This window comes from Oryzias latipes, chromosome 19 (assembly GCF_053564925.1).
Source record: "Oryzias latipes strain Hd-rR chromosome 19, Olatipes_Hd-rR_3.1".
Lineage (NCBI taxonomy): Eukaryota > Metazoa > Chordata > Actinopteri > Beloniformes > Adrianichthyidae > Oryzias > Oryzias latipes.
This window is the reverse complement of record NC_136255.1, coordinates 26,260,062-26,402,773: the sequence shown is the minus strand read 5'-3', so window position 1 is coordinate 26,402,773 and position 142,712 is coordinate 26,260,062. Positions and strand designations below refer to the sequence as shown.

General features: G+C 42.5%; 6 protein-coding genes and 3 long non-coding RNA genes across 20 annotated transcripts in view; 5 read left to right on the top strand and 4 right to left on the bottom strand.

Annotated features, from left to right (window-relative positions):
* The window catches only part of uts2r (urotensin 2 receptor), a 49,804-nt gene extending 33,964 nt beyond the window's left edge, over nt 1–15,840 (top strand). For both annotated transcript variants that reach the window (XM_004086803.5, XM_011473482.4), the window contains exon 4: nt 15,156–15,840. The gene's annotated coding sequence lies outside the window, so the exon portion shown is untranslated. The remainder of the gene's footprint in view (nt 1–15,155) is intronic.
* A 52,904-nt stretch (nt 15,841–68,744) lies between these two features.
* Nucleotides 68,745–77,312, top strand: LOC101164218 (urotensin-2 receptor). Its single transcript, XM_023949220.2, has 2 exons — nt 68,745–70,038; nt 74,884–77,312. Exon 1 carries the CDS (start codon nt 68,934–68,936, stop codon nt 70,005–70,007), a length of 1,074 nt encoding a protein of 357 aa, XP_023804988.1. The 5' UTR covers nt 68,745–68,933; the 3' UTR covers nt 70,008–70,038; nt 74,884–77,312.
* Nucleotides 73,161–96,515, bottom strand: ogfod3 (2-oxoglutarate and iron dependent oxygenase domain containing 3). Its single transcript, XM_004084579.5, has 9 exons — nt 96,309–96,515; nt 95,541–95,764; nt 93,716–93,791; nt 93,597–93,639; nt 90,657–90,721; nt 90,208–90,264; nt 89,823–89,976; nt 82,859–82,982; nt 73,161–75,070 (listed from the first exon to the last, which is right to left on the bottom strand). Exons 1-9 carry the CDS (start codon nt 96,374–96,376, stop codon nt 74,934–74,936), a joined length of 948 nt encoding a protein of 315 aa, XP_004084627.1. The 5' UTR covers nt 96,377–96,515; the 3' UTR covers nt 73,161–74,933.
* A 20-nt stretch (nt 96,516–96,535) lies between these two features.
* On the top strand, nt 96,536–107,141 carry hexd (hexosaminidase d). Of its 3 annotated transcripts, XM_078937119.1 has the most exons (12): nt 96,549–96,684; nt 96,760–96,821; nt 96,905–97,020; nt 103,594–103,681; nt 103,757–103,921; nt 103,988–104,171; nt 104,254–104,325; nt 105,420–105,618; nt 105,688–105,849; nt 105,921–106,028; nt 106,345–106,434; nt 106,811–107,141. In XM_078937119.1, exons 2-12 carry the CDS (start codon nt 96,804–96,806, stop codon nt 106,974–106,976), a joined length of 1,368 nt encoding a protein of 455 aa, XP_078793245.1. In that variant the 5' UTR covers nt 96,549–96,684; nt 96,760–96,803; the 3' UTR covers nt 106,977–107,141. The 3 variants fall into 3 exon arrangements, with proteins under 3 accessions (XP_023804987.1, XP_078793245.1, XP_078793246.1); XM_023949219.2 differs by having other exon boundaries at nt 96,536–96,821; XM_078937120.1 differs by lacking the exons at nt 96,549–96,684; nt 96,760–96,821 and having other exon boundaries at nt 96,980–97,020; nt 103,562–103,681.
* Nucleotides 107,081–109,736, bottom strand: cybc1 (cytochrome b-245 chaperone 1). 2 transcript variants are annotated; one of them, XM_004084939.3, is made up of 6 exons: nt 109,587–109,736; nt 108,797–108,884; nt 108,684–108,725; nt 108,439–108,609; nt 108,219–108,363; nt 107,081–107,549 (listed from the first exon to the last, which is right to left on the bottom strand). In XM_004084939.3, the coding sequence occupies exons 2-6, from the start codon at nt 108,882–108,884 to the stop codon at nt 107,399–107,401; spliced, it is 597 nt and encodes a 198-aa protein (XP_004084987.1). In that variant the 5' UTR covers nt 109,587–109,736; the 3' UTR covers nt 107,081–107,398. The 2 variants fall into 2 exon arrangements, with proteins under 2 accessions (XP_004084987.1, XP_078793247.1); XM_078937121.1 differs by having other exon boundaries at nt 108,797–108,921; nt 109,587–109,722.
* Nucleotides 109,737–110,257: 521 nt separating this feature from the next.
* narf (nuclear prelamin A recognition factor) lies at nt 110,258–117,597 on the top strand. Of its 2 annotated transcripts, none has more exons than XM_023949595.2 (12): nt 110,258–110,528; nt 111,084–111,167; nt 111,240–111,305; nt 111,380–111,508; nt 112,147–112,279; nt 112,369–112,503; nt 112,588–112,706; nt 113,683–113,812; nt 114,022–114,094; nt 114,175–114,312; nt 115,807–115,964; nt 116,037–117,597. In XM_023949595.2, the coding sequence occupies exons 2-12, from the start codon at nt 111,111–111,113 to the stop codon at nt 116,270–116,272; spliced, it is 1,374 nt and encodes a 457-aa protein (XP_023805363.1). In that variant the 5' UTR covers nt 110,258–110,528; nt 111,084–111,110; the 3' UTR covers nt 116,273–117,597. The 2 variants fall into 2 exon arrangements, with proteins under 2 accessions (XP_023805363.1, XP_023805362.1); XM_023949594.2 differs by having other exon boundaries at nt 111,377–111,508.
* A 2,756-nt stretch (nt 117,598–120,353) lies between these two features.
* LOC101170245 (uncharacterized) lies at nt 120,354–125,021 on the top strand. 7 transcript variants are annotated; one of them, XR_002288969.3, is made up of 9 exons: nt 120,354–120,386; nt 120,496–120,530; nt 120,667–120,725; nt 120,876–120,976; nt 123,234–123,317; nt 123,781–123,855; nt 123,931–124,003; nt 124,071–124,355; nt 124,430–125,021. It is a non-coding gene; the product is annotated as an uncharacterized LOC101170245 (long non-coding RNA). The 7 variants fall into 7 exon arrangements; XR_013651430.1 differs by lacking the exon at nt 120,876–120,976 and having other exon boundaries at nt 120,667–120,802; XR_013651432.1 differs by lacking the exon at nt 120,876–120,976 and having other exon boundaries at nt 120,355–120,386.
* Nucleotides 125,022–126,081: 1,060 nt separating this feature from the next.
* On the bottom strand, nt 126,082–127,961 carry LOC105357866 (uncharacterized). The gene is made up of 3 exons (XR_911677.4): nt 127,776–127,961; nt 127,220–127,299; nt 126,082–126,495 (listed from the first exon to the last, which is right to left on the bottom strand). It is a non-coding gene; the product is annotated as an uncharacterized LOC105357866 (long non-coding RNA).
* A 2,795-nt stretch (nt 127,962–130,756) lies between these two features.
* Nucleotides 130,757–132,178, bottom strand: LOC110013830 (uncharacterized). Its single transcript, XR_002288974.3, has 4 exons — nt 132,065–132,178; nt 131,503–131,582; nt 131,086–131,364; nt 130,757–130,999 (listed from the first exon to the last, which is right to left on the bottom strand). It is a non-coding gene; the product is annotated as an uncharacterized LOC110013830 (long non-coding RNA).
* Nucleotides 132,179–142,712: the final 10,534 nt, after the last annotated feature.

Below are 142,712 nucleotides of genomic sequence, written 5' to 3'. Positions count from 1 at the left end.
GACTGAAAAAAATGATCGACTCAAAGCTATAATTGAAGAAGACAAAGTGAAAGCAATGGTTTATATTACTGAAGCTTTCCTGTTGACTGTCCACTGACTTCTAAACGTCCTGTTGGGATGGAGCTTAAATTAAGGAGTTTCAACGGCAAGACCACACAATTCCTCCTTCATGTGGATACAATCAGAACATTTGCTGATTGCTGACAGATGAACTCAACAAAACAAATGAACCTAAAACAGTCTCATCCATACGGAGGATTTAGTGACAGAACATCTGAGCGATCGCTCCGTCCAGCCGTGGAAACAGAAAAACATAAATAGAGAGGGTTTGATGGAGAGAGAGGCACAAAAATCAATTCAGTCCTGTCGAGGTCCATAAGAAAACTTTTATTTTTAAATCTGGAGGTCATAAATGTGCACGCTTACTGACCACTTTCAAAGCTGTGTATTGTAGTTTTCCATCCATCCATCCATCCATCCTTCACAAAATTGCATTTCTGAATTTTTTTTAATCATAATGAATCAGGAGCAGATGAAAAAACTGCGTCTGAAAAAGGTCGTTTTTGTGTCTCTAAAAATACGCCAGCTGGGCTCTCAGCAACGGGGAGGGGAAAGGGGGGTGGGGTTGCTCGGTACCAACAGTCCCACCGTCAAATCAGAGGTAAATTACTATAACACTGTGTTCTATAAATGACCCAGATTTGTAGATTTTGGCCAAAAACTGCATAATTACACTAAAATGACCACTGGGAACGCTTTGAAAATAGATTAAAGATGATAGATCAGGGTCACAAGGATGCTGGAGCCTGTCCCAGCTTCTGTCAGGCGAATGCGAGGTTCACTCCGAAGGGTTCGCCAGTTCATCACATAGTTATCAGAGGATCGTCCACATATTTATAAAAGGTCGTCTTGAAGTATCTGACTTCAGCAGCAAAGGGGGTTTTTTTTGCCAGAAAAGGAACTTTTAAATAAAAGAAATTATAGACGGTTATTATAGACGGTTTAACTTCAACTTATGAAATTAAATCTGAAGTGTTTGGATTGTTCCTAATTCGACCAGATCAAGAAACAAAAAGAAGCTGTTTTGGGTTTATTGGAATCCAAAGTGAAATGAGGTGGAAGCAGCGGTAGACTCCCCAAAGCCGATTGGCTCCCCCCATGTGGGATGCTTGCAATATTCAGACTCTCACCTTCTTGCTCCTTCAGGAGAAGTGGAACTGTTTCATTTTGATTGGTTCATGTATGTCTGAGTCTGAAAAAGTGGCCTCCAGATCAGCGACTGCATCCAGATCTTACTCGTCTTTTAGGAAAACATTAGAAATGGTTTGTGATGATGCAAGAAAACAAAAGATGGCGGCAGACATTTCCTCCAAGGTCACGACAGATCCACAAAACGCCTGACTCAAAGGTGACCGGAGGCGGTGAAAACAGACCTGTCAAAGGTCGAGTCTCCTCATCAGCTTGTGGTCATTTGTGACATTTGATCCATCAGCCTCGTCTCTTCTGTTACTGGAGCGCCGCCTTATTCCCATGAATCCAGGCGATCGTCTTTGGATTTATCCTCTTTCATGAACATTCTCTCTTCTGTTGCTTTGCTGGAGGCAGCAGCTAAGAAAATGCAATTTGCTCCCAAACGATTGAGGCCACGACCTCCAGCTTGTTTGTTCTTAAGCAACTGCCTCACTTTACAAATCATGTCGGCTTTGGTTAAAGTCTCCGTTCAGTGAGGAGAGCCTGAAGTCTGTCCGGTTTAGCAGGCCTGGTGGCCGTCACAAAGATGAAACTGGACTTTAATCCTCCTTTTATGCTCCTTTCTTAGGAACGGCAGTGGCGTTTGTGGGTCAGTTTGACCCGGGGCACATTTAATTACGCAAAAACGCCAAAAAAACAACAACATTGCTATATGTTTCATTTCAAACAGTATTTAGATCAATGATGAACTGTATCGATCACAGACTGGTTCAATGTGGAGAACACTCGTTTCTTTGTAAATAAATCATGTTAAAACTGAAAAGCCTTAAACATAAAGGCCGTGTCATACGTGAACATACGTGGAAAAAGTGAGAAACGTTTGGGTCTTTACAGGAAATTGTCACAGATGTATCAGGAAAGAAAACTTTAAAACCAGGAAAGACCACCCAAAGAACACGTAGACCAATGTAAATCATCGATTGTGCGTGAATATTGTGCTGTTTATATGCAATGCGTTGGTGATTTGTGAATCAATTGTCTAATTTGAATGTGATATAAAAGTTATACATCGGTGTTTCATGCATGAAAAGTCCGTTAGACATACGTGGAACCAGTGAGGTGCGGTGAGGTTGATGGCTGGTGAGGCACTGACTCCTCTGGAGTCAGATTAACAATTAAATAACTAAATATCTCACCTTACTGTAAACTGTAAACAAATTAAAGAATACAGATGTTTTCAGCACACATTTGACCCTCAGGAACTATTTCTGGTATTTTCCAACGTCAAATTCTTTAATCAATTATCAAATGTCTGTAAAAATGATAATACAAATAAAATAATGATTTTACTTACATTTTTATCCACTTACTCCCATGTTCTTTTTAAAAAACAAACATTGAAAAAGATGTTTGGCTTTACTTTTTGGGTCCGTGTGTCGATCCTTCTCAAACGAAAAGCTCTAGGATCTGCTGGAAAAGTCTTCCTTATTCTACTTTATTTTATATGAGTTTCTCCCTCTCAATGGAGAAAGACGACCTCAGTCTTTTTCTACACCCTCGACGGACATCTGTGCACTTCGACGAACGCTAGAAACACGTATGAATTAGGTTTATCACACATGGATCAGGAAAGACCGAAATTTCATACGTGGAAAATGTGCAAAATATACATAGTGACATACATCGCCTTAATTTACAACATTTTTATTTGCAATCAGCTTTTTAAAATTGTATTTTGAATGTTTTTTTGTCATGAATTAAGTCTCCTCGTCACGCTGTTGTTTTATCCTTTCTCCAGCCAGGATGACGACCCCCAAATTTAGAAGCTTTAATGAAGTCTAAACAGCTGATTTTGTATCTACACTCCCCACTTCTGAAACCTGCCCCCAGTGGACATTCGTGGAACTGCAACATTTTGCTTCATATTGGACCAAAAAGAGGCAAAACATCAACTGAACGACGTGAATCCTTTCAGACGACCTGACTCATTTCCGCTTCATTTCCACATGACTCAGAGCAAAACTATTAGGCTGGATTAAGACAATAAAAGCACAGAAAGCCTTTTGATTTTCAAAATAAAAACTGGAATTTCAATAAACAAAACCTCCCAGGTAAAGAAATCCCTGGAGAAAAGGAACGATTGCAGCCGATTTAAGGAGTCGGGAGTTCGATTCCCACTGGGTCCATCCCACAAATCCATTTAACTGTTAGTACTGGACCAGAGGCGGAACAAACATGAAGTAGAAGTCAGATTGAAATGATCTGAAATTCTAAATGTTTTTCTTTTCTTTTGAGCAGCTGGGATTCGGGGGAAATGTGGTTTCAGGTTGATTGGCCCCTCTGTGGATTACTGACTCCCACTTTCTGTGGGATCATTGAGTTGCGATCGATATCTCTGCAGGTTCCCGGGTCTAAGGCTCGGTTCTTTCATCTTCTGTATGGATTTTTAACCTCCAGCTCCTCTTATAGCTTGTTCGCATTAGGAATCCTTTTTCTTCTTTTAAGGAGCTTTTATTTTATTTTTTTAACAACCTTTATGCTTCAGTATTAAAAGCCTGGTTTTGAAGTGAATTTAGCCACAGGTAAACACTCTGAAGATAAAAAGACCAATTTCAGCAGAAGGAGGAGGAGGAGTCATAACCCTACGAGGGTTTCAAATGCAGGGATGGAGGAATGGAGTCTTTATGGTTTAACACTTCATGCAAGCTTCAGGGACTCAAACATGGAGTGACTGTTCCAGCAGGAAGCTCCTGTTAATCAGACGTGGCTCTTGTGTCACAGCAGACTGAACTGGGTCAGCATGCAACGGTTTTTCAGCTGCGAACACCTTTTGCTTTGAGACGGCGTGACGATACGACCCGCCCATCTTCATTCAGACCGGATAAACAGATTACCCATCTGGATTAAAGTGGGAATCAGATCAGTTAGGCGTGATGGGAGCACATGTGGGAGGTGGGGCAGCCGCCGGAGCGAGGGAGACGGGGAAGGTTGACTGTAAGAGACTCTGATGGATGGCAGATGCTGGGCTGATTACTGTCAAATCACACGAGGAGCGAGGCGGGAAGACGGGTGGCTCGCATGGAGTAACTTTCAAAACTCTTTCAAACTGTACAGCAAGTACAGACCATGCAACACGTGAGAGGAAAGGAAAACTGTTCAGGATTCAGGAAAGTTTCACATTCAGACTAATCTGAAAAGGTTTGGACTGAAAGATGAACATTTTCTTTAGTTGAAATGAAACTTGTTTGAATTCTTTCTTTATTCTGAATAAATAGAAGCGAAAACTGAAACAGGTTCTCACTTTAAACCCTTCAACTTGTTCAAACAGTCATTCTGGCTTTTTTTTTCTGATTCATGCAGTAATTAAACTATGTCCCAATCGTCCTGTACAGGTGGATACGGACTGCCTGCACTGAAAAAATATCAAACCTGTACAAAGAACAAAGTATTACAACACATTCTCACCCCAACTATTCATTAAGGGACGCTTCGGGTGAATCCAACTCATTATTGTTCGACGTACTGCCTGCTTTGACTAAATTGAATCGGTAAATCTTCACAGATTCTGACCTCAGCCCATCAAATAATTATAATAATAATATTAAAGAAAAGAAAGAAAAATTAGTCAGCCTAGTTCTCCCACTTAAAAAGATGAGAAAGGCCTGCAATTATCACCATAGGTAGACCTCAACTCTGAGAGACAAAGTGAGAAACATTTCCCAGAAAATCTAATTGTCTGATGTTTTAAAGAATTTATTTGTAAATGATGGTGGAAAATAAGTATTTGCTCAATAACAAAAGTTCAATTATATATTTTATTTACCCTTTATTGGCAATGACAGCAGTCAAGTGTTTTCACAAACCATTGCTGGTATTTTGGCCCATTCCTCCATGCAGATCTCCTCTAGAGCAGTGATGTTTTGGGGCTGTCAATGGGTAACAGACTTTCCACTCCCTCCATAGATTTCCTATGGGTTTGAGATCTGGAGACTGGCTAGGCCACTCCAGGAGCATGAAATGCTTCTTCTGAAGCCACTCCTTTGTTAACCGGACAATGTGTTTTTGGGATGGTTGTCATGCTGAAAGATCCAGCCACGTTTCATCTTCAATGCTGATGGAAGGAGGTTTTCACTTCAAATCTGACCATATATGGCCCCATTCATTCTTTCCTTTACACGGATCAGTCGTCCCCAGCATGATGCTTCCACCCCCATGCTTTTCAGTAGGTCTGGTGTTCTGTGGATGCAGCTCTGCATTCTCTCTCCTCCAAACACAACAAGTTCTTACTAAAAAGTTCTATTTTGGACATTCTCCCAATCCTCTTCTGGATCATCCAAATGCTCTCTAGCAGACTGTAGACGGGCCTGCACATGTTCTGGCTTTAGCAGGGGGACACGTCTCGTCCTGCAGGTGCCCTGGTGTCCTTAGACAGCTCTTTGGTCTTGGCCATAGTGGAGTTAGGAGTGTGACTGTCTGAGGTTGTGGACAGGTGTGTTTTCTATAGATAACCAGTTCAGACAGGAGCCATTAATAGGTAACCAGTGGAGGACAGAGGATCCTAAAGAAGACGTTACAGGTCTGTGAGAGACAGAAATCCTGCTTGTTTGTAGATGACCAGATACTTATTTTCCACCATTATTTACAAAGAAATTCTTGAAAAATCATACGATGTGATTTTCTGGATTATCTTACTGTCTCTCAGCGCTGACATGATGAAAATCACAGGCCTCTCTGATCATTTTCAGTGGGAGAACTTGCAGAATTGGTGACTGAAAAAAAAAATGTATTACTGTTTTAAACAGAAAAGAAAGTAAAGTGGTTTTCATGGTGGGGTCCCTACCCATTGGAATATCAAGGTCGTAGACCAGCAGAGTGAACTGTGTTTCTACAGACGTGCTGCAGCTCACAGGTAGTAGTGAACACTTCTACAACACGCAGGGCTGGTCATGTGATCCATGCGCGGCATGAGGAAATGAGCCCATCAGAGCGTCGTGTGTAGACGTCCTACGGTTGTCTTATTGGCACGGCTTAAGGACTGATTTGGATTCATTCAGAATAGAAAAGACTTTTGTTCTCTCATCCACTCGTGTTCAAATAAGAAGAGTCTTCGATCTCTATCAGAACGTTCTCATTTCTCTGTCATCCCTGCAGCAGCAAACATCATCCTTTTGACATCTCAGTCAGACTCTAGAGACTTCCCTGGAGTCGCCGTGGTAACAAGCAAAATTCAACAGCTTTCTACGTTCCTGTAGTTCAGCTTCAAACCTGCGATCCAGTAATCTGAGCTCCTCTTGTTCCTCCAACCTCCTGCTGCAGCTGCTCAACAAAACAACACGCGGCGCTCCGAGTAATTACCTCCTCCCATTTACCACTTTCTGCATCCGTCTTGTAATTATTGTCTGAGGTCAACGTTTTTCCCACAAGCAGCCTTTGAGTTCCTCCTCATGTTGTTATCATCTGCTTCCTGTTAGTGACAACAGTTGGAATCCACCTTGTAGGAATAAGAAAAAGATGTCAGGCTGCTTTCTGCTCAGGAACCAATTCTGCAGGAGTTTTCCTCCTTTTCGTGATAAAAAACCTGACGTTTTGTTTGACTGAGAGCTGCTTCTATTTAAGGAGGAAGACACCAGCTGGAGGCGTTTCCAATTTAACCTGTAAGAAGATCCCCGATCTTGCAGAGCGTAACTTCTGCACGCGCTCACATGCATTTTCGTCAGGTGTCTTTGGACGTTTTTCTACCTGCATCCTGATCCGCGTTCGATCGACTCATTTCCAGCAGCGTGGCTGTGATGTCATCAGACAGGAAGTCGTTACCGACACGAAACCTCCGGTTTAAAACAGTGACAGGTTTTTTCTGCTCTCCTGAAGCGTCAAACATGAATTGCAGCTTTTAGTAGGTGGACCGGTTGTCGTCAACCAGATCTGATCACGGTGATGGAGGGTCTTCTTTATTCTGACTCACTGTTTGCAGAAAAGATCCAGTTTGCTGTTTAATCCCGTTGAACACTCATGCAGGACCAGATCAGATGTTAAATGAAGTTACACCCTCCCTTACGGGTTCTGCAGGTATTCTGGTGGTCCAGGTCCGTGAAGCGGCTGAACCGTAAGGGTAGCACAGGTGTATCTTACAGCTTAAGGAACGTACCATTGTCGTGCATGTGATACGCGTTGTCACGTATTCATAAAGCTGTTGGGAGTTTTGTGAAGCTTCATGAGTCGGTTATTATTGTCGCTTCCTGCTGGCCCCTGTTAGACGGACGGTGGGTTGTCAGATTCTGGAGTGGAAGCTGCTTTGTTCCTGCAGAGCAGGGCTGACCGCTCTGCCACCGTCTCTGCTGACAGAAACTCAAACGAGGATGAGTGAAAGAATGACGTCTAAACATTGACTGTATCTGAGAACTGGACTGAGTGGCCCCTCCCCCCGGCATTCCAAACAGGAAGTACTCTCCAAATCCACAGACTTCTACAGAGAAATAACAGCGGTTCCTCAGTGTTATTGTCAGAAGAAACATTTTTATTGAACCTCTTCTTGAGAATCTTCATTTTTTTGTCATGATATATTTTCAGTTCTTCAAGTTATTCAAGTTATAAACTGATGCTTCAATAAAAGTAGGCAGAGCCTGCTGGTCCAAGTGGTAGGGGTGTGGCCTTCCAACAAGCACACTCCTGATTGGTGGGAGTGGTTGCTATAGAAACCAGGACTCCCACCGACTTGGACTTGGAAATACCAAAAGCAAAACTGAATGGAAAATGATCCACGTATGAAAACGGATTCATCAAGCGTTTCCACTTTTAGAAAATGTCAGACAAAATATCGTTTTTTTATACCTTTGCTTTGCTTTAGACGTTCTCATTTGAGGGAGGGATTAAAATTTCTGCTTTCATCAATTATTAATCATCTAGGTCTTGGAGCAGCCCCACACCATCACACTCCCACCCCCATGTTTTACTATTGCTTGGATGTTTCTTATCTGGATTTTTTTCTTAGTTTAACCACAAACACAAAACATCCAGAAACGTCTTCTTTTGTCTCATCAGACCACTGAACATTTTAGTCAAATGTTGGAAGAGCTTTTTTGCCCCTTTAGTTCATCGGCTTTGATCTTCCTTAAAAATGTGGCCAGCTCTCCCGGTTTGACCTCAGCTCTCCTCGGAGGCGCCGCCACAAGGCCTGGAAGGAGGCAGACATGGATGTTGAGTTTTCCTGCTGCTGTGGAAGCGTTTCATACGGCATTTACATATGTGGCAGCATCAAACAGCCGTTCCATCAGCCAGGATTTCCTTGAGTGACGCAGTTGACTTCTTGAAAAAGCCAGTCAGTCGTTACAGTGGGGCTTTCATCTGCTTTCACGTTTGCATTCCAAATAAAACACTTTTAATTTTTCAAAATTCTTTAGTAAACCGTATTATTTTTTCGTATGGGTTAGATTTCTTTTCTCAATTCTCAGAATTATTCAGTGTTTTTTTTTTTCTGTCACTCAAAGTTTGGCTGTAAAATGTTCCGTCATTTCACCTCCACTTCCTCCAACCACAGGCGACCCTCAGGGCTCTGTTCTGGGGCTGCTGCTTTTCAGAAAACCCGTTCACATGTTCTACAAATATCACCTCCAGTTTTATTTATACACAAATAACACTGAACCCCACCAACCTCCTCTGTCCCTTATGACTTACTGCCATGGTGCCTCTGTCAGTCCTCCTACCCCGCCCTCTCAGCTCTGCTCATGACTCCACCATCTGTGACCAATTCACCTCATCACCTCTGCTGCTCAAAAGGAGACCCAACGCCAGTATTCGACGCCAGTTTGTTACCCCTTATGGTGACTACGTCTGGTCCAGTCTGCTCACGTTTAACCTGCCTTTGCATTGCCCAGAAACTAACGTTGTTTCCTTATCCCAGGATTCATTACCACGATGGTCACTCGTGTGGAAGTCGCCTACAACTTATCTGTTTTCCTGTGAAGCGCTGAATGCCGAAAGCCGCGTCACGAGCTTCGCTCCAGCCCGGATCACCATCCTGCAAAAAACTCTGTTTCTCTTCTTAGAGATTACATTTCTACTTACCAACAACTTACCTGTCTGATCATTCTGGGTTCCAGCAACTGGGTCTGCCACTCCCACGAATTATGACACTTACTCCTCTTTTAGAAATAAAGACCTGGTTAAAATGAGAAGATTTTCAAAATAAAAGCACAACTGAAGCTGAAACATGTTCTTGTTTCCAGTGGTTCATTTGTTTCTTTGATCTCCTTGTCTTGAGAACTTGGGGGTCATCCCCCGACATCACCCAAACGGCCCGTTTTCATCCCTGAGCCGCCACCTCCACACCGACCCCCACTCACACACACCACTGTCATTCAGTGTCACCGTCTTACCCCCTCTGGGTTTCATTCATCACAGTCTGCTTCGTCTCCAACCAAAATGTCAAACATTTTTAAAATTCTGACTTTAACCCCACCCACCCATCACACCTGTTCTCCAGCTGCTCCAGTAGCACCCGATCTCATACTTAATGCACTAGCAGACACACTGAGCATTTTAACACCTCACAATGAACAGCCTGAGCCGATATTCACATCAGTTCACGTCTGTGTCTTACTTTATCTTCTCCGTCATTCTGTGAGTTATTGAATTTTGTGGTTTTATTTGTCAGACTCTAACAAATGAAATTGGTATTAATATTGTTATTCAATGCAATGGAAGATGGTCTGGAATTCTGAATGATCTGAATGATGCAGAGCTTCAAATGAAATGCTGAACCAAACAATGAAGAGACATCAGCTGAAGGTAGAGGTGAAAAACTCTCAAACCAGTTTCCTGGGAGCCTGCATGCGTGCACAGAAGTCCAATCATCATACATGTGGAGGCCTGCAGCTCTGCAGAGGGAAGATAAGAAGCCTCCAGTGAGCTGCATCTTCTGACGGACATGAAGGTCTGAGACGGAGCTGCAGACACTGGAGAAAGATGATGTCGTCGTATTAAGGAAGTTTTCAACAGGAACTTTTTTCCTTTATCCTTTCCTAAAGGCCGTGTCCCATAGCTGCTACATAGGCCTACGATTTGAGCATTTTCCACAAATAAAGTCTTTTTTAATCTAGTTTTGCACATTTTGATTCGTATTTTGTTTAGTCGTTGCTGGGTTTTGTGTTTTCAAATTAGTTTGAAAGGAAAAAAGCTGAAACAGTTTTTAGTTCAAAGTTGAATTGTAAACATCTGGTTCTTGTTTTTATCCCATATTATGTATCTGGAAGGAATATATAAAAGGATTTTCAACACTTTATTACATTATTTATTCATTAAGTGCGTGCTTTCATATAGTTGTGTGATCACATGATTTAAATAAGAGCTTTGACCTTTGACAGCTGAGTTTGAAGCTATGAGAAGGAAGGAATCTGTTTTCATGAAACTGTAGGATTCTGCTGGTCAGCACCAGCTGACAAAGTGCAGGCCGCAAATTTCATTGAATCCAAGCTGAAAGTTGTAGTTTGTTTTGTTTTTAAATTGTAATAAACACAACACAAAACAACATCAGAACACTTACAAAAAAATCACAAAATATAGCGGATACAAGTAGAAAGAAAAGTGCAATTAAAGGGAAGCAAAAAAACAAGTAGAATACTTATCAGTATGCATACATATACATGAAAATACACATATTCATGGAGAAAAAGACAAGAACATATGGTACAAAATGCAGGGGGGGGCACAACAATGACTAAAGAAACTGTCTCAGATTCTGAGTGTCACTCAGAATATCATGAACTGTTCTGGCTTTAGGTGAATTGATTAATTTATGGATTTCAAGTATAAATTGACTTTGTTATTAAAGGAGGTAAAGTTGGGGGGACATTTCTGTAATCTGTTTTTGTGTACAACGTTACACAGAAAAAATATGTGGTCGGTGTCTTCAACAGCAGAAGGAACAGCTGTTGTCATCAATGTTGAAACCTAAGTCATTCTTTGGAGGGATAAATATTATTCATAATTTTGAAGTGTGTTTCCTTAACTTGTTTTCTGGTGGAACTTTATGTCCGTGTTGGTTTGAAATTCTCTGCTCCTCATAGCTTCAGACTCGGCTCTTATTTATCAGAATGTCATTATAAACTAACCGTCGTCCCTCAGTAACACCTGGCATGGGGGGGGGCAGACCTAGCTCTTCATCCACGGTGATCCATCGCCTCCATAGTGGAGTGGCAGGAGGGGGGGGGGGGGGGGGGGGGGGTTGATGGAGCTGGCAGGGTTTTTAAGGAGAGAAGTGATGCAGAGAACAGCTGGACTGAGGAGCCCCCCCCCCCCCCCCCCCCCACACACACACACACACACACAAACACGGGTGGAGGAGGCGACCTTCATGCCGGCGGCGTCGCAGCAAAGGAAGGGAGTCAGCAGCTCTTGTGCCGCATGGATGAAGCTGGTTTCATCAAACTAACTGGCTGTTTTCTGCCCAGGTTACAGGAAGGAAGGCTTCTTCACCATCCAACCCCCCAGGGGGAAACTCACTCCGGGCTTTTTCAACTTCCTTCACCCGCACAAACAATGACGCCTCGAGCCAGAAGTTAATATTTCATAGCAGCTTCACTTGTTCTCCTCAGCAGCCCTGTAAACCCGACCCTTCCCTCTGCTGGAGCCTTTATTTTGAAAAACCAGCTTTTAAAGTGAAATTCGTTTTGAGTGAATAATCTTCATCTAAAAGTTTTGAAATATAAAAATTTACAATAAATCCTCATGAGATTTCTTTTTTGCGACTGAGTATTAGGGTCACCATCAAATTAAAATTATCAAAAACACGAGAATAATTTTATGGAAAATCGTAAAATGTAAACAGTTTGCGTCAAAAAAGCTGTTAAATTATGAGACTAAGATTAAAATTTTACAACAATTGGGTTGTAAAGTTATGAGGAAAAAGTCAAAGATTGAGTAAAATAAAGTCTTACATTGTAAAAAAAAAACAAAAAAAACAGTCAAAAATGTATGAAAAAAAGTCAACATTTCACAGAAATAATGTCGTAAAATGAAGGGAAATGGTAAAATTCCAGAAGAATAAAATGAGATGAAAGAAAAAGAATAAGTTCAAATTTTACATAAAAAATAACATTAAATTATGAGAAAACAAATGTAAGATGTTAAAAAAGAAGTCAGAAAATTTGGGAATAAGTTAAAAAAATCTAAGGGAATTATGCCATAAAATTATAGCAAAAAAGTTAAGATTATGTTGCAAAATATTAAAAAAATGTGGCAATTTTAAGGGAATAAAGTTATTTTTTCTACTAGCCTAATACTCCATCTCAGTTTTTCTGGATGTCAGCAGCGAATAACCAATAAACTAAAGCTCTTCAGCTGAAAGTGTGAATGAGGTTCAGTGAGTGAAGCGAGCGTCTGCAGATTGATGCTTCTGACACAGAAAAACACTGTTTACTCTGCAGCATCAATCCAGAAAACATGAATGTTGGAGGAGTTGCTAAATTTGCATCTGACCCACTTCCCTGTGTGGAACAATCTGCAGCAGCGCAGCAGAAACATCTGCAGCACAGAACACTGATGCACCTTTTATCAGAAAGGGTTTTACATCCAAAACAAACCGTCATCAGTGTGACCTTCAGAATCGGAAGGGGAGGGGTCTTTTTTTTCATGAGAAACAACAAAAAGGAGATTCGGGTTTTCAGTGAAAACTTAAAAACTCTCCAGCCTGTTGATGCTGCTTTTCCACAGATCTGTGAGGGAAAAGATTCTCTAACAAACTTCATCCAATCAACACAAAGCTCCTCTTTAATGTAAAGAATCACAACTAAAAGATGCTTCCTGTTTAGATTATGCAAAGTTTCTAGCTGCAGTGGATGAAAATAATGATAAAGCAAAACTAAATGTTGTTTTTAATTTGACCTATGAATGAAAAATGACAAAGAAATAACATTTCATCTTATTTTTTACTTTAAAATATGAGTTTTGATGTTTTTATTTGAGCAAGAACTTGAACTTTCTTTATGAGAGAACAAAACGAAGCAAACTTTCACAATAAAGTTGACAGCAAAATCTGTCATTCCAAAATAAAAGCGGTTTTGGTTTTGAACCCAATGATGCGTCACCTTTAGTCTGCGTCAGTCCAGCATCTGAATCCTTCCAGTTGATACATTTCTAAAAAAACTCAGCCGCCCCCTCCTAATTTTCTGCACCCTTTGGATGGACGGAGTGAAGTTCCTGACTGTCAGGTGTCGCGATTAGAGAACATTTTAAATTTTAGCGCCCCCACTTAGTTTACCCCTCAAGCGGGAAGAATCACGTCATCAGTCAGCTGGTCTCCTTTTGTTTTATTTTGAAAAAGCGCTTGAATAGACTTCCCCTGCCTCATGTTTTTGTGATCGTTCACGTGAATCTTATTTTGATAATCTCCATCCAGCATCATTCTGCATTATTTCCCCCTTTTGTTCAGCTTCCTGCCTGTCAGGACTCAGCCATGCAGTAAATATCCTCCCAGGCTGCTCGTTCCTCACAAAACACCATCTTGTTTTCACGTCTTTTTCTTCTTGCTTGACGATAAGTCTTTTGCACCAGCAGTGTTTGTTTGTTTTTACGGTTCCTGTCAATTCTTCCAGCAGGATGATTGATTCCTGCAGATCCAGAACTGCTGTTTTTCTGATCTTGTCCAGCAGATTTTGATTTTATTTTGGCTCCATTTTTGGTAACGATCACGTTGCAGACGTCTCAGGCATTTTAGAAAAACTTTTCATTAAAAAACCAATGACAGTGAAAATTGAAACTTTCAAAAAGACTGGTCTGGTTGGACTGGAGGGGTGGAAACGTTCCGTTCGATTCCGGCTCCTGCCGCTTCGTCGTGGTTGAGGGGAAAGGAACACATTCTCATCCAAATACGTTTCTTTTAATCTAAACAAAAAAAAAAAAATCTGTCCCACACCAAATGCTTGCTGTTGCCATGGTGACCACCCCAAACTCATCGCAAGCTAAAGCAGTCAAAATTTTTTATAAAAAAGTGCAGAATCACAAAGCTTTTACAAAACAGGAAGAAGTTTTCCTGTCAAAATAAGAGTCCACTGATGTAGACGATACCTGACCAATTCTGACTCTCACCAATCAGGAGCCTTGTTGGAAGGCCACACCCCCTGCCATTTGAAAGTGGGCTACACAAGACCACATAAACCAAATGTGAGGTTTTTACTTTGGTAGGGGGCGGCTGGTTGGAGCATTGCATTGTGGGTGTGGCATTAGTTGATAAAATTGATATAAAAAAAACTGGTTCAGTTTAATTATTTAGGGCAAACACCTGTCAAAGACCAGGGAACACTTTCAAGTTGTTTTGAGGCCAAAGTCCTGTCAGAACACAGACTCTGACCCTTGATGCCCCTCAGGGGGCAAACAGAAGCAGGTTGAGCCGGGTATGTGACAAAGACAAGGGTGGTTTCAGGTCATGGAAAGGAACGGCACCTCAAACTTTAGTCACAACTGGCCTTACTGACTGACCCCGCATGGGGTATATTATTTATACGTCATTAACGATACACTTACCAAACGCACAGCAATGGTACGGACTATTTTCACGATGCCCTTCAGGATTCACCTGTGCATCTGCTCCTCCTATATGACCCTCCACGAACCGGACAACCCAAAAAATCCCTTCTTTATGACCTTTGTCCATTGGTGATGCATCAAACTCCAAACTGTGTAGATGTGAACAATCAAAAGCTGTGACTGTGTTTGTGTTTATCACTAACCCTGCGCCCCGGGCCGCCCTTTAGATCCTGCAGTAATTGTTTAGCTCCCTCTCCGCGGCGGCCTGACTCAATGTGTGCACACGGGAACCGCTAACCGCCTCCATTATCCCTTTGCTATTTTTGCTCGTGTGTTGTTTCCAAAGAGAGCGGTCTCTGGGGAGCTCTTTAGCGCGAGTGTGTGCATTTACAGGATTTACTACCAAGATAATAATAGCCGCTGTATGTCCTCTGTCTCCCTGGCAGACGGGGCTGAGCCCAGGAAGGGGATGGCACACAGGAAGGACGACGGGAACCTGCTGGGAACCTGCCGAAACGCAAGAAAACAACAACAAAAGTTTTCCTGCACCCGGCACCATCAGGACAGAACAGCAGAAGTTCTGCAGAGCTGTTGAACTTCCTGTAGCATAAAGAAGGAGCACAACGTGGGACTTGACACTGCAAAGCACTTGATTCTCTCTCATGTGTTCGTTTCCTTTAATGTCACCGTGAGCCTGTTGCATGTTAAAAAAATCTACACGCAGCTGTAGAAAATTGTCAATAAATGTGTGAAGAAAAGACATCACTGATGCAAAATGTTATCTTTTTGAGGGAAACTAGGTGGAAGGATCAAAGATCTTCATTTTTGTTAAAAAGATTAAGATTTGCAAACTCCAGGTGAAATCTGGCTTCACGCTGAACCACAGCTCCTATGCATGTTGCAGTATTGTAGATTTGTTCTTGTGTCACCGACTTGTTAAACCTTTTGTCGTTGGTTGCCATAGAAACGGAACATTTCCTCCCTTGGAAGTGATGACACGCCTTCTGCCCAAACTGTTTTATCATAAGTTGGTCTGTAAGAATTCAGCTCAAAACGGTTTTGGTTCCAGTTGTTTTACAAAGTTTTTATTCTTTGTTTGTCCCACAGAAATTAAAAAAATATCATCTTTCAGTGTGAGTTTAAACATTTTCTGGTTAACTCCAACAGATTCAAATCCTCACATCCATAGGGGTTCCTCAGGGCTCAGTGTTGGGGCCTCATTCTTTTCAGCCTAAATGACTCACATCTTACATCTTATTTTCATACTCTGATTTCATTATTTTTCAAAGGCTGTGGTCACCTGGTTTCCTGGTTTATGAAAGGACAACGATGCCAGCACGGAGCGCGCACGTATCACGTGAACAGCTGTAATAATGGACAGAAGAACAAACGGACAGGCACAAAAAGATAAACAGCTTAAATGGACCACAAACTAGTGTCCTGCCTGTGCCTGTCCCAAGCCCGGTCAATGCACAGGGTGGTGTCATTACATAGATCAAAGGAGAAGATAGATATATGGATGCAAGAACTGATATGATGATAATGATAGCAGGTTTTCTAAGCATTTTGAGGGGAGACTGATGTTCTACCTGCACCCCATAAAGGGGCTGGCTAAACCCGGGTCTGGTCTGGGTTTTTCTGCACCGGAACAGCCCGTCTGGATGAAACTGGACCATAATAAGCGCAGCACCGAGCCTGTCTTTAGAACAGAAAATGAAGGACGTGTGAGACATTGGGAGGTATAAATACTCAGCAGAGCTCTGATTCCTGTGGAGGAAGAGAATCAGCCTTTCTGAGAGGAAACAGCCAAATGTCTGCAACAAAGGATGTTTTGTTGACATTAAATCAAGGATGAATTATATTCATCTATTATATTATTCATAGTTTAGACTCTGTAGAGAAGATAGAAAATACCTGAAGAGGAAGCTCTTTCTTGCATTTTGCTCCTTCCTGTTGCTGCGTTTTGACTCTCCCAGAGGAGAAAGTGTGTTTGAACGGAGCAGCAGCTACGAATCAAGCTGAGCAGAAGACAAACTGCAATCATTATCCAGCTGATACATATTTAATTAGACTCTTCTCAGAAAAAAATCTCACGTTTTGGGACATTTGGACTCATGAGCTGTAAGGTAGAAAGGAGGGAACTGAAGTTTCTCCTCCGGCTTTTGCAGAAAATCTGACCACAAACACAGTAGGAATGGAGTGGGTTCAGTGGGAAAAGATCCCTGACGGATCGGCCTCCTCTGCCTCTGAACGAGCTGCAGGCTGGATCTGGACTCCTCTTCTTCACACAGATGAAGCTTTTTGCTCCAACCATCACACCAAAACAGCAAATTGGGTTTTTCTGCAGCTTCTGCCTCTAGAAAAACAGCAAACTTGTGTTAACGAATCTGTTGAGAGCGGCGCTTAAATAATGACTACGATGGAAAAAGTTAGCAGAAAACCCCTAAATGCACAGAAATGCAATGAAAGATTTACAGCACATCAGCTTCTATCAGATTCGAGCCGTTGTGCCCTTGATCCAATGAGCGATAACAACGAAAGAAGAAGAAAAGCCTTCTGGGAAATCTGAAGAGGCTAAAAGTTTGAATTTCATCTGTTCTATTCGTCTGTCCTCTTTTTACTGGAGTCCCTCCTAAAAAAACTCATTTATTCACAGAAACATCAGATCCAGATGGATTTGGGTCTCTATTTAGGGAAGCATCAGGACTTTATTTTTTAGATTTGTTTTCATTTCATTTAGACAAAACTATTTTTACAGGAATTAAATGATACCATGACAACCATCTACAAAAGCCAGCAGTTATGTGTGTGTGTAGGTGTGTGTGTGTGTGTGTGTGTGTGTTACCTTTGGTTTGACTCAGGAAATGGTTTGGGCGTGTTTTCCGACCCCAACCATCATACCTCCTCCACCGGCCTGGACAGGTGGGGGGAACCATTGACCGTAAAAGACAACTGGACTGTGAGACCTTCAGGTACCGCTTTAAGTGTTTGTCAACTGAAAAAGAGATCCAGGAAGTTACCGTCGCAGTGATGGTGTTTTCCTGCCAGGAAAAGGGAAATGAGGGACGTTACTGATGAACACCTCATTAAACCAGCGGCTTCACCTCTTTGTCTCTGCTGCTTCGGTGATTAGATGAAGATCAGCAGCCAAAGCATCGTGCAGCCTCTCAAAGAGGAGAAGAAGGAAAAGCAGGAAGCAACAGCAGCAGCTTCAGGAACCCTGGAGAACCATCACCAGAACCTGATCATCAGGATCTCTCAGGATCAGGAAAGCGTGGTGGAGCTTTTGTTCACACCAACAATTGTGGTCATTTTACACAATTGTAAAATGTGTGTTTATTATCATCTGGTTACTGTTGTGGTGGAGTTCTGATCCAAAACCGTTTTTTTTTTTTAAGGTTCCATGTTCCTCTAAACATTCTAAGCACATCTGGATGGATCAACATTTTCCTTTCTTTTAATAAATAAATCAAACCTTGATGGTGATGCCTGTGAGAGACTATATTGATAATATATGGTTATTATTTTGGCTCCAGTGGATGTTTTTCCATCTTTTAAGGGACATTCATTTTAAGAACCAACATGTTGCGCTGCATCGTTTATCGACAGATCAGGTCGACTCTTTGTGAGAGCTGCAGCTGATTGAAATGAATCCTGACTTCATTCTTTGAATTAGAGTTTTAGAAACCCACACAGACGCAGGAAGCAGTTAGGATGATCTCTGAAGACCAGCGGCTCCAAGCTACCAACAAAACAAAGAAAGAAAACTCAAAGGATGGAAGAAAATGGGATTTTTCATGATGATTAAAAAAACATTCAGTAAAACCAACAAGCAAAGGAAAGTTCACATCAACAGCAGTTCTAGGATGAACTAGGAATGAATTACAGGAAAAAAAATCATTTGTTAAAATGCCTTTAAGGTTTCTTTACTGTTATTTTACATTAATAACCTCAGATTTTAGCTCTGAGGTTGTTTATTTAAAATTTTTCTGTTGTGAAGTCTGGAGAGTTCAGCTTGTTTTTTCCTGTGTGGCCATCTCACACTAGAGGAGAAGAGAGGATCGGATTGTGACCTGATGGAAGCAGCGTTTCTAGTGTTTTTGGATCTACTGAGGCAGTAAGAGCTGCAGAAATCCTCTGGAGGGGGCAAAGGGCATCCCGTCTCTCCTTCTGCCGCTTTAATTACCCTGCTCAGTTTTCTGTCAGACGCATGTCAGCCAGGACGCTGCTTCAACATTCTCTTGTCTTTTCAGTCCCGATTTTAAAATTAAATTGCAAATTTTTTTCTTTGGACAGGAGTTCCCGTTTTTGTGGATCGAAATCCTCCTGCGCCTCCAGCCTCCCTGTGAGGAGGCGTTCTCCTGGAGGAGGAGCCTGCGTGGAATCAGCTGGGCTTCACTTGAGGTCAGCAGGAGTCCGGCTCATGAGCAGAGCACTCGCCTATTTCCAGGAGTATTTTACCCTCCAGCCCCCTCATGTCAGACCGATAATGGTGCTCAGTCCTGCATAAGCAGGAGCTTCTTAGGGGGGCAGGAACCGAACCTCAGCTGTTGCATTTCCAAAGATAAGTTCCTTAATAAAAGTGTTTCATTCATAGGCACATTTTTGGCATGAATCTGCACTTTAGCACACGAGCAGACAGAAAGCCATCTAAAAAAAACAATCCTTCTTTTTAAATATGGAAACTAAACAAGGAGGGACGTATTTCTGCATTCTTAGCGGGATAAAGGAGAAGAATATTCTAATGGCAGCACACTGCTTCCATTTCTACTGACCCACATGCTTAAATAAATCCAGATATGCTGTGGAGGAGCCGGACCAGACGACCCGTCCAAGAACAAGCTTTTTGAAATGAAAGGAAATGATTTTCATAAATCCCCATGTGGCTTCCATCAAAAACTCTCGTTTCAGTTTGAAAAGGTCATGAAAAGTCTTTGGTTGCATGACATCCAACAATAAAATAAACACGAGAATCTAAAAAACGCAGATGAGTAGAAAGATGAGAGTTTTCTGCTTTTTTTCTGCCCACAGACTTCAGGAGGAATCCTGGAAACTCTGCCTGCATCATGTCATCCTTGCAGACATGGAACAGGAACAGAAGATCTCACTCTATTAACTATATTTCTATGTGCATGTTTTCCAATTCTTGCTTCGGGAATATTGTCTTGATTTTCCAATCCTACCCGGCTTAAACACACCTGACTGCCATCATCAGGGTTCTGCAGACCCTGGTGATGCGCTGAGCCAGGTGGTCTTCAAGCGTCAGCCTCAGCTGTCCTTACAGGTGAATAAGGGCGGGGGGGTGAACATGGGCGGGGGGTTAATATGGGCGGGGGGTGAATGGGCGTCCTACCGGCACTTCCATGTCATGTGCATACCCCGTGTATGTGCATGCGCCATAAGGAGCCAGTACTTGAACCTTACTAACGACTAGAGTGTGGCGTAAGGACGCCATACGACAGCTTCACCTGTACGTCAGTGAAACTTATGAACGCTTGACGAGACACTTACCACACGCACGACAACGGCACGTTCTGCAGACACACCTGAGCTCCCCTGAAGATGCAGCCGCTCCTCTCTACGAGCCGGTCACCACGGACCCGGACCACCCAAAAACCTGCAGAACCCCCAATCATGTGACTAAGGCTTAAGCAGGACTATGTTTGGGGAACCAAATCCTCGGTTTACATGTCTGCTGCTCGTCTGGGCGTTGTGGCTTTGGAACCAGCAGTGAAAGCAAGTCCCCCCCTGAGGTAAGATACTGAGGAGTTTCCAGCCTCGTCCCATCTGTGTTCTGCCTTTTAGCCTTCTTCCAGCTGGACAGCTCCTAAATGAGCCTAAACTGCACGATTTTCGTATGGGCGACATGGGCGTTTGCCCAGGGCGCAATCTTGTAGGGGGCACCGGGGGGGGAAAATGTTGCCAGTTTTTTATCCACCGTAGTTTTTGTAGACTAGAGCCGCCCACTTTCCCACTGTCTGCGTAGAACACGCTTTGTGTTAAGTCTGAACCACCTTACATACTAAATCTTAATTTTGAATTCAACTATGCAAATATTTTACTTATATGACTAATAAAGTCAAATAAATGATATATTTTGTTTTTGTGTGTGTTTGTCTAAGGGCTTTGAGTTATCAAGGGGCGGGTCTGGAAAGGGGGGTGAGGGTGCCGTTTAGTGCTTCGCCCGGGGCCTCAAATTAGACAGGACCGCCTCTGATTTGGAAAAAGCTTCAGAATCAGAAAAATGCACAAACCCTTGTCTCCTCATCATTTTCTCTGCAGAAACTGAAGGTTTACAGAGGTTTGGAGAATTTACCGGTTTTTCTTATCTGTTTCGGAAACGGCGTCTGTGCAAACAAAACCACGGACACGTCTCTTCTTCAGACGTCCAGCCAAAACGGCGCCGGATCTGAGCTGCTTTTGTTAGAGTGCAAAAAGCTCAATATACAGTAAAGGGATTACCTGGAACAGACATTCATTCCCGATCAGCTTTGTTTTTGCATCATCCAGTGTGTAATTGTCTGTCTTTGTGTAAAGGTTTTATTTTGTTTTTCAGCCTCCATCATGACAACTGAACAGAAAATATGCGGACGGATGATGAAAACCCCCATAAAAGGGTGACGAGGAATTCCTGCACAATATTCCTAACCTGGAAAACTTGGATCAAACTGTATTTTATGCTGAAAGGCTTCTTTTCCTCCCAGACCAAGGGGGGGTCAAACCTTGTCACTCGTGGGCCACAAAGAGTTCTAAGATTAGTCAGAAGGGCTGAAACCAGGAGCTGGTGGGTGGAGTGCTTTGGTCATCCAACTATAAGAGAGATAAATAACAGAACCCGGACACAAACGTGCTTTACTTCTGATAGTAAATGAATTGATGTATTTTATAACAGAACATTTTGAGGTTTTTACTTGAAAAACGGTAGGTTTTGGTTGGTGTTTTGGTGCCAATAGGTTGATCCCTTAGGGATAAAAACGCATATTGGAGAAACGCTGCGTTCGTGTAGTGTTGGAATAATCGGAAAAATGAGTGTCTGACTCAGAAAACACACAGGAACGTCAGAAAAACAACAAATCTTCAGACGCAACATGAATGCAGGATAACTTTCTGCTGCTAAGCAAAGGTCAGTGGATTTACAGAGCACAATCCATGGAGAGAAACCAGAATTAATGGGAAAAAGACACATGAAGATGGATTAACAATATCATTTCTTCCAGTTTGGCAGGTCAGATTAAATAAGGCCGTAGTTTGCCCACCCAGTTCTAGACTAAAAGAAACTAAAAAGCAAAACTGGGTTAAGGGTTTTTCGAGGATGGAGGCATTTTTTATGTCAACTAAGGAAAAACTCCTCGATGCAGATGTCTAAGTCTGTCCTTGGCTGTTAAAGAAACTGGTGACTGAATTGTTGGGACTCCTAACATGTTTGGAAATCTCACTCCAAATGCACAAAAGTGTTTTAGAATTAAAAGGGTTGTGAATTTAAGTTAAAAAAGGGTAAACCCAACATTTTCATCAAACAGCTTTGTGATGTTTGATGAGGAAGAATTCAATGAGTGTTCATCTTTGCATCTTTGCATCTTTTGCTCAAAGGTTTGACTGAACTTCAGTCTCACCTTCATCGTGTCCCAGAAGTTCAAAGCTGCTTCGTGTACAGCTTGATGTTTCTTCTAAGAGGAGAAGTCAGCATCAGAGAAAACCTGATAGGACGCCTTTAAACGTCCAGAAGTGTCCTGTTTTTCCCTGAACGGAAAACAAAAGTCCATCAGCCGGACTCTGCTCTGATTCTCTGCAGAAGAAACTTTTTCACGGAAGGAGCCGTTCATTAAGTGAGAAGCAGTAAAAAGACGTCTCACAATGACATTTTATTTCCTCCCATTTAAAACAATGTAACAAACCAATCAGCAGTGGTCCATACTGCTGCCATAAGATGTTAGACACCCAAGAACATTTCAGAATTCACCTTTCTGGCAAAGATTGGGGCACTCGACCATCAGTTTATCTTAATGAAGCTGTTCCAGAGTCTGCTGATACGGAGGCAGTTACCACGGCAACAAATGCCAACAGCAAATTAGAGAAAGCTACAACACTGACCTTGTAAAGGTCACTTCAGCGCAACACAATGCACCCAAAAGAAAAACCACAATCTGTGTTTAGGTTCTTTTTTTAGTGCGACACATGCAGCTCCAAAGTCACACATCCCACTTGTTTCAACAGTAAAAGCCTGATAAAGAATTTAAGATCAGAGAGACACGACGCGTTGGGAGCAGCAGCGGGTTAAACCATGTGAAGGAAAAGGGGAGACCAGAGCTAAACGTCTTAAGTAGGGCTGATGGAAAAGATCGATTTGCCGATATGTTTTATTTGAGACTGTGTTTATTTATGTCTTCATTTTGGGAAGAATAAATATCAAACTAATGAAAAAGCTGTTTCTTTACATTTACTATCAATAACATCAAAGGGAGAGTATTTTATTAAAATTCTGACCAAACAGAAAAAACAGTTGTGTAAACAAGAATACCAACAACTTATTGTATGATTGATTTCAATCCCAATACTGCTTACTGGATGTCACAACCTTGTTTTGTCTATTTTAAACCAAAAACGTCCAAGTTAATCATTTTGAAACGTCTCCATTAGATTCTAAATGTGAACTGTCCTAATGGGGGTCGTTGGTGTCATTGCTGTCATGAGCACTGATGCGATTGGCAAACGCACCAGTGAATTCAGAGGCGACTGTCTGAGGGACTTTAGCAGAAGCAGGCCGGACGTTTCATGTCATTACTGAGGCCTCAGTCCTGCGTTTTTCAGGAGGGTCTTCATCTTTCCTCTCTGACCGTCTCCCAGCGTTTCCTTTCCGTCATCTTCAGTCTCCTCTGTCTTCATATTCTTGTGTTTTTTCAGATCTGATTCCTCCTTTGGGTTCATTTATGAAATTCTTCACGTTTCTGTCCCGTTTGGTTCTGGTCTGCTGCAGATGGAAGACGGAACCAGAAGGATCCGAGTTCTGACTGGTGTGTTTGGTTCTGGCTTGGAGGAGCTGGAAACTGTCTGGTGGGAGCAGGATGAACCTCTTCTTCTTCTTTCTGCTTTTCTTTCTCCATCCTGATCAGAAGTCTTTGGAGCAACAGCGCCCCCAAAGAGCAGCTTTTGGAACTGCATCATGTTTCCAGGTGGTTTCCGTCTTTGCTTGGCCCATCGTGAAGGTGAATGGGGGCGGGGCATCAGCATTCCATCGAGCAATGAAGCCCACAAACAAACAAACAAACAAACAAACAGTTTGCATTCTTATTTCAAACACATGACAACAAATGTGGCTCTATTTAACATTTAACATTATTGAAAATAAAAGCGCATGAATCCTTTGACAAACACACGCAGCCTTATTTTACTGAAAGAATGTCATCAAAAGATAAAACATCGCTTAGCCACTCATTTTTAATTCACGTCACAAAGACGAGGTAACTGACAAAGTGCAGATTCATTCATAGATCCCTTCTTTATGAAAAGGCTTCTCTGTCCATCCACCATGAAAACACGGTTAGCGTTCATGAAAGTGAAGACGGTGACGTCCGTCCAGTTTCAGAGACGCTGCAGGGACACCTGTAAATAACATTCAGCGGCGGCGCATCACCGGAACGAACAGCAAGAGACAAACAATGAATATTAATGCCATCACTTCCTGCTGTTCACTCCGCGCCATAAAAAGCCAACAGGCTGCAGCGTGAAATTCAAATGTTTTCAGCTTCAGCGTTCAGTGATGTAAACATCAGTCCTCAGAGCCACTGATGAAAATATTTCAAACAATTTGACTAAAACTTGTTCCAAAAGGTCACTTTATTTCAGTTATTCAGTTTGAAAAATACGCAAAGTTAGATTCACTAAATAATCAATAATTTTTATTTTAGGGTCAAACTTAGGGGGATGAGATGCTTTACTGTGAAATTATCCAGGAGGTGATTTGGCCTACAGACTTCAAAATAAAAGCTTTTCTTTCATTCAAACCGCTCTGGGTTCATGAAACTCCTTAAAATTGATGTTTCATAAAAAAAACACCTTTTATTTTATTGAAATCACAGAAAGACAAAGCTGCAGCAGCTCTTTCAAATCCAGGCTTTTTTGTTATTTTAAGCAAAAATCAGAAGCTTTTCTTTTTTCATTTCAAACATAAAAAGCAGTGAGGCCTTTCTGCTTTTCTGTGTAGCACAGCAGCTTCTCACCTCACCATCACACTCCCACCGTTTTTGTTTTCCAACTGCATTTTTTCATCTGCTCCAGATTTACAACAATTTTAAATAACTAATAAAAACTCAGAAATGCTGTTTTGAGCTTGATGTCCTTTATAAATGTCATCAGAAAAATACCACAGGAACACGTTAAAACACCTTTTCCTGTCTAAAAGTCATTCTGTTTGTTGGTGAAACTCAACCTGTGCTTCCTCCAACCTGCAGACGGGAACGTCCAAACTCCCAGAGGAGCCCTGGAGCTGCTGAAAAAACATGGAAACGACGGGAATTTTCTCCTCCTGGTCCCACATTTGTTCCCAGCTGCTTTGAAGCCGGACTGATGGAGGACTAAAGAGCTGCAAGAACACCGTGGCCCAGAATGAAAGTCATTTTCCAGAAATGAAAGCGAGCACCATCGCATATGCAGACGATCAACACGCCGGCCTGCAGCCCCGCCGCGCTGCTCGTGGTCAGTGACGGTGATTTACAGCAGAGGCTCTGGCTGGAGGCTGGAGCTGGTCAGGCCCGTCTGCTGCTCTGGGACATCTGCACAAACCTGCAAATCACATCTGGGCGCTCAGTCCCACCCAGCTCGGCCCCGGATGACAAACGGCCGGCGAGCGGCGGCGCAGACACGCGTCTTCCTGGGCGCAGTGAGGGGTCGTCACGGTGGGTCAGTTTGTCTGATTGATGGATGGGAGGAACAGCACCTTCCCGCCGTCTGCTGTTTCCTCTCATGACCCCACACGGTTCGGACTGAATCACTCATTTCCGGGACAAACTGTTCCACTTTGGTTTGTGACAAAAGTCTCCAAAGCCCCCCCCCCCCCCCCCCCCCAGCGCCTGCTGGCCCTGGAGGTGCACACAAGCAGCAGTCTGAGTGTTTTAGCTCCTGTGTGGCTTTTCTGTCCTGGGGGAGCACTTACTTTAGGATGTTTTCCTTCCAGCAGCAGGAAACCTAATCGCTCTCTGCAGCAAACATTGCTGTCATTTCACACTCTTGAAGAGCCTCGTTTGCTCTCAGGAAGGTCCAATTCTGAGATTTACGTGGAAAAGGTGCAGCTCCGTGGTCATGAGAGCCGCATCACGGCGTGGAGACCTGCGGTCACAGGACGTCCTCCCAGCTGATGGTTTGGTCCCATCCTGTTTCCTGCAGCTACAAGCTCAGAGTCAGCTGAGAGGACGACCCGGACCAAACCCAGAGGGGTTCTGAGGCCAGTTCATGTTCTGTTCCTCCTTCAGTGAATGTGGATGAAGACAGACCTCACTGTGTGATGACGCGCCTTCCCTCTGGTTTAATTAATGTGGCTGAGATGATGAATAACAGCTGAGTTGAAGGGAAAAGGTTTCAAAGCAGGAGGCGGGCTGGAATGTTTCATTTCAATTAGAAAGAAGAAAAGGAGGTTTTAATAAAACGTTGATTTTTTATCAAATAAGGATCTCTGTGCAGCCGCCGCCACTTCTACAACAAAGAACAGAAACATTAGAGACTAAATTCAAGATTTTAAGGGGGAAGGATTTTTTTTATCTTTGTCCCAACTGTCCTTATGGGTGGATCCGGGGTGTACCTGTACGGGACACCCACCAAATGTCAAGGTCATAGACCTCGCAGTAAAAAAAAGGCCTGTAAACCCAAATTACAGAATGAAAACAAAGATCTCTCATAATCAAAGAGTTATGTCAATTTGAAAAACTGAAGGCGTTCCGTGCAGGGGACAAAGTGACTGACATGGTTGACAGCCAATCGGAACGCAGAACACAATGCACTATGAAAAATATAAAATAAAAACTACACTAAAAACCTGTGAAAAAGCAACACAGCGAAAGGTGAACCGCGAAATACTGAGGGACCACTGTGTTAGGAATTATTAGAAACAGTATAGTTAGAAACTCCCTTTACTTTTTATTACACTAACTTTTACTTTCTATTACACTAATGGTTTAAACTTGATTCATTATGTATTATCATCTCAAAAATATATTACATTTGAAGAAAGCACAACCAAGACTATTGTCTCGTAACATTCCTTCAGCATCCCCCCCTTTCATCTTTGTGTGTGCTGGTGTATGCGCTCTGGCAAATGTCTGTGATGACCTCAGAGATCTGAGACTTGCAGCTCCCCGACCTTCAAACATCTAGTCTGCAACAACCTGTGGGTGGGTTTTACACACCACTGTCCATCAGGTGATCTTCTGAATATGCAAATGCAGGGTTTATATACCAAGCCCATTTTCCTGTTTTCTTTGATGCAGCCCCCCTGTTCATCTGTCTGTAACCCTTCGTACAAATTTGTGCCTTTTGTGCAGAGTGAATCTTCACTGACACTAAGTATTGTCTCTGAGTCATTATTCATTCATTTCTGTGTGCAAGGAACTGACAGGGTACCAACCTAATAATTTATCAATAAAGTCCAATCTAGCAGATCCAGTTTCCTCACACACTGGGTCACACTGGGAATGATCAGAAAAGACACTTTGCTTTTCCAAATAAGTTCATGATGTGTATATTTTCAAAAAAGTAAAGGACGTGGAAATGTCAAATAAAATGACCATTTTTGTGACTCCACCTGTCACAGCTGTAACTAACGTGAATGATAAACCAGATTGAACATTTTAAACCACTTTTAAACTAAAGAGGAACATTGTAAACATGGAAAAATGTGTAAAATACATATAAATACAATACAAAATATATATTTAACACAATAAAATACTAAAAAAACTGCAATCTAATAAAACGAATATAAAAAATGAAATTGAAATTGTAAACTAAGAGAAACAAAAAGATAAAAATTAAAAACCCAAAACTGCAGCTGATTTTTGATTTGGTGACAGTTTTTTGTACAAATTTCTGGATTTCTTTCATTTTCTTTTTAAACTTCGGCATTTCCTTACAGCTTACAGTTTGTACTTTGGAGTTCTAAACTGTTTTCAAATGTGTGTTTTTTATATATTCATGCTGGTTTTTGATTCAATCTATGCTGATTCTGATTCCAAAAAACCGAACCGCTAAAGCTGCTCAAGCAAATGTTGAGTAAAAATAAAAGTGATTTCAGGCGTGGAGAGCGCCACCTTCAGGCACAAAGCGGCTTTACTGAGTTGCGATGCATTTAAATTGCATTAAAAAGACCATCAGTCCAAAAGTCATAAGACAACTCACACAGTCATTCATATTAAAAGATTAGAACTGTATCAACACAACTTAAGGCGAAATGCTGTGATTTGGGGTAAGTGGGTAATTTAAACAGGGTTGATCTGTCTTTTCAATGGGGAGTAAAGGAAATCCCTCCAAATGTAAGCAAATTAATTTACAGGAAATGAAGCTGCTTGTGTTTGCATGAGGGAACCTGAGGAAGATGAGCTCCAGCAGCTTTTCCTCTGAAATGATGAAGGTCTCATTTGCCGAGGAAAGGTCAGGACAACTCTTCCCTTTAAACACCTCTAGATTGCTAGTATGCTTTTTTATGTTAGACTCCACATGGTCCCATCCACCCCTGTAACCATGGTGATCTCATCTCCCACCAGGATTAGATCCATGCTTTCTGAGCTCTGACGCCCCCGTGAAGCGTGTCGCCGTGTTTCCTGCCGAACAAACACGGAAGACGTTGGGCTTTTCTGCAGTCGCACGTCCTGAACCGTCTTCAGGCGTTTTTTGGAAAACCAAAGCTGAATTTCTACTCATTTCACAGGTAAAAACACATAAAACCAACTCTGTCCCTCCTGTTTATGCGAGAGCTCTGATGTTTTCTTCACAATTCAGTTCTAAATGTGAAATGATCTGCAAAACTGTGTTTATCTTCAGAGGGAAACACATTTTAAATGGCAAGTTTCATCTAAAAACCAGCTGGTGGAAGCTATAAAAATGAATTTGCTGCTCATTTCTGTTGAGATGAAAGGCTGTCCCAGTTTGAAAGTCCTTTTGTCTTCCGTCCACGTTGGAGCTGACCCTGAATGTACAGCAGGTCGTTGCGTTGGATGGGGGTCCGTGCCACGACCATCAGTTAGTTTACATGGTCTCCGTTGCGTCTCCTGTCCGTCCCCACTCCCCCTGCGGCTCCTGGAGGAGGGGCTTGTGCAGCTCTCTTTGTTCATTCAAAACTTAAGCAATGAGGCCCCGCCCCCTCTCCTTACTCACTGAGTAATCCCACAGGTTTTGTGGGATTAATGTGTGTTTAAATGAAACTTGACGGTGATATCTGCGGCGTTCACGTCCGTTATCGCGCAGGCGTTCAAAGCATCTTGAAGGTCCACCAGCTCCTCATCTTTGTGACTCTTCTATTTCTGTCCTGCTGAGTTTAGGAGGAGACCGTTTCAACATTGTAGTATCTGTCAGACATAGTTATTTGTTAATATATCTGAACTTTTGAAGGTTACCATCTATAGGCTGACAGGTCAGAAGGTCAAAATCCCCCTGATGGACTATAGTAGAGTTTTTGAAGATCCCCAAATGAAACAGGAAGTTTGTTGGGGGATGAGATGCTGCTTTGCGTTGACTGCTTTGAAATTCTTTCCAAAGTTTGGAGGAAGAAAAGCCCCACAATGGTCTGATTTAGAACGGACAACGAGGAGCTGAACTTGTGAGGTTCCAGCTATTTATAGACCCTAATCGTGCTATTGCACCGCATCAGGAGTCTCCTGCTTTGTGGTATTCCCAGAGGCTCACGGCAGAGTGCAAATCAGAAAAGCTGCAGGAAAAACAAACCGCGAAACCTCCGGGATCAGAGACAAACCTGCGTAATCCTCTGAGCTCTGAGGGAAATGGATTTATTTATTTAGGGATGCATTGAAGGCTTTGAATGGGCGCCAGCATCACGGTGGAGAAGAAGGGCAGAAATGTGGAAGTGAGTCATTAAGCCAGCCCCTCTCTGAGGAATACAGATGGAAGAATGGATGCTGGATGTGCCGAACATTATGCACCAGATCCCACTGCTATGATTATCCACTTCAAATGTCTTTTATGTTCAAATTTCAGCTGAAAACAAACTTTAATCAACGACAGGATGTTTGCATGTGAGTCATTTACACGGCTGTAGTATTACTCACATGCACCTGTACAACGGTGCGTCCTGCAGTTCATTTGAAGCTCATTAAAATGGAACATACCATTGTTTTGCATGTGGTAAGTGTTGGTGGGATGGATGGATGGATGGATGGATGGATGGATGGATGGATGGATGGATGGATGGATGGATGGATGGATAAATGGATGGATGGATGGATAAATGGATGGATAAATGGATGGATGGATAAATGGATGGATGGAGGGAGGGAGGGATGGATGGATGGATAAATGGATGGATGGATGGATAAATGGATGGATAAATGGATGGATGGATGGATAAATGGATGGATGGATGGATGGATGGATGGAGGGAGGGATGGATGGAGGGAGGGATGGATGGATGGATAGATGGATGGATAAATGGATGGATGGCAATACTGTGTCCACGACTTTTTGTGATACAAAAAAATGGTTGTTTATGAAACAAGAAGATCCAAACGGAGCTGCTGCTTGTGGTTTCTTTGGTTCCAGTGGGTCCGTCTCGTTTCCAGCAGGAGCTTGAGGCTTTGCTTCAGTGCAGGTGGCTGTATGGGTAATGGTCAGAATTTGTAGGTACAGCCATGCAATTCTACGGATGATGCGATGCTTTTACCCTCATGGAGCCATGACCGCCTCTCACTGCTGGTCATGAAGAAGTTGGGACTAAATCTGGTGGAGGTGGAGAACGTGAACGCTCCCTCTGTGGGGGAGTTATGTGGTTGATGACCACAGACAGTGTCTGCAGTAATGCAGACCTTGAGCTGGTCTTTTTTTTTTGTCAGAAGAAAACACAGAGAAGAGCCAGCTGAGCTGGTTTGGACGCTGTGGTCAGATCGCCGCCCTGACGCCTTCCTAGGATGGAAGCATGTCTTACCAGCAGCAGACCTCATGGGGGACGTACTGTTGAATGTTTATCTCTCGTTTGACCTTGAAGGACCAGAAATTCTGGACCCGATGAGCCAGGAGAGAACTCTGAGTCTGCTGGCTGGAACGTTGGGCACAAACATGGGAATCTGATGCAATGAAGCCAGAATTAAACAGGATCTTTTCTGGAGTTATGGATACCTACAACCTTTATGTGCAGATTTCTTTAAATGAGTTGTAATTCCAAAGCTGAAGGCAGCAGAAACTCTGCAGGACCCTCAAAGGAAACCCAGTGAAAAGCTCAGGAGACGTTTGGAGCTGCTTGTTTTTGTCTCCAGGCGGTGAAACGCCGCTCTACACCAACAGACGGAGGAGCTGGAGACCCAAACAGAGGTTGGTCTGTCTCACTAGCTTGTGTTGGTTTTCCGCAGGTTCATCCGTGTAAGCTGCTTTCATCAAAGCTGCCATTTGCCCCCACGGCTCCCCTGAACACTAATTACAGTCTTCTGCTGATCTTGTTGAGACCCACCTCACACTGAGCACTTATGGCGCCTTTTCTGGCTCCGTCTGGGTCGTCACGGCGGGATGCCGACTAACTTCTACACCGCACTTTACTGCTTTTCTGCCCTTTAACCCAAGGAGACGTTTAGAAAGAATCCAGATCTTTTAAGGAAGTTTATCCAAATAGTTTGATGATCTTTTGTTTTTCTTTGACGCCTTGCAGACTCACTCTCCCCTTAACTCTATTCTTTAATCCTAGAGGGCAAATGAAACGTTTTTGGAAAAATGCAGCTGGGATCTTTGGGGATTAAATATGAGGCTTCAGAAAGAGTGGGGGGGGGGGGGGGGGGCAGGGGGGCTGAAGGTGTCAGTCAGAACAAAGGTCGTCAGAGGACGAAAGACTTAAGGATTATCGACATTGGAAGGAGGGCTGAGGGCTCACTGCGGTGCAATGGTGGGAATCTAGACCCAGGAAAGTTATTAACCTGTGCCAACCCCTCCTGATCTGCCCCCATGTCACACTATGAACCCCCCCTCCTGATGTAATGAAGACATACACAGTAACCCAGAGTTTCCCAGGTTTTAGCTGCTTCTCATTTTCATCCAAGTGTGAGTCTAACCGTAGAATTTTCTGTTACAGAAATAATTTAAGGAATATTTCTCTGGAACCAAGTTGAGCTTCATGAAAGTGTTGGCATTTGAGATGATTGAAATGTGGAAAACAGAAGCAACAGTGACATTTCCTCTAAGCCGTCACCAGGATTTTGGTGTTTGCTGAGGGATCCTGTCCTGGTTTTTAACAGAGGAATTAAATCATTTCAGGAAAAGTAACCAAAAGAGCAGAAACTCCAGCTGGAATCAGAATTTAATTTAATGTCTGCTGATGTTTGACGAAAACACAAACATTAATACACGAGAAGCTAAAATGCAAAAAGATGGAAAAAAATATTAGTATGTGTTCAAAAAATAACGTACTTTAAAGGAAAGTCCCACTTTCTGTCACATAACTAGGTGTGCGACCTTTGTTCTCCGCATTTCACCCATCCCTTGGGGGGAGCGGTGAGCAGGCGAGCCGCGCTCGGAAGTCGACAGCAGGGATCAAACCGCCAACTCTTCGGTTGTTGGACGACCTGCTCTACCGCCTGAGCCACACTTATCCACTGTCTCTAATATGACCAATACCTTTGTGTCTTGATGTGACTGTATTGCAAAAAATCAATTCTCAACTAATTTGGCATTTTTTAATACAGAAAATAGTATAGTAGAGTAAACATTACAGAAGAAAAATGAAGAAATGTATGAGAATAAAGTCCTAATTTCACAGGAATAAAGTCGTACAGTTATGTAAGTGGAATGACATGTATTTGTGTCTATTTTAAGAACATTTTAAGAGTTCACGACAAAAAAAAAGAAAGTAAAAACAGGAATTTGCATCTTTTAACGTCTGACTAACAGAGGTCACATATTCTCAGCCGTAAATGAGGAAATGCATAAAAGTCGGTCTGACTGGTGACTCTTTTTCACCTGAAGCAGCTTTAAAAGTCATCAGGCTGGATCAGATCAATGAAAAGTTGGAGATCTCTTCAATCCGCCTGAAAACTCTTCCTCACTTGTTTCTATTGATGTCATTTTAAAAAACTGACTGGATTAGTGTGAAAAACCTTTAGCGATGCCTTACCAGATCTCCTGCAGGGCTGATAAATCATTACAGAAGTGAATCCACACTCGTTTCCTGAGCTGTTGGTCTCCATCACCTTCAGCAAATGAGCTTTATTTAATTCAGTTGAGTTGACAACAGAAAGCGTCTGCTCCTCTTCCTCTGCTGTCTTCATCGTTCATGCCGCGGCTTAAAACTGCTGCAGAAAAGGAGACGGCTGCTTTTCTTGTTTTGAATGGCTCCCGTCGACATCTGCTGCGCCCTTTTCAAGTAAAGTTTCCTCCACCCAGTGGGAATATTTGCAGTTTTTTCTCTGAGAGGAACTTCATCTGATAATGAATGCAGCTTTGCGTTCCGTCTTAATTGGGAGGAAAGTTAATGAATTTCCAGACAAAAACACAGAACACAAGGCCATCCCAAAGCCACCGGGAGTCTATTATTCATCCTCGGCTCTGGAAATGTGGGAGTGATGAAAACAGCAACAGGAGGAGAGCTCTGCTCCTCAGATTTCTTTGTTTCTGCAGCGACACTGGAAAAGCTGAGCTTCAGAGCAGGTCAGCAGAGGTGGAAGCAGTCTGAGCCACGGCGTGAAGACTGACCAGCCATGACTGACAGGACCTCACACCGCTCATCAACACCCATCTCAGAGGAACGCCATCGGCACTGAAGTTAACCCTCATGGTTGTAGAGGTGAATAAATCACAATATTCTTATAAAAACCTGTTTTTGAAACATAAACTGGTGTCTTCTTTAGTAGTTCTCACGTCATGAACGATGCTCACAGCTCGTCTCGTAGTAATTTACATAGTGTGTAAATTAGACAAAACTTTTACGCAATATTACGTAAATCTCACACAATTGTGTGAGATTTCCTCAAGATGCCTGGACATGAACCACCGACATATAACTTTAATATCGCGTGTACGCCGCTCATATCGCGTTCAAATTACGTAATTGACGTACAAATCAGTAATGAAGAACAGTGCAGCGATCACAGCGGTTCATTTTCTACGTTGATTTGGGTGGTTTATTCGTACTTCTTCTGTGTTTTTTTTTTTTAAATCTATATTCCAACTTTGACCAATTTTCTTCCGTACAAAATGTACGTAGTGGCTGTGTGGGAGAAAAAAAAGTTAGCATGTGTCCAAATGATGTTGGATTCCAGGGGCACCACTTATATAGTGATTAGGGAGGGAATTTGGACTTAACGAACATTTTTTTATCTTTTTTGATGTGACCTTGGTAGAACACGTGGAGCATGTGGTGGTGAAGCCTCTCCCTCATCTTCCAGACCCCCTCCACATCTGATTTGAACCCCTTTCCTTTGACGGAACACCACATCTGCTTAGACCTGGAACACAGCGGAGTGGACAAAGTGACATAAAGGCACTAAACTCTCTGTGACCTCAGGTATTAACTTCTTCACATCCAAGTTTCCAGTTCTGTCCAAAAGCTTTGGAGGACCCGCGGAAAAAAATCAAAAGAGACATCTTTGATCTACAAATGGAAAACATCAAACGGTGAATGTCTTCATTGCTGCAGAATTTGTTTAAGATTGGTTACATTTTTTTTTTTAATTATTGAGTTGGTGTGATTGCTGTAGGCTCAAAGCCCCCCCCCCTCCCTCCCTCTAATATCGCTGTAACCTTTGAATGTATAATTTCATCAGTTCAGGCCTGAACAGATCACACACTCCAACGTTAAAGTGCAGAGGCAGAAGAAGACGCTCCACCGGCTCTTCAAGTTCAAACCAAACCTGCAGACAAAATGATAAAAAGGTTTGAGTGGCAGAAGATCAAAGGGTCTATTTTCATTCAAATACGTTTCCTTTATGGTGAATTTTATTTTATTTGAGATCTTCTCGTGCCTCTCTAGCTGCGTTTCCATCGACTATGAAATAGAGGCGTTAGAAAAAAAATATCGATTTGACGATATTTCATTTGGAAATGCCTTTCTCAATTCACAATGCTGTCAGGACGATATTTAAATATGAGCGTCCTTCAGCATCTGACTCTTATTTCCCACTTAAAGCTCCCACCGCTAAAACTTCCCACATTTCTGCCTTTCTGCCCCTTTTAGGGGCTAAGTTCTGTTTTTGTGTTGTAATGTAAGGAAGGGAAAGAAATCAACAATAACTAGACTTTCCTTTGCTGTCAGGTGGAGTTTTTCTATTATATTTCAGGGAAAAACTACCGTCCTGAAAGTCCCTGAAGATCCAGTTTGACTAGAACTTTTCTTGATCGATCTACATGAAAAGATCTGAAAGCAGCTTCACCTCCATCGTTTCCTCCTGAGCTGCAGCGCTTCTTCCTTTCACCTTCATGAGTGGAGTCCCACCGAGGACAAAGAAGAAAGTCTGAAACCTTTGATTCCAAGTGAAGACATGAGTCGGGACACGAGCCGCCACTCAAACGGTGCCTTCGGTCTCTGAGGGCCTCACCAGACCGTTCGCTCATCCAGGAGGACCCCTCAACGGCGTCAGCAGAGCCCCTCCTCTCAGATCTCATGTCACTCCTGAAGAGAGCAAAAGTTCATCCTCTTTTTTTTTATTCCAACTAAAACCTTCTCCGAGTGGATTCCCAAAGCAGGAAGTGAGTCCCGTCCGCGGAAGATCCGACTGTTTTCTTCTACAACTGTTTCATTTGGAGCAAAGAAGAACAAACAAAAGATTCACTGAGCGGACAGCTAGAGACGATTAGGACAAACACAATGGAGGCTGCAGAAGGTTTTAAGCTTTAGTTTGTGTTTCTCTTCAGCCCTGGAATTTAAAAAAGGAGAGCAGAATTGCTCATTTGGCTCCTGCTCTTATGAGATAAGACTTCTCTGCAGCTGCAACCACTTCAGTTAAACTTTCCAGGGTGGAGAAGAAGCAAAGAACAGAAGACGAAGAGTTGATTGTGGTCCCGATCAGCTGATCAGTGATGAAACCCTCCTCATCTGATGGGCTTCTGGGATCATTAATCATCTGGACGGGAGCTGTAATTACTCCCAACTTAAACATTTAAAGACCTTATCCGGCCAACTAAATGTCACATTTTTCATTCCTGCTTCCAAACTCACTAATTAGACTGACATTATCAGTGTGGACATTTACACCCAAAAATGCTACAAGCAGGTTCTAAAACTCAGAGCACAATATAAATATATATAATTACTGATCGTTCATAAAATGGTGTAACTTTTAATCCTCTGTCAGGTTTGTGGAGCCGCTGCACTGAAAATAAAAACACTTTTGAGAAGAATTCAACCTTTAAACCAAAGATGACAACTGGAGCGGCTCTGTTCTGAGAAAATCGCTCTAAGAAAAAAGGATTTTGGAGGAGAGTAATTCTTTAAAAGAGGGTCAAACGGTTTAAAATTGATTTAGATATGATGTTCATCTAATTGGTGTGGGCAAACGCATCCTGTTCATCGATTATAATGCTGACAATTGGAAAGAAACATGTCAAATGTATCCAAATGTTTTCTACAAAAAAGTCTAAGAACTTAACAAAATTAAACCAAAGAATTTGATATTAACATTGACACAATATTTATGTAAATTCTAAAAAGTTTTTCTTTAAATAAGGTTACAGTACTTATAGCATTTGTTTATTTATATTCATTTATGTCTATCCACTATCGAGGATCATATTTTCTTTTAACCCAAACCGGCACAATCCTACATTTTTATTCTCAAAATTCTAATTTAATAAAAAGAGATAATTCTGGAAAAAAATTTAAACATTTGAGACAGAATTTCTTGGTCACTTTTTAAAAAAAAACTAACAAGTTTTGTTGAGGAATTGAACATATTTTAACAAAAAAAACAAAAAATCCCAACTTATGTTGATAAATCTAATCACTTTCTTCAATTTTCCTCAAGGAAAAAACATCATATATACTTTATATGTATTTTTTAATCATTTTTTCTATATTTAATGGGTCAAATCTATATGCACTAACAAGGTCGTGTTAGATTCTGTTTAGAGTTCCAGAAAGTCTGAAACTTTAGCGTCTTCACCTTCCTCCTGATGGAAAACCTGGAGGAGCGGCAGCATTCCTCATCTGGAGCAGACTCCATCCATAATCTGCTCGGGTTTGCATGCCAGCCGCTCTTAGGTCAGCTCTGTAAATATGTGCCTCTCATGATAAGACTTCCTAACTTGGCAAAGCCGAGTGCACTTCTATCTGGAAGCTCGGTGTCCGTTTTTAGGAGATAAAGCTCTCAGAGGGAAGCTGGGATTTCTTTTGTGACTTTTTAAATGTTTGCTCGTTCAGATTCATTTCCATTATCCGTCTTTAAAGTGGGTCAGACTGCAGGGCAGCAGGGAAGTTGTGTTTTGTCTGTCAGAGACGGCGGTAAATCTCCAGATAGGGTTTGAGGAAACCGCCGCAGGTCGTAGAAGCTTTGAGGACTTCATCAATGAGGAAACGTTTGTGTCCATCAGCATATCTGCTCCCAGACTTCCAGCTCAATCCTCCTCCTCCTCAGGCCTCCTCTCTGGACAGTTCGAGCATCATCGGACTCCTCCGTTTCCCTCCTTTACATTTTTGTTTTCATTCGGTGTTCTCATGTAAAATGTCAGACTTCAGTGGAACCGCTCAGTCTGGCTGCCTCTGTAAGTCGACACCCGTTTAGCAGAAACGTTTTGAGATTTCTGAACATTCGGCTCGGATGAGAAAAACAGAAATTTGATGCTTGATGTTGTTGACGCTGGAACGGAACCGCTTTCCTGAGAATCAGAGCTGAAAACAGCGTTCAGGTCTTAACCTACGGGTTCAGGAACACGCTAAACACGCGTTCGTAAGCATGTAGCCCGTGGTGTTCACACTGCATAAGCGGGGAGGGGCTTCTTCTTCTTTTAACACTGTTTAGCTCATGTCTGCCACCTGCAGTTGGAAGAGGCTCGTTGCCAAATGTTGCAGGTGCAAATCCAACCAGGTACAAACCGCAATTGTCGATTTCTCCTCCATGATCAATTTTCAAACGGTTGGCACATCCCTGAATTAAACGGGACGCCATCCATGCGTCACTACCACACCAGAGTCCCTGATTGGTCAAAGTTGTCCACGCGTTCTCCACCTCCACCTGGGAGGGACGGAGGGAGGGAGGGAGGGGAGGGGTTTTCCATCAGTTCAGACGAGCAATTGTCAGTTTTTGCTTGACCTTTTTTTAGAAAAATGGCTCCACCTACTTGGTTCAAATCCTTTTGTCAAACCTTCGTCAGCTGTGACTGAAGTGATCAAACAGCGGTCTTTCAGCATCTCCAGCTAGCAGTGGTCAGTTTCAAATGCCACGCCCCCTGACGTGTAACCGTTTAACGACGATCGCGCCATCTTCAGGACAGGTGATGATCCATGAATCTGAAGACCCACCTCCCTCTGTGAACAGCAGGAACTGCAGCCAATTGAAATGCAAACAAGGATCCCTGGCAGCCCACCTTGGAGGGGGATTCTTGGCTCAGTGCAAGAGGAGGCGTTGCCGTAGGAAACGGTTTCCATGGCAGAGCCGAACGATGGACGCTGCACAGAGTAGCAGCGGATTGCACATGAAAGTGAGGAGATGAATGCTTCACGACCGTCCCGACTCGACTCCAACACGCGTGTCCACAATCAGTCAGACCTGCAGGATGTTTGGAACTTGAATGAAGAGGTTTCAGCAGAACTCAACCTGCAGCTCCGTGCAAGTCAGGAAGAATCCAGACGGGAAAAAAAAAAACCTTTGGAGTCGTTCAAAGAACAGACGTTCATTTTTCACATGTGATTCCAGACACACACAAAGACACACTTTTCTCTCTGTTCAAGATGAAGCTGCTCAGACGCCCAAAGCAAATACAAATGTGAAGAATGACATTAGTTATCAAAGAAAAAAATACATTATGATGATATAAAGGCCCCAGAGCGCTTTAAGAAGACAAGAGCTGAATTTCAAGAGTTCAGAGGACGACAAAATAAGAATGACGCCACTTCATGCAACCATCATTCACCATTTATAAAAAAAAGACAAGACAGAAAAATGAAGAATTTCTCTCCTTTCACGAACAAAATGAGTTCGTTTCATTTCATAAACTGTTTTTTCAACAATCTCACCTCTACAGGGAAGAGTGGCGGCTTCGCAGACCAAAGAGGGCGTGTCGCAAAAAAAAACAACCAAGCAATGTGAAAGAACATCATGATTTGGGAGGGGGGGGGGATTTTAACTTCTAATCAAACACGTTTTTTGGTTTGGCGAGTCAATAGGATGAATTTAACATTAGAGAGTCTTTCATTCCTTCTATAGCATTTTTCTGTTACAGACATAAGATCCTTTTGTGACAAAATGTTAAATTTTCCATAAACCTCTCTGAGGAACCTCTCCTTCCGATCTTTGGTCACCTCTTACTTCTCTCCGCAGACATCAGCGGTTCTGCCGCTGGCCGGTGTTCTGGTGGAACAAGTCAGCATCCGAAAAATCTGGATGCTGACTAGTGAGAAAAAAGAAAATAAAGCTCACCTTGGATTAAGTGGAATTTACCCATCCTTCAAATCTGCACAAGACAAACTATTTCAGTAACTATTTATAACTAGTAACTAGTTATTTCAGTAACTATTGCTGTTGTTTCTTTCTTTCTGCTCCATGAGTTAGAGTTTGGGAGAGGATGATGACCAACCCCCCTAATGCGGTAAAACACTGTATGTCCCAACATTAATGACAGAGTTCAGGACATGTGAGCTCCTGCCTTGTAGTGCCATCCATTGTCTTTGTCTTTGATATGAAGATTACAAATGGTTAAACCTTTAGGAAAATGTGTCAATTTAAGTTGTATGAACAAAATTAAAAGAAAAATAACAAAAAAATAAAGTTGGATCAACATATTAAATTGAGTTGGATAGACATTAATAAAAAAAAAAATTAGTTAAAATAAAATAATGATAATAAAATAAAATGAAGTTGAATAAACTTAATTCAATTACCTGTTACCAGTTGAAGTGATTCAATTAGGTTTTTTCTTTTTAGAGTGCACAGGAGGTTTCTGAAGACTGATTTGATCAGCGTACCTTAACTTTAGCTCAAAGACCCTCTTCCTGTTTAATCCTGGCTGACAGCTGCTGCTGGGTATTGATTAAAGTCAGTCGGCTGTGTGAAGAGCTGATAAAACCGCACTGAAGGAACCACACATTTGGGATTTGATCGCACGCCGTCGACGCCTGAAAGAGTGTTAAACACGCCACGCAATCCCTTCTATTAGTCTGACATTGAGTCAAAACGTCCAGGATCTCTGAGGATGTCGGACCACGAAACATTTCCATATCACTCAGCAGCGCTCGCATTAACGGGGGAGCATGGCGTGATTAGAATCTCTGAGGAATCCAGCATCGTTGAGTGGAGAACAGGCTTCTTAAAACTGACAGCTCTGTCATTAAATGGCTTTTCTGTCATTATAAGGAGCGACACTTAAATCCATGAAGATAAAAGAGAAGGAGTTTTCTATTTTTTATGTGTGTGGGCTGCATCGTCTCAACTCCAGTAACTCTTTACGTCCGTCCCAACACTCAAACCCAAAGTTTAAAGGACATCTAGAAGTAACGCATCTTGCAGTTCCTCAAATGACCACTGGAAGTAAATAATAGATTGTTAATATAAAAGCAAGAACTCTTAAGCTACAGTCACACCAGGCATGAGAGGGAGGGGCTTCTACTTCTTTTTCTTCTTCTACTGTTGACCAGCTCTCATCTGGATTGGTAAATAGCTAAGAGACAGATGTTGCTTCATGGACTTTGTGACGTGTAGATTTAAGCCACAACAGAAATAGGAAACAGTTCTCAGCAGGATTCTATTGCAGAAGGAGAACTTTCAGTCCATGCAGACGTACACCATGGATCTTCTTAGGTCTATAGTTAGAAAGCTGCAGTATGAGCGGCTCTTCCTAATCAACAAAGTGAAACAAGGTCTGCAAGAAAACATACAAACCATGCAGGAGGAAAAGCCCAGAAACAGAATCGTCTCCATCAGTTTTACCCAGAATAAAAAAAAGTAAAAGTAGCAACAAGACAAGTTCATGAAAATACCAGCAGCGTTTGACTTCAAAGAACTCCTCCTTTCAACAGGGCCTTTTGGACCTGAATGAAAATCAATTCCATGTGAACAAAAACCGTGGAACTTTTGTAAAATTTAAAGTCAAACATGGAGAAAAGAGAAACTCCATTAGTGTAAGATTTTGTTACATAAAAGGCCATCTGCTCAGAGTGCCTGAGTCCATTTGATGTCAGCTTTTGATCAGAGGGAAACATGGATCTCATCATTTTTTGACCATTCTGAACACTTGAATGAAGTAGAAAGAGAGCCGGCTCAGTCGGTCGGCTAATTTGGCCTTCAGCACATCTTCGGTCAAAACAAAACACTCCAGAAGATATGTGCTGTTCTAATAGACACGTGCGGGACTAATAAGCAGAAAAGTCGAGTTCAGAGGTCGGTAGATGAGGCTAACAAGAGTAACTTTAAAGACAAAACTTGAATCCACCCAGAAACCTGCAGCAGCGGTGCGAGTCGACCCCCATGCGGGTGGAAGTGACCAAAGGCCGTCTCTCACAGCCACTACATTTTAAATGTCGGCCTTTTGTGACACGTGTGTGATATTCATGAATGTTTCTTGTGGCCGTCATCGATGTGCGTCTGTCGAGGGTTTCGGCCGATGAATCTTCTCATGAATTCTGTCTTTAACTTTTCAAAATGTTGGTTCAGTTGGGAATTATGCGGTCTATTTATATCTTACGTGGTTTATACACAATTATTACATAAATCTTACACAATTGTGCGTGACAAGATGCATACACAAATTTGTGGCTTCCCACAGATGTAGGGTCCTCTGCAGGAGCTGACCATGGTCCTGAAGTGCGGATTCACATCTTCTCTTCGTGGTTTATTCGTATTTCTTCCGTTGTTTTAACGTGATTAATTCTTTTTTCTTTTTTACTTGTCCTGTCCAACAACTGAGCAGACAGATGAAAGCTGAAAGCCTCTTGTGTTGGACAGATTTTACTGATTTTACTCCCCCACCTCGGACAGTCAGACCACCTCTCCCTCCTGCTACCCCCAGCCTCCACCACCCTCAGATGTAGTGGGAGGCCCATCACAAAAACCATAACGACCTGGCCTGACGATACACTCAGCAGATTACAAGACTGCTTTGAGCAGACGGACTGGAATTTGTTTCACCACCAGGAGCTGGAAACACACACAAGCACGGTACTGGATTACGTCAAGTTCTGCATGGGAAATGTGACTGTGGACAAAAGCATCCAGGTTTTCCCTAACCAGAACGATGGATGACCACCCAAGTCCGCAAACTCCTCAAAGCCCGTGACGCCGCCTTTCGGTCAGGCGACAGAGCTCTGTACAGAGCTGCCCGTGCTGACCTGAGGAAGGGGGTCAAAAAGGCTAAACTGGACCACAGGAGGACCATCGAGTCCCATCTGTCCAGCAACAACACGCGTGAGGTGTGGAAGGGCATACATGACATCACCAACTACAGGGGATGTCAAGTAACCACAGACCATCGAAATGCAGCGCTAGCAGAGGAGCTGAATGACTACTTCGCACATTTTGAGGCTCCAGAACAACAGAACTCTGCTGCACCAGTCCCACCCCCACCCCCAATCCCATCCAGCTCCACCTCTCCAGTCACGTCACTCACTGTGACTGAGGATGACGTCAGGAAGGCGCTCCAAGCTGTGAACCCCAGAAAGGCAGCTGGCCCAGATGGGGTTCCTGGTAAAGGTCTCAGAGCATGTGCTCCTCAGCTCGCACCCATCTTCACAGAAATCTTCAACCTCTCCCTGGCCCAGGCAGTGATACCCTCCTGCCTAAAATCTGCAACCATCATCCCCGTACCGAAGAAATCTCCCATCTCCAGCCTCAACGACTATCGTCCGGTGGCGCTCACTCCAGTTATCATGAAGTGCTTCGAGAGACTGGTCCTCCGGCACATCAGTGATCACCTCCCCCCTGACCTCGACCCCCACCAGTTTGCATACCGCACAAAGCGGTCTACAGAGGATGCCATCGCCTAAGCCCTGCATGCTGCGCTGAGCCACCTGGAGGAGCAGCAGAGCTATGTTCGAATGCTCTTTGTGAACTACAGCTCTGCCTTCAATACAATCATCCCGGACATTCTGATCAGGAAACTGGACACTATAGGTCTGCCCCCCGCCACATGTGCCTGGATAAAGGACTTCTTCAACGACCAGCCCCAGGCTGTGAGGCTGGGCCCCCACCTCTCCCCCACATGCACACTGAGCACTGGATCCCCACAGGGCTGTGTGCTGAGGCTCTACACCCACGACTGCAGTCCGCAGCACGACAGCAACCTCATCGTGAAGTTTGCTGATGACACCACAGTCGTCGGACTCATCTCAAAGGGAGACGAGGCAGCCTACAGGGAGGAGGTCCTGAAGCTGGCTGCTTGGTGTTCAGGCAACAACCTAGCTCTGAACACCAAGAAAACCAAAGAAATCATCGTGGACTTCAGGAGGCACAGCACCGACCCAGCTCCCCTCTACATCAATGGAGAGCGTGTGGAGAGGGTCCACACCTTCAGGTTTCTGGGAGTCGTATTCTCCAACAACATCTCCTGGGCAGAAAACATTACAGAGGTCATCAAGAAGGCCCAGCAGAGACTCTACTTTCTGCGGGTCCTCAGGAAGCACAATCTGGACCCCAGCCTGCTGACGACCTTCTACCGTATGTCCATAGAAAGCCTTCTGACGTACTGCATCACGGCGTGGTACGGCAGCTGCAGCATGGCAGACAGGAAGAGACTGCAGAGGGTAGTCAAAGCAGCTCAGAGGATCATCGGCTCCCCTCTCCCCTCCCTGTTGGACATCTATTCTTCCCGCTGTCTTAGCAGAGCTGGAAAGATCATAAAAGACAGTCCCCCACCCTGGCTCTGGACTGTTTGACCTGTTGCCCTCAGGAAGGCGCTACAGGTGCATCAGATCAAGGACAAACTGCCTCAAAAACAGTTATTTTCCCCAAAGCCATAACCATCCTGAACTCCCACTTGCACTGACAGCTCCACCCCCATGTCTCCCTCTTTCACTATGCTCATCTCAACATGTCAACACCATCTCATGATGTGCAATATATTCCCATCATTGTGCATTATAGTAAGTGCAATATACCTCTGCCACCATGGGCATAACTGTTTTTTTTTCGTTTTGTTTAACCACTACTCATCGGGGAATTTCCTATTTTTTATTGCACATTTTACACCTTTTGCACCTTTGTACATTTGTACATTTGTACATTTTTTATATATTTTTTTCACTTGGTATATTGTATTCTTCATTTGGTGAAATTATTTTATTATTCTATTATTCCGTGAAATTATTTTTTATGCATGCAAGTACTGAATAGTGAGCAGCTTTTTTTCATTTCATTGTACACGCGTATGATGCAAATTGTACATGTGCACAGTGACAATAAAGGCATTCAATTCTATTCAATAGGGGTTGTGAAGCATTTGACACTCTAGGTGTATATTCAAATAAACCCCTTTTGTAATTTAGGCTAAACTTTATTCATCTTACTTCATTTGTAACACTTTTGTGTTGGACCGAACGGAAAAGAAGAGGAGGAAAGAAGAGAGAGGGATGCCAATGGGGGGTGGGGGTGGTAGGGGGTTGGTTATAGAAGAGGGGTAAAACCATGAAGCAGGATAAAGCAACAAGTTACTGGATGTTTATAATCATTACGGTGAGGTTTAGGTGTAATACAAATCTACAGGGGCGGGGTCTGTCCACACACTCACTCAAACACACCTGTTGGCACCAAAAATGTTCACCTAAAGTCAAGTCCACATGTACACAATACATCTGATGTTCACACACGCATACTTATTCATTCAGACCAACACAAGTGAAACATTTTATTCCGTTATGCAAAGCTGAGATAGCAGCTGTGCTATCTGTGCTGCTGCAGTTAGGGGACTTAGAAATGCATGTATCAAAAAAAAGAAAAAAAGAAACGCATGTATCAAATGTTTTCGGTCGCAATCTTCAGCAAAAGGCCTTTTAACAATCCCACAATCTAGACTGAAGACCAGGAGACAAAGGGCCTTTGCTGTAAGAGACCCAATGGTCTCCCTGAAGAGATCAGGTCGCTGATTCCCTACCAGTTTTTAAAACCCACCTCTATAGGCGCACTTTTAATGACTTTACTGGTTCTTAAATTTAAACATATGGTTTTATTGATCTCATTGATCTTATTGATTTTAACCGCTGTCACTGTTTCGTGTGTGCGCTGGGTTTTATTTCTACATACTGTAAACTGTTTTTAATCCGGATTTTGTCTCATATTAATTTTACAGCACTTTGTAATCTCGATTTCCAAAAGTGCTATATAAATAAAGTTTATTATTATTATTATGATATAAATATGAAAGAGTAATATTGAGCTGCTTAGAATAAAGGATGGGAATCCCGATGATCTGTGGGGAGGTGGCTCCTCCACTGGAAACCTCTACAGGAAACCAGACCAGTGGAGTTGGTGAAGCTAATTCTGTTTTGGTCAATTTAGATCATTTCTGCTCATTTTATTCCTCTGGCGGTGAAGTCAAAAACCTGCTGACAGTGAAGCAGAGAACTCAAAAGAGGTCCCCTCCACGTCTCTGTGCAGCAGGAATGATAATTGGCAGCATCCAAGCACATTTGGACACCCCCAACCACTTTTCATTCCCCTGAAGGCTCTCAGCTTTAATGTGATTAGAGATGCGTTTTCTTCACTGTATGGAATCATCTCAGTGATGCATAATTATAATCTCTGCATTTTTCTGTGTGCAGGATTTGGGGAAAATGTACTTGGAGGGCTTCACTAAGAAGTTTGATCTTAAGGTTTCTGCACTGAGAGGCATTTTCCCGTCTGCATCCGTCCCCTCACAGCGAGATGCTAATGCGGTTCAGGGGGGTAATAAGAGGAGGGGCAAACTCGTGCTGGGAGACACTGTGGGTTTCCCCGTGTGCAGAGCACATCATGGTTCTCCTGCTAATCTTTCCCCAGGGACGAAGGTCCTGTCGCGGTTTCAATTCCGGCTCTACATTTCTGAATGTGATAACAGCGACGAAGATGCAGAGTCCAGGAAAGAATTGATTTAAGCAGCTGAAACACAATTTGAGGTTAAACATTTTCTTTTGTTTTTATTCATTCAACCAACAGGAGTTTTTGGAGAATGTTCAAGAATTCAAGAATACAATAGTTTATACCTTAACTTTCAGACTTTCTTCCGTCTATAAAAATCCAATGTAAAATTTGTAGAAATGAAATGTTTTCAGGAATAATCAGAAATGGTCTGAATGATTAAAAGCAGGATTAATATTTGTGCAGTTGTTCATCAAATGTTGTTTTTTCAGTCCATGAAAATACAAACGAGGATTTTTTATCATACATTTTTTTTTAATCCAGAAAAACCAAATTCCCCTTTTAGAGAATAAAAAATGAATTATTTTTTTACTAAACTGATGCAGTTAAGCTTCAGATGACTTTTCTTCCATCCCTATGATCATGTACGTTTGCTGTAAATGATCTTGATTGCCACTTTGGACAAAAAAATTTAGTTTTTTGGAAAGCTGGTTGTTGAACAAAGCAGCGATTTCTACCCAAAGTAAGAGAATTTTCTAAGAAAATGAGTAAATATTGTAGATTAAATGGATGTGTTCTATTGATATTTCTATTTAATCCGCAACATAATAATTGTGAAATTCACGTTTTCGGGATTAATGTGTTAACGGGCAATTAATCTGTAATTAATGAGTCAATCCACAGACTTTTGGGGTTTTAGCCGACGTTATTTGAAGGTTGAAGCAGTCAAATGTAAACTGTCTTTACTGTTTTTACTTTTCTGATTATGTCTAATAGTGCTGTATGCGATGGAGATGTCAATTTCCATGCGGGAACCTCCCAAATGGATAAATAAAGTTGTCTATCTATCTATCTATCTATCTATCTATCTATCTATCTATCTATCTATCTATCTATCTATCTATCTATCTATCTATCTATCTATCTATCTATCTATCTATCTATCTATCTATCTATCTATCTATCTATCTATCTATCTATCTATCTATCTATCTATCTATCTATCTACCTATCTATCTATCTATCTATCTATCTATCTATCTATCTATCTATTTATCTATCTATCTATCTATCTATCTACTGCAGAACTGAAGGCAATCTTCACTTTAAATCTGTTTTTTGACAAGAAACGTGATGCTTTAGGGTTTCTGAAGTGAACCTCAATCTCTAAAGATGAAACTCCAGGTCTGTGTGTCAGAACAACTCGGTTTTGCTTCATGAGAGAGAGCGTAGTGGTGCTTTTGTGAGTCTGAAGACATGAAGTGGACAGAAAAACACGTTTTTCCGTCTCCTATTGTGATCGTTGGATCTTCAGAAGCAAACATTAATACCTGCAGCCATGAAAAAAGGATCAAAAGAGAAGAAACACCAACTTCTGAAGCTGCTTTGGCCTGATTCAGGGATTGTGCGTCTCTTGAGCTTCAGCTCTGTGGATTCTCCCAATAATGACATTTCAGCAGAAAATCCTGAATGAGAGCATTCAGCCTTCAAAAGGCCTTCTGTTCTGCAGCAGGACAAAGATGTGAAGCAATCTTCAGGTTTCCTCTTCAGGATTCTGGTCTCCTCCCATAGAAACACACAGAAAGGTCACGACCTTTACACTCTGGAGTGTATCTCATTAACATGAAGGAGATGCCACAAGTGGAAGAGAGGCCCTCATGTCCTTAATTATCAGAAAAATGCCGAAAAAACATGTTAAAAACAGCAAAAAGACCATTTTCCTCAGGGAGGGTCCTTCGTCTTCTTTTTATATTCTCATCCCTTCACCGAAAACAAACTTACATAAAAACACGACTGACCTGGAAACGTACCTAAAGGCTGTTAATCTAAGTATTGTATCAAACTTTTGCAGTGAGCCACAGACCGAACGCTGTCAAACTGTCGCTATGTATGCACGTAATAATTGCGTATGAGCTGCGGACCGGGGGAATCCGACCGTGTCATTAAAACAAAGCACTGCGCGTTGGGAGCTGACCGTGGTGCTGAAGCTCTGACTGTCAAAGTGAAGACATTCAGTGAGTTTACGTGTTCTTTGCTAGGTTTATTGGTACGTCGTCCATGGTTTTAACGTGATTTATTCCTGATACATCTGTGAACCACAATGTTTCTCACTTTTTTCCACATCTGTTCACGTATGACCAATTTTCATCCGTGTAATATGCATGTAGCCGCAGTGGGACACGACTTTCAGGTTTAGAGGATGGGCTATTATGAAACATCTCTGCTCCAAAACCACTACAGTTACAGAGTACGACATGCTCAGGGGAGGTGGAGACTTTATGTGGAGGTGGAGACTTTGGACCAGAAGATCAGGATGAAGTCAGTCCACCAGCCCACCGCTGTTTTCCAACATGTGGTTGACGTTAAAGCGACACATTTCTGATAGGAGCACGTGATGCTGTAGTATCGCGAGAGCCGACGAGAGGAGTGTGGTGAGTTTACTTGGCGGCGCGTAAGTTGTGAACAAACATTTTTGATTTATTTAATTACACCGCCATATTTAAATAATCCAGAAAGTTTAAAAAATAAAAATCTGAAAAAGTTTGTCAAGCATTTGCCAGCCTGGATGACCTGGAGGACCTGGAGAATTACATCGACGAGTGTTTCAATACCTGCCTCATGAAGAAATCCAACACCGCCACTCCGTCCACCAAACGCAACCGTCCCGAAGACTCCCCGGGGGCTGCCTCCTCCCCAGGCAGCAACATGAGTGATATCCTGGATTCAATTGATAAAAGGCTCTCCAGCCTTGATTGCCGTTTAAATCTGCTGGAGATCCTCCATAAGGAATTCCAAGGTCTGCGAGAGTCTCTGGAGTTCAGCCAACAGCAGGTGCAGGAGCTCGCAGCGGAGAACCAGGCCCTCAGACAGACCGTGAAGATCTTGGGCCACGACACCGCCCGTCTCTCTGAGGAAAACCGATCCATCAAGGAAACCCTCCTGGATCTTCAGGCGAGGAGCATGAGGGACAATCTAGTGTTCGCAGGGATTCCAGAAGAGGCAGGAGAAGTCCCGGAGAACATTGTTAAGTCCTTTATAGAGGTCCACCTGAAACTCCACAAGGAAGAAGTCCAGAAGATCTCCTTCCACAGGGTTCACCGGCTCGGAGGAAAAAGGCCGGACAATCAGCGTCCCCGTCCTATTGTTGCTAAATTTGAACATTATAAACAAAAGATGCAGGTAAAAAGCAGAGGGCGAGAGCTGAAAGACACACATTACAGCGTGAATGATCAGTTTCCAGGCGAGATCCTCCGCCGGCGGAAAATCCTCTTCCCGCTGAGGAGGAAGCACCTGTCTGCTGGAGCTCGTGCGGTGGTTGCCGTTGATAAACTTTTTGTGAATGGCAAGCTGTTCCGGGACCCAGAGGTAACACCCTGGCTGTGCTGAAGGCTTTCAGAGGCGCACTGACATCTGCGCTGCCCAGAAGAAACCCGCAAACTTATTTAATTGAATAGGAAATATCGGATCATCAATAATCCACACCTCTCAGGAAAAGTGTTTTTTCTTTCTCTCACATTCATGTTTCTGTTGTTGTTTCGTTGTTTTTGTTTTTTGTTCTTTCTCTTTCCCTCTCTCTTTTCTCTTGTCCCCCCCCCTTCCCATTTCCTCATATGTGAATCAGGTAAAGTCAACGCAACCACGGTGAGTATTTATTTATGCACGGAACGGGCGCGCGCGCGTACTAGCGTGCATAAGAGCATGCACACGCGATCCCGCACACACACGTTGATAAACTGCAAAAACCTCACTTAGGCTCACACAGGACGCACGTAACATGCAGCTCATAGCCAAGACATGTTCACCCACAACGCATAGCGCTTGTCAGTGTAGCAGGTACGCACAGCGGGCACGCGCACACGGACCGGCACACGCACTATTTAGCCTTGCACTCTCCCGGTTAGAACAGCTATGAACAGTCTTAACATCGTTAGCTGGAATGTGCACGGACTTGATTCTGGGCCAAAGAGATTGAAAGTGTTAAATCACCTGAATGATCTTAAAGCAGATATAGCTTTGCTGCAGGAGACCCATTTATCTTTATCAGCTGGTCAACTCCTGTGCTGTTCCCAGTATCCAGCTATGTATTCTGCCAGTTTCAACTCCAAACAAAGAGGGGTTGCAGTTTTGATTAATAAAAATGTTACATTTACTCATAAGGATACAGTTACTGACCCAGAAGGCAGATTTGTAATCATTAATATATCCATTCAGAACAAGGACTTTTGCATAGCCAGCATCTATGGCCCTAATGTTGACGACTCTTCCTTCTTTCACAGATTCTTCACCTCACTCTCAGTTCACTCTGACTCCACAATCATTATAGGAGGAGACGTCAACCTTGTTTTGGACCCTGAACTTGACAGACTCAGCACAGCAGCAAACCAGCGTACATGGCAGTCTGCAAGTATTCTAAAGCAGTACATGAATGATCTGGGTCTCTGCGACGCTTGGCGCTCATGTCATCCAAGCACTAAGGAGTTCACCTTTTTCTCTCCAGTTCACCATTCACAATCTCGTTTAGATTATTTATTAGTCAGTAACTCCCTTTTGAAAGAAATTAAAAGTTCCAACATTCATCCAATTATTATCAGTGACCATGCACCAGTTTCTGTTACTATTTCAAGGGAAGTACCCAGACCCTCGGGTTCAACCTGGAGGTTTAATACGTCTCTGTTAAAAGACCAGGAATTTATTGAATTCTTTAAAAAAGAGTGGGCAACCTTCTTAGAATTCAACGATACTTCTGAAATATCACCAAGTATTCTTTGGGAAGCAGCAAAAGCAGTCATGAGAGGGAAAATCATCTCTTATTCAACGCATAAAAAACGCAAGGAGAAAGCAGATTTATTAGAATTAGGAAATAAAATAAAAACTCTGGAGACTGCTTATGCTGCTTCTGCACAGGAACACATACTGGGCGACCTGAAAAATTTAAAGCTGCAGTTAAATGACATCATCAATAAACAAACAAACACAATTTCAAATACAAAGGCTTCGACTGGAAAGATATGAAAACTCAAATAAATCTGGCAAATTTCTAGCTAATCAGCTTAAAATTAATAAAGAAAAATCAACAATCACTTCGATTATGGACCAAACAGGGAATGTCACCCATGACCCGGCAAAAATTAATAATGCGTTTAAAGACTTTTATCAAAACTTATACACTCCACAGATCAATCCATCAGAACAAAGCATCAACTCATTTCTCAACAATATAAACCTGCCCAAGTTAAACGAAGATCAAATCACAAATTTAGACTCTCCGCTCTCGTTGTCTGAGCTTCATGAAGCTCTGTCACTTATGCCTAATGGTAAAGCACCAGGGCCTGACGGCTTTCCTGCAGAGTTTTATAAGGAATTCTGGGAACAACTGGCACCAACGTTTTATAAAACGGTAAAATTTATCAATGAAAGCCAATCTCTACCACCTAACATGAACTCTGCCAACATTATCCTTCTTCTAAAACCAGACAAAGACCCCACGAGTCCTTCAAGCTATCGCCCCATTTCTTTAATTAATGCAGATGTAAAAATTATCTGCAAAGCACTAGCACAGAGAATAGAAAAAGTCACTCCTCACATAATTGACTTTGATCAAACTGGATTCATCAAAGGCAGACACTCGGATGACAATGTCCGCAGACTCGTTAACATAATAGACTTTGCCACCATCAAAAACCAGGAAATGACTATACTATCACTGGATGCTGAAAAAGCCTTTGATAGAGTAAATTGGAAGTTCCTCATTGCCGCCCTCCATAAGTTTGGGTTTGGAGAATCATTCATCAATTGGATCAAAATATTATATCACAACCCCAATGCATCAGTTAGAACTAATAAACAGACTTCCAACAGGTTTTTTCTTGGAAGAGGAACTAGACAGGGTTGCCCACTCTCCCCCTCTCTTTTTGCAATATTTATCGAGCCTCTAGCTGCAGCAATAAGACAGAATGAGAGTATTAAAGGAATTAAAACCAAACACAGCCATCATAAAATTAGTCTCTATGCAGATGACATATTACTGTTTTTAAGTAATATACATTCTGTAAATGAAACGGCAACAATCATTAATGAATTCTCTTCTATATCAGACTATTCCATTAATTGGAATAAATCTGTTTTATTACCACTGAACAGTAATGCGGAGCAAGGACTCACAATACCAGTTAAATCAGGCAATGTAAAATATCTAGGTATTTATTTTTCCCCCAAAATATCAGAACTGGTGCAGCTAAACTACACCCCATTACTGAAAAACATACAGGACGATCTAACACGCTGGACCAACCTGCCTCTGTCCCTTATGGGCAAGGTAGCCACGGTAAAAATGAAAATCTTACCCAAAGTTAATTATCTCTTCTCAATGATTCCCACACAACCGCCATTAAAATGGTTCAAAACATTAGACTCATCCATATCAAGCTTTCTATGGAACAATAAACCTGCAAGAATTAGTCTAAAAACTTTAAAATCTGCAAAAAGCTGTGGAGGATTAGAATTACCTAACTTCCACAATTACTTTCTTGCAAATAGATTACAATACATCTTAAAATGGTTAAAAAATAATCCAGAAACCAACTCATGGTTAGACTTGGAACAGGCGTTATGTGGAAAGATCAACCTGTCAGATCTTCCATTTATTAGTCAAATAGTTAAAAGACAGGATTGTTTCAAAAGTATTAATATAAATGCCACTTTAACAGCCTGGTGGGAATTTCTCAAAATATCAAAATCATCAATTCAACCGTGCAAAATGACACCCATCTGGAACAACCCAGACATCCTCATAAACAAAAAAATTATCCACTTCCCAGCTTGGCAAGCAGGGGGCATAAAACAACTAGAGCACATAATTATTAATAGAAGATTCATAACTCCCCAGGAACTTCAAGACAAACACGGAATATATAACTTCTTGGAATATCAGCAACTTAAATCCATTATTACTAAAAAGTTTAAATACAGAGACAACGATTTAAAGCTACCAGATGTAGTTACCACTCTGATCAATTTCTCAATGAATAAAACTCTCTCCAAAATATACAAACTTTTATGTAATTTAGATAACAATATTTCACTTCCGACAACAAAATGGGATGCGGATTTGAGCATCAGCACAGATGAAAGTTTTTGGTCAGAACTTTGTCTAAACACCTTTAAAATGACAAAAAATCCAAATCTGCAGCTAATCCATTTCAAAACTCTTCACAGAATTTACTACACTGGACAGAGGATGTTCAAGATGGGTCTCAGTAACTCAGACATTTGTCAGCACTGTGACAGTAATCTACCCGACAATTACATGCATGCACTATGGTTCTGCACGCCTGTCCAGGCTCTCTGGCAGCAGGTATGTGCCGATCTATCAGTCTGGCCTAAGGTTTCAATCACAGCTTCACCGTCACTTTGTGTGCTTGGTGACATGAGTGCCATCGATGTAGAAGGAGGATTAGGCTCTATCATTTTCATAACTCTTTGCATTGCTAAAAAAACTATTTTAATAAATTGGAAAAGCAAAAAAAATATAAATATAAGTCAACACAGAAATCTGCTGCTTGATCATATCAGCTTGGAAAAAATGTCAGCCCAAAGTTCAAGTAACTTTGAAAGAATTCGGTCTCTCTGGTCTCCCATAGCTAACTCCGTGACTTAGGGGGTGGGGGGGGCATGGTCGTCGCTGCTCCTTGCCCTTCTGCCGTGGGCCGGGGTGGGGGTCGGGGCCTCCGGTGCCTGGCCGGGGGTGGTGGGGGCTCCGTTGGTCGGGGGGTCGGGTCCGGCGCCTGGGTGGGGCGGCCTGGGGCGCTGCGTGGTCCTCTGGGCTTGGGTGTGGGGGTGCGTGGTGGGGGGGTGGGGTGGTGGTCTGGCTTGGCTTGGGGGGGTGGTCCCTTTGCCTGTGCTGGGGGGGGTTGGCGGGGGGCGCTGCTCGGGGGGGGGGGGGGGCCCAGCGGCGCTGGATGGGCTTCCCGTCTACACCTGGGGCTGGGATCGGCCCTTCCCTGGCTCTGGGGCGGGACGGGACAACCCTCTTGGGGCCCCCGGTCGCTCTGGGTGTCATCCGCTTCGGCTGCGGGGTCTGGGGGTGGGGTGGGGTGGGGGTCTTGTCGGCCCTGTCCTGTGGGGGGGCATTCTGGGGGAGGGGGGGGGGGCACTATTGGTACGGGGCAGGGGGGGTTGACGGGTCGGGGTCTCCGCTGAGGCCATCGGCGGTTTCCCCGGCCGGTTGGCTGCCTCGGTCCCGTCGAGGCCTGACCAGAGCTCTTCTAGGGCCGGCGTTTGGGGGTGGGGGCCTGGGCTTGCTCCGGGGGGGGCCGGCGCTTTCTGGCTCCCCTCTCTCTGTGTGGGGGTGGTGGTGCTGGGCCTGGGGTGTCTGCGCCTCCGGGGGTGGGGCCCCGGGGCTGGGTGGGCCTGGCCCCCTTGCTGGGGGGGGGGCGGGGGACGGCTGTTTGACCACCGGGGGACAGTCTATCATCTGTCCCCAACTTACCCCCTTCCTCATATAACCTCATAATAGGGTGAGGGGGTGGGGGGCTTAGCCTGCGATGAGCCTTGGGGGGGGGGTTTACTAGGCAGTGACCCCCCTCCTGTGGTTGCCGTATGGAGTGGGCCCCCCCTCTTTCGGTTTTATTTGCAGCTTAGACATGTAGGGCCCTTGGTAGGGGGGGTGCTTGGACATCACTGCCAGCAAGCAGCGGATGTCCTCCTAGCACCCTACCCGCCAATTTTAACCGCACCTTAGACATTTAGGGCCCCTTGGTGGGGAGGGTGAGGGGACGTCACTGTGAGTAATCAGGAGACGTCCCCTTAGTGCCCTACCCGCCAATTTTAACCGCACCCCCCTTAGTACACACACCCCTCCCCCCTCAATATATACATCCCAACATAAACACACACACATGCACACACACACTCTCTCAAACACACATACACGCACACACATTTTGCAAGGAAGGTGGGACCTAGGACCATCTGTCCCCTGCCTCTTCCCTGGTGGGGGGTACAGGCCCCTTTGCAACGGCGGCTGTGTCCCCGGGGTGCCGGCTTCCTGGGCCCGGCGGTGCTCTCTCCGCGCGGTGGGGGGGTTCACATTACATCTGAGCCGGGGGTGTTCGTGTCCCTGGGGGGTGGGTTCTGGTCCTTGCTCCTGAGTGCTGGGCCCCGCCAAATTTCCAACTGTGGCCGAGCCTGGTCGGGCCATATTTACAACACCCCTTGTGGGCCCTCTTTTTTCCCCGGGGTTCCCCCCTTCTGGGCGGGGGCGGCGGGCCCCTGCCTCGCTCCTCCCTGGACCAACCGTGGGCCGGGCGGATGGCTGCCTGGAGTGCGGAGTGGGTCTCCCTTGGGGGGTCCTGGCTCGTACCTGGGGTTGGGGCGGGGGGATGCCCGGAACTCCTGGGTGGTGGTGGGGTGCTCATCTGGGGCTGTGGGCGTCCTTCTCCGGTGGGGCCCTGCGTTGGGTTCTCCCGGCGCGGCGGGGGGGCTGCTCTCCTGGTTGGGCTGGGGCGGCGCCCTCTTTCCCTCCGTGCCTCCCTGCTCTCTGGCTCTGGGGGCCTTGCGGCGGCCCTGCTGGCCCTGGCCTGGGTGGCGGGCTTGGTCGCCCGGGCGGCGGTTGTTCCCTGCCGGTTCCCGTGTGGCGTTGGGGGGATTCCGGCTGCCGCTGCTGGTGCGGTGGGGGTCTTGGGGTGGGGATGGCTGGGCACTCTCCCTCCTTCTTTTCACGTTCCACCATCCATTTTAGAAGAACATAAACACTCACCTGAGCACAGGTGTTAGCTCAACAGACTGAATGACTGAAATATTTCACACTAGTTGGTTTTAAGGCATAAGTATGCGTGTGAACACTATCTGTTTTGTGTACATGTCGACAGGTGGACATTTTTGCAACTAACAGGTGTGTTTATAACATTTGAGTGTGTGTGTGGACAGGCTCCGCCCTTTTTTTTTTGTTTTTTTTTACATTTGAACCTTACCATAATGATTAACAACCAGTAAACTTGCTGCTTTATGCTGCTTCATGGTCTTACCCCCCCTCTCACTATCACCCCCCCCCCCCTCTCTCTAACGTCCCTCTCTCTTCTTCCCCTCTTTCCTTTTCCGTCCGGTCCAACACCAAAGATTTTCAGACATGTTTGAAATTAATAAAGTTTGGCCTCAATTACAAAAGGGGTTTATTCATTCATACCTTTGGTTTGTCTGAAGATTAATAACCCCTCTTGTTAAAGTAAAATATGTCCAACCCAAGAGGCCCTCAGCTCTCATCTGTCTGCCTAGCTGTTGGACAGGACAAGTTAAAAAAAAAAAAAAAAAGCGACACATTTCTTTGTCATATCAAGACTCGCCGTGCCAGCCCGATGACCCGTCACAAGAACCCCGGTTCTGTTCCCACAAGCAGCATGGTGAGGCCACGGCTCTGCAAACTCAGCAGCAGGAGCGCTCCCTGGAAGTGTGAGACCTGTGATGTGGTGGCAGCACCACTAAGGCTTTAGAGGAGCAGGGAGGTCAGAATCGGGAACACAGCTTACATTTAAGGCACTTTTTATGCACATTTAGAGACTAAGAATCTGAAATTTGATTGTAAATTGATTTATACTTGTCAAATTAAACTTTTGTCCCAAAAAAATAGGATTCGGTTTCAATTGTCTTGTTTTTCTTCCTAAAATCAATTCTCTATTTTCTTTTTCTTCTAACTTTCTTGGGGCAAGAAAGGGGCAAAAGTGATCATTCAAAGGACATTCTCCCACCCTCCAGATAAACCCTTTTAATCCAAAATCCCTAAATTCTTTGTTATATTTTAATCTTGAATCTAGAGTATATGATAAATATTCCTCCCTGCTTTAAACTGCAAACCAGAACATTTGTCTGATGTTTCAGCAAACTCAGATCTGCCAGATGTTTGTCCAGGTTATGTATCATATTTTTATCTAATTCCAAACTATGAGGTTCAACGTATGCTTCCTGAAAATACAATAACCGCTAAGATGTTGAATTTCTAAATAATATTGACGTTTTACCTCATAAGTCAGAAAGAACAAAAAAAGGAAACTTTCTGGATGCTTGTGTCCACAGCTAGTTAGGATTTGAAACCTGTCAGCGATTCCCCTCCTGGGTTTGTTCCAGCTGAGGGTCAACAGGTCCAGAGATGCTGGAGGAGATGACTTATGTGTGGGCTGACAGCCGAGATCCATCACTGCTCACTGAAGATTACAGGTTTTTCAAAATAAGAGCCCTCGTTATCACTGGGAGTGACGTGACAAGTTTTCTCAAAGATTTAGAATAAAAAACCTTTGCATCTCATCTGTCTAATACAGATATTCATCAGACAAAGTCAGGTGAGACTTTTCTGCGTGTTTTTGTGTTTTTCTCTGAACTGCAGGTCTTCTAAATCAACTGAAACACGCCGCAGAGGAACAATGCAGACGTTTCTCTGCAGAGTCAGCGGCCTGAATTTCATACCACAGGAAACGAAATTGGCTGGATTGAAAACGCCTGAGGGACTGTGTGTGTGGGGGGGGGGAGTTAAAATAAAAATCCTTTTGTTTTGCACTTTTTAATACAGAGGTGAATGACAGGAATACATTTACATGATATTGGAGGGTTATAATTACGGCCCCCGCCTCTGCCACTGAGAATACTTGCCCCCCAGTCATTATGTAAGCAATGGGGGCCGCAGAAGCCACTCCTTATCATGACAGTGGCAGATGGAGTTCATGTTTTCATTTTCTCAGAGCAGAATCGGGCTGGAAACCCCGTGTTTGTGGTAGACGGCGTGAAGCTGGCGCTCACAGACAGCAGGTTTTTGTTTTTGTTTCACATCGTAATGAAATGTTCTTTGTGTCTCCACATCAAAGAACATTTCAAAATAAAAGCAGTAAAAGGCGACATGGAGCTGGAACCAGACTTTGGGACGATCTGGATTTCTGTTGGAGACCTGAAGAAGTTTTGACCAGAAGAAGTGAAAAGGATTGTGGGAAATCCCTCCAAGCTTTCATTGCATTTTCATGAATCGCACATTTAAGGACTAAGGACAAATCTGGACAAGTCTAAGGGGAAACTCCTGACAAAGAGAGCAGATGATGACGGTGACACTGGGTGTCTCTGCTGAGCTCACCTGGACGACACATCAGCCACCAGGTGAAGAAATCCCAGCAAAGGAAAATCTCATCTCCTGCTCCTTCTCAGAAAAGGCTGACCCTCCCTCTGCTGCCCCGCCTGTTTCAGCAACAAGCAGCTTGAGTGAGAAGTCAAAGAATCGTTCTGGCTTTGCTTATCTAGAGAGAAGCTGATATCTGTAGTCCAGCATAAACGACAACAAACATCTCTTCTACAGGATGGTTCTGTCAGAATGATGTTCTTCGACACGCACGTGTTGTGGATGACCTGAAGGATCATGGGGTTCATATGGACGTACTTTGTTTTAACATCTTCTTGATAATTCCCTTTGGTTTTTTCATGATATTTATTTTTGTAGTTCAAGTTATTCAGGTCATAAACTGACCAATCTGCTGGCCTCCACATCCAATGTTTGAAATGTTTGATTGACAGGTTCAACTTAGTGGTAGTGGGTGTGGCCTTCCAACGGGCTCACTGCTGATTGGTGAGAGTGATTACCACAGAGACTCTGACCTCTGACCAACTCGGACCAATCGCTGCTCACTGATGTCAGGCGAACTCCGCCCTTGCCCAACAAAAGCAGGAATAGGCTCCAGCAGCCCTATGGCCCTGAAGGGGATAAGGACTGACTTTATAGGATTGCATATCTGTGGCACTGCATCCATGAACCTCCTCTTTGGGCCTCCTCCCTGGCAGCTCCAACCTCAGCATCCTTCCCCCCCGTCAATCCAGCTGTGACAACGCGCCGTGAGTCTAACCTCACAGATCTGCAGGTGAAGATTAGAAAAACTGCCATGAGAATGGAGGGAAGTTTCAAAATAAAACACCTGCAGCAGAATTAAGGGGAAAACCTTTACCACAGACATTTGGTTAAGGCTTACATAAAAACACATTTATGAAATTCTGTCACCTGAAACTTCTGGAAAGTTCTTGTGTTTGGTTCCACAGTGACACTAATGAGTTTTCGATCGCCTCGTTCTCTTCATCTGATCCGTCTGAATGTGAAAGATGAGCCCTTAAATCAGCAGAAGGTTTCTTTTCACGGCTCTCCTTTAAACACTGAGCGGAGCTTCACACAGGAAGTGTGAGAATGAAAGGACGGGTAATTAAAGCCAGCGTTTGACAGACAGATAAAGGCCGATAAAAACGCTCACGTCAGACGTCTGCTCTGGACTTTCAGAAGATTTATGAAAGAAGTAGCATTTCTATACAGAAGCTTCTCAGAACGTATGCACCTTTCAATATCAGAATTGTACATTTATTAATCATTCTTGCATAATCACTTCTGAGAAAGAATCTGCAGACAGGATGGGCTGAAAAAGTGAGAAAGAGACAGAAGTTTGCTGCTGAAGTTCCTCTGCTTTGGTTGATGACACGTTCGGCTCGTTGCTTCACTTAATGACGGAGCTGTGAGTGAACATCAGGCATTTCCTGTTCGACCAGATAATTGCAAAGAGAATGGAACCATCATTTGCAAATTACTGCCGCATAAGGCGGGAAATGATGAGCGACTCGGCGTCTGATGACAGTAAATGATCCTGATGAAGGCTTTTGAAAAATCACGCTGACACTTGATGTTCAAAATTCAAGGTCCTTCGCCGTTCGAGTCTGTTCAAGGTTTGTCGCAGCACAGCACGCCGTGATCCGCTCACATCACCTGCCAGCATCTCTGATTTAAGCGAGAACTAGGGGGGGGGGGGTTACACAGCATAAATAACATCAGTGGAAACAGTTCAGACTCAGTTCAGGTTAACAAACTTAGACAGTCATGAGTTGGATGGTAGATAGAGATTTAATACTCACTCAAATACGGAGCGCTGCTGAACGTCTGGATAGATCACGGCTGGTCTTTCTAAAGCAAATGTACTAAAAAACATAAAAACTTTTTTATTTTATTTTTTTGTTGGTGTTTTACTCACACAAATATGTGGGAATCTTCATTCAGTCTCTGAAGAGCTGTGGTGGAATTTTTCTAATTCCACCACAGCTCTTCTGGTCTATCCGTCAGTCCATCAACTGTGTATGAGACCTGGACTGAGTGGCCCCGCCCCCTGGCTTTCAAACCAGGAAGTACCCACCAAAATCCCACAGACTTCTATATAAACAGCTATTACTCCGTCATTCTATTGGTCTGAAGAACAATGATCATTCTTGATTTTTTTAACATCTTCTTTCATGATCATTTTTTTGTAGTCAAAGTTATTCAAGTTATAAACTGACCAATCAGATGCCTCAGTAAAACTAGGCGGAGCCTGCTGGCCTCCAAGCCCCGAGCTGCTCTGCTTCCACCGGAGTTTGATTATTGTCTCTGTAAACAACATTTTGGAGTGTTTGAACCTAAATGCTGCTGACTGGAGCCCTGAGGCCGCCGCCGCCGCTGCTGCTGCTGCCGCCGCTGCTGCTGCTGCTGGAGCTGTGGGACAGAATCTTTTATTTGTACAGGATTTATTGGAAAAATAAGCAAATACACAAATCGTTTTTCAAGAAATCAATGTCTAATTTAATCCATTCATTAACTTTAAATATTTATCTGTCAATTTTAAAATTTCTGAAGAGCTGAGTGAGATTTTCATTTCAAACTGGAGTCATTTCTTCTAGAATACTCTGTGGTAATGTATTATTCCTTCTTTCATCCCTTATCTGACGCCGTTCCCCCTCAGAGTGTCTCATGTAAAGGCTGAGTGAGGCTGATAATGCTCTTTTCTAAAGTTCTCTGCTCTCCTACAACTTCAATTTAAAGGGATTTAAGTGGCAGCAGCCTCCGTCCCGTCCATCCTCTGGGCTTTCTTTAATCGGACTGAAGGGTCCAAGTGGCTCCAGCAGCTTCCTCACTGCAGGAGAAGACTTTCAAACAGGAAGCATAGCGTAGGAGCAACCAGGTGAACACGAGAGTTTTCAAATGAAAAATCAGTCAGGTTGACTAAAGTGATCGCCGTATGTTACCTGATTACTAGAAACCAAAGAGAGTTTCTGCAGAGAAAAAAACAGATATATGAATCATGCGGAGGCCTCCAGGTGCCAGTGGTTACAAAAATCAAATAGTGTGCTGTCATCATTAGTCCCAGGCCCCCAATGATGACATCACACTATTTGATTGGCTATAGTGGTTGGTCTGGATGAATTATGGTACGACAATAAAAGAAGAAATTGTGAGTTCCGTTGTAAACAAAGCTTCGACATAGAGCGAGATGATCTTCCAAACATGCTTTTTTATTCTTTTGATTATTATTAAGTGCATGTTCGCTTCTAGTTTCTTAAATCTGTGCGTCCAGAGCTTTATTATTGGCTGAACGGACCCGGAAGAAGGGTCAGGATCAGTTTAATACATGCTAACAACATTTAGCCGTGGATGAATGTAGACAGGAAGAACCATCAGCCTTTATTTTGTCTGGACCCGACCGGAAACACAAATTCCCATGAATGTTTGCGTGGTTTCTCACGACTGTTCATTCAAACTCCGCCCGTCCCAAAGCCGCGCCTCTGCTTGGAGACACAAATCTCCCCGGGAGACCCGGTTCTCGGACTGCGGTCTGAAGCTTCCTCCAGAGCGCCACACCGTAACAAAGCCCCCCCCCCCCCCCCCCGCCTGCAAACGCAAAGCTACGAGTCCGTTTACTCTGCTCAGGGACATGCAATGCGTGCGCATGGATGATTACGCAACAGTACGGTTCAGCAATCCGTGCGTTAATCAGATTTTTTCCATTGACTGCTGGCACCTGGGGGGCTCCGTAGAATGAGGCTGCTTTCAGGGAAGTGAGGGAATCTGTGTTGACTGGAGGGGTGGGGGTTTCCCTTTGTTTGTGCTCAGCAGCTGAGAGCAGGTGAAGTAAAAATAGATAAGTCATTATGCCGCCCACTCTCCCCCCCGACCGTCATCTGACGCAAACAAATGGCTTCTGTTCCAAACGTGTGAACATTTCTCATTTCCAGCTCAGAAGGTCGTCAGATGAAAAACACGAGCGGCGTCCAAACCTCACGTCTTTACGGCGGCCTAATAGTGACCAACAATCCTGATAACAATGACCAAAAACGGATTAAAAATGTCCAAATCATAAAATACTTTCCCATCTGACAGAAAGAAGTCGATCCACCAAAGCTGGATGGTCTGTGTTTGACCTCTGATGAACCCTGACTGCATCAAAAAAAGACAAACTTTCTCTGAAACACCACCAGCAAAAAGCATCGAGGCTTCGGCCTCCAGGGATTTGGCTCCAGCGAGGATCCAAATGTTCTGCGCCAGAACGAATATTTGTGAGGCCGCTGATTTTTAGAAATATACTAGAGAGCGGGAAAATTCTGGTAATTACTGCAAAATAAATTATAATAATTACTGCAAAAAGCTGGATTTGATGTATTAAGTAAACAAGCTTAATAAACCTTCAAAGTAAAGCGTCGGTGAAGGCTCTCATTTTCAAAATAAAAGGTTCTTTGGAGATAAAGAAGATCAGTTTAGCTCGTGCTGGTTTGCGGCGCCTTCCGTCCGTGAAACCCGGGTTCGACTCCGGGCTGCTCCCTGTTCCCTTCTCTACCTCTGCCGGTTCCAAGCCCGGTTTGAGAAGGTTGCGTCAGGAAGGGCATCCGGCGTAAAACATTGCCAAATTTACCATGCGACTCGTTCGCTGTGGCGACCCCTGATGGGAGAAGCCAAGTGGAAGAGAGAGTTTATTGAAATTACTTCTAAAAAACGGAGTTTCTTTTAAATATGTTTGACCATTGTTTCATCAGAAATATTACAAAAATCCGGCGATCAATTCTGTGACGTCATGTGACGATCTGCCAGCATGTTGGGGAAGCGGGAACACGTCTGTCAAAGGTTCATGCGTGTGGGAGGTTTTTGGGGTTTTCCACTAAAAACAGAGAGAAACTGAATTGATTGCAGAGTAAGAGTCGTGGTTTGATCTGTAAATCTGAGCTGATCGTGATTCTTGAGTACAGCCCTGTTGAAGGGAGCTCATGAAATTGGAACCTACCATTGTCGTGCGTGTGGTAGGTGTTTTGTGAAGTATTGGTAAAGATAATGGCGGTTCCTCCTTACTTCTCCTTCACTATGACACGTCGCCTGCAGAAACCACAGGTTCACAGAGCGGTCGACAAACTTGATATTGCCTGTAGGTCACCGGCGTGCCCCGTACAGGTTTGACCGCTTTCCACCCCGCAGACAGGACGCATCCACCCATGAGGACAGTTGGGGCGAAGGCTTCAAGCCGTCTCTCCTTAGAATAAGAAACGCCACACATTCAGAACATTGGAAGGAAACCATGACCAGAGGTCTAAAACGGTGCATCATAGATCCATGAAGCCATCGAGGTCCGAGCTGAGGTTTTCGCCATCCCAGCACGGTTGGCTGCTGGCTGACTGTGCAGCGGCGGCGTTTCACTGAACGCGCCTCTTATCGCAGCAGCTTTTCTGCAGATGATCCTGCAGGACGACCAGCGTCTAAATACAGGCTCAATCATCCTGAAATGATGTGCTTGAAGTGAGAAAAATAGGAATAGTCAACACAATCTGACATTATTGTGTTTCCATCCCACTCACTCTGGAGTCCAGAACAGGACAAAGATTTCATGTTCTTTCAATCTTTGCCCAGTTTTCTCATCAAAGGCGTTAAATGAAGTTAATGATTCAAAGAACTTCCATTATTTTTAGTAAAAAGGACTAAAAAATGTTGATCATCGGGTGTTGGGTATTGATTTGTGTTATGTATTGTTGAGCAAAGCAGAGTTATGTGTCTAGATTATGTATTTAAAAAATATGGGGAGAAAATAAATGAGGTAACTTCAGAACAACTATTTGATCTTGATGATTAAATTGGGATTTTTTTTTAAACAAAACATTGTAAAATTCTTCTGGTATATAAAAAAAAAACATCTCATCCTTTTGTTTTCTACATTTCAATTATCCTTAATTCAATTCAATTCAATTCAATTTTATTTGTATAGCCCAAAATCACAACAACAGTCGTCTCGATGGGCTTCGAAGTAAAACATGAAATCAAAAGGATCACGAATACAAAGAGTTCAATAGGAAAATACTAAAATGAACTAACAAACTGACTAAGCTATACTGGCATCCCTGCCCTTAGACCCCCCTTCGCGGTAAGGAAAAACTCCCAAAAAAACCGGATTCCGGAAAAAACGAAGAAACCTCAGGGGTGCCCACATGAAGGAGGGATCCTCCCCCAGGACGGACAGGCGATTTACCAGAAATCTTAGAGAAGAATTAAACTTATCTAAATCTACAACTACATATATAAAAGTCCAGCAGACGAGCTTCATCCAGCCGTGGTTATCGGGACAGTCAAAGGCGCGAGTCGAGCCGGAGACAGGAACCACAGCCAGGTGTAGGAGCAGGAGCAGAGACGAGGTACTCGGTCAGGTACAGAGCAGAGACGAGCCAGAGATGAGCCAGAGGCAGGATCCACAGCCAGGTGTAGGAGCAGGAGCAAAGGCGAGGTAAACGGTCAGGAACTGGAGCACGGATGAGCCAACTGGAGTCTGGAAGCACTCCCACTCCCCAGGAGGGGAGAGGAAAAGAGGGACAATACATGAATCGCACTGCACCAAACAGAGGCATGGAGAATTAAATGATAAATTATGATCAAGAATAGAGGAGAGGAAGGGTAGAAGTAAAAAAAGGAAAGAGGACAGAACCCCAGTGTACCATAGTTACCCCAGCTTCAACTTCTAGCAGCTAGTCTGACAATAAGCCTGTCCAAAGAGGAATGTTTTCAGTCTAGCTTTGAATGTAGAAACTGAGTCGGCCTCTCTTACATGAGCTGGGAGTTTATTCCATAAGACAGGGGCTTGGTGGCTAAACGCTCTACCTCCAACCGTACTTTTACCAATTCTAGGAACCACAAGCAGTCCTGCATTTTGCGAGCGAAGTGTTCTGATTGGTTGGTAAGGGACTATGAGGTCCTTAATATAGGACGGGGCCATTCCATGTAAGGCCTTATAGGTTAACAGGAGGATCTTGAACTTAATTCTAGAATCAACTGGGAGCCAATGGAGCGAAACTAACACAGGAGTGATGTGATCTCTTCTGCTGGTTCCAGCTAACAATCTAGCAGCTGCGTTCTGAACAAGCTGGAGACTTCTTAAGGAACTCTTAGGACACGCTGCTAACAAGGAGTTACAGTAATCCAGCCTCGACGTAACAAATGCATGGATGAGTTTTTCAGCATCACTCTTAGAAAGTATATTTCTGATCTTAGCAATATTCCGCAGGTGAAAAAAGGCAGTTCTACATGCCTGAGATATATGAGCCTTAAATGATAAATCCTGGTCAAGTAAATGCATATTAATGTGTTTTTATGTGTAAAAATAAGTATCTAAATGTACTGAATGATCTTTTATTTAAAGTAAATGTTTAAATCAGGATTCTTCAAGGAAGCTGATGTGAATAAATTAAACTATTTTTTTTTTCTCCCCATAAAGTTTTTATACTAACAACAGATTTTAAACTTTAAATGTTTACTTCATAAAATGTAATTGATCTAAAGATGTTTTTCCAGATAAAATGCTTTTTTATTCTTATCAATAATAAAATGTTTTTAGTTTTTATATGTCTTCATAAACTAAACTCCATAATAGTTTAAAGTTTGTTGTTTATGTCAATCAGCCAATTATCAGTGACAGAGGAAATTCCAATTATGAACATTTTATGGTCTTTTGTGGGAAAACTTTCACAAACGGCAGAAATATAATTAAAGTTTCCGTGAAAGACAGAAACATGTTTCAGCCTCAGGGGGGAAAATGAACTTGTGTTATTTTTATTTTTAATTGGTTTTCTCTGCAATTAAGCAGCAAAGCTTGTTTACTTTCATGTAAAGGTTTGATTTGAAGGAACGCGGCGCCCTTCAGCTCCCAGGAAAACGAAAGAAAAGACGGATTTCAAATGTAAACAAACACTTCAGAGGCAATCGCCGCAGTGTGGGAGGGGTCAGGAGGCCGCCTCCCACCCTTCCCCTGTGTGTTGACTAAAACAGGATCTATACGTTCAGGCTTGTTCTGTTGTTTTGGGAGAACGTGGCCGAAACACAAAGCATTCTGGGAAGTTCAGAGGTCAAAGGTGAGCTCTGAAGTTACATCACCTGAAAGTCTCCAGCCCATGGCTACGTTCACACCGGGCACGTCATGCTCGGTCAGGAACACGCCGAACACGGGTTCTTGAACACACTTTTAGCATGCGGTGTTCACACCGGAACGGACCCGACACCAGCGCCGGTACCTGCAGTTGGAGGAGACGTGGCGTGAAATGTTGCAAATCTGGAGACCCTTGCTGCAGGTTTTCTCTTTCCCAGCTTCCAGCAACTAGAAGGAGCTGCATGTCCAGAAGAAGACGTGGGTTGAATGCTGTACTGCTGAATGGACATGAAACTTAAAGGGTAGTCGAATTTTTCCACTTGTCTAAATGTCTGAGTTCACAAAATGAAGGACAAAAAAGGTTTGCTGAGTTTGAGTCAAAAACCAGAACATGTTTGCACATTTATGAACCATTTAGGCTTTTTTCTATCAGGATTTTCTTTTCCTTTTATGTTTTAATGTGCAAAAACTTTTTAGAGACAGGACAGGCATATTTAACCAGTGAAAACCCCAGAGGCTGAATTTCGGTCTATAACCCACACAGCAGGTCAAAGTTCAGCCTCAGTTTGATGCTTTTGCTGCAGTTTTAGAGCCAATTTTCCCTCAGCGTTTACTGGAAGTAGATATGTTTTTTAACATAAATGTGGTTTTGAAAGTAAAAGTGTTGCCTGTCATAAAAGCAGAGCAACTTTCTGCAGAAGTTGAAATCAGGAAAAATCCCCTTTTTTTCCTCCAGCTGCCATAAAAGCATCAGGTGAAGTTTTTCAGCAGCAGAGGAAAGACGCGCCTGACTTCTTCAGAGCAGCATCTCCACCCTGAAGCTCCTCCTTTCTGCCACTGAGAAACTTCAAGTGGGAAGCAGAGCCAGCAGTAAACACAAATGTTACGCAACAGAAGAATTTCATTACTGAGATCCACAAATATACTGGAAATCCCGTCTGGAGGGTGTGGACAACCCACCGAATTTAGAGAAGTTAGAGGAGAAAAATACTTTTCCTCCACATTTCCTTTGGTTTTTCTGGGTTCTGCCTCATTTCTCTCTCCAGTTCTGCAGTGAATCCATGGAAGATTGGCCTTTTTTGAAGAACCAGACCTGATCTGATGCAGAAACGGGACATTTTCTCCTCCATCAGAAGTTCCAGATCTTCATTATAGGCCTGCAGAAAAGCATCTGCGGCTGGATTAAACCAGCTGTCCTCACGTTCATGCAGGTTGAAGTTCAGAAACTCTGCTCACAGGAGAACAGAATGACATTCCTCTGCTTGGTTGAACTTTGCTGCTTTGAAATCCTTGTTTCCTGGAACTGAAAAATCCTCCTTTCTTTGAACAGTGTTGCTAACTCCAAGGGTTCCAGATCTTTTCCATCTTCTTTTAAAGCATCTCTTTAATAATAATTTTTAAAAAATCACCGTTCAGTCTAAGCATGAATTATGTTTAATCAAGCAGTTTCTAATAGTTTGTGTGTTTTCTTGCTCCACCTGCTCCGTCTCAGGAGGCCTCAGCTCCAGCTGACGGATGAGGCTGTTATTTTCAGCCCGGAACTGCCGGACCAGAACTTCCACATCCACTTGGACAGATAAGAGAAGCTGCTGGAGCAGGTCTGGTTCTGGTGGGGAGCTGCAATCACTGCACAGAAAATACAAAGCAATGAACTGTGAGCTGAAAACGGGACGTTGCTGTTGGCTGTTGTGCGTTTCTGAGATCTTTTAAAAGAGACTTCCTGTTTGCGGCTTTAAATCCTTAAGCTTCATTTTATAATATATCAATTTTATATATATATAATATAATCCTGCTTTCCTGTCCTCATCCTGTGAGACTGTAAAGCCCCAAAACTCTGCTCCACCTTCACTTCCATTTGTGTCGTTTTGGGAAAAATGATCTTTGCAGCCTTCTTGTCTCTTCAGAGAAGTTAAACACGGTTGTGTTTAATGACTTTGACATGAGAACTGAGGTTTGAGTTTGACATCAATTCAAAATTCACATCACTATGACTCCCATGCCAGAGAATACAAATGTCATTTTAAATGATCCAAATAAACATTTGTTAGATTAAAAAAGAATCAATTTATATAAATGAAAACACTAAACAATTAGGTTTTTTTTATAACTAATTTCCTTGAATGTTATTTTACAACAGAAAATTGTACTTATGGATGAGTGTAGATGCTTAAATAGGAACTAAGACGTCTGGATTTCTCTTTCCTGAAGCACAATCAAGTTTTCTATGAACCCTTTGCTTCTGTCTGGAAAAACTGAGTTACATTTTGTTTTAAATGTGCTCTTTATTCGAAGTTTGTGATGAACTTTTTGCATGAAACCTTTTTCATCCTCTGCGCTGCAGCTGCGCGCGTAAAAAGGATCCAAAAGTTTTTTTTGCTTCTTTTTTTTTTATTCGCGCGCAGCTTCTCCCTCGTGCTCGCCTCGGTGACAGGCCGTGTTTTGTTTCGTTTTGTTTTGTTTTTTGTCATCGCGGACCCTCTGCGGGTCCTGCGCGCGAGGAACAGATGAATGAAAGCTCCCTGCCAGAGCGCACGTGCGCTACAGATAACGTCACGAGCTCTGGGCTTAGCAGCGAGCCCGCGCCGCAGAGGTGCGCGCGCTTCTCCACAAACTTGTCCGGAGGAAGACGCGGAGCGCGCGGCGCGCCATGAACACGTCCGTGGGCCCGCCGCGGCTCGGCGGCGGTTCGGGCTCCGTGGATCACGAGCTGATCATCACGTCCACGTTCGGGACGCTCCTGTCCTTCGTGTACATCGTGGGGGTGTCGGGGAACGTGTACACGCTCGTGGTGATGTGCCACTCCATCCGCTTCGCCACGTCCATGTACATCTCCATCATCAACCTGGCGCTCGCGGACCTCCTCTACCTCTCCACCATCCCCTTCGTGGTGTCCACCTACTTCCTGAAGGACTGGTACTTTGGGGACGTGGGCTGCCGCATCCTGCTGAGCCTGGACCTCCTGACTATGCACGCCAGCATCTTCACGCTCACCGTCATGTGCACGGAGCGCTACCTGGCCGTGACGCAGCCGCTGGACACCGTGCGGCGCTCCAAGAGTTACCGCAAGGCTCTGGCGTGGGGGGTGTGGCTGCTGTCCCTGGTGCTCACGGTCCCCATGATGGTCATGGTCGCGCAGACCACCAAGAGCACTCCGGACGGGGGCGTGAAGAGGATGTGCGCGCCCACCTGGGCGCCTTTGGCGTACAAAGTCTACGTGACCGTCCTGTTCGGAACCAGCATCATGGCTCCGGGCTTCGTCATCGGATACCTGTACGTCAGGTTGGCGCGCACGTACCTGGAGTCTCAGCGGAACTCCGTGATCAGCGGAGGCGGGAAACGCTCCCCGAAGCAGAAGGTTCTGATCATGATCTTCACCATCGTGCTGGTGTTCTGGGCCTGTTTCCTGCCCTTCTGGATCTGGCAGCTGCTGCCCCTGTACCACACCAAGCCGCTGCGCCTGGCCTCGCAGACGCACACCTGCATCAACTACCTGGTGGCGAGCCTGACGTACAGCAACAGCTGCATCAACCCCTTCCTGTACACGCTGCTCACCAAGAACTACCGGGAGTACCTGAAGAACCGACACCGGAGCTTCTACAAGTACACGTCCTCGTTTAAGAAGCGGCCGCCCAGCCTGCACTCCTGGGGGAAGTCCGCCTCATCCACCAGCAACCAGTTCGACTTCAACTCCGAGACGCTGGCCATGGGCACGTTCAGGTGACGGGCACGCGGGGGACCCGGGAAGGACTCAGGTGGGTGTTCCGGCCGCGCGTAAAAACTAAAGTCTGACCAAAGAAGCTGCGCGTAAAAGCTGCAAACGGGGGGATAAACTAACCGCGCGCAGCAGCAGCAGACTTGAAGCGCACGCGGACGTTTAACTATCATCAGAACTTCCTTTCACTGAGCTCAGATTCTGATGTGGACTTTTTCCTGAAATAAATCAACAAGCAGTTCAGAAAAAGGAAACAGATAAACAGGAAGTTTCTGCACCTGAAAAGGATTGAGGTCTTTGACATGGAGGGGGGGCCTGATATGTGGAGTTCTTCATGATCCAAATGAAGCTTCTCTCCCAATGTGTTTCATCATTTACACCTGTCACCGTGGCATCTTTTCCTTTCCACCTTAAGTTGATGGAGGACTCATTCTTCTAAAGCCTCCAGCTCCGTTCAGATCAGGTGTGACCTCTGACCTCGCTGCCCCCCTTCCTTCATTAAAATGATGTTGAGGTAATCAGACTGCTGTTCAGATTTCAACCTGACTGAAGTTCTTCCACCAGCAGAATGTCAGAACAGGCAGTTTCTTTGGATCGAATCAGAACACTGGGACATTTCCAACAGAAGGTCCGGATGGGAAGCTGGAGCGTGCTCTGGGGGGGGGGGGGGGGGGGGGGGGGATTTGTACTCCCGGATGTTCTGAAGCGGAGCGCACACTCGGAGCCGCCAGCCTCCTGCTGTCGTCCACAGGCGGCCGTGCTCTTCCTCTTCTGGAGTAACATTTAAGATTCATGAGAAACCCCGTTCGGTCCTGGACGTGAAACGTCTGCTCTGGATTTTTGAAGGAAAACTGATTATCGTATCAAAAAGCAGCAAATCAAACAGCTGTAAAGAAAAAATAAAGAAAAACATACAGAAATAAACTCATTTTTAGGCAACAAATAAAACTGACTTAAAAATATTCAGCTCTGGCAGAAACGTTTAATTGAGAGTGAAATCCCATACTAAGTTTGTTTCCTCCTGAGGATCTTTCCTGAGATTGTTTCAGACAGTAACAGCTGCGTCTGTAGGCAGACGTAAACCGTCAACATTTTGACCCAAACCCGTTCAGCAGAACGGATCTGGTTGTCGTCTTCCTGCAGGTTTAACTTCTGTTTGGAGTTCAGGCTGTAAACTGCTCCTCCATCCGTCCCAGGTCAGGTGATGGACTGAACCAGCGCTCTTTCTGGATCCGCTCTGCAAACATCCACTCCCAGTGGAGCTTGGAGTGTTGATCCACTTCTGCTTCCTCATTCCATGGACATCCTTTCTCAGCTTCCCATCAGTTTTTTCTGTGTGAGCATTCTTCTATTGTTAAAGCTGCCAAAAAGGACGACTTTTCATGATGTGATAGATAATGTATAGGGGAGGGAGCAGGTGGAGGCGGTCATGCATTAAACAGTGACAGAATGACCAGCCTTTTGGCTCCATCTCTACAAACTGATGGATCTTCTAACAAAATTGTACTGAATCTTTAAAATGACTTAAAAGTTAAGATCAGATCAAATCTCCAATTTGACTCTTCATGTTGTTGTTTCAGTGGAACCTGGATTTGTTTTGTAGAAGTTTTTGTTCATTTCCATTTCTGACTGGCATCATGAACTGAACTGAAAATAGATCTTCAGAATCGCCGTGTCTAGCGGTGTCACTGACAAAAAGAGACTATTTCCAATTAACGTTATTGACGTTTGGCGACACGTCTATGCAGCACGACAGTCGTTCCCGCAAAATGACCTTTAAAAGGACGAAGCTCGCTGCCGAAGGGTCACGTCTTAATTAGACGTCTTATTAAAAGCCCAGGCAGAAGAGTCCATCAAACCGCAGGTTTTTTAGCGCTCAGATTCTGCTTCAGCTTTGATACATCGTTATTTGTCACCTCCATCAGAACATTGGCAGATTTGAGCACAAAGAAAAACAAACTTTGACTCAACAATGAGATTAATAATATGGTGGATTAAATACTTTTTATTTTGCTCTAGAAGAAATCCATTCCTGACTGAAAGAAGCCCAATAAAATAAAATAAAATCAGCGATTGTTCACTTTGGATCATGCAAAAGATCTGAAAAACCAAACTAGGGATTACTAAAGTATGGAGGTGCAACTTATTATACACTAAATTATAAATCATTATAAATTAATGTTACAGCAAGAACAACTAAAAGATTTACATGATCTTTCCATTAAATAAAATTTCCCTGATGGGTGATGGCAACAGGAAGATGGCTGACTCCACCTCCGTCTCCATGGCAACAGCATTTCTCAGGTTCCCAACTCTCTGATGGTTAAAACCAGCCTGTCTACACCGACAAAAACCAGCGTGAACGTTAACCTTTTATTTGCTAGAATCAACGTTCTTTCAAACGTCAAACTTTATTTTCTAAAAAGCGTCCCCTTTAAGAACCGTTGGAGAGTTTGGCACGTCATAATCTATTTATTTTTTACAAACTTCGTGACGACACAGGGCAGTCTGGAGTCACATTCAACACACCTACTGTTTGTTTACATTTTTAAACACCCACAAAAACGTCACTGATGGAAATTAGCAAACATCTCACCTTCTGACTCCGCCCCTTTTATGACAAGATCTTCAAAGTCCACCTTCAAGAAAACATTGAGATCCAAGTTTGATAAAGTCCTGTTGTCATTCTTTTACATTGGAATTAATGAAGCATTCAGACGCGTTTGTTTAGATTCTCATTCGTCTTCTCATTTCTCTTTCGTCACAGTTTTCACTTCTTTTTTTCTCCTTCCACGCCGCCTTCTTTCCAAACTCATAACATTCTGACGCTGACTTCACTTCAGTTTGGAGGAATCCCAGTCTTTCTGCAGGAAACCGCCGTAACAGACTTCAAACGTTTCTGCTTTTCCATGTTAAAAGGATCTGCCCACAAATTAAGACAAATCCCCCCCCCCCCCCCCCCCCTCCGAAGACCAGAGGAATTCCGCTATTAATGGTGGAAGATGACGAGCTGAAGGAAAGTCTGAGCTTTGTAGCTTCAGAGAAAACACCTGATCAATATTACCAGGAACAGTGTAACTCGATCCTGAGCCTGTTCAAGGCTTTTACTTTGAAGGTCAGAGGAGATCAGTTACTCCTCCGGATGGAAACGCTGTGAACACGTTTGTGAGGAAACCAGTTTATTTTCATCCACACTTTCCTCTAATGAAGCATGGAGAAGCTCTGTGGACGGACACTCTGGAAGAAACCAAAACAAAATCACCAAATCAAGACAATCTGACCCAGAATTCATTATTCTACACCAAGAATTAGCAACCAAGTAAAGTATTAAAACAGCAGAAAAAAATATAAATTAAAACCATAACCCTCTTTTTTTTTGCCTGCCCTCACTGGCTGAGTGGCTGCTACACCCCTCCCCCTTCTTCCTCTGCCAGCCTGGTCAGAGCTGCATATGAAGCCACCATATTTTTTCAATATGGTGGCTTTCTGTTAGTTGTATCTCCATAGCAACCATTGTATCATTTGGTCACCTGGGGATGACGAACAGAACTATGTAATTGTTACAAGAATCGGCAAAAGTAAAATTTACGATTTCCTTAGCAACGGAGGTTTTTTTTGTTAACCATGCTCCCATTCCTGATATGTTGTATCGTTTCATTCAGCTTGGGCCAACAACTCATGTATTACATTTTCAGAATCTTCCGGTTAAAATTGTGCGAGCAACAGGGAAACGCCACGTTTGCGAGATCGTCATGCTATCACCATTTGAAATCTACAAACTTTAAAACACTTTGTTTCGTAGTAGCTTCCCAATGATGTTTGAGGAGTTAGAAGGTGATGGATCAAAATCCCTAAGGGAAGTTGCATCATTTTAAATTTCAAGATGGCAGCCTCTTCCAGAGGTCAGAGGTCAACAAAACTTGGGTTGCGGTTGTAGACCTAACTTGGTGTGTGCCATTTTCTTTACCGAAATTGTGGAAAAATGTTATTTTCGACAAATTTCACGCTTTGTGACAGTGGCTGCCAGGCCGTAGGTCCTGTGGCCATCCCATAATAATTTCAGAACTTCCTGTGGAGCTTTGGGTTTGTGGTGGCGTTGAAAGCTTCGCTCAAAGGCGCAGGAGGAGAGAAGAACGGTGAAAAGAACGGGGTCTTTCAGGACAGCTGCTGCTGCGGGTCAGATTGAAAAAAGAAGCTAGATAGAAGATTTTCAAAAATAGTTCCACGTTATTCACTGTTCAAGTCTTTGTTGAAAGAGTCTGGGATGGATGGAGATTTCTTTGACAGAGAAACAGAACTGATTGGACGGCTAAAGGACCTGGCATTTGGGCCTCAACTCCTGCAGTTTTAGCTCAGAAAGCTTTGGTCAAAGGAGCAGAATCTCCAGAACTCCCAAAAAACAAGCCTCCAAATCTTTTTGAACCCCAACATTTCCTAATTAACAGCATTTGCGGCCGATTAGCCTCCAGGATTTGTAGGAAGACGAATGTCTTCAGCTCTAAGAGGACTGGAACTCTGGTCAAAGAGGTTCTCCAGGACCAGCATCCAGAATGTCTTGGTGTTCTGCAGCAGAGGCCTCGCCTTTAGCCCTCCTGCTCCGTCAGCTTTCATCCTCCTGTTGAGCCAAACAAGGGCGTGTCTTGGGAAGCGATGAGCGTCTTCTCGTTACGGCTCTGCAGCTGTTTAGCCGACGGCACACAACAGAACATCCTCGTAAAAAGTCCAACTGCAAAGACGCTCAGACCTTAATTAGAACCAGAGTTCCCCCTTAAGTAAAAATAAAAGGAGTTTTTTTTCTGGAGATGATACAAAAAAAGATGGAAACCGTGTTTAAATGTCAGTCAAGTTTAGTGTGAACCCCCCCTCCCCATTTCTTCTCTTGTAGGACTTGTCCAAGCAGACGGACGGCACCATTCTCCGTCCCCCATGGACGCATCAGGGCAGGGCGGGGTCGGGGATGGCGTGTTCCGGGTCGCAGGTGAAGGACACGGTGATGGCGTAGCGCGTTCCCCAGCTCACCTTCTCCACTCGATGGAGGTTCTCCGAGCCAGAGGAGAAGAAGGAGACTCGTCCTGGCGAGACAGGGATCAGAGAGACTCTTTTACAAAGGAGAAGACGAGAAACTTTCTTCTGGCTCAGAGGGCTTAAGGCCAGAACAGAGGCGGTGTTTAACTTGGAACGTAAAGCTCAAATGCACGGCAAGAGTCTGGCTCTTTTTCTAAACCTCTTCTGCCTGAACCAGATAACTTGTGCTTTTTAAGGCCGTGCAGATCGACGGTCCAATGACCTCAAGCATGAATGTACCTTTATGTGTTCAGCGTGACTCGTGATGAGGTTGTAGGTGGCAGTAATGTTGATAAAGCTAATGACGACAGAACGGTTCCTCTGGTCTACGCCTCATGGTCAAGTTTTTTCACCATTAAAGAATATTTGGGCTCAAAATTTCTCAAACATGGCATGGAATCTAATTCATTCATGATTCAGAGACGGATGAGCATTTCCATCAGGAAATCAGTCCCGACCCATTGGTCCTGTCCAGTGCTCCCATTGTGTCTACCAGTCCAGGTTTGGGCTAGGGTGCTACCGGTTCCCCCTCATCCTGTGGGTGGCAGTATGTATTCCTTATGTTGGAGTTTTGTACACCAATAAATGGAAAGAAAAAGGGCATATGGATACAGAAAGTAATTTAAAAAATAAGTTCAAGCCGCAAGTGGCGTGTGAACTGCAGGCCCCACCCTCCCCCGCCCCCGATGGCTGAGCGGCTGCCACTCAAGTTTTTCTAAAGCGGATTTCCAGTGATGCTCAAGGAGCCGATAGATGTACTCCTTGGAGTTTACATTGGTAGGAGTTCCCCCTCAGGGGTAGTTTTTATTTTTAAATTCAAATTGACCTTTGACCTGCCCGAGGTCAAAGGTCAATGAAACCTCTATGGTCGTTGTAGACCTAAGCTAGTGTTTGACGTTTTGTGAAAATAACTCGAGTAAAAGATTTATTTTCCCATATTGTGCAAGTCGCCAAGTTTCACACTTTGCCAAGCCGTAGGTCCTGTGGCCATCCCATAATAATTAGTAAACTTACTTTAAATACCCCTGATGGGATTTTTTTTGGTTTCATCATTTGGAAGTTTTTTCTTTTTGTTTTAGCCCCATAAAATGTTTTTTGTTTATGTTTTTTTACCGAGTACTGAATGTGCACAAATGTCAGTCTTTGAGTTTGTGGCTGGGGTCAAGTTCACCCATAAAGGTGCGGTAAGAATGACCACTTAACAAACCAATCTGGTCCGTCAGTCCAGGACAGCTGCTGCTGCTGCTGCTGGACAGAAACAGTCCCCTAGAGCTAAAAACCTTTACAGCCATGCCAGCTTTACCATCACCTGAGCCATCAACCTGGAATGACCAGAGTCCCCTGAACTGTGCTCTGAACCACCCGTTAGCCCCGCAGTTCACCTGATCGTACCTGAAAACAGATGGCAGCCACCACACCAAATCTAAGCTCACGCGTTCACATGAGGGCTGCCATGTTTTTGGATCTTCCAGCCAATCGGGTTGAGATAATGTCATGTTGACCGGTTCCTGTGAATTCATTAAGTTAATTAAGACCCAAATGTCAGTTTGTCTAAAAATACACTTCAGGTCCATGTAACCTGGATTAAAACGAAGATTATTAACAATCTGTGAAACACCTGGTTTGATCTGAAATAAATACAACTTGTAAAATAATGAAAGTTAGCAGACGAAGGAAAAAGGCTGTGAAATTCAGCAAGAAGACCGAACGCCTGACTGAAGAAACAATTTGACGGTTTAACAAATTCACATTTCATTTCAGGAGAAACCACAAAGTCAATCTGGCTTTTGGCTCATTTCTTTTTTGGTATATTATCGAAAAAAAGTCAGGAAAGAAAAGTGACATAGGTGGACCAGACCGTCTTTGATTCAGATCATGTTCTATTTTCTGTAACAAAAACATTTACGGTGGGGTTTCAGTCTGGCAGGATCTTTCTGCAGCTTTGAGACTCCAGAGAACCTCAGTGAGATCCATCATCCACACGTAGACGGAACCGACACAGAGGAGGAACCTTCTAGGAGTGAGGAACCAGGCAAACAGAACAGAACTGCTTTGTTTCATTAAAGCCCTTTTTCCTTCAAGGACATCCTGAGCTGCTGGAAAATGTTCACAGCCTTTATTTCACAACAATAAACTACATCTGCTTTGATTCTAAAAGCTCACAGAGCAAATTAGAGGAAAAAAACGCTTTAAGAGCGGAAGCAAACCAAAAAAAAGGGAATAAAAGTAATGATTTTCTCTTTTAAAACATAGTTCCTGTGGATTCGTGTCTCTGCTTTTACATCCCGTCTAAACCTGAACTGAAGCCAGAGTCTCGGTTCCTTTCTTCAGACTTTGATTCTGATGGCTTCTCCTCAGAGCCGTGGAAAGAGGCGACTGCTGTGATCATCAGTGTGGTTTCAGACCAGACTCCGCTGGAGTCGTCTCTGTCCCCACTTAGCTGAGAGGCAGATCAGGTCAGAGATCAGCATCAGAGCCCCGGCGTAAGCGTACTCGGTCCACGGCAAAGACGACCCATGAGCTGGAATTATAAGTTCAAACAGAGGAGGCCTTGGCTCTGCAAAGCCACATTCTGACTGCAGCTCTGAGCACACAGAAGGAGGAAAATAAGCCCTTCATCCAGAGGCTGAAACAAACTCATCATTGGTTTCTCTCTCTGTGATGAGACAGAGTGGTGGTTTAGATGGTTTATTACAAGGAGGGATAGTCTTCGTTACAACCTCCTTTAGTCAAATCCACCTAACTTTAATTACTAATACCTTTAAAGTCCCACTCAGATGAAAGTAATGTTCTTAACATGTTCTTGTAGGATTTTTCTGGCGATGGAGGACATTTATAAAGAAAGTTAAGCTTCAAATTGGATTTCTTTATTCAAATCGTGAATCTGGAGCAGACGAAAAAAATGCAGTCTGAAAAAAACTAGGCGGGTCACAAACGCCCCGTCTGGCTCCAAACTGTACGGCTGAGAGCTGCTATATAAATCCACCTTTCTGTTGCACCAGTAATGCTAGGTTGAGTGGCTGTAAGCATGTAAACAGAGTGCTCTCAGCAATGAAGAGGGGCGGGGGAAGGCAACAGTCCCGCCCACAACTCTGAGGTAAATTTCTAATAAACTCCTGCTGCTCTTTAATTATTATTTTGGCCAAAAACGGCATCAGCACAATTAAAAAGACCCCTGGGAACGTTTTGGAAAGGCACCACAAGACGATCGGAGTAGGACTTTCATATAGAAATGTGTCTCTCAGCACTCCAGGTCACAGTACAGATGACAAAGTATCAACAAGTCCACACACATCCTAACCTATTAGACCTGGAGCCAAATAAAAGCTTCAGTTTCCAACAGTTTTAGTATAATCTCTAAAATTCCTTAACGTGTTCTTGAATGAAAAGCTGTTTCTCATTTGTGTGCCCCACTTTCCTTTCAGGAAAAGAAGAGGTTTGTGTGTTTTTTTGTGCGCTTTTGTCTTTGGGACTTTCAATTCCCCCTCCAGAGATTAAGAAGTGTCGGAGAAAATTAGAGCTCGCTGTAAAGATAAAGGAATGCACCGTAAAACGTTCAACAAGACAACCGACTCTCACGTTAAAGAGGGCGCAGAAAGACGCTATTGTGTTGTTTTTGTACACTTGGACGCACTCAAAGTAAAGCAATTTGAAATAATCCTGTTTAACACCAGCTGTGTTTCCTGTGAAGGGCCTGGTGCTGCCAGAAGAGCTGATTAGCTGGAGGAAGATCTTTGAAGAGGGATCCAAGAGGCCTCACACTTTCAAAAAACATCTTCTGGTTATTTGCTGTCCCACAAACAAAGGAAGCCAGAAAACCTGAATTTGCTTTTTTTACCAAATTAGACTATCGCACAGAATTATAATTCAAGGCTTTAGTTTGAACAGTTCAAAGGATAAAACTATTTTTTTGCCTTTACACTGTTTAATGTTTTTGGATTATTTTTTGTTCTCCAGAAAAACCAAAGAGGAAATGCAAGGCCTGTTATTAGATGAAACATTTTGTAACATTTTGACATTGCTTCACGCTTTTTTAGTATTGATTTATTTTCAAATCCTACTTCAGAAATCACCATAAATCTTTTTGAAAACAACAAAATGGGTTTTACTATCAGAGTTTCTTTGTGTGACAAACGCACTGAGCTGCATTCGCTGAGCATGCTTTCACTTTAAATGAAAAGCCATGCACCAGCAGCTCTTAATTAATGAAGTCTTTCATTAGAAAGACCTGACTGAGATGGGAAGTGTGGGAGTCACACAACACAAAGGAAAGCAACTCCATGGTTATCTTATATAAATACTGCAACCCAAACTACTCTCAGGAAGCCAATCACTGCTTGTTTTGAAATCATCCTTAACAGAGACACCGTTTGCTCATTTAGATCAAGGAACTAAAAACACCATATTGCATACTTGGGAGCTCAGTTATTGGATTTAGTTTCCTGTCAGCGTTCACTAACAACATCCATCCATCCTTGTTCGATAGATGGAGGCAAGGTAACACCAATGTGGCGTTAATATCTTTTCCCCTTGCATGCAATCCCCTTATGTTTAAGGCCATGTAACACGGTCAGTACATACATTTTGCACATTTTCCTTGTATTAAATTTTGGTCTTTCATGATTCATGCATGATATACGCAAGTCATAGGAGTTCCTTGCGTTCGTCCATCGTCGACATGTGCCGATCTCCGTCGAGGGTTTCGGCCGACAGGCCTGTATGTGAATTCGGTTTTGAGCTGTTCAAACTTTTTGATTGGTTGAGAATTACACAATTTATGCGTATTTAATGTAGTTTATAAGCAATTATCATTCAAGTTATACTGCTCCTCCAGCGACTCTGTGGGTCATGTCTAACCTTTTCGTCTAATGTTTTTTTTAACAATTATCTCCATAATGTGAACATGTCTGCCTCTATCCAGCTGGTGTTTAGGATCTTTAAATCCTATCATCTGCCGTGATCTTTACAGACTAATAATTCATGAAACTTTACAGTCAAGCAGCTGAGCCGCGCAGTGGGAGAAATCCTCCAAACCAGGCGCTGCTGCTTTGTGCTGCAGCTCGTGTAAACTCTTTGTTTGCAGTTAGAACAACTTTTTTCTGTTGGAAGTTTATTCCCATCTTGCAAATCCAAGAAGAAGAAAAAAAAAAAATCAGACATTTCAGGGGAAAAAAAGGATAAGAAAAAGGAAAACAAAGTACAAAGAAATGGAGCGTTACAGTCAGGTGAAGGTTGAGGCGTTAGAAGAAGCTCCTCATACTAAGCTTTTAAATATTCAGCAGCAATACTGATGACAGAAGGCATGCATTAAAAAAAAACATGATCCAGAAGCATGCTAGCCTGAATTCTAATGTGTTACCGCCCTCTAAAAATCAAAAAGAGGTGACAGAGTTGACATTTTCAGAGGAACAAAAGGCCTCACGGGGATCGGATCACCGCCACCGTCAGGTTCTGAGGAAAAGGGCGATGCTGCCATTTTCCCGTTTGAGATTTGGGCTGTTTCTAATCATCAGGGAGCCCCGAGAGTGACGGCCGCTCAGATCAAGGACATGACGGGACTACGGTCCAGCTTGTTTCAGGAAATTGGTGTCTTAATTAAAACCCCACATGGGGAGAACTTGTCTAAGCACGACTTTGTGGGAATCTTCATCAGTCGCAGCCCGAGCCCAGATCTCATTTAAAGAGGACATCAAGGTCAGACCCACTCAAATGCACAAAGGGGTATTTTCCATTTCTTCTTTCATGTCTGCAGGTGAATCTGTGGCAGATCTGATGTCTCTGCCAGCAGAGACATTAGACCTGCTGTGACTACAATATTTTATTGGTGAAGCTCCTTTGAAAAAACAAAAAAACTTTTAAAATGTGATTCGGTTGATCTTTATGGAAATGCTTCTCAGATTTAGAGTCTGCTCTTCAAACAGAGGAGTTCGATAAAGCTGGTTTTTACAGCAAACGTTGGAAAATAAAATGGATCGAGAAGCAGAAAGACTCAAAAATGAGTCATTTGTTGATGTTCTTATAAGTCAAATAAAAGCACAAGAACAGGAGAACGCTGCAAACTCAAGAAAGGTAATTCTGTCTAATGATTTTTACAGTGGCTGAATAATCGATGAAACATTAGTATGCGCTCTGGATTGTGTTGGACAGACAAGGTTCCTCGTCTGCCTCCTTTATTAACTGCTCCTGAAACCTCCTGGGTTTTCATCATGATGAAGATGCTTCTTCATCAGCACAACCCTGCTGAAAACGACCAATTCCCCCCCGGATACCCTAAAAATGACGTCCGTTTGAATAAGACGCTCATTGGTAAAATGCAAGCCTTTGCAGAGGCAGTCAAGTGGAAAAATGAGGACGACATAAAACCCTGCTGACACCTTTAATCCAAGGTTTCAGGTGCGTCATGACCCCCCACTGAGGATGACACATCAAGGACACTTGAGAGCTTCTCACCATCACTGTGTTGTTTTTTATGGGACTGTTGTCAGAATGACGAAACAATTATTTGAATCTTGCAGAAAACATTGCAGCTCAGCCCGTTTGTTCATCTGGAGTTGAGAAAAATGAATCTGCACAGATGGATGGCTCAACGCTCTTGCCGTACTCCGTTTAAAGCGTCACTTTCATTTAAAAATCCTCTTTAATCAGACAAAAGTCGGTGATGAATATGTGCAGGAACACGGAAACAAACATGACATCCAAACCCAAATGATAATGTATGTTGTTGCCGTCAGCCTGAGAGGCTTTCTGCTGATCCACTTTATGGTGATCAGATGAAGCATCTGCAGGTTATCTGACCATCACCATGACCCCTAAAAAACCAATGATGAGAAACTAACCACAGGTAAAAGCAATGGTAACCTTTAACGGGCCATTATTGGACGGATTATACTGTAGTCTGTAAATCCACAGCCAAAAGTCTATGTGTCGTAACGACTGAAGATGGCGCTCTCCGTAGCGTTTATGGTTTACAGTGTTTGTTGTCCCAAACATGGGTAATCATTTTTATGACTAAAGTAAACAGTTTAGGCTGTATAAACATCCAAAATGTAAAGATTTATCCTGTCGAAAACAGTGATGCTACAGGATGGAGTGATGACCAAACGTGATCATGTGATCACTTTTTTTTTATTGTATCCATAGAAACAGTTTTTTTTTGTTTGTTTTTTAAATATTTAAACAGTGAAAATAAATGAAAAACAGGAAGTACTAGCAACTATGATTTGGGGATCAAAAGGCATTTAATGAAGGTATAACTTTATTGGTGCAAAAATAATGAAAGACAAAGTGCTGAAAGTTAACTAGGCCAAAAAAACAGTCCTTAGAAAAAAGGTGGACCTGAACCTAAGCTCTGTGGTACACCCATTGACTGCATATGTGACCTGGACTAAGTGGCCCCTCCCCCTGACATTTCAAACAGGAAGTACCCACAAGAGGCCAACGTCACACAGACGTCTATAGAGAAATAAATAGAATAATGTCAGAAACACCATTCTTGCTCTAATAACTTTTACTTTATGAAAGATCAAGATGTCATTTCAGACCCACAAAGGGGTAAAAAAATCAAATGTAATCCCCAAATCCCGACTGTGCAGCGATGCATACAGCTGATTACTTCCCTTAAGAGGATTACATTCCCTTCCTTTCATGTCTCAGTGCTTTACAACCAAAATCCCAAATGGAGATAAAATTCAACGTCTTCAGGTCTCGTCTACCTCAACTTCAGCAGGCTGACGCCGGCAGAGCCGAGGTTATTGAAACGGATCACCAGAGTGTCAGCAGGAACCGTGGTATGGTACCTGTGCGCGGCTCCACGGTGCGGTTGGCATTTTGGTCCATGAAGATAAATCGTCCTCCGGTGAAATCAGAGCCGTAGTCCGACAGGTACAGGAGGGAGGTGTAGTCGAAGGAGCCGTACGTCACCTGGAAGGAGGAGGGGCCAGCGTGAGGGACGCTTGTTTCACACCAAGGACCAACTTTTTCAGAATAAAAAAATAATTTACAACAAAACTGATGAGTAACAGAAATGACCAAAACATAAAGCCATTGTTATAATCCAAGTCATTTCATTTCTTTCAGTGTCAACTAATAATGCTGTGGAAGTAAAGTCCAGAAGACGTGTTTTAAAAATGTACTGAAATCTACTTGTTGAGGCTCTAAACCTCACAAATTAAGATTCCATATCGACATTTTGTGACAGAATACATATCTAGACATATCAAGCACAAAGTTCAGCTCAGGTTTTTGTGCCAGTGGAAGAATGTCTGACCAATCAGCATCCACCTTCATGTCCACGTCTGTGATTGGCTGGCTTTGGTGTCACATTCATATAACGTGGCGTTCTGCTCGGTTTCAGCGCAGAAGAGAGAATTTGCACGCATCTCTCAGATTCAGGTACAGAATAATTTTTGAGCAAACTTTAAAGTTTGAAAACCAGCGAGGGCTGCGATTGGAATTATGGCCCCAAAATCCCTCCATACCTGATTGGTCAAAACTCCACCTGGTTTAACTGTCAACTCGCGTTCAAGAGTCGTAGAAAACTTGCGTCGTGTGAATTTAAGAGTTTTGAACGCAGAAGCCTGAAAGGCGCCGATATGTGCGTTTCCATAGACTTTTAATGGAAAGTGGAATTGCTGAGGGGGGGTGTGACCGAAGCTCCTGAAAACGATGTGTGCTGCCTTCACCAAAAAGACTTTACTGCCTCTGTGTAAATCTAGGCTGCTTTAAAGCACAGAAACTGTGATTGAATCTGTTTGGATGAAACGGAAAAGAGAATTTCCAAATCAAACTTTGGAAATCTTTAAACTAATGGAGACGTTTGCAGGCGAACGGCCAATTATTTCACTCAGCATTGGAAAACATTTAAAACTAGAAGGAGCTGCATTTCCAGAAGAAAATGCAGGGTTGAATGCTGTACTGCTGAATGAAAGCTGAATTAGCTGAAGAAATGGCTCAACTGTACTGGAAGAACCATGAAAAGTTAAAGGTGCAAAAGTCCTAGCAGGAATAAGCTGAAAAAGTTGAACATTGTAATAGTAGAATGGCTGAAATAGGTCAAAATTTGTAGGACTTAAGCATGAAAGCTGAAATTGTTGAAAAAATGGCTGAATTGTTGAAAATTTGAAGATGTTGCTAAAATGCCTAAAAGTACTAGCATTGGAATCAGCATCATTAACTGACTCCAAAAAACACGTTGTTTGAGAGTATCATATTGGTAAAAGCTACATGTTCTAAGTTGATAGAAAATCCACTCTTTTCAAAATGGCGGCTTTTCTATTGATTTTATCTCCATAGCAACCATTTTATGCTTGGGTTGCCTGGAGATGAGGAACAAATCAACGTCGGTTTCAGATGAATCGGAAAAAGTAAACCTTTGGACTTCCTTAGCAACGAACTTTGTTTGCTAACCACGCCCACATTCCTTATATGTCCAGATCCAGTGAATTTCAATATGTTCAGTTCCAGCCATGGATGAAGTTTATTGCAATATTTGCTTCAGATTTTGTCAAAAAATGCCCAGCAAACAGTAGGTTGTGTCGCCATCCCATAATAATTTCAAAACGTATGTTGAAGTCCAAAGCCTTGTGAGCATTTCAATGTTTGAACGGTGCCTCTAGCTGAAAGCAAGTTATAATGTTTGAAAGCAACAAAGGTTTTCAAGGATTCTCCATGTATTTAAATGGAGCAAAAATCTTGGAAAATCCTGGAAAATCTTGGAATATCTTGAAAAGTTCAAAGATTTGAAAGACTAAAAGTCGTAGCTGAAAGGAATAAGCTGAAAGGGTTGAACATTGTAATAGTAGAAGGATTAAAATACGTGAAAGTTTGAAGAAGTTTAAAATTGCCTCACATTTTGGCACAAAATGGCCGCCAAACTGTAGGTGGTGTTGCCATCCCATAATAATTTTGAGCCTTATGTTGAAGTCCAAAACCTTGTGAACATTTCAATATCTGAACGGTGTCTCTAGCCAAAAGAATGTTAAAGTTACAATTGTTTAAAGAAGCAAAGGTGTGGCCAATGGAGCAAAAAGATTGGAAAATCTGGGAATATCCGGGAATATCTGGAAAAGTTCAAAGATTTGAAGGACCAAAAGTCATAGCTGAAAGGAATAAGATGAAATGGTTGAACATTGTAATAGTAGAATGGTAAAAATAGGTGAAAGTTTGAAGAAGTTTAAAATTGCCTCACATTTTGGCACAAAATGGCCGCCAAACTGTAGGTGGTGTTGCCATCCCATAATAATTTTGAGCCTTATGTTGAAGTCCAAAACCTTGTGAACATTTCAATATTTGAACGGTGTCTCTAGCCAAAAGAATGTTAAAGTTACAATTGTTTAAAGAAGCAAAGGTGTGGCCAATGGAGCAAAAACATTGGAAAATCTGGGAATATCCGGGAATAAATGGAAAAGTTCAGGGATTTGAAGGACCAAAATGTCATAGCTTGAATAAGATGAAAGAGCTGAACATTTTCATAGTCGAACGGTTAAAATAGGTGAAAAATTGTAGAAGGAGTTTAACTGTGAACTTCTGAACGAAAAATTCTCCATGTATTTCAATGGAGCAAAAATTCCCGGAAAACCTGGAATATCTTAAAAAGTAAAAGGATTTGAAAAACCAAAAGTCATAGCAGAAATAAGATGAAAGAGATGAACATTTTAATAGTAGAATGGTTAAAATAGGTTAAAAATTGTAGAAGTAGTTAAGTGCCAAAAAACGGCGGAAGATACTATAAGATGCGATAATAACTAGAAGGAGCTGCATTTCCAGAAGAAAATGCAGGGTTGAATGCTGTACTGCTTAATGAAAGCTGAATTAGCTGAAGAAAAGGCTGAACTGTACTGGAAGAACCATGAAAAGTTAAAGGTGCAAAAGTCCTAGCAGGAATAAGCTGAAAAAGTTGAACATTGTAATAGTAGAATGGCTGAAATAGGTCAAAATTTGTAGGACTTAAGCATGAAAGCTGAAATTGTTGAAAAAATGGCTGAATTGTTGAAAATTTGAAGATGTTGCTAAAATGGCTAAAAGTACTAGCATTGGAATCAGCATCATCAACTGACTCCAAAAAACACGTTGTTTGAGAGTATTATATTGGTAAAAGCTACATGTTCTAAGTTGATAGAAAATCCACTCTTTTCAAAATGGCGGCTTTTCTATTGATTTTATCTCCATAGCAACCATTTTATGTTTGGGTCGCCTGGAGATGAGGAACAAATCAACGTCGGTTTCAGATGAATCGGAAAAAGTAAACTTTTGGACGTCCTTAGCAACGAGCTTTGTTTGCTAACCACGCCCACATTCCTTATATGTCCAGATCCAGTGAATTTCAATATGTTCAGTTCCAGCCATGGATGAAGTTTATTGCAACATTTGCTTCAGATTTTGTCAAAAAATGCCCACCAAACAGTAGGTTGTGTTGCCATCCCATAATAATTTCAAAACGTATGTTGAAGTCCAAAACCTTGTGAACATTTCAATATTTGAACGGTGTCTCTAGCCAAAAGAATGTTAAAGTTACAATTGTTTAAAGAAGCAAAGGTGTGGCCAATGGAGCAAAAAGATTGGAAAATCTGGGAATATCCGGGAATATCTGGAAAAGTTCAAAGATTTGAAGGACCAAAATGTCATAGCTAGAATAAGATGAAAGAGCTGAACATTTTCATAGTCGAACGGTTAAAATAGGTGAAAAATTGTAGAAGGAGTTTAACTGTGAACTTCTGAACGAAAAATTCTCCATGTATTTCAATGGAGCAAAAATTCCCGGAAAACCTGGAATATCTTAAAAAGTAAAAGGATTTGAAAAACCAAAAGTCATAGCAGAAATAAGATGAAAGAGATGAACATTTTAATAGTAGAATGGTTAAAATAGGTTTAAAAATTGTAGAAGTAGTTAAACGCCAAAAAACGGCGGAAGATACTATAAGATACGATAATAATAAATAAAGAGAAACAGGAAAACAAAGGGTTGAATGCTTTACAGCATTCAACCAATAATAAAGAAAGAGAAACAGAAAAACAAAGGGTTGAATGCTTTACAGCATTCAACCAATAATTTAGTCAGAGTCTGACTTCAGTAAAAACAGTCAGAATTCCACAAAGCGGATTTTTGTTTATTTCTGTCGAATCCTGACGCACGGGGGTCAATAAAACCCCCGGAGCTGCGGCTAACCGTCGATTTAGATCCGCGTGGATTGATTCCTCAAAAGCAACGTGGGAAAATTAGGCAGCGGCGGTTTTCAGACGCCAATCAAAGCCTTTCCTTTAGAAATCTGCAGAATCAAACGGCAACAAAATGCAATCAGAACTTGAGGCAGCTCCAGCCACACAGGAGGAGCTGCTGATGCACAGAAATACAAACAGAGATGCAGAAACGGAAACTTATGACTGCAGGATGACTGAACCTGTTTGTGCTTGGCTGCCTTGTTAAAAAGGCAAACCTTCCTTCTTAGCATCCCTCCTGAGATGACACGCCGCTGACTCCGCTGCCCCCTCATCCCACCTCTGGGGCTAATTAAACCCAGAAGGGGGATTATTTAGGAGAGAAATGAGCCGTTGGCTGGAGAGCTGATTTCCTGACTGGAGGAGCCGCGTCAGAAACACAGAATCCGCCGCTGCTCGCACCATTAAGAACAGCCCAGATCCACCAGAGCCTCTCAGGTGGAATCAAACCCACGGCCTTAATGAAACATCAAAGAAAGGCTCTCACCTACATCCAACCCGAAAATGCAGGAAAAGCCTGAAACCACAGCACTTTAGACACCACTACCCTATTTGGAGGCTTTGCTATGGTCGCCTTTTTTGAACATTGTTTTCATACTTGTCTGAATGTTTTTATCGTTATGTCTTTTATTTGTTTTGTGTTTATTGTGACAAATGGACCTGGAGTCTGTAATTAAGCTTCATTCATTCACCAGAACTCCAGTAAAACAATGAAAGCTTCTTCCCCCCATGTGAGTCTGACCAGCAAAACCTCAAACTATAAAGACGTTTAAGGCAAATAAAACATGAAATTTATCACCAGAAAAAAACACAAAATGAAAAAAGAAAGAAAACGTTGGCTCAAAGAGGCAAACATTTTATGTTATAAAGGAAACACACATATTAGGAGGCAGCCAATGAAGACGCAGAACTCAATGCGCTGTAAAAAAAAAAAAAAAAAATTGCCAGAACAGAGAAAGAGACCATGTAAGGTCAACTGTGGCATAGCGGGACGCCAACATACTTCAGGTAAAAAAACATCTAAAATGTCAAATTAGCTTCAAAATGGTCTCAATAGTAGATGGATACGAATCATTGTAAATTATTAGCTGTTGATGCTAGTTTGTGTTAAAGTCCCACTCCGTTCATTTGATCTATTTTCAAAGCGTTCCCAGTGGCTGTTTGACAGAATTATGACCTTTTAGGCCAAAATCAGAAAAATCTGTGTCATCGTTTCTGCAGGAGCTCATTCAAAATTCACCCAAGCATAGGCAGGGAGCAAGCCCGCCCCCACTTCCCGTCACCCATCTGTTAACACGCCCTCCAGCTATAGCTTACAGCCCCCCCACACCCCAACCGAACATTAAAGGGTGCAGCTAAAATGGAGAGCAATAACGTAGCTATACGGTCGTCCGGTTCTGATCCAGATTCCAGCTCAGACCAGGAAAACAAAGACGTTCATGGATCTATTTGTCTGACAGTGGATATCAGAAAGGGGCGGAGCTGGGAACTTGTGGCCCCGCCCATTGTCGTTTGTAACAGTATTTTTAATGCTGCTCTTGATTCTTAAAAATTAGGACAAATTAGAATAAAGAAATAGTCAGAAATGAAAGTTTGGTGGAAAAACCAAAGCTAATAATTGGTCTGTCATTCAGGGACGCTGCTGAGTGGACCAATGTGTCCACCAGCTGGGGACAGATTTGTCTCCATCTGAGACCAACAGTCCCTCCTGAAGAGGCCTGAATGAAGGTGGATGTTAGATGAATCGCGTTTCCAGATTCATTCAGCAGTTGATTCAAACGACAGAGGCAATTATGCAAACCGCCTGTTGTTTACGGCGCAGCTTTCCTCTCAACGATAAGACGAGGTCAGGAATGTAAAGACCGCACCAGGACCTGGGCGTCTCCAGCCGTAACTCAGACTCATTGAACTGCAGATGAAAGCGTTTCTCTGCCGTCACACTTCAGCTGCTGCACCGACAGCATATCTGCTCTGTGATCGATGGGAAGAAAGTCCAACAGCAACGGCGCAACAGACTATTTACATGGAAATGAGGTTAGGGTTAGCCAATTAGCCCCAACGCGGTGGCCGGCGCCAATGAAAACAAAGCGGCTCCTTTCCAGTGTCATTTTTCCAGCACTTGGTATTCATTGGGAAAAGATGAAGAGCCAAACATCTCCCATTAGCCAATATGAGGCAGTAAACACGGAGGAATTCCAGTCAAAGAAACACAATTAATAGATTTGTTTGGTCTATTTTTGCAAGCAGGAGCAGCCAGTCCATCAATGAATGGATCCAACCCATAAATGGAGATCTGCAGCTAACAGATTTGTCCCGAAGAAACCATCATTTGAGGAATTCCCTTTGACCTCATTGAATTTCCTCATAAACAGATGTGTTGGTTCAAATCTGCCTTCGTGTTTCCCAGATTATCAGATCAGTGTGGGATTAAAGCAGAGAGCCTTAAATCTGGATTCAAGAATTCATTGCATATTAGCACTAATTTTTACGTTCTATTCACTCAGACTTTGAACGGTTGTCATGGATACCTTTAGGGTAAAGTCCCACCTTGTCAATGTGGGGGTGCCAGTACTCGTCGTGTTGGGTTCTGGCCGCTGTGCTGTTGATTCTGGAGAAGAAGGTGGGCTTGGTCAGGTACATGAGCGCTGGGTCCAGACCAAACGCCTCCGCTATGGCCGCCTGGATCCGCCCGCGGACGGTTCTAAGCAGGTAAAAAATAAAAATGATAATTATGAGAAAATACGTCCAGAACAGAGACGCTCTTGGGTGGAATATTGATCTAAAGCGGGACATTAAAGCCTTAATTTTTGTCATTTAAAAAGGGAAAAAAGCTGCTCAAATGAAGCTCTTTTAACGTTCAGTTTGTCAATTTTAGAGGAAATCTAATCCTGAAACTCTGTAAGACATGCATGGTTGATTTTCAATTATTCACCTGTAAAGCTGGAAGTCCTCTTGTGCGAACACATCGCTGATCTGGTCCCCAAAATACCTGCAGTCACACACCCCCCCGTCCCAGAAACACAGAGGCTTGGTTAGCTAACACTCATGTCTGGCAGCGTGACACAGTGCACCATTACCCAAGCATTCAAACACAGCAGATGCTGAACATCAGGAAGTCCCCAGCGGGACGGAAGGAGAGGACAGAGCCGAGCGGGAACGCCGCCGCTGCAACGGCGTTCGGTCGGCACAGAGGACAGGCGAGCGGGGAGGGGCTGAGTGAAAGGGAGCAGGTGAGCTGCTGTGGCAGCAGCCGTGATGAACGACGTGGCACGGGCTGCTGCACCTGAAGAGGACAGCTCACCTGCAGACGTGACTGACGACACCGTTCTGAAAACACCGTACAGAGACTCGGAAACACCGGAGCAAAGTCCAGCTGCCCACCTGTAAATGTTGACAAACTGCTTCCCCATGGACAGCGCTCCGGAGTGCAGGTCCAGGATGGAGGCCTGCAGCGACCAAAGTTAAAAAAAAAAAACAGTCAGCCGTGTTTTCTGCAGCCTGTAACCTTTGTGACCTTTACATTTACACTTGAAACAGCTGCTCTGATGGCTGCTGGGCCGCCAGCACTACGGGAAAAGTCACATCCATCACCGGCTGGAGCGCTAACGTTGTTCAAGTCTGCCCTCTAGAGGCGGACCAGGGTGACCCGAAGAGGACGCAGCATCCCACCTTTTAAAAAAACTCTGGGGGAGGGCTCTCCAGATGCTCGGCTCTTTACTATATAAGGAGGGGGGCCTGCGCTGGACGTAAAACCCATCAATCACCAGACTGACAAGCCGACTGCAGAGTTTGATTCCAGTCCAGCCGACTGGAATAAGACGCTACACAAAACATGAGATTACCTAAAAACAGATTCTTATTTAAGGCAAATAAATCAAAGAATCATTCCAAATCCAAAGATTCAGATCTTCTGATAGACATTTACCTACTCAACGTGTTTTTCTGATAATGGAGGACTCATAAAAAAGGAAATTCAGCTTCAAACTGCATTTCTGAGAACTTCTTTATTGAAATCGTTGTGAATCAGGAGCAAGACGAAACTACGCTGGGCGGGGCCACAAGCTCCCTGCTCCAGTATTGCTCGCCGGGTTAGGTTGGGGTTGTGAAGGGCTGTAAGCTAGCAGGAGAGATTATGAACAGACGGGTGATGGGATGTGGGGGAGGGGTTGGTCCACACCCACAGCTCTGATGCGCTCCCGTCTTGCCCAAAGACAAAAAAAAAAATGTGTGGGGGGGTCATCAGACAGCAGCTGGTTGAAGAGGTTATCTGTACTGATTGACGAGCTTTCACATTTTCTGAACCACAGAAGCTAAACCATCTATGGTTCAGTGACAGCCGCTCCCGTCGCCATGGTAACTGGAATGTTCCTGATCTGCGGGACGTCTTCGTTCTCCTGAACATCAAACATCCCGCTCACTTCCAGAGTTCAGCCAACTAGAACCTGGAACCAAACTAAAGCGGCTAGAGGGCTTGCATACATTTTAAGTCTGGTTCAAAGAATATTTAAAAAATTAATTTAAAAAAAAAATCAGCAAAATCGCCACGGCAACTGAGATCTTCAGTGGACCTTTAAGGGGCCAAATTCTATCAACCCATTACCTTCAAATGATGCCCATAATCTACAACGGAAAATTCCAACGTAGACACGGACCTTCAGAACTACTTTTATTTCCTCAGGTAGCACAGACTGAAAATATTACAACAACTTCCAAACCTCTGCTAACCCAAAAGGAAGGAAGACTTTCAGCGGTTGGAGCATGAACACCTACATGCTTTCCAGACCATAACATCATTTTCTAATCAATGCATGAATCTGAAATAGATGAGTTATACATCTGTGTGTTTTCATTGGCTGGTACTTTAAGCCCCATTTCCAGATTTCTTTTGTGTCCCTTCATGTGAGCAGAACCTTCAAACTCACCGCAGAGATGACTGTGAGGATCCGATTCACGATCAGTTTCCTCCGTTCTGAGAGATCATGATTTAATCCAGTAAAACCAGACTAATCCATGTCAAACTGGAGGCTTTCCATCCAGATTTGGCTGTAATATATAACTGAAACTGTTCTGTCCAGACCTATTTTTGGACAGAAAAACCCTCTTAGACTGAAGTTCTGGGACCCGAGAACCCTCAGAAAACCTGCAACGTTCTGATGATAAGAACAGCAGCAATGCTGGAAAACTCTCTGATCAGTTAAAGATGATGCGAAGTAGAACGTCTACTTTCTAAGTGATCAAATATTTGCTTAACCTATTTTTTATGTACTCTTGTTTTTGCAGATGTTCTGAAGGCTCTCTGGGAGCTGCTCAGTGGTTTCAGCACCTGAGACAGCTCCCAGGTTCAGTTTAAATGCTACGGAGCGATCCAAACAAAGATTTCCTTCAATGGTAACACTCTTCTATAAAAAAATAAAAACACACAGTTGTTCTAATGTTTTTTTATGTTTTCTCAAACATGTCTTGATTGTGTCGCAGTCTTCAATTGCCAGGCAGCCATTCCTGATTGTGGGCGTGTTCCAGCAGGATCAACCGTGGAACCGACTCCTTCACTTTATTCAAATCGGGGTTTGATGATGTCAGAAATGCAACCAGAAGAAAAAACTGTTTTTAGTGAGTCCAAATTAAACCAGCAGGTCACATGACCTTGAACGATGTTTTCTCACAGAAAGAGTATTTTACTATTGAAATAATTATTTTTCTTGCAAGATAGAAAACAAGTTAAATTTTCTTAAAACAAGTTTTTTACTTTCCCAAAATCCACTTTTTGCCAGGTATAAAGTTTTTTAAATGTTTTCCTACCTGTTTAGTCAGCTGTTGTTAGTTAGTAAATCTAAACTGTCAGCCTTTGTTTTGTTTTAAACCACTTTTTAATAATGATTTGTATTTTAGTTATTCAAAGACTTCCAAAAATCTGTAGGAAACTATAAAATCAGATGTTTCCTTTTTCTTTCCATCAATACAAAACAGGTCAAAATGACATCCAGTTAAAATACATTTTAGGTTATTTTGCTTTGTTACTTGCCTCTGAAAATAACTCATTCGTTTATTGTTAGAAATGTAGTTTTGGAGACAAATGTGCTGTTTTTTTCCTTTTTCTTCTGGATCTATGAAAGCTTCACAAGTTGAAGTTTGTCCAGGTTTTCCTGAATGCACCACACAAACCCTGCAATGCAGTAGCAGAACTCCCCACAGAGCACGACCTCTATGTGAACGGAAGAGTTTAACCCCCCCAGAGTTATTTGCATGAATCAATAATGTATGCTGAAAAAAAGGACACCCTGAAGGTTCGTGTGGGTGACGGGAACGGTGCGACATACTCACCCCGCCCTCGGACCCGGCCAGCGCCAGCCCCTTCTCCGCCAGCCTGCACGTCACAGACGGAGCCGCTGAGTTTTCAAGCAGGAAGTGCAAAACGAATGAGCATGAAGCAGGGGGGTTACCTCCTGAGCGCCAGAGCCTCCTCCCTGGTCACCACACCGTCCGTGACCACACGGCCGCACTTCTGAGGCGTGCAACCTGCAGGAACGACACTGGTTTCAACCTTAAGAACAGAGTTTTGCTCTGCACCTTTTATCAACTTTATTTAGTTACTTTAAACGAACACTGAGGAATGAACCAAAACCTCAGAATCTAAGTTGATGGTGAAGTTGAGCTGCACTGCCATCTAGTGGATTAAAGTGGAACAGCTGCTTTATTTGAGAGAATATCAGAAAACTAAGGCATTAGAACTTTTTCATAAATTTAATAACTATAGATAATTAAATGAATGAATGATATGAATAATAATTTGGTGAATCTTTAGTCATGTTTTATCAAAGAAGCCATAATGTTTCTGGTTTAAGCTTCATCCCTTTGATTAAAAAGTTAAAGTCTAAAAGAGGAAAAAAAATAACAAGAACGAATCTTACAGCATGTGGAATTTCTTTTTCCCAGAATGCTCTAAAATTTTGAAAATGTTTAGAAACAAAAAAAAAGGTTGTTAAAAAAGGTGCAAAAAAAAGGTTGTGTTAAGCAATAAAATTGGAAATGTTTAATAAGAAAATTATTTTTTTAATTCTCAATTACCTTTTTTGTTTTACATAAAAGTAATTAAGTTTTCAAAATACGTTTTATGTAATTTTGTACAACACTGACTTTTTTTGTAAATGAGGAAGACGACACGTCCACAAAATATAAATCTTTTTTAAATGGACACAATAAACAAATAATTATCCAGGTCCAGAGTCAAACTTATTTTTCTTTTTATGATTTGATTTCAAAATAAAACCCCAGATTTGCCCTTAAGATTATTTTTTTCCCTTTTATAATTAGGATGATAATTTATTGTAAACAATTCTGATATTACCAAAATAAAACCTGTTTGGAACTGTTACAAAAGTAAATAAACGATGAAAACTTATTTTTGAGCAGATAAGCAAGTGGAAAAACAGCAAACAGGTAAGAGAATAAAAGAGCAGCTGAAAGACAGAAGAATGCTGGTTTCAAAATGTCAAATGTATTTTTTTGTAACCTTCCTGCTACCTGCTGGTTTACAAAACCAATGACAGCTCCGTCTGTACAGAGTCTCCTCTCTCTCTATCATCACCGCTAATCTCTTGCGGTCTGGTGGATTTTTCTCCGTGCAACTCCTAACTTTTCTATTTATTTAAACCAGCGTACTGGTTCTGCATCCTGATTGGCTGTTGTCCTCATCAATCACTCTCCTCACTTTTTACCAGACTCACATGAATTTGTTCATCCTGGACTGATTTCACTGAGAGAGAGAAAAGTGTTTCGCTCCATTCGAGTAGATCCAAGCATTTTCCTCATGCTGCAGGCTAGCTGGAGAGCCTGTAAACAGAGAGCTCTCATGTGACTGAAAGGGGCGGGTAGCTCTCCATCAACAGAAACTATGTCCTACAAAAACGACAGAAGATTTTGGATTTTGGCTAAAAACGAAATATTTATAATCAAAGGACTACTGGGAATCAGAAGGAGTGATTCAGCTTATTACAACTGATTTATGGTTTAAGCGCAGTTTAAAAACGTTTGTATGCATTTGATATAAATCTGAAGATGTTTTCAGAAGGTTTTCTTTCAAAAAATGAAATATTTTCTGGGTTTTTTGTATTTGGTCTGAGAAATTCATCTAGTTATTTGAAAATTTGACCCTCAGTTTGATTTCCCTTTGTTTTTCACCCCCGATGAGCCCTTTTTACCACCGTCGGCGACTTTTGCCTCGACAGGTTTACGTCGCTCCTTTGCTCAGAAACACGGCGGACTCACCTGGATAGCGTTTGTAGTTGTCGTAGTCTTCGGAGCACGGCACGCCGTACGCCCTCGGCTGAGGAGAGACCAGCTCCCTCTGGCTGACCAGGGTCTCTGTGACATCACTGTCCAGAGAGGCCAGACGCAGCAGAAGCGCCGCACAGCCGCACACCGCCACCAACAGCAAAGCCGCCAACCCGCGGTACCCACGCCACCAGGAGGCCTGCCGCAGCGTGTTCCCCCTGAACGAGAGGAGAGATCCGGGTCATCGGTGAGGCTTCTGACAGGAAGAATCCAGGAAAGGTGACCTGCAGCTTCACCTGCAATGGGATCTTAGATTTACAGTCACAGTTTGAACCTGAACCACAAGAAAATGAGGTGAAGGTGGATGAAACGTAAACGAAACTATCAAGAACTTAAACAAACTGAATGAGACTTAAAACCATCATCATGTGACATATTTTAATGTTAGGGTGATACTGAAAAGGCGGGGAAGCTATTACAATTACAGAAATAAATCAATAAAAACTATTATGGTTAATAATAATTGAAATGTTGCACAAATATATTTTTCTGATGATTTCCTGGATAAAACAAGTTTTTATTTATTTACTTGTTGAATTTAATGTTTCTGCAGCATTTACATTTACTGATCCATACAGAAAAGCTGCAACTTGCTGATAATTGATGAATCCCGCGTGGAAGGACGTGCGTGTCCGTGTTCTGAAGTTTTTAACCACTGGCGTGACGGCGGGAGCTTTGATCTATGCCTGCTTCTGCCCTCACCGTTTGATCTTCCGCTCTATCTCAGTCGCGTGCGGCCCTTTGTTGTTCCTCTGCCGCGTCACAGCCATGTCGCCACGCGTGGACGCCCTTGCGGAGGCCTCGCAGGTGTTCCTCTGGATCCGAAGCACGCCACGCGCCCGCCAGCTGCAGCCGCCACCACCTCAGCCCGCCACTTCCGTGTTTATGCGCGTGGTCCACTCCCATTGGCTGTGCCGACCGGATGCGTCACTCTCACTGGGTCACGTGCGGCTCCTGCACAAGCAAAACAAAACGTATGCCGCCGCGCGCGCGTCTTCTGTCCTCTTCCTGGGGAGGCCAACCTTTGAGCTTTAGCGCACGAGGCTCACGCCCGCGCGCCCCTGCGTCACACGGCCAGGTGAGGGGTTACCTGCTGTTTACCGGCGTGGCGGATCCAGCAGAGACAGAATGGCATGTCCACCTTGGCCCACAGGGAGGAGACTGGTTCACCTAGATTTGAAGGGAGCCCCCCCGCGGATGGAATACCTTTTAAAGGTAACCCCCCCTTACTTAGTGATAGAAACCCCGCCCACTCTGATGACCTCACCTTAGCTGACCGATGCTCTTCACCTCCTCAGCTGATCCAGGTCTTCAGTGAGCTGGGGGTGGAGGGCCTCCTGGTGGAGTATGAGGACATGTTTCCTTATGGGGGGGAGCTTCAGCTGCTGCAGGCGACGGCTCAACCTGCCTACAGGTGAGACGCACCTGAATGATACCGCGGTCAAGTGAGCCGACATCTGTGGAAGTGCGGTCTCGCTAGCCGTCACTGACTTTTTGCATGCGCGTTTACATCATAGTTTACGGTGCACACCGCCAGCGAGCTGAAAAGATGGTATAAAGCACTAATATCACCCATGTCACAGTTACTCATTGTCAAATAACATGTACTGTGCTCAGAAATCAATGAGAGATATTGCAGCTCTATATTGTCATTTGATGTACAGATTTATTCATTTATATTGCATGTCAGACCATTCTATAATGAACTACCAAGAATAATGTGTTTGTTTGAAATATATGCAATCAGACAGATTCTAAAAGTGAGTTTGAACACTAACAAGAGTGTTTTGTGTGTTGTTGAGCATGGCATGGAATGGAATGAAACAAAAATAAAGATTCTCCACGTAAAATGCCACATCTGGTCCAGTCATGTCAATTCATTCTAAAGTGGCTTCTGTCTAAGATTACACAAAACTTTCAATGGATTATTGTTGTTAATGATGTTCACTAATATAACAGCAAGCTTGAAGAAGATTTACTGTATGAAATTAGAGATATTGCCATTATAGTCTCATTCAGGCTGTCTCATTCAAAGTCAGAGTGTAACATGGAAATCACCCAAAATGCCACTTTATTAAAAGATTACACAAAAGTTTCACTGGATTATTGTTGGTAAGCATCTTACCTAATATCACAGCAAGTTTGAAGAAGATTTACTGTATAAAATTAGAGATATTACCATTATAGTCTCATTAAGGCTATCTCATTCAGTCAGCATATAACATGGAAATCACCCAAAATGCCACTTTATTAAAAGATTACACAAAAGTTTCACTGGATTATTGTTGGTAAGCATCTTAACTAATATCACAGGAAGTTTGAAGAAGATTTACTGTATAAAATTAGAGATATTGTCATTATAGTCTCATTAAGGCTGTCTTATTCAGTCAGCATATAACATGGAAATCACCCAAAATGCCACTTTATTAAAAGATTACACAAAAGTTTCACTGGATTATTGTTGGTAAGCATTTTACCTAATATCACAGCAAGTTTGAAGAAGATTTACTGTATAAAATTAGAGATATTGTCATTATAGTCTCATTAAGGCTGTCTCATTCAGTCAGCATATAACATGGAAATCACCCAAAATGCCACTTTATTAAAAGATTACACAAAAGTTTCACTGAATTATTGTTGGTAAGCATCTTACCTAATATCACAGCAAGTTTGAAGAAGATTTACTGTATAAAATTAGAGATATTGTCATTATAGTCTCATTAAGGCTGTCTCATTCAGTCAGCATATAACATGGAAATCACCCAAAATGCCACTTTATTAAAAGATTACACAAAAGTTTCACTGGATTATTGTTGGTAAGCATCTTACCTAATATCACAGCAAGTTTGAAGAAGATTTACTGTATAAAATTAGAGATATTACCATTATAGTCTCATTAAGGCTGTCTCATTCAGTCAGCATATAACATGGAAACCACTCAAAATGCCACTTTATTAAAAGATTACACAAAAGTTTCACTGGATTATTGTTGGTTAGCATCTTAACTAATATCACAGGAAGTTTGAAGAAGATTTACTGTATAAAATTAGAGATATTGTCATTATAGTCTCATTAAGGCTGTCTCATTCAGTCAGCATATAACATGGAAATCACCCAAAATGCCACTTTATTAAAAGATTACACAAAAGTTTCACTGGATTATTGTTGGTAAGCATCTTAACTAATATCACAGGAAGTTTGAAGAAGATTTACTGTATAAAATTAGAGATATTGTCATTATAGTCTCATTAAGGCTGTCTTATTCAGTCAGCATATAACATGGAAATCACCCAAAATGCCCCTTTATTAAAAGATTACACAAAAGTTTCACTGGATTATTGTTGGTAAGCATCTTACCTAATATCACAGGAAGTTTGAAGAAGATTTACTGTATAAAATTAGAGATATTGTCATTATAGTCTCATTAAGGCTGTCTCATTCAGTCAGCATATAACATGGAAACCACTCAAAATGCCACTTTATTAAAAGATTACACAAAAGTTTCACTGGATTATTGTTGGTTAGCATCTTAACTAATATCACAGGAAGTTTGAAGAAGATTTACTGTATAAAAGTAGAGATATTGCCATTATAGTCTCATTAAGGCTGTCTCATTCAGTCAGCATATAACATGGAAACCACTCAAAATGCCACTTTATTAAAAGATTACACAAAAGTTTCACTGGATTATTGTTGGTAAGCATCTTACCTAATATCACAGCAAGTTTGAAGAAGATTTACTGTATAAAATTAGAGATATTACCATTATAGTCTCATTAAGGCTGTCTCATTCAGTCAGCATATAACATGGAAACCACTCAAAATGCCACTTTATTAAAAGATTACACAAAAGTTTCACTGGATTATTGTTGGTTAGCATCTTAACTAATATCACAGGAAGTTTGAAGAAGATTTACTGTATAAAATTAGAGATATTGTCATTATAGTCTCATTAAGGCTGTCTCATTCAGTCAGCATATAACATGGAAATCACCCAAAATGCCACTTTATTAAAAGATTACACAAAAGTTTCACTGGATTATTGTTGGTAAGCATCTTAACTAATATCACAGGAAGTTTGAAGAAGATTTACTGTATAAAATTAGAGATATTGTCATTATAGTCTCATTAAGGCTGTCTTATTCAGTCAGCATATAACATGGAAATCACCCAAAATGCCCCTTTATTAAAAGATTACACAAAAGTTTCACTGGATTATTGTTGGTAAGCATCTTACCTAATATCACAGGAAGTTTGAAGAAGATTTACTGTATAAAATTAGAGATATTGTCATTATAGTCTCATTAAGGCTGTCTCATTCAGTCAGCATATAACATGGAAACCACTCAAAATGCCACTTTATTAAAAGATTACACAAAAGTTTCACTGGATTATTGTTGGTTAGCATCTTAACTAATATCACAGGAAGTTTGAAGAAGATTTACTGTATAAAAGTAGAGATATTGCCATTATAGTCTCATTAAGGCTGTCTCATTCATAGTCAGCATATAACATGGAAATCACCCAAAATGCCACTTTATTAAAAGATTACACAAAAGTTTCACTGGATTATTGTTGGTTAGCCTCTTAACTAATATCACAGGAAGTTTGAAGAAGATTTACTGTATAAAATTAGAGATATTGTCATTATAGTCTCATTCAGGCCTCCTCATTCAGTCAGCATATAACATGGAAACCACCCAAAATGCCACTTTATTAAAAGATTACACAAAAGTTTCACTGGATTATTGTTGGTAAGCATCTTAACTAATATCACAGGAAGTTTGAAGAAGATTTACTGTATAAAATTAGAGATATTGTCATTATAGTCTCATTCAGGCCTCCTCATTCAGTCAGCATATAACATGGAAACCACCCAAAATGCCAATTTATTAAAAGATTACACAAAAATTCACTGGATTATTGTTAGTAATAATTTTCATGATCATCTCAGCAAGTTTGAAGAATATTGACTGGAGAAAATTACAGATATGAAAGTTTTAGTTCTCCTAGGCATCCTGCCTTTATAGTTAAAGTAGAACATTTGATCCTCCCAAAATGCCACTTTTTCCAAAGGTGACATAAAACGTCCACTGGATTATTGTTGGTGATGATATTTACTAACATCACAGCAAGTTTGAAGTAGATTGACTGGAGAAAATTAAAGAAATTGATCTAATAGACCGATTTAGGCCTCTTCATTCATACTCAGAGTGTAACATGTAAACTATCTAAAATGCTACTTTATTAAAAGGTGACGCTAAAATTTCACTGGATTATTGTTGGTGATGATGTTCATGTTCATCACAGCAAGTTTGAAGATTTACTGCAGAAAAATACTCTAACCATGTATTTACTTAATATAGAGGTTTATAAACATTTTATACTATGAATAAGGAGGCCTGAATTGGTCTATTATGTCAATATCTTTACTTTTCTACAGTCATTCTTCTTCAAACTTGCTGTGATGATCATGGAGACCATTACTAACAGTAATCCAGTGAACGTTTAGCGTCACCTTTGAAAAAAGGGTATTTTGTAAGGTTTAAATATTACACTATGACTGTGAATTGGTCTATAACATGACTTTCTCTAATTTTCTCCAGTCAATCTTCTTCAAACTTGCTGTGATATTAGTTAAGATGCTAACCAACAATAATCCAGTGAAACTTTTGTGTAATCTTTTAATAAAGTGGCATTTTGGGTGGTTTCCATGTTATATGCTGACTGAATGAGGAGGCGAGAAAGAGACTATAATGACAATATCTCTAATTTTATACAGTAAATCTTCTTCAAACTTGCTGTTATATTAGTTAAGATCCTTACCAACATTAATCCAGTGAAACTTTTGTGTAATCTTTTAATAAAGTGGCATTTTGGGTGATTTCCATGTTATATGCTGACTGAATGAGACAGCCTTAATGAGACTATAATGACAATATCTCTAATTTTATACAGTAAATCTTCTTCAAACTTCCTGTGATATTAGTTAAGATGCTAAATAACAATAATCCAGTGAAACTTTTGTGTAATCTTTTAATAAAGTGGCATTTTGGGTGATTTCCATGTTATATGCTGACTGAATGAGACAGCATGAATGAGACTATAATGGCAATATCTCTAATTTTATACAGTAAATCTTCTTCAAACTTCCTGTGATATTAGTTAAGATGCTTACCAACAATAATCCAGTGAAACTTTTGTGTAATCTTTTAATAAAGTGGCATTTTGGGTGATTTCCATGTTATATGCTGACTGAATGAGATAGCCTTAATGAGACTATAATGGTAATATCTCTAATTTTATACAGTAAATCTTCTTCAAACTTGCTGTGATATTAGGTAAGATGCTTACCAACAATAATCCAGTGAAACTTTTGTGTAATCTTTTAATAAAGTGGCATTTTGGGTGATTTCCATGTTACACTCTGACTTTGAATGAGACAGCCTGAATGAGACTATAATGGCAATATCTCTAATTTTATACAGTAAATCTTCTTCAAGCTTGCTGTTATATTAGTGAACATCATTAACAACAATAATCCATTGAAAGTTTTGTGTAATCTTAGACAGAAGCCACTTTAGAATTAATTGACATGACTGGACCAGATGTGGCATTTTACGTGGAGAATCTTTATTTTTGTTTCATTCCATTCCATGCCATGCTCAACAACACACAAAACACTTTTGTTAGTGTTCAAACTCACTTTTAGAATCTGTCTGATTGCATATATTTCAAACAAACACATTATTCTTGGTAGTTCATTATAGAATGGTCTGACATGCAATATAAATGACTAAATCTGTACATCAAATGACAATATAGAGCTGCAATATCTCTCATGTACTACATGTTATTTGACAATGAGTAACTGTGACATGGGTGATATTAGCGCTTTATACCGTCTTTTCAGCTCGCTGGCGGTGTGCACCGTAAACTATGATGTAAACGCGCATGCAAAAAGTCAGTGACGGCTAGCGAGACCGCACTTCCACAGATGTCGGCTCACTTGACCGCGGTTGAATGATCCACCAGAACCGTCCACCAGACCCTTTGGACCTTCAGACCTGACCGGGACATGTTCTGGTTTCCACCAGCGCTCTGACGCAGCATAGTTCTATTTTTTACTTTAACAAACCATCTAATAACAACTATTTAGGTTTAGGGTTCATAATAGTTTTTAAAGTGGGCGTGGCCAGCCGCAGGTCAACTCCGCCTAAATGTAAGCAGTTGTTGACATAACAGTGACCTCTAGCGGAGGCTGACAGAACAGCTGAAACACCAAAAGGTTTACTAAACTTTTCGTTTTTATTATAACCATCAGATCAAGATAAGAACAAAACGTTGATAAAACAAAGACTTTATTTAGCATATTTAAACAAAAAAAAGGTTAATTAAGCTAAAAAATGCGAACATGTAGAAATAAACCTCTATATATCTATAAATATCTATATTTAATGGATTCAATGTGTCTATGTGTGTAAATGCAAATATGTTTATGATTAAGGACAATTTTCTATTTTTAGAAAGATAAAATCATTTTTATTATGTATTTACTAATCAATTATCTCAAACAGATCTGATATTTGGGGTACATATGTTTTTTGTCTTTTACAATGTTTTTATTGCTGAAATTGCTTGAATTATAAACAGTTAATTTTAAAAATCATTTTTTTAAAATGATTTAATCATTTGTAGACTCCCTTTACTCTGGAACACAGATCAAGCAAAGGAGCATTAGAAAAAAAAGGATTTGATTTTGAAAACTGGTTTGTTTTTCCCTCCTATCAGCCGATTTGGACTGAAGGGTTTCGCTTATAGTGATATTTAACGCGGAACTCAGAAGGTCCGACCTTAGAAAACTGATGGATGGAGAAGAAAGAAAGCAGAAAACTGTAAAAGTGTTTGAATCTGTCAAAATCAAATGATTGTGAGGTGAGTCTGCTGTTTGACAGGAAGGAGAACTTGCTTCCTGTTCTGTTTTCAGCCGGGAGGACGTGTTGCTCCTGCAGGACTGTGCCAGATCCGCAGGCCTGGAGGTGATCCCGCTGGTGCAGACGTTTGGTCACATGGAGGTCAGGCGAAACCCCGCCCCTCAGGGAAGCCACGCTGCTGCCGTTAAAAAATGACTTGTCCTCTTCTGGTGGCAGTTTGTCCTGAAGCACCAGTCCATGCTGCACCTCAGGGAGGTGCCGCACTGCCTGGGCACTCTGAACCCCCACAAAGAGGAGGCGGTGAAGGTGGTGCTGGAGATGCTGCGGCAGGTGGTGGAGCTGCATCCCGGTGTGAGGACGCTGCACATCGGCGCAGACGAGGTGGGGGTCGGCCTTTGGTGGACCCACGAAACCTTCTGCTGGACGTGACGCGGCGTTTGTCTCCAGGTGTATCTACTGGGTGAGGGGGAGGACTCCAGGAGGTGGCTGGCCTCTCCCGGACGGACGGTAGAGCAGCTTTTTCTTGATCATGTGACTAAGGTAGCTAGGGCCGTCAAGGAGGCGTGGCCTCACGTGACCGTCATCATGTGGGACGACATGATGAGAGAAATGAGCGGCGAAACGCTGAAAGGTGAGGAGGATGCTGGTCTTTGTAGTTCGTTATTGTTTGGGGGGGGATCTCACCCGACTGAACGTTTTCCCTCTGTTAACAGCGTGCGGCCTGGTGGGGCTGGTACAGCCCATGCTGTGGGACTACAACCCCAACCTGGATGTGGAGCAAACCGGTACAAACGGCTTCCTGTGCTTGTTCCCCTTCACCAAGTATCAGTGCGTCTTCATCACATGGACCCAAACGGGGGTTTGACCCGTCGGTCCGGTTTATACGTCAAACACTTGCGGTGGCGGGGCCATCGGAGCTGAATCGCCTCGATCGCTGGAACCGATGACATGATCCGCGACATCATCACATCTTCATCATCTTCAGTGTTAAATTTTAACACTGAAGATGATGAAGAAGCTGAAGGAAATACTGAACTTTACACACAGACCAGACCCAGAAATATATTCTATCTATTATCTCCCATCTTGCAGCTCTAGATAATGCAATTCACCCCCTTTTTAAATGTTCATTTATTTGGTGGTGAACCCGCCGCTCCCTCCTCTGCCTCGTTGTATGTCGGTGCATTCGCAGACACGGCAGCCGTGCGATCAGCATGTCCTTCATGTCAAAAACAAACGGCCACGTTTGGAGAAAACCGCCCTGCTTGGAAAGTACAAACGCTGCTCAGCTGCAAGCAAAACCGGCCAACGTTAGAATGAAGGTTGACAATGCGATCGCTGTGGGTTAAAAACCGGCCTTCAGTGTTCACTTTGACCTGCAGCTCGCAGCATCACCGCCCAATAACACATGTATGAATACTTAACGGGCTCACAGAGTGGTCTACAGCCTCCATAGCAGTTTGACAGGCCGTATACACCTGTCAGGACAGATGGGGCTAAAGTTTGAGGACCAAGTTTCATCAGCGATGATGGATCATTGTTTAGCAGCATAAAGAATGATCCATACATTCAATGTGTCCCATAAAGGCTCGTGTTTTCTGCACATCTTTTTGTTAATGGAAAACAAGCCCACATTAGTCATCATCTACCGCCATGCCTGACCACTGGTAATGGCAGGACGGACGCTTCACCACATGCTCCAAAATCGTCTCGTCGGCCTCATCCATCCATTTTCCAGATGAGTTTCTAGTTTTTGTCCCCTCTACGCTGCTTGGTTTTTGGGACTTGAACGTTTGTACGTCTCAGATTGATGAAAGTCACATTTCTGTTTGTGAAAATCTGTGTTTCTGTCCTTCGGTGTGTGAATTCTGCTCTCCAGTGTCTTTGCTGGAGAAGTACAGCGGCGCGGGTTTGTCCGAGCTGTGGGCGGCCAGCTGCTTCAAAGGCTCCACCGCCGTCGACACGTGCGTGACCTGCACGCAGAGCCACGTGGACAACCACCTGCAGTGGCTGAAGGTGGCGGCGTCTGTGTCTGCTGCGGTCAACCTCAAAGGGATTGCGATCACAGGCTGGCAAAGGTTAGATTCCTGCTTCCACCACAAACTGTCGATGAATCTGAAGCTGAGTTCTGGCCCCGCCCCCGTCAGGTACGACCACCTGTCCGTGCTCTGCGAGCTGATGCCCGTGGCTCTGCCGTCTCTGGCGTCCTGTCTCCAGACTCTCATCCACGGTCACTTCGGCCATGAGGCCGGCAGCAGAGTGAAGGAGCTGCTGGGCGTTTCCTCGGTGGAGGTGGAGGCCATGGAGAGGTGAGCGGCTGCTCTCCGACGAGCGTCTCCGCTTGAAGGTTCGGCTGGAGTTTACCCTGCATGACTTTCAGGACGGCGGCAGACGACTCGCGGTTTCCAGGGCGGAGGCTGGCCGAGTCCATCGTGGAGATCAGTTTCCTGCTGAACTCTGAGGAGCTGAGATTCTTCGAAAACAACAAGTAAGCAGGAGGAAGTGAAATCCATCCAAAGTTCTGCGCTTTTCACCTTTGAAATGTTTCAAATGTCACAAACCTGGAAGCGTAAACAAAAACAAAGATGTGCAGGTGGATACATCAGAATGGAGCAGAGCAGGGAGCTTTAGTGTCTGTAAAATTGCATTTATCAGAAAAATGTCACGTTTAAAAAACAAAAACAGGTTTTTCATCGGAGTGGGACTTAAAGTTAATCAGAGCGACATCCCAGCAGGAGCGTTCTGTGATGCTTTGGTTCAGAGGGTGAACATATCTGATAGAACACAACAAAACGTTTGTGCAGGTTTGTGCGAGGATGGTTCAGCCCGTTCCAGCGCCGGAGGAAGATGGCGAACCCGCTGATGTGCATGCAGATTCACAGCCAGGCGTCCACGTAAGCAGCCCCCCCCCCCATCATTCTTCCTCCTTTAGCCCAGAAAATGAGCGGAGGCGTTTTATGAAAGGGTCAGACTGGTGTTCAGACCATCTCCAGCTTCAGTTTAATCCAGGTTTTCATCTGGAGCCGCAGTGACGTCTGCAGTGTTTAGTTCATACGAGGACAAACAAACGTCAGCCGCTCAAGACAAAAGCACCAAAACATACATTAGAAGAAAAACAAAAAACCTGCAGTTTTCTCACGACGTCACTCTGATCTGAAACCTGCTTTAGACTAAAGGAGTCTGTAAAAAAATAAAGGATTGATGAGGAACGTTCAGAACCTTTCAGTGTTTCTTCAACGCCGTCTTCTGCCCTGAATGCGTGTTTGTCAGGTATGCGGCGGCGCTGCAGCAGAAAGCAGCAGCAGTCAGAGACGAGATGCTGCGATTTTACCCCGACGCCACGGCTCAGGAGTGGATGGAGGAACACGTCAGCCCCGTGATGACGCCAATCCAGCAAATCATGGAGGAGACCGGCGCCTGCGTGAACACGCAGTGACGGAGCGCCGCCGCCGCCACGGCGCCGGACTCCTTTCTGCACAGGTTGGAGGGTTTCAGGCGGAACAGGGAGCCTGAGAACGCAGCAGAAACCCACAACCAGGCTCCAGTTCTGCACAACTTTATTCAATGCTAAACAATAAAATCACATTTCTTAAAAAAAAAAGGAGCTTTGGTTTTATTTCCTCTGGAAATAAGAGTTTGAGTAAAATCTAAACGCGTTAACCTGAGAATCCTGTGTCAAAATACTGAAAACAGCTCCTGTCTGCACATGCATAAACCTGAGGGGTACATATCTGCAGGGTGGTCCCAAAGACTGTGGGCGGAGCCTCTTCCATTACAGGTAAACGCTCGTTAAGAGTTCAGCAGGAAGGCAAACAGCAATTAAGACAAACGATGTGTTTGAAGTCAAAAAGAAGAAGATCAGAGCTGCTCTGCTTCATCGTCTGAGTCCGTCAGGTTCACAGAGTCTTCCTCCTCCTCCTCATCGTCATCGTAGTCCTGCTGTCTGTGTCGCTGAAGCTCCTCCAGCTTCAGGAAGCGCTTCAGGAGGACGCCAACCGCCTCCACGTCACTGAGGAGGAAGAGGAAAGTCTCCGTTTCATCTTTAAGACATTTTTACAAAATATTACATTCAGGAAATGTTTTCAAACTGCTTTAAAGATTTTTTTTCTTTCTCTTATTTAAAAAAAGCAAAACTCATTATTTTTGGTGTTTAGCTGTGGAGGCGGAGTCTCGTTATGATCATTAAGATAAAAACCAGAAAGCTTTGTTTTAAAGGACTAAATGAATTCATTTTCAATGTTTAATTGTAGTTTGGTTTACTTTTACAACATTGAAATTCAAATATGTCGACTAATTGGATTATTAATTATTATTAAGTGCAGTCTATTATACTATAGGGACACTGGATGTCCATATTTTTGAATCCAATGATAATTAAGGACGTGAAATGAAATAAAATTGACTTTTGGAGTCACATTTGTGACAGACAGCACTTCATCTTGTTTCTCCTTTATAGTTTAAACAGGAATTTATGAAACATTTAGGAAGAAACTGAGATTTTATTTCCTTTTTTTCAGCTTTCCTACTAATTTTTACAGTCAATATTCTTTAACAGAGTGTTTGGATTTGAGTTTTCTGGCTGGTGGGACTTGAAGGGATTCATTCTCTTGACCTTTCCAACCTGCAGCAGATCACAGTTATGGGTCATACAGAACAGACTCATGTTTACGCCTCTCACCCGGGTCCTGCCAGCGTGGCGCTCTGGGTGAGGGGGTAGGAGAAGCCGGCCTCCAGCTTCAGCATCAGCAGATACCCTTTTCCTAAGTAACGCACCGTCTCCTCCTGAACGCAGACGTCGCACAGCTGCCTGAGATCCAACACAACTGCAGGAGGCAGAAGGAAACGTCGACAAGAGCTTTCAGGGCATCAGCGGACCGCCACTCGGAGCTTCTACTGACCACGCTCGTGACCCTTTTTCCACAAGGTCAGCACCAACGTGTACAAGCTGCTGCTCTTCAGCTCGATCTGGTTCTTGTCTTTGTCAAAGGCGGCCTCCTCCCAGTCCTCCATGTTCTGGAGGGCCACAAACAGGCAGCCGGCCACGTAGAAGCTCTTCCAGAAGAGGCCGTCTGTGGATCCACAAAGGCCCGTGAGAAACCCCTGCCGCCGCACCCCCCCCAACATGCACCTTCCGTCCGCCCACCTGAGCTGTAGTACGCCGCCGCCAGCCCCACCGACACCAGAGCTGCGGGGGAAACGGGAACCGCGTCAGCCAGATGGAGGTTCAGGCACAGAGGCGTCTGAGCGGAAACTCACCCACGAGTAGAGACCAGGAGCGCACGCCAGGCGACCTGCGGAGGCGCAGCAGCGAGGGGGTGTGCTCCTCCACACTCATGTAGCCCATCTGAGCAACACAAACGACAACACAACAGATCTGCCTCCTCCAAACCATTGATCACAACAAAAAGACACACATGTGGATGCTTTAGTTACTGTTCTTCATCTAAATGTCTGCGTTTCCCAGATTATATCTTTCTATTATTTTACATGGAGGAAAAGCTTTTTTTTATGTTTAATAAATAAGAAACTGCATTTTTGGTTTATTATGAGGAGAATTTAGAAGAACTGCCTTTTTTTTGCTTGGTTTTTAAAGAAATGTTACTATTACTGTATTAGTTTGATCATAAATCAGTCAATAGTTTTAGTGTCTGTATTTGAATAACTTTGATAAATAACAAAGTAACATATTTATTTAGTTTCTGGTCATCGTATTTCATTCATTCATTCATTCATTCATTCATCAATGAATGAATCAGTCATAGTATCAAACTGCAATAAAATAAATATTTTTATCTCATTAATGAATAAAAAACAAGATTCCTTGAGAACATTTCTACATATGTTTGTTTTTTTATAATTTGAACGAGATCAATAAATGAAAATTCTATATAAATCCCTTAATTTGTATTGTAATTATTCACATTAAGGAAAACTCGAATGAACGAGAAAAAGGCGGAACCTCGATGGAGATGCATCCGTTCAGAAACAGTCGCTCGTTTCAAACAGAATTAACTCATAAATTGGAAAAAAAAATCATCCGACTAACCTTAGAGTCGTCTGTTGCTTTCAGTTTTTAAACGTCAATGTGAGAAAAAGATATATTTGTGGAGATAAAGGAGGACTTTAAGGAAGTTCCATTCATATCGTTGCAACATAGCAACTGCTCTGCCACTTCCTTCCGGCATCTGTGAGTTCTGATTGGACAACATCACGGAAGTGAGTGACTTTCAAATTATGATGATAATGATGATGATGATGATGATGATGATGATGATGATGATGATGATGATGATGATGATGATGATTATTATTATTATTATTATTATTATTACTTTTTAAATCTATGCCTTTTTTATTCAAAATGTTCTTTCTTTTTTCTTAAAAAAGGAAAAAATAATAAAGCTGTGTAGAATGCTACAAAACACTGTTATTGGGAGTTCCACGACCTTTTTCTGTGTTACCCTACGTTCTATGTAGTATAATACGACTAAATAATTTCTTCCAGTACATACGGTTTTTGTACATTTTTGTGTGTTCATTCTTTCCATGTTAAGTTGAGTTGAGCAAAGGTTAAAAAAATAAGGTTATAAAAATTAACCATTTAGTTTTTTTTTTTAAAGGTAAACGATGATTAAAAAAAACATTTTCTTTGTAAAAACTGAGTCGTTTTATTTTGGAGGTCTGTGTTTGACACACAGCTTCCGGTGCAAATATGTGCCCCCCTGTTTGCGCATGCGTCAATGAGCAAAGCACCGGGTACACAATGGAGTTGGATGTGGAGAAACCATGTCGCCTTTAAAACGACAGTTAGCTTATTATGAAACAGCCCCGGAGCAGAAACGGTGGTGAGGCCGTCCGTCGACGAATCGACCCGAAGGAGCGCTGCTGATAGACGGCGGAGGTCCGCCGCGGAGCCCCGTTTGTAGCTTGGGTCTGCGGGTTCATGTCCTGTTGTGTCCCGCAGAACCGTGAGGTGACCGTCCGTCCGGTGAGTAACCCAAACATTACGTCATGAAACAACAACAAATACAAACGTATAAGTCAACATGACCTAAAGTCCAGTATGGTTTTGATTTTAAGTCTTAATTTTCTGTCGAAGAAATAGAGAAGGGCCCGTTTGTTCAGCATTAGCATGTTTTAAAATTCAAGATTATATGTACACCAATTATATATAAACCAAAACAGAAAATAGCTGTATATTTATTTATATATAATACATTTAGTACTTATATTACTAAAGTTAAATTAGATCTGGTCGTTTCTATTTTAAAATTCTATATTTTCCCACGTCATGAGGTGTGACGTCATCTGTCCCTGCGTGCTCTCGGCGTGTATATATTTACCACAAAGAAAGAGATAATGACAGGATATTAGCTGCTGGTTAGTGCTGGTTTCCCACCGTTAGAAGCTGCTGCTGGTGATAAGCCTGAGTCTGGAGGGTGGGGGCGGGTGGAGGTGGGTGGGGACCACCCTCCACTATTGCTTTGTGGGAAAAAAAATGATATATATATATATTTAAAACCTCCTTTTTCCCCACATCCAGCGGCTCTGAAGAAACTTCCAGAAAAAAATGTCTGAGGTCGGCAGAACAAAGAGGAAGGAGAAGTGTGAGAACTGCACCAAACAGGTAAGTGTCAGGTGTTTTCCACATGGGGAGGGGGGGTTGCTGGTGCCTCACCTGTCTGTCATCTGCCAACAGTGCAACAAGAAGCAGACGGAGGATGGAGTCGGTCCAGATCCAGAGCAAGAGGAAGTCAATGAGCAGGTATGAAGGTTGCTTATCAGGGGGACGCCTTTGGGGGGCGGAGCTTGTCTCATCGTTGTCCTCGGCTTCAGCAGAGTGAGGCGCCGGCGCCGCTGCTGCTGAGCGCCTGTCTGTCCTGCGAGGGCTGCGTGTCGGAGCAGGAGAGCCTGAAGATTTCCCAGCAGAGCCTGGAGGAGGTGGAGCAGGTTCTGGCGCTCAATAAGGTAAAGCCTGAAGGTTTTGGAGCGGTTCTGACGTCAGGAGGTCCCTGTGTCTTTGAGTTCCTTCATATTTCTGCACATCCATCAGATTTGATATCAGTTAACAACTTTATTTAAATTAAAACTTGAGCAGAAAGAAATTCTTGTTATGTTTTCCTGATGCTGTTCAAAGCATTTATGAATGTTTCCATCATCAGTTTTGTGCTTTCCTTTGGTTTGTTGGACACTCTGGGTGTTTAAAGTTCCACTCTGATGTTCTTTGGGTCTTCAAGCGTTCACACTGGTTTCTTAATTCTGACGATGACGCCGCTTTTTGCCAAAATAAAAATGTTTTGTTTTTTTAGATCATAGTTCCTGCAGAGCGGCACGGGTTCTTTAAAAATTCTCCTTTGACTTGTCTTTTAGTTAGTCTGCCCCTATTTCCCATCATCCGCCTGTTAGCACGCTCTCCTGCTAGCTTACAGCCCCTCCCAACATCAGAGCTGTCCAGCCGAACAGTTCTGATCCAGATTCCAGCTCAGACGAGGAAAACAAAGACGTCTGATGCATCAGAAAGGGGCGGAGCAGGGACCCTCAGAGGAACGGCGTGAACGCGCTCCGTCAGCCCCGCCTCACCTGCTCCTCTGCTGTGTTTCTGTCAGAGGTGCGACGCGTCCAAACACCGGGTTCTGGTGGCGTCCGTCTGTCCGCAGTCTCTGCCGTTCTTTGCGGTGAAGTTCGGCGTGGACGTCCCGGAAGCGGGTCAGAAGCTCTGCGGTTTCCTGAAGAGCATCGGTGAGCACGTTCAGACTTTCCTGAGACCACGGCGGTGGCGCGGAAAGATCCCGGCCGTCAGCAAACGCGTCTTTGGATCTGTCCTGCAGGCGTGCAGTTCGTGTTCGACACCACGCTGGCGGCGGGTTTCAGCATCTTGGAGACCCAGAAGGAGTTCATCCAGAGGTACCGGAGGAGGCACCACGACCCCCACGCCCTGCCGCTGTTCACCTCCTCCTGTCCAGGTACAGCCATGCCCCGCCCCTTTCTTAGGCTTTCAAACCACACAAGGACGGAGAGGTTTCAGTTCTGGGCTTGTTCTGGTGCAGGATGGATCCGGTACGCTGAGCGGGTCCTGGGGAGTCTGGTCACGCCGCACATCTGCACCGCCAGGTCCCCCCAGCAGATCATGGGCTGTCTGGTCAAAGACTTCTTCTGTCAGCAGCAGGTGAGGGGGCGTGGCCTCAGACAGTCACTGCAGGTCATTCAGACTCTGACGTTTGCTCTACAATAATGTCGACAAACAGTCATGGGAAAAGCTGAGCAGCTTTTATTTTGGCGGGTTTGGATCTAGGGGTCAGCTGTTGTTCCTGTTCTCATTCATTCCTCGGTTCTTCTCTGGTTCCTCTGCCTGGAAGGCGAGAATTTTCTCTGCCTCCGCTTCTTCTGTTAGTACGCATCTAGAAAGGAGCAGGACTTTGTGACCGTGTGAGACGTCCTGTTTGTCAGAGAATCTGCGATGGACATTAAAAATGCAGCGACGAAAGCAACAGGAGATGAAGGGTTCGAATCCTGATTGACCTGAAACGGCTCTAAAACGCTGCTCTGCTGCGACGCCTGGGACAAAAACTGTTAAAAACATAAAGAACATAAATGAATATATGGGAACAGAGGAGAAAAAAACATCAACATTCAATTATCTGAAACGTAAATGTTTAATCGCCTTTGCTGAAACATTTTACGATATTTTATTTTAGGAAAAGCAGGACTTTTTCTTTGAAAAATTAAGACTTTGTGAAGCAATGAATTTATTTCTGTAAAGTCTTGACTGTTTTGTAACTTAGTTCTCATATAGTTGCTTATTTTTCTTCTTTTGTGGGAACTCTGGTCACAGAAAGTCCTGGAGGAGGTTCTGAAGGTTTGGTGGAACCGGATTCTTCATCACAACACGACAGTAGAACTAGAATCGAGAAACCCTCAGAGTTTCTATTTTTTTTCTTTTGCGTTCCAAAGACCTGAAGGACGGGTCACATGACTCAGCCCTCGGGGGGAGGGGGGTTAACGTGTCACGTGACTCGTCGACTAGAGCAGCTTTTGGTTTAAACGTCGTGTGACTTTTCCACAACAAAGCAGGGGTTTTGAAGGAGTTTAAAGGCTTTATTCTGGATTTGCTCTTTTCCATCTCTGGGCTTTGGCGTTTTCAGAAGCTGAGCCCGGAGAAGGTCTTCCACGTGGTGCTGGCGCCCTGCTTCGATAAGAAGCTGGAAGCCGTCAGAGAGGAGTTCTACAGCAGCCTGATGGAAACCCGAGACGTGGACTGTGTGCTGACCTCAAGTAAGAGAAGGAGGCTGGAGGAATGAAACTGTAGGACTGTCCTTAAGGTGGAATGAGGCTCCTGCATGACGTGCATCCTTAAAAGGAGGCACCTTCCTCTATAGAAACGCGAACGTCCTCCTGGAGGCTGAAAGCAGGAAATGCCTGCATGCTTTTATTTTGTAGTGTTTTAGAAATAAACTCATCAGTTTGAATGATTCCCTTCTCAGAGGAGATTTACCGCCTGATGGAGCAGAGGAAAGTGTCGGTGGAGGAGCTGGACTCGGTTCCACTGGACCAAGTGTGAGTGACACAGAACCGAGACCGCTGTCCCGTCCCAGCAAATCAAAGCACCGGCCGAACGGCTTCTCCTGTGTCTGCAGGCTGGGGGAGGCGGCAGACGCCGCTCTGACCAGACACGACGGCCGAGGCTCCGAAGGCTTCCTGGAGCACGTGTTCAAACACGCCGCCAAGGAGCTGTTCGGGCTGGACGTCCAGGAGGTCACGTACAAGACCCTCAGGTCAGAGGACTTCAAAACCGCCTTTCTTCAAAGAAAATCCTTTTTTGTGTTGATTATTCAGGAGAAACATGTTTGAAACAGTAATCACACCTGAGCTGTGAAACGTGAACATCAGTTTGATTCCTGCTGGAGGAAGTTAGATCCACGACGGTCCAGCACGGATCCTAAACCTGCTGGAGGTGAGGCAACTGCAGGCTTTGCAGACCATCAACACATGAATGGGTGAGCAGGAACAGAACTCCAGGATCCACCATGTGATGGAAAATCAAAGCCCGGTCATGTCCAAGGAGCGGGAGACGAGCTCCACGGACAAACGGGTGGAATTTCTCAACAACGTTGAGATGTGACACAGCAGCGATGCTCCTGAGGTCTGTTCATCAGAAACACAGAGTGGCCCGATTGAAGCCCGGAAGAAAGCGTTTTTCTGAACGACCACCTCACCAAACGGAACGCCGGCATCGCCACAAGCTGGAAGGCAGGAAACGAAACGGTTCCCTTGAACGACCGAGGTCGTCCTTATCAGGAGCCCGGAGGAGCTGGAGACGTTTTTACCCCCTGCAGTCTAAACAAGAGATTAGTGACGATGAGGTGACAAACTCTACAGACTACAGCCGTCACCGCAACGTTCACCAGAGCGCTGGAAACCTGACCTTAACATGTGTAAGGGTCAATGCTCGATAAGGTGTGCATCACCAGACATGAACACACGCCGTGGAAGCCCGAACCGTCCCAACATGGAGCAGAGGACGCTCGGGTGTCATCCCGCTCAAACTATGGCCACTAACGAAAGAAAAATGTGCATTCCATCCGTTTTTAAGAACATTTTTTAGGTCCAAATAATTTTTTCACAAAAAGCAGACTATTTGATGCGCAGTGCAACACGCGTCGTCACGGTAACAGCCTGCCTCGACCGCAGCGGCAAAGGAAAGCGGTACGCTGATGGTCACGGTAGGTCAATAGTTGGAAAACCAACCTGCGTCAGGCCAGAGCAGTGATCTAGAACTTTCAGGCAAAGTAACCGGAACTTCTTTTTCAGCCGTAACAATTCTTGATCGGCACCCAGCAGCCAATCAGAATCGAGTATAAGGACCTGCAAGAAGACTATTTTCATCGTTACTGCGGACTGCAAATATGACAGCATAGACGACTTTATGAAGTCTGTTAAGCCAGAAGGAAAACTGTCAATCATTTACTTCAGCAGCAGAAGCTCGCATAGCAACTTTGGAGACATCCCGGACTTCCTGCAGAAGATGGGACGTTCCTTTAACCTCATGGCATCATTGGTTCAACAGAAACGAGGACTTTGAATTGGAAAACTTGGAACTTCCTGGACTCAGACATGGTGGCGGGAGTGTGATGAATTATGATCGTCTGATGGTCAGAAGATCCTGGCGTCTTCTCCTGATCCATTTTCAGAAACCGATCAGATCTTCTGGTTTTCTCACGTTCCATGTTTCTTCAGATCTCCTTCACGGTTTCTCTGATGTTTTACAGGAACCGCGACTTCCAGGAAGTGACTCTGGAGCGTGACGGCGAGACGCTGCTGCAGTTTGCCGCTGTCTACGGCTTCAGGAACATCCAGACTCTGGTCCACCGCATGAGGAAAGGACGCGTGCCGTACCAGCTGGTGGAGGTGCTGTCCTGCCCCGGAGGTACCCCGCCGTCTTCACGCCACGCCTGCCTGTCGGGGTATCCGGGAGAATAACCGTTTGCTCTCGCCTCAGGGTGCCTGAGCGGCCGCGGTCAGAGCGAGGAGGCGGGGCGCGTGGACAGAGCTCTGGTCCAGCAGATGGAGGAGGTCTACAGCAGCCTGCCGGTCCGACTGCCGGAGCTGAACCCCGCCCTGAAGGTCCTCTACCAGGACTGGCTGCAGGGCCAGGACTCTCTGCAGACCAGCAAGCTGCTGCACACAGAGTACAGGAGTCAGACCCACACACAGCCCCCACACATGCAGTGGTGACCCGCAGGGGGCGCTGTCCCCTCATGATTATGGACCAGAAGAATCTCTCTGAGAACTGTCATCCATTTGACCACAAGGGGGCGCTCATGCGCTTCAATGAACTGGACTCAATGTTTTAACAATGTTTGATCCTGTTAAAAAAATGCAGACGATGGAAATACCAAACCTCATAAATTCTCACTTTAGTTTTAAAGCCACGCCCACTTCTGACCATGAGCCGTCCCGCCTGAACTATGCAACAGCGTCTGTTTTTGGTTTCTTCTGTTGGCCCTCAGTTCCACAAACGGGTTTTTTATTAAGTTATATGATTTGAAGGAACCATGGCCTCAGAAGTGAAGCAGTAAAACGTTGAGACAGACAAACGCAGTCGAGTCTTTGATGTTGACCTGAAGTCAGGAAAGGTAAGTTTCTTTCAAGGAGTCTTGTGTCAGGAATCCTTAAAGTCAGCCGTTCCCTCACTTCCCAAACATGAGGGACGTCCATCTCATCAAATCATTTCTGTCCCATTCGGTTCCTGATCGTCAGGAGTTCCCTTCTGGTTCTTCTCTGACGTTCTCCTTCCTGCTCCGTGCAGCAGTCGCCTTTTTTTCCTCTGGTTTTCCGCCCGGACGCCTTCCTGCTTGATGACCGTTTAACCGAACCTTCTATGGTCGCTGCGGTCTGACGTTACATCAGGTGATGATGGAGGTGATTAGATGATGACAGTGAAATGAAAAAACGCTCGTGTTTGGTACCAGGACACAAAGTATTTTTTATACCACAAATGTAACTAGTAAATACACCCTCATCCCGCCACAAGATCAGAACAAGTGAGGAGGGGAAGTCCACCTGACCCGACAGGTGTGACACCTGTGACAGGAACCCACGCTAAAAAATGCAAACCAGGGGGTTTTACGCTTCTAGCAAGTCGCCACGACCTTATCAAAGGAGGAGGAGCTTGCAAAGCAGCTGGATTGGATCAAGAACTTCCTGGAGATGTAAACTGTTTTACATCTAGTGGCCAGTAGAGGGCAGTGATGCTGCATTCATGATTTCAGATGTTAGTAGAAAAGAGTAAAAGGATCAAACAGTTGGACAAAAATGGTCCAAATTTCTGATAAAACCTTATAATCTGACAGATTTACGGTTTATTAATGTTTTTTTATTGATGGGGGGGGGGGGCTTGCAGGATCTCTGCAGCCCGTTGATGCAGTCGTCCACTTTGATCCTTTTTTCCTCCACCAAAGGAGATTTCCTCCTAGTTTTCCGTCTGAAGAAGCCCAGTTTCAGCAAATTCTTTTCAATGTTCTTATGCTAATAAAAATATAATCTTGAGTTGGCCAAAAGTTCAGAATTTCATTTTTTTTAAAATCTATGCAGGAATAAAGCGTCATGAAACGCTCCCATAAACAGACAACTTCAGGGTTTTTTCTTGTTAATTCATAACTTTTTTTAAATTTGTAAATTCACAACTTTGAAAAACCTAAATTTACGGGGGAAAAAAGGAATAAATTTGAGTCATAAATACAGTGCTGGACAAAAATGATGGTACCTCCATAAAAGACTGAGAACTAATTGCTAAGGGGATCATGATGAATTCAAGTCTTCTTTCTCTATCAGGGGTCGCCACAGCATGGTAAACTTTGCAATGTATTTTTTACGCCGGATGCCCTTCCTGACGTAACCCTCTCAATTAATCCCGGCTTGGGACCGGCACACAGAAGTAGAGAACGGAACAGGGAGCAGCCCGGATTCAAACCTGGTTTCACAGATGGAAGGTGCCGCAAACTAAACCGGTTTATGATGAACTCAGGTAGGTCCTTTAATTGACATCACAGCTGTTTTCAAACCCATAATCAGTCAGTCTGCCTATTTAAAGGGAGACAAATAGTCAGGTTGCTGTTTGGAGAAAAGGTGTGAACCACACTGAACATGGACAACAGAAAGCCAAGGAGAGAATTGTCCCAGGACATTAGAAACAAAATGATAGACAAACATGGTAAAGGTAAAGGCTATAAAACCATCTCTAAGCAGCTTGAAGTTCCTGTGACCACAGTGGAACATATTATTCAGAAGTTTAAGACCCACGGGACAGTAGCCAACCTCCCTGGACGATGGAAGAAGAACATTGATGACAAATTGAGGAGACGGATAGTTCGAACTGTATCCAAAGAGACAAGAACAACCTCCAAAGACATTAAAGGTGAACTCCTAGATCAAGGTACATCAGTGTCAGATCGCACCATTCATGGTTGTTTGAGCCAGAGTGGACTTCATGGGAGACAACCAAGGAGGACACAACTGTTAAAAGGAAATCAGAAAAAAGCCAGACTGGAATTTGTTAAAAAACATTCTGGGAAAATGTCCTTTGGACAGATGAGACCAAACTGGAGCTTTTTAGTAAGGCTCATCAGCTCTATGTTGGTAGACTCTCCAACCAAAAGAACACTGTCCCTACTGTGAAACATGGAGGAGGCTCAGTTCTGTTTTGAGGCTGCTTTGCTGCATCTGGAACAGGGCGTCTTGAAGTTGTGAAGGTAAAATGAAATCTCCAGATTCTCAAGGCATTCTGGGTAGAAATGTGCTGCCTAGTGTCAGAAAGCTTGGTCTCAGTTGCAGGTCATGGGTCTTCCAACAGGACAACCATCCAAAACACACAGCCAGAAACCTATTCTGAAGAGGCCGTCAATGAGCCCAGATCTGAATCCCATTGAACATCAGTGGAAGGAGCTGAAACATGCCATTTGGAGAAGACACAGTCAAACCTGAGACAACTGGAGCAGTTTGCTCATGAGGAGTGGGCCAAAATACCTGTGGACAGGTGCAGAAGGCTCATTGACAAACACAGAAACCGTTTCATTGCAGCGATTGCCTCAAAAGGTTGAGAAACAAAATATTAACTTATGGAGGTACCATAATTTTAGTCCAGCCCTATTTCATTAGTTTTTTTTAAATATTTCTGTTAATCAACAACTCCAAAGTAATGGATGATTTTGATGATTTAATTTTCGATACATTTATTGTTACTTTTGAACGTTACAAGTCATTTCAGTGAACATTGTGGACTTTCTTTCTTTAACTGAGGTTTTTTTTTCCACCACTGTATATGACTTTATTCTGGTAAAACTTGTGTTTTTCTGATAAATTTACAAATTCAAAGTTGTAGTTAAAATTCTTTTTTGCTTGTAAACTAGCCCTAATTATCTGTCATTTAAATTAGTTGCTTTTAGTGAACCATTAAGTTTTAAACATGAAAGACCTTTTTATTCAGTAATAATTTTGTTGATGTCACATGATTAAAATTTAATAAATGCAGCCTGAGCATATGGGTGATTTGTAAAACTTTTGTAGAAAAATTCAATTATAATTGAGCTGTTTTTTTATATAGTTTACATTTAGATTTATCAACATTTGCTGCATTTACAGTTTAAAAAAATGGATTTTCTCTGGTTGATCAGGAGCTCGACCAATGTTTATGGAAAACCTAAAGAAAGGAAACATGGTGACTGATAAACTGTCTTTTGTCTGAATTTATAGAAATCCTGATATCCTTGGATTCCTGAGAAAATGGAAAAAGGGTTTTTCCTCAGAGGCTGGATTGCATCAGAGCACGCCAGCGGGCTGGTGTGGTTTGTTTTTAGATGTTAAACTGCGATAAATGACTGAAAATCTCTTTAAAGGACTTTGACAGAGAAGATAAAGGAACCAGTCGGAGCAATTCATGGTCCTCTTTGTCTGTGTGTTTGGATTGATGTGCATGAGTTGGGATGAATGACTCTTCGTGTCACAGATGAGTGTTTACATTAGGAAAAAAGGTCGGGTTACAGCTTGAAGGTGACGTTGAGTCGATGTTTTCTCTGGAATCGCATCTGCGCCAGATGAATGAATCAAGTCAATGTTTTTACTTCAACTCATCCAGAAAAAAGCTTTTTCTTCTGAAGGTTAAGATAACCAGGTCACGTTTTTCATCCTGATGTGACAGACAGGGCTGTGGATGGTGGTTTGTCCATCATGGTGTTCCATAGGTTAATATTAATGGCCAGCACCTGTCTGTTGAGCTGTGATTGGCTCACAAGGCTGATAAATAGCAGCTGTGGGAGTTCAATCTAGAGGCTGGTTTCCTGGTTTGGCCTTGGTGGGTGAGCTTGACATGTGGACCTTTTACTAAAGCTTTTAATCATTTGAGTCATTTTACTAAAGTTTTTAAGCATTTGAGTTTGCAACATTTTAAATTATATTAACAGGTGGTGGCATGAGTTCTGACCCTGGGGCATGAGAGGTAACAAGGGTTTGTAAACATGTATTTGTCCCAGGGAGAATTAACTTACTAACTAACTAACTAGCAGAGTTGCCACTGCTGTGTTGCCTGTAGTGTTTTTAGTCACTGTTTTAAACTGTTTTGTGCTCATTTTTAGTAACTTGGTGGCTGGACCTGGCTGAAGGTGGCTGCCTCCTTTTATCCTTATGGTAGCTGGTGGGTGCCATATGTGGTGTTGTGCAAGGGGGACCCCCCCCTGTGTTCGGCCCATAAATTAGTTGTGTCCTGCTCAGGTGCACCTCTTCTGTTCTTTTAATCACTGTTTGGGTTGTGGTGTGTTTTTGTGTGCATTTGCGCCCTGAGCAGGTACTCCTGGTGAGGGTTTTGGATCGGAGATCTCCCTTGGTGGTGTTTGTGGCTACCCACCAGGGGGGTATTCCAGAAAGCAGGTTATGCTAGCTCTCACGGTAAGTTTGAGGCTAAGGAAGTTGATAACCTCAGTTTTCGGTTCCAGAAATGGAGGTATGTTTCAGGGTAGGTCAAGTTTCCATGTCAACTCATGCTCTGAACATAACCTGGTCTGGAGCAGGTTTAGTTGAAGGTTAGTTTGTTTACAGAGAGGTGAAGCAGCATGGTGTGTCCATTTGAAGATGATTTAGTGGATGAAGAAGCTCAGATAATACTTTTTTCACCGTGAGAGGGTGATAAGACCACATATGGATGTTGGAAAGATAAACATTTTTACTTTTATCTAACATAGTTATTTGCTTCAGTTAAGATAAATCATTTGTTTAAGTCAGTTTAACAATAACACGTAGTTTTCAGACAGTTATTTTACTTTCATTCAAATTAATTCAATTAATTAGGTGTAACTTTGGTCCTGCTGTTAGATCGGCACCGCAAAAGATTGTGGGATACCATTTGCTTTGCCTGTCTGGACGGATTTTGGTTAAAGTGTGGTTCAATGTTTTGCTGAGTTGTTTAGTCCCACTGTGCTTATGTCTCTGCACCATGAGTGAGAGTGAAAGAGAGAATGATGAGTTTATATAGCACCCCTACTGATTGAACCTGTGATATTGATGGGATATTTTTTAATGACATTGCATTCTTTTCCCGTCTTTTTTATTGTTATAAAAATGAGCATATCTGCCGGCTCAAACTTAGACGTATGAAAGATCAAGAAATTTAATTAAGATGGAAAAAATATTAATTGAAAGAGTAATATGACATTTAGTTAAGATAAATTTGAGTTGTATAAACAATTGAGTTTTATAGGCGTAAGAAATTATGTTGATTAAATCCAACTTATTTGTTACCAATAGAAGTAATTCATTTAAGGTGGCAAAATTAGATTATATATATATATATATACACACACACACACACTTGTGCGTTTACTTTGTCTGTTCTTACTACAAGCAGAAACTCTCTTTTGATGATGCAGCCATATTTTTTTTTTTATGGACTTATAATCTTCATACGCCATCTTTAAAACCTCAGACTCCGTCTCACCGAAGTATAGCGCTTTCTTTTTTTTCCACGCGTTTCCATGGTGACTCCAGAAATCGGCGATCCATTGAGAATGTCTTTATGTACTTGACATGCACGTGCATTAACCCAGGGTTACCAAATCGAGCGCAATTACGCCAACTCATATCCAGTCTTTTGGAATCGATATACCCCAGGTAAGCAAGTTCAGGCGGATTTCAGCCAGAGTTCAGGTTTAAAGTCAGGCTAGTTTAAACATGCTTCCTGGAATACCTACCAGTGCAGTGGGGCTGAGGCGATCCTGGAGGCAGCCGCCCTCAAGCAGTGTTGGAGTGTGGTCCAACTGTCTGAGATAATTTTAACCTTTTCTTTAATGGAACTTGTCAAGTTTTTAATAAATTGTATATTTTTAACCTATCAAATCCAGTCTCCATTTGGGTTGCAAATGTAAGAGGGCATTCGGTCACACTGACACATAGATGGGCTGCACTGGCCCCTAGTGGTAGCAGATAGCAACAGCAGACATACAAGAAATGCCAAATAATTGACTTTATGCTCACAAATACCCTACAAGTGCAGCAATTTCTGCGTTTAATATGTTCTGATAATTAACTCGCTTAACTATGCATCATGCATTCATTGATGTTCGGGTTTCATTGTTATTCTTAGCCTAATTTATTGTTTCTAAGGTATGTGTGATCGTACGCTAACCTGTCAACTGAAGGTTGGTCAAAGTATTTTCTCCTCAACTAGGACGTCATCTGCAGCACATGGAGGGAAGTTTATTAATAAGGACGACAGCAAAAATTTCCGAATTAAAACCCAAACATCTGCAAGTTTTAGCTTCTGTGTTTTTTCTCTCGGTCTATTTACTGCAGATCAGTGACACTTTTAGAAAATGAGTCAAATTGATTGAAAACGTGAAGTTGAAATATAAAAAATGCTCTGATAAATGTACCAGGCTAAAGATAATCCAGAAAATGAGCAAAAATCCTACTTTGCTTAATGTAATTTAGTCTGTTAAAACAGCATAAATGGAATGAATGGTGCTATAAACTGAGTTGAGATGGTGGATCAGGAAAAATCTCAGCGACAAAGTGGAAAAACAAAACTGTCACTCACAGAGAAACTGCTGTCAGTTCAGAACCATCAGCTGCTGTGAAGGACATCGGACGGGACGTTCCAGAGCTCAACTTCATGATCACTTTCATTATCTGCTCTCACTCCTCCATCCAGTTTTCACCATCTGGAAAGTCCCTGCTTTGTCCTTAACTCACCTGTCCCTGCACTTCCGTCACTTTCTGCAGCTCAAAGCTGAAAGTAAGTCGACTCTCTGCTCTCATTCCTTTTTACTTCTCATTTCATTTTAAATGAACAGATTGATCTGATTAGATCCTGGAATCTTTTACTTTCCTCATTTCCAGATCAATCATTTTGACTTTTGCGTTTGTGCGAGTTGACAGAAAACAGATCCAGATTTTCTGGACTGAAGCGTTTGTTTTATTGTTTTATTGCTTTAACTCACAGTTCCACAAAAAAATAGCTTTAAACTGAGACTTTTGTCACGATAAATATTCTGTAAAACCACAAATTTTAACGGCATAAAACAGAAAAACATTCTTTCTGCGTCTTTATTTGTTGAGACTTGTCCAATAAAATGTTGCTCCGAGGTTCAGAGTCTGGGAAATTGTGAAGCAAAGAGGAAGTTTTATTCCACAGAAAAGTGAATTCAGACAGAAAATGTTTAATTAAACTGCTTTTTGTTTTGTTTTTTTACGTTCAGGTCAGTCTCCATTCCTGTCCGTCTCTGATGCTTGAACATAAAACAGTCTTCGGTGTTTCCACGCGACACACGAAGGTCACAGAGGAAGCAAAGAAAGTCGGACGAAATCCTGTTTTCCCTGAAAATAAGTTATCTTCTCGTCTCTAGCAGGAAGCCACCAGGATGTTCCTCTTCTGGACCGTCAGCCTGATGTTTGCGCTCCAACGCGTCTCCTCAGATGAAAGTTTGTCAACCAGCAGCAATATGTTGAGGGTGTGGAAGTAAAACGCTGACTTCCTCGTGTGTTTCAGAGGTCTCCCTGAGCTGCAACCAAACGGTGGAGGTGACGACTGGAGGAGCGGTGACCCTCCAATGCTCGGTGATGTGGAGTGGTCCCATAGCAAAGTGTGGGAACATCAGCTTCACCTGGAATACAAACCAGAGCAATCTCTGCAGGAGCAACGTCTGCACCGAGGAGAATGCCACCCTCATCAGGATGGAGATGAGGAGCGTTTGGGAGGAGCAAACTGTCACAGTGGGAGTTTTATCGGGGTGTGGCATGGATAGCTCCACCATCAGGGTAAAGTTAGTGGAAGGTGAGGCTTTCAGAGGCTTCGTTACATCCTGAGCTCACAGTCACTCATTCTACTCTTCACATACTCTTCATCAGATGAGATCACTTTCAATAAAAGCAGCTCTACGACAGAAAACCTGACTGTCCTGAAGGTCCTACCTGTAGCAGCAGCCGCCGCCTGTTCTGCTTTATATGAGGAAAAGACTCTTAAAAAACCGGAAGCAGGAGAACGTGGACCAGGAGGAACAACTAACCGAAGAACAGCTACAGGAATACAGGAATACAGCTTCTGCAGAGGCCAGAGAAGGAAAGCAGCCGGGGTCAAACACAGGTGGACGCGTCTCCAAAGTCTGAGGACGTTCAGGTCCTGCAGGACGCCGGGTGGAGAAGCTCTGACCAGCAGGGGGCGTCGCTTTGGAAGGACAGGTTTTCTGATACAAACGGGATTATTCAGGATGACTTTGTTTGATCTTCAGCTCAAAACTGCTGTAAATAATTAGTCCCGGGGTCACTTCAAGGTCAAAGGTCAATGCACTCAATCCTGCCATTTGTTTGAGCTCCGCTTGGTCAGCAATGTTCAGTGAAATTCACGTGTAAATAATTCCTCAGGTTCATTGGAGGTCAAATGTTTTTAACTGCTGTGAATTGGTGCTTTATTTATTTGAATAAACTTTATAAATAATCCTAACTCCTCTGATTTCAGGGACAAAAACTGGATCCTAAATGAGAAAGAAGCAGAACCAGAGAGACCAGCAGCTGGACGGTCAGAAACTCCTGAATTCATGAAAGTCAAACCTTGAATTTAAAGTCATTTGGTTTAAGAGTGAAAAGTTTTTTCAGGATTCACATCGTTTTCATCTAAAAAAAAAAAGTCACAAAGGAGGGAAAACAAGACAAAAAAAAATGAAGAGGAATTTCTACAGTTTTATCGGTTGAGCCGGTGATTTTTTCTTTTTCTTTTTTTTTCCCTCGGGCAAAGAGGTTTTTTGTTAGCATGGAGACTAGAGAAGTCTCCAGAATTGAACTGTGATCAAATAATTACAGACAGATTATTATATTGTTATATTTGTGTTCATTTGATGTTTAATTAAAACTATTATTTGTTATGTAGGCGATAATGCCCGAGGCGGTTCTGATATCAGAATTCATGGACGGCAGAGGCCTGATGGCGTCGGATGTTTGTTTCGTCTCCATGGACGTTATCCCATTTAAACCACGGTGACTTGTGAAAAAAACGAAATATTAAATCAATTAGTACTTTAATCCTGTTATTGTTAAAGACCTATTTTCATAAAAAGCAGACTATTTGTAACGTGGTGAGACCTGTTGTTATGGTAACGGATGCAGGACCAGCACCGCCATCGCTCTGCAGCAGCAGAGGAGAGAGGAACATATGATGATCGTCATGTTTGATCAAAGCATCACTTCAGGGAGAAAGTTCACCTCTAATTGGTTGTTTTTATCCAGATGATGAAGCTAAAGTTTGTTTCAAAGTCTAAATACTGCAGCTCCTCCTCGTCTAGTTCAAGTTATTCCAGTTATTATGACTTCCACTTAAAGACGTCTGGTTCCAACATGGCAGCGTCCGTATCATGAAAAAAGACGACTGAGTAAACTTCATTTGGTTGGAGCCAGAACTAAAACCCTTTTCTATGGACCCTTTTCATCACACTGACTCAGTCCAGGTCTGTGATACAGTCAATGGATGAGAGACGTTCACTGAAAGAGTCAAACATGGCGGCAGTTGGTGGTTTTGGAGTAAACTCGTGTTTATTGTTCATCAGCGCCTTGGTTCCACCTTTTCAGCAAAAATGAACATCTCTTTTTATTTAAAGGAGCAAAGTCAAAACATCCCAAACTAAATAGGACAGAAAGCTGCTCATCAGGTTTGATCTTCAGGCTGATACGGACAGAATCCGTGCCACAATTAGCACTAATGCTAACGCTGATGTTCTTCTCCTCGATGACATTAAACATTTGCAGTGAGGCAAAGGTTTTATTTTCACATCTGTTCTTCTCACAGAGGTTTTCTGTTGTGTGGATCCACTTAACTGAAATGTTTTCATACTGGCAATCAGGTTGTTTCCATTTAATGTCACAACTAAGATTCAGATCCTCTCCATATGTAACTTCCACTGTTTGGCTGCAGTTTAGTGACACACCTGTGTGATAAAATAGAAAGAAACGATGTGATCACTTCATGTTTTCTTTGCTAAATGTTTGTCAATGTAACATAAATCAGCTGGTTCTGATTCTGACGTGGAGAGAACCAGCTGATTCATGGCAATCAAGTACACGTGAGGATTCAGGGGACGTCAAAGAGTGTGCGCTGGCGACATCAGTTAAGGGTTAATCAATTTTTGATCTATTTTCCAAGCGTCAATTATGATGATGCTGTTTTTAGCCAAAATCTAAAAACCTTTTCTGGGACATAGTTTCTGCAGAGCAACAGGAGTTCATCAGTAATTCACATCTTCTGTGTGGGATGAAAAGATATTAAAAATCGTAATAATTAAAGCCGTCAGCGTCTTTGTTTGTCGTTTTGGTGCTACCTGCTCCTGCTGCCCACCTATGACCCTGATGGGATTCTCTACGCCCCTCAGTCCCGCCCCTCTGCCTTTGCCACCCTGGTCCTTCATGAAAATAACATGTTTTTTGTTTTAATGGCAGCTTTTCTTTTGGTTTTATCTACACAGCAACCATTTTCTGTTTGGTGGCATTAAGAGAGGACGGATTTTCACATTTTCTCTTTTGTTTTCTTCTCCAAAGTTCACGTTTTACTGTTCAATGTTCAATAAAGTGGTTCTGCGCCGTCTGCCTCTTTCTGAGTTTGAGCCCCCGTCCCTCTAAGATCACATGCTCGGCCCTGGATGTGTGTGAACACACTGTCATCTGCTGAAAGTCCACGCAGGAGCAGAAACATCAGAGTCAAAGTCCTGAAGAAGGAGGACATCCTGAAGATTCACCTGGAATTAAAACAAAGATGTCCTGAAAATATTTGCAGCTTCAGAAAAATCTCCTTTTTACTAAAATCTGAAAGTGATCAAAACCTTTCCAAGATAAAAAAAAAACAAAACTTAACGTTGAAAGTTTTTCTAAATCCATTCTTTTTTTTCTTTTTTACTTTAATGTTTTTGAAACAAGTTTCAGGATATTTCAGATTATTCCATTTATATGAAGTCACAAAAACTGCTGATAGAGGAAAAAAACAAAAGCACACATGCAGGAAAGAAAACATGCAAATGGAAAAAAATAACATTTTGGACCTAATTTAACATAGAAATAAGTTTAAACATATGACAGGAAATACAACAGCACTGCATACAACAGAAAGATTGAAGTGAATTAAAGAAGAGGCGGATTGGAAAGAATCACTTTTATCTCCTGGAATCAACCTGAAAAACAGCAAAAGTTGCATAAAAATGTGAAAATTCTGACTCACCTGGTGTCAAAATCCTGAAAGGACGGAAAGTTTTTGTAGAAATGAGAGGCGGGCGTCTCTAGAACCAAAAAAGAGGTTTTATTTTCTAAACCTGTTTCCTGGCTTTAGATGGTTGTAGCTGAGGTGAACTTTAACCCAGAACGGATGCAGAGGATGATCGATGTTGTCCTTCAATGATTCAATCTATCTGAACATTCAATCATTAACTGAGTTTGTCCGGTTTCATAAAAGCCTTCTGCTGTTCCTGTTAAATGACTTTTTTGGAAAAATCTTTTTCTTTGAAATTTACTAGAAATGAAAAAGATATTTCTGAAAATGCAGAAAAAAACAAAAACACAAAATCTCACTGAATATTTTGGTTCTTGTTGGAACATTTTGTTCTATTTGGATGTAATTCATAATGAACTGACCAGTAACTTTTCAGGATGTCTTTTAGTTCCATTGGCAGATTTTCTTCAAGAAGACTGCATTTTTCTTTGGTTTTCATTCCAGTTTTCGCATCACGACGTCTGTCAGAGGACATTAAATCAGTTTAGCATCATAGATTTTTGTTTAAATTTTGTATTTTAACTTAAAGTCAATAATTATTCATCAGGAGCTGGTTTAGCTCATGCTGGGTTACGGTGCCTTCCGTCCGGGAAACCAGGGTTTGACTACGGGCTACTCCCTATTCCCTTCTCTACTTCTATGCCGGTCCCAAGCCCGGATATTGGGGGGGTTGCATCAGGAAGGGCATACGGCATAAAGCCATGATAACCATGCGACTCTTCCACCGCTAATAGATGCTTTGCTGTGGCAAACCCTGCTGGGACAGAGCCAAAAGAGGAAGAAGTCAATAATTATTCTTCCTTCAGGTTGATAATAGTAAATGATTGATCTGCACATTCATGCAAACTCTTTATTAAAAATCATGAATTTTTCTTTTAAAAACAGTTACCGGTACATCTGTTTATATTTCTTCATAGAGTCTTTTTGTTTTGTTTTTGTTTATTTATTTTAACTTGTCCTGTCCAACAGCTGGGCAGACAGATGAGAGCTGAAGGCCTCTTGTGTTGGACATATTTTTTTTACAACAGGGGTTATGAATCTTCTGACAAACCAGAGGTATGTCTGAATAAACCCCTTTTGTAATCGAGGCCAGACTTTATTCATTTTAATTATTTTTAAAATTCTTTCGTGTTGGACCGGACGGAAAAGGAAAGGAGGGAAGAAGAGAGAGGGACGTTAGAGGGGGGGGGGGGACAGGGTAGGAGGGGGATCATAGGAGGGGGGAGGGGGGTAAAACAATGAAGCAGCATAAAGCAACAAGTTTACTGGATGTTTATCATTACGGTAAGGTACAGATAGAATACAAATCTGAAAGGGGCGGGGCCTGTCCACCCTAGGGTTAGGGTTAGGGTTAACCCTTGCACCCTAGGGTTAGGGTGCAAAGGTGAGCTAACACCTGTGCTAATTTGAGTGTTTATGTTTTTCTAAAATGGATGGTGGAATGTGGAAATGTGGGAGTGACCAACCACCCCCACACCCAGACCCCCGCCGCAGCAGCCGCCGCAGCCAGAAGCCCCCAATGCCACGCGTTCATAAGGTCTTTTTAAATGAACGGTGGCTTCCTGCCAAAGTAAACAGTAGAACAAATGGTCTTTAGCACCCTCTAGTGGTGGAGGAAAATAACTGAAAAAGAACAGTAGAAGTTTGTCAAATTTGTTCAGCAATTTTATTGATCAACCTTCAGATTATTTCTTTTCTTTAACACTTAAATGTCCCGTTTTTTTTTTTGCAAAAGATTTGTTGACCTTTCCTTTTTCTTCTCCTAAATCCACAACATAACAGGTTGTTGTTAAACTATGTCGATGTTTTTCAGCTGATTAAAAAAGTGGAAACATTAAAGTTAAAAAAAGTTTTTACTTCAATATTTTGCATTTTTAAAGTTTATTTAGTAATTGGAGTGGTATTTGTGCTGCATTCCATAAACATCATTAAAAGGGTAAAAACATAGAAGAAATTAACTCAAGCTACAGTTTAACAGAATTTAAATGTTAGTAAAAGGTTTCTTCGTTTTTTTCTGGAATCCATTTTTTTTAGGAGTTTTTCCTTACCGTGAAGGGGGTCTAAGGGCAGGGATGCCAGTTTAGCTTAGTCAGTTTGTTAGTTCATTGTAAATTTTTCTATTGAACTCTATGTATTTATTTCATGTTTCACTTTTTCAATTACCGATACAAAGCCCATCGAGACGACTGTTGTTGTGAATTTGGGCTATACAAATAAAATTTAATTTAAATTAATTTAATTGAAAATTAAAAAGTGGCTTATAAATTTTGAAAAGAAAGTTTGTATTTCACTAAAGCCATTTAAAACCCCACAGTTTTTCTTTTTGGTTATTGAAAAAGTAACAATGAAACTTCAGAAACTTTTACATTTCATCCACCAATCTTTTATTGGCCTGACATCGTGTTTTTATTAGAAAATTAGCAGCTGATACACAGAAAACCATACATGATGTATATATAAAAACAAAAATACTCAAATAACATAAAATGATTTAGTTTCCATTTATAAGATTAATTAATGAATCTGCAAAGCAGCAATTAATTTAAAGGGCGTCACAGACACCAATGCACTATTCAAAACAGAACCAACATTATGATTATAAGAATGAAAGAAAACCCTAAATGATGTGATCAAAGTGTGTTTATAACATTTTATACAAATGAGTCACAACAGATATGAAAATTAAAAACAAAAAGTTTACTGAAACACTTTTCTTCTTGAATCCATAAACACAGATTTTCTCTGTACCCGCAGAAAGAATCTTAGATCCATAAACAAACAAAGCACTTCCAGCAGCAGATGCCGTTTCTTCAGCATCTTCTCCTCGTGTTCTGCAGGAATCTGTCCTGACTTTGGGGACAACCCAACCTGACCTGCGACTGTTTGTCCAAGATGTCTGCATGATACATTTGAGCCCCACTCCTGCATCGGAGCTCTTTTTTTTTTTTTGTTCCTCACAGGGCTGTCAGGAAACTGTCAGACCTGGAAGCTCTGGTGTGAGTTTGTTTTACGTCGATACAAGGCAACAAAGACTGCAATAATGACTGCAAAGACAGCAGCGAGTGAGATGGGAATCACTTTTTCCCTCACTGATGGTGCGGTAGTTGATGCACTTGTTTGACGGACAGGTTCCACAATGTATGGGTCGGAGGTTCTGATTGTCGGCTTAACTTGAACTACAACAAAAAAACAAATATTTTTAATTAAAATTATCTGACAAAATGATTCTAACTCACACTAAATCAAATTGAAATCAACTCACCAGGTTTGATCTTCAGGCTGATACTGACAGAATCCATGCCACAATCAGTATCAATGATAACGCTGATGATCTTCTCCCCAGTGACATTAAACATTTGTAGTGAGGCAGAGGTATTGTCAAAGTAAGAAGTGTTCTTATTACAAACGCTCCCGGCTGTGTCTTTCCACTCAATTGAATAGATTTCACAGTAATTAGCTTGTTTCCATTCAATGTCACAACTAAGAGTCAGATCCTCTCCATATGTAACTTCCACTGTTCGGGTACAGTTTAGTGACACAACTGTGTGATAAAACAGAAAGAAACAATGTGGTCAGTTCATGTTTTCTTTGCTAAATATTTTTCACACTTACTCAGAGTATTTTCTTAAATGTGGTCATTTATTTCACATCTTAGAGGTGAGTTTGGGATTTAACACACCATCATCTGCTGAGAGTCCACGCAGAAGCACAAACATCAGCGTCAAATGTCTGAAGAGGAAGGACATCCTGAAGGTTCAGCTGGAATTCAAACAAAAAGGAAATGTTAGTGTCTGCAGGTTCATGTCTCAGCCTAGTTTCACAAAACTCTCATCTCATTTAGCATCAAACCATCAATAAACAAATGAGTGAATAAAAGCCGAGTTAAAAACATTTTTCTCTTTTTAACATAGTCAAATGTTGCAATCATGATAAGTAGACGTGTCACAGCAGGCTGTCAAACCAGAGTGAAGCTGTGAAAAACACCTGCAGGTTTACGCTTCTGCAACAAATACAGTCTAAAGAAAACCCCAAAATCTTCAAAATCCTGAAACAAACATTAGATTTTCCAGCTTTGGTTTTCAAACTCAACCCTGAAATCCACTTCATATATTTATAATGTTAGAAAAAAAGACTCCATAAAGGCTTTAGTTCAAAAACTATTTAGAGCTAGTTTTGATTATAAATAAAAACTTTGAGTCAAATTGAAAATTAAGAAACATCTTTTTGCAAAGTTTACTCACATGATGGAGAAGTTGTGTCTCAGTAGGTCAGGAAATGATTGTTAGAAATAAAACAGCAGGATGTGCTGATATGCGTAAAAAATGGGGTGGAGTCTAATGATGATGGAATCTTTCAGAGCAGAAAGTGAAAGTTGTTAGAAACCTGTGGGAGAAGCTGTTCTGCGGGAAAAGGCGCACGGACAAAAGCCGGCATTTGTTCACCCCCTGAATAAGGTTGAATTTTTTATTGATTGAAGTGGACTTAATTGAAGAAGAAAGTTCATGTTTAACAATAATTGAATGCAGAACTTTTAATCATTAAACAGTTAATCAGGTCACATAAAAGATTCCTTGAAGTCTTAAATTATGAACAAACAAAGAAAAAGCCTCTTAAGACAAAAAGAAAACAATTTTTAACCATGACTAAACTCTGATCAACAGATGTTCTTGTAACCTTCATCAGGGATTAAATGAAGAATGGAAACCTCTGCAGTCTGCTTTTACTTTGGCGGTTTATGGAAAGTATTTGCGGCTCAACAGCATTGTGCAACTTTAACGTCTTTGGATGATTTTCAAGATCAGGAAAAATAATAGAAATAAGATTAACTTTTCAGGTAACTGCAAAACAGGACTCACTATTTTGTCAAAATCTGTCAAAGTTGAACTATTTTTGGAGAAAAATCCTGTCAAACTATAACTGGATTTTAATTGCTGCTGGATCTGAGAGCAGACTTTGATACCATAAACTCCACGCTGGTTGACCGGAACAGTTTCTGTGGTTTTTTGGGTTGATCGGGTCGGTGGAGGGTCATGGAGAGCAGTGGCCACATCTCAAGGGGTGTCTTGCAGTCCCTGTGAGGAACGTACCATTGTTGTGAATTATTCGCAATGATATTAAAAGTTTCCTACACACTTATGACGTTTCGTACGGCGTCCTTATGCAACATTCTAGTCGTGAGTAAAGTGTGAGTACTGGCTCCTTACTGACCGCACACAACTACGTAAGCACCAGTAGGACGTCCACACAAACTGCACTCTGATTGTCTAGTTTCCTCATTTGTAACAGTCAGGCTGCAGAGTCCCTGCATAGTCTGCAGGATTTGAGATTCATACAACAGACCAGGGTCTCACCTACCTCCCTCTTATTTACCCTTATGTGTGGTTTAAGTGTTCACTGTTGTCTGCAGCATGCAAGTAGAAACTTCTGCAAGAACATTTTGTTGTACAGGCTCACACACCGCTCGACGAACATGACATTTCGTGCAGGTTACCTGTGTGCCCCATACAGGTTTGACCATTTTTCGCCCACAGCCTGTTTCCACCCAATTTTATGTATCAAGGTGATTTATACCTATGCACAAATACAGCACATTTACATAGTCCTAGTCCTTCATAGTCCAATCCAACCACATACAGCCACAAAGAGACTACAGGTAGAATTTAGATTAAAATTATACAATGAAAAAAGGGCATCCCAGAATAACCATGGAAAGAAAAGAAGCTGTTTGTGAGATTCCAAGATGTGAAAACACGCACACAAACAATTTAACAGGGTAAACCAGTGAATCCTACAGTGGAAAATTGAGCCTGCTTGGACTTGTTGTTCCTAAAATATCTGTGTGGGCGTGTTGGAAAGTGAAATCCCTTAAAGATGTAGACAGAGGCATCAACAAACTCCCACTCCTATTATGATTTGCTGCATTTATTGGCTTTTATTCTAACTATTGTCTCATTCTGGGTTTCTGTGCAGACAGCCGTGACTGCCCAACAGGATCCACAGATGAGTGGGCAGTCACAGCTGCCTGCACAGAAACCCAAGATGACAAAAATTAAAATAAACCAATAAATGCAGCAAATCATGACAGGAGTGGGAGTTTGTTGATGCCTCTTCATGCCACTATCAACACCTTTAGGGGATTTTGATTTTCCAACACGCCCACACAGATATTTCAGGAACAACGAGCCCGATCAGGCTCCATTTTCCACTGTGGACCGGTTTTCCCTGTTAAATTGTTTGTGTGCGTGCTATCACATCTTGGAATCTCACAAAAATCTTTTTTTCTGTGGATGCCCTCAGTTATTCTGGGATGCCCTCTTTTTATTGAATTAATTTAATCTTAATTCCACCTGCAGTCTCTTTGAAAATAAAAAAAAAATGGTGTGGCAGACTTATTTCAACCTCCATTGACCGACACGTTCCACAACCACTAGCAGCCTGCCACCACTTTGCTGATTAGCCACAATGTATTTAAGAAACACTGTCGCTTTGTCAAGTCTATTTTATTGTACCTATGTTCCTTAAAGTTATGTGTTGATTAATTCTTGGGACCCCTTATGGTTTTTCCCTTTATTTGGGTTCTCACCTGTGTACCTGTACCTGACACCTCTACTATTAAACATGGCAACACCAAAAAAAGGAGCCTGAAGGTGTTTAGGTCTTGATAACCGCCTTGGTTTGTCACTTCATCCTTTGATGTCGCAATGTGTGGATTTTCTCCTGAAATATTTTTAAATAAACGTATTTTATTTTTTAAATGAAAATGTCTAGTATATAAAAGAAATGGTTAAAAAAAATAGTTGTGAACATTTGTAAGAACTTTGGACGGATAAAAGTTGAAAAAATGAAAGAAATAACTAAATTTCACTCAAGGAAAGGGAAGGGAAAAGGAAAAGGGAAGGGAAAGGGAAAGGGCCTGAATGACTTTTTCTTTGTATATGCTGCTTTGCAGATATTTAAACTGTTTCAAACTATACGTATGTCAACCAGTGCTGTATGCGATGGAGATGTCAATTTCCATGCAGGAACCTCCCAAATGGATAAATAAAGTTGTCTATCTATCTATCTATCTGCTCTGTTACACTTTACGTCTTTATCAAGAAAAAAACTTTGTGAAAAAAACATTTTCATGACAGATTGTGAGTTTTATTAATAAAATAGCCACAACCTGATCGTCCGTATTCTATAAATTTGCTTCTTCCTGCTCCTCTACAAGCAATAAATCCAGCTCTACTTGACTTTAGTTAATAATCGCTATATTAATGAATCAAATAGGACTTAAGAGGGTCTTTGTTTTTGTTTGATTGTATTAATCAATTAATTTCATTATTTCTGTAAGGATTTGATAAATCTGTGATTTTTCTTGTATTGTCTACAATTATTACTTGAAATAAACCAAATCAATCAATCATTTGTTCTGGAACAAGCTGCAGTTTATTGATCAAATGGAATCAAAAAGAAAATTTAACAGAAAAGTTCTTGCATTTGAACATTTATTACTATGTTTTATGTCTAACCTTGTTAGTTTATTCAAAGTTCAACAACTCTTGTTTTTAGTTTAAACCCTAGAATAAAACTTTTCCAGCAAATTTTCCTTTATAATCAAAATTTCCTCACATTTATAATAATTTTATTGTTTTTTTTCATTCTCTTGGTTATTGGTGCAGGATTGTGACCTTTTAGCATTACCAGTTTAGTATTGTTTCCTCTATTTTTACTTTTTTCCATCGTCCACTTGTCGTTTGAAACTGTTTAGTCAGCAGCTGTCAGGACCTGCATAAAATGTGTTCAGCCGGTTCCACTGAAGTCTCAACAGTCAAAACAGGAAGTTTTTTCTGTCTTCATTTCAATTGTTTCTAGATGAGTAAAGAACAAACCCTTTTCAGATATAAAGTCGTAAGTTGATTAGAAAACAAACAAAAATGAGATGATAGAAGATGATGCCATGTTTTCACAGTGTAAATACTCCAAATCATAAATAGAATTTTTTAGTAGAGTTGCATGCAGTACAGTAAGAGTTGTTATTTTAATATAATGATTACCAAATAAGCCAAGGAGAAATTATTGCTTGAAAAGGAGTGGGAAGATGAATATGTGTGTAATCCCATAATTATATCATTAATATCTTTTATTTATTAGTGGTAAATTAAATATTTTGTGACCACAGAGAACTTTTTAAATTTCTTAATACATGTGATAATGACAAAAAAATAAAAGAAGAGAACTTTTTATTGATTGCTGATTTAATTTTCATCAATATGACTTATGAGTCTAACAGTTTTTAGATATTGATAAACATTAAAATAAGATACCTGACATTTGAAATCAGGAAATGTTTTGAACCCCGTTTGATCCTGAAATGTTCATCAATCGAAAATAAAAATAAAATTTTTTGTGCTTTTAAATATTTATGAAGAATTGAATTCTACTCTCATATTGATCCAGCTTCACTCAGTTAAAAATGAAAGTTTGATCTTTGCGTGCATAAAGAAAGTAAATTCTGTGAGCAGTTGGATCAAAGGATTAAATCAGCTGGTTTGTGATCACATTTCCACACCTTCCAGCGCAGCTTCTGGCGCCTGAAAGCCGCTGTCGCCTCAACAAAAAGGTTCTATGCTCTGGAAAAAAAAAACTTTCCATCTGGCAGCAGCCCCCACATTTAAACTGAAACATTTATCTGCCTGAGGTTGTTTACTGACAAAGAACTATGTCCTATCAAATCAGGATCTTGAGATAACAATGCATAAAGCCTGTGAGTGGATGAACAGGTTTTGATTATTGTGCAAGGATGTGATAGTAAGCAGCAGAACAAAACAAAGTCATTTACTCTAAAAGGATCTCTTTCTTTGGTCAGGGCGGCCCAACCCTGGCCCTGGACATCAACACCTTGCCCTTTTTCCAGCTCCCCGGCACTCCTGGCTGCTGAATCCAGAGTGTTCAGTCGACCAGAGCGAGGAGCGGGATGAGCCGGCTAACTGAATCAGAGCAGAAAGGTCTGCCTTAGGCCATGTTTCCATTCACAACATCTATGTCAAAGGGAACCTCGGGATTCCCAAGAGTCATTTTCTCACACATTTATTTCTCCACATAAAGTGGAACACATAAACTGATCTGCTATCAGTCTGTGGTCGCCAGCGCTCTAACCTACGCTGTGGTGTGCTGGGGGGGGACACCTCAAAGACAGACTTCTCCAGGCTGGAGAAGCTGATCAGGCGGGCTGGTTCTGTGGTTGGCACAAGGCTGGACCCTCTGGCTACTGTAGCAGAGAGAAGGACACTGAAAAAACTAACGTGTATCCTGGACAATGCCACCCACCCTCTGCACACGACCATCAGTAGCCAGAGAAGCACCTTCAGCAAATGGCTGCTCCTCCCAAGGTGCAGGACTAATAGACTGAGAAACTCCTTTGTCCCCCGTGCCATCAAACTCTTTAACCACCACTTAGGAGGGGGGAGGGCGACAGAAAAGGAAAGGGAAAGGGCCTGAATGACTTTTTTTTGTATATGCTGTTTTGCAGATATTTAAACTTTTTCTTACTGTTCTAATTTTTCTAGTTACTGTGCTGCTTTTTCCTATAATATATGTCAACCAGTGCTGTATGCGATGGAGATCAAATGGATAAATCTCTGTCTGTCTATCTATCTATCTATCTATCTATCTATCTATCTATCTATCTATCTATCTATCTATCTATCTATCTATCTATCTATCTATCTATCTATCTATCTATCTATCTATCTATCTATCTATCTATCTATCTATCTATCTATCTATCTATCTATCTATCTATCTATCTATCTATCTATCTATCTATCTAAATGACTTTTTTTTGTTTACATTATTTTACTTTGTTGTTTAAATTTAGTATTGAAGCAAAAATCTCTCCAGACCAAAGTCAACATGAAATTAGCTAAATGTTTGGTAGAATCTGCACGTGAATCACATTTCTACGGAAAAGAGACATTAGAGGGACCATTGAGTGTATGTTAGAACTGGACTGAGTGACTCCTCCCCCCTGGCGTTCCCAACATGGCAGCTTCTGTACCGCAAAAAGCTGAATAGACTTCATTTGGTTGGAACCGGAGTCAAACCATTTTCTATGGATGACGTCACAACTCAGTCCAGTCGACAGATACAGTCAATGGGTCAGACGTGTGACGGAGACTCCATGATGGATGGAACCGGCTCAGTGAAAGGTCTGTGATCATTACAATTGATGGTAATGCATGAATCAAGAATGATATGTCATCACACAGAGGTTTACTTTAATATTTTAGTTCAGAGGTCATCTAATTATTTAATTGGTAAAGGTAGTTTTCTTGTATTGCACTTCCTACCTTCCTCGAAGGCCCAAAGTTCTTTACAGTCACAATTCCATTCACACGCTGGTGGCGGTTCCTCTGGCGTCAACCTTCCACCAGAGGCAAGGTGGGGTTCAGTGTCTAACCCAAGGACACTTCACATGGGCAGGCAAGGCGGGAATCAAACCTTCAATATTCGGATCAGAAGTGGACCGCCCTACCACTGCACCACATCAGCGCCATGTCATGGACCAATATGGCAACAATGGAAATGTTTATTTGCATTAAAGTGGAATCTACCACCTCTTTTGCGCATGGAACAGACCGGCGGGGGGAGTGTTATGATATGGCTTTGATCTGGCTGTAAACTGGTGGTTATTGTATCAGATCAGCCATCCCATGCACGAGTGAAAACAGCTGTTTGCTGCTAAAATGTTTTGTCTAAAGAGGCTTTGTGGGAAAAGTACAATCTGTGATTGCATCTGTCAATCAAAAAGACGAGATTCCATCAACTGCCCAACAGGCTTAGTGACAAAGCAGGATCTACCACTGAATGCTTTGACTATTAATATAAAAGCAGAATTTCCCTCACAGCTAAGCCACACCTCTCCGGAATCGTGATATTTGTAGTAAAACGGGGTCTGAGCAGCACAGAAGACACACTTATGAAAACAGCCTGGCTTCATGTGCTGTGCAGCAGCGTTCACAGAAACACCAGAAATCCTCACTTTGACCTTCAGGCGATGTTATGCAATGCTGTCAGTAAACCTAAAAGAATTAATTTACCAACTGTACTGCACACATCAGCCATTTGACACGGGTTCAAGAAGGTTCTTGTAGCATGTGGTGTTCACACTGGACTGTTGCTACCTGATACCAGCATGTACCTACAGAAGGAGGAGGCTTGACACCAAATGTCAAAGTGGAGCAAATCTGGTGAATCTTGCTCCAGGTCTTTTCTTTCACAGCTCTGTTCTGATAAATAAAAGACTTTGTGTCATTGGATTCCAGCCGGGCACAAACTGCAGTTATTCATTTCTCCTCCATGATCGATTTTCAAACAGTTGACACTTCCAGGAATGCAAAAGGACACCAGTCATACGTCACTACCAAGTCCCTGATTGGTCAAAGTTCAGCCTGGTTTAACTTTCAACGTGTGTTCAATGGCTGTTTTGTATGTAGAGACTGAAAATGGACTTAAAAATGTGTGTAGCGATGCGTGAACATGAGAGTTTTGAACGATAAAGCCTGAAACGCGCATTTCAGTGCATTTAAATAGATTTTCATTGGAAGTGGATGCTTGAATCTACAGAGCAGCATCATACACACCTCTACTCCCCTTAAGATGCAGCCACTCCTGTATGACTCATCACAGACCCGGACAACCTAAAAAACACCGTATGGGACAATCCCCCATAGAGCTGCTCTTGGTCTGTAAGTAGCTTCATCCTGCAGAAACCCACCAAACTATCCTTAGTCTTTTGACAGATCACCCATTTGAACAATTTGACTGCAGACGTCAGAAAAAGATCATTTTACTTTCATTTCCTGAATTTTTCATGCAGTCCAGATGGATTTAAATGAAAATGTTTTCAGTCAGTTTGTTTAAATTGAACATTGTTTCCTTACAAATAGCTGATTCAAACACACAAACAGCTGATTCAGATAATGTCAGAAACAGATTATTCACAGCTCTCAGGACCAACTGAGGTCATGCAGATGAGAAAAAAAACACGCAAACAAAACCAAACCTCAGACACTTTTATTTCCTCTTCTCATGTCTTCTTCTCAGTTTCTGAGGATGATGTCATGTCTACAGATGATTCTGCTTCTCAGGTTTCAGCTCCTCAATAGATATCAGAGCCAGAATATTTGCAGGTCAAGCATGGAAACCATCAAACATTTTATATTCTTAAGACATTCATCGAGCTCACAGAAAGTGAGGAAGTTACCTGGAAACATATAAAAAGGTACAAGTTTTTGTGAAACAAGTCTGATGGAGGTAAGACGACCAGTTTGGCTGGTCACCCAAGAAGTGGGGGTCCACAAGGAGTGTTGTAAACATGGCCTGACCAGGCTAACCAACAGTTGGAATTTTGGCGAGACCCAGCGCTCAAGGGCAAGGACCAGAACCGACACCACAGGGACACAGACACCCCTAGGCTCAGATGTGATGTGATCCCCAGCTCATGGTCTTGCCACAGAACTCAGGGGTCCCTCTCCCTGCATGGAGAAAGGGCTGCCGGGCACAGGAAGCCAGCACCCAAGGGACACGGCCGTCGCTGCCGAGGACCTGGCAGAGATGGGGTAGGGTACAGAAGATCAGAGGTCCTCATTCCTTGTGCGATTAATGTGCATTTCTGAGTGTGTGTGTATAGGTGTGTGTTGGAGTGTGGATTGTTGTGGAGTAAAGGGTGTGGGCACTAAAGGGTGCATTTAAAATTGGCGGGTAGGGCACTGAGAGGACATCTACTGCTTGCTGGCAGTGATGTCCAAGCACCCCCCCCTCCCCGACCAAGGGTCCAAAGTGCAATTAAAATGGAGAGGCGAGAGGCCGTTTCCATACGGTAACCATGGAAGGGAGACCATTGCCAAGTGGCTCCTCCTCCCAGGTATCCCCCCCCCCATTACCCTGATAAATGATTATATGAGGAAGTGGGTAAGTCAGAGACAGCTGGTAGACTGGCCCCGGTTGGTGAAACAACCTTCTCCCAGCATCGGGCCCAGATCTCCAAGATGTTTCTATATCCCAAAATCACAACAACAGTCGTCTCAATGGCCTTAATACAGGTAATTGTAAAGTAAACATAAAATCATGAGGATGATTAATACGTAGAATTCTATACGATAATTCTAAACTGAGCTAACTAAACAGACTAAACTAAACTAAACTGAGCATCCCTGCCCTTAGACCCTCCTTCATGGTACGAAGAAACTTCTAAAAACTGGATTCCGGAATAAGTAAGAAATCTCATGGGTGTCCACATCATGGAGGGATCCTCCCCCAGGACGGACAAGCGATGTACCAGAACTCTTATAGATGAATTAACTTATCTAACCCTACAACTACATGTTTAAATAGTCCAACAGACGGGCTTCATCTAGATGGAGTTGGGGGACTGCTGGGGGCGCGATAAAAGCCAGAGGCAAGGTTAAAAAGCAAGTGTATGAGCAGAAGTAGAAACAAGCCAGAGATGAGGTATACAGTCAGGTACAGGGGACATAGATGAGCCAGGGGTGAGGACGACAGCCGAATGCGGGTGCACGGACGAGCCAACTGGAATCTAGAATCACTCCCGCTCCCCCTGTTAACAGTAAGTTAAATATTATCTGATTACTTGTCTGGCAATAATCCTGTCCAAAGAGGAATGTTTGAAGCCTAACTTTGAATGTAGAAACTCTGTTGGCCTCTCTTCCATGAGCTGGGGGTTTATTCCATAAGACTGGGGCTTGGTGGCTAAAAGCTCTACCTCAAACTGTGCTCTTGCAAATTCTAGGAACCACAAGCAGTCCTGCATTTAGTGAGTGAAGTGTTCTGTTTGGTTGGTAAGGCACTATGAGGTCTTTGATATAGGATGGGGCCATACCATGTAAGGCCTTATAGGTTAACAGGAGGATCTTGAACTTGATTCTAAAATCAAATGGGAGCCAGTGAAGTGAGTTCCGCTGCACCAGTTATGATAGTTTGGGGGGAAAATAAATACCTAGATATTTGATATTGTCTGATTTGACTGGTATTGAGAGTCTTTGCTCTGCATTACTGTTCAGTGATAATAAAACTGATTTATTCCAATTAATTGAGTAGTCAGAGATGGAGGAGAAATCATTGATAATTATTGATGTTTCATTTACAGAGTGTAATTTACTTAAAAACAGTAATATGTCATCTGCATAGAGACTAATTTTATGATGGCTGTGTTTGGTTTTAATTCTTTTAATGCTCTCATTCTGTCTTATTGCTGTGGCTAGAAGCTCAATAAATATATCAAAAAGAGAGAGAGAGAGTGGGCAACCCTGTCTGGTTCCTCTTGCAAGGAAAAACCTGTCAGAAGTCTGTTCGTTAGTTCTGACTGATGCATTTGGGTTGTGATAGTGAGATGGGAATCACTTTCCCCCTCACTAGTGGCGCAGTACTTGATGCAGTTGTTTGATGTTTTTTTTGGGGGCTCTGATTGTCGGCTCAACTCCAAATTCTACCAAAAAACAAAACGTTTTACTGAAATGATCTTACATGAGGATTCTAACTCACACTAAATTAAATTGAAATCAACTCACCAGGTTTAAGCTTCAGGCTGATACTGACAGAATCCATGCCACAATTAGCATTAATTCTAACGCTGATGTTCTTCTCCTCGATGACATTAAACATTTGTAGTGAGGCAGAGGTATTGTCAAAGTAACATCTGTTCTTCTCACAGATGTTCTCTGTTGTGTGGATCCACTTAACTGAATAGTTTTCATACTGGCAATCAGCATGTCTCCATTCAATGTCACAACTAAGAGTCAGATCCTCTCCATATGTAACTTCCACTGTTCAGTTGCAGTTTAGTGACACACCTGTGTGATAAAATATAAAGAAAAGATGTGGTCA

Coding starts and splice junctions, on each gene's coding strand:
- LOC101164218 (XM_023949220.2), top strand. CDS start 68,934: ATGAACACGTCCGTGGGCCCGCCGCGGCTCGGCGGCGGTTCGGGCTCC.
- ogfod3 (XM_004084579.5), bottom strand. CDS start 96,376: ATGGCTGTGACGCGGCAGAGGAACAACAAAGGGCCGCACGCGACTGAG. Junction 90,722..93,596: donor TGGCCGGGTCCGAGGGCGGG/GTGAGTATGTCG, acceptor TGGTCGCTGCAG/GCCTCCATCCTGGACCTGCA. Junction 89,977..90,207: donor GAGGACTTCCAGCTTTACAG/GTGAATAATTGA, acceptor TTACCTGCTTAG/AACCGTCCGCGGGCGGATCC.
- hexd (XM_023949219.2), top strand. CDS start 96,735: ATGGCATGTCCACCTTGGCCCACAGGGAGGAGACTGGTTCACCTAGAT. Junction 103,922..103,987: donor TGCACATCGGCGCAGACGAG/GTGGGGGTCGGC, acceptor GTTTGTCTCCAG/GTGTATCTACTGGGTGAGGG. Junction 104,326..105,419: donor CCTGGATGTGGAGCAAACCG/GTACAAACGGCT, acceptor TCTGCTCTCCAG/TGTCTTTGCTGGAGAAGTAC.
- cybc1 (XM_004084939.3), bottom strand. CDS start 108,884: ATGGGCTACATGAGTGTGGAGGAGCACACCCCCTCGCTGCTGCGCCTC. Junction 108,726..108,796: donor CTCCTGGTCTCTACTCGTGG/GTGAGTTTCCGC, acceptor TTTCCCCCGCAG/CTCTGGTGTCGGTGGGGCTG. Junction 108,610..108,683: donor GGCGGCGTACTACAGCTCAG/GTGGGCGGACGG, acceptor GTGGATCCACAG/ACGGCCTCTTCTGGAAGAGC.
- narf (XM_023949594.2), top strand. CDS start 111,111: ATGTCTGAGGTCGGCAGAACAAAGAGGAAGGAGAAGTGTGAGAACTGC. Junction 111,168..111,239: donor GTGAGAACTGCACCAAACAG/GTAAGTGTCAGG, acceptor ATCTGCCAACAG/TGCAACAAGAAGCAGACGGA. Junction 114,313..115,806: donor GTCACGTACAAGACCCTCAG/GTCAGAGGACTT, acceptor GATGTTTTACAG/GAACCGCGACTTCCAGGAAG.